This window comes from Melozone crissalis, unplaced genomic scaffold (assembly GCF_028551555.1).
Source record: "Melozone crissalis strain CALT ecotype California unplaced genomic scaffold, PUWL_Pcris_2 ptg000006l_1, whole genome shotgun sequence".
Classification (NCBI taxonomy): Eukaryota; Metazoa; Chordata; class Aves; order Passeriformes; family Passerellidae; genus Melozone; species Melozone crissalis.
Window position 1 is genome coordinate 8485377 of NW_026535784.1, and position 121011 is coordinate 8606387.

Here is a 121011-nt window from a genome sequence, read left to right on the forward strand (position 1 = left end):
AAGTCTGTTTCTGTGACTCAGCATAATTGATGAGGTCACTGTTGTTCAAGGCAGTGTTTGCCCAGTTGTGGCTGCTGTGCCAGTTCAGCTGTTGGGCTGGAGATGTGAATCTTGGTGGTGGTGGTGGTGAGCAAGGATGGATGCAACTTAATTATAGCATAAATATAATCAGACTCTGAAGCTCCTGAAACATTTTGTCTTATAAACTGGGCTCTTTCATTGTGAGTAAACATTGTGAGTAAACTGGGCTCTTTCATTGTGAGTGTTGTTCAGCTCAGTCTTGGGGAGTCATAGCTTCAGAATGCTCTTCACAAATGTTAAACAAAATTTGCTTTTAAAACTTCTTCAGAATAAGTGCTCTTTCTTAGAAATTTGGACTGGCTTAATTTTGCTGATGCAGGGAAGCAAATAGCTCTGTGTAAATACTGAGCAGCTGTCAGGGCGAGCTGCAGTTGGGACCACCTTTAACTCAAAGAAATGGTATATAATTATATAAAATGTTTAGACTGTGAAGGCTGTCAGAAAATGATGTATCATTTCTGAAGTCTTTTTTGTAGTAACTTTCATCAACCATACCTACCAAGCCTGAGTCTTTTTTTAGAACTTCAGTATACCCTGATTTAGTAAAACACTGCCAGCAGAGTTGTAAAAGATCATAAATATATAACACTAAAGAACCTTTATTCATAAGCCCACAGTTGTAATAACAAAAAAAAATCCAAAATTGCAATAGGTTTTAAGAAACTTCTCAATCTTTACCAAAACACTTATCACATTTGTGATGAAATAAACTCAATTTTAAAATGTGCCCGTGCTGTAACTCTGCAGCCCACCTGTGCCTCACAGCTGCAGCTTTAGGCTGTGTAGGCTGTCATTGCTCCCATTCAGCACCACTGCCTGGGAGAGTGATGCTGTCAAGCAGAGCTGAGGTTCATTCCCAGCTGGAGGCAGTTCTGTCTGACAGATGAACTGCAAGGAAATATTGAGCATTGTGGGGAGAGGGAGACAGAGGAATCAGTTTTTGTGGGTAGGAAGAATTGGGTTCAGCAGCGCTGCCTTGGGTTCTAGTTTTTTTTGGGTTGACCTGAGCAGCTCTATGACAAGCTTTGCTAGATAAACCCTGTATTGTAAAGGCAAACACGTTGCATGCATTATATGTTGTGTTTGCTGCTTCCACAGTTTTATATCAGAAATTACTAATCTTGGAGTGGTGGTATGAGAGCTACAAGGCAGTATATTTTTAATAGAGCAATTTTTGGTGTTCAAGAAGTCTCAGGTTATGTTGGTTGTTCTTTCCATCCATGCTCAGTTTGCTGGACAAGAGCAATAACTTTATTGACAGTTTTCAGTACCTCTGTGATCTAAGCACCTGTCAGGACTGGCCATCCTGTTCCTGTGATGCCCAGTCCTGACAGGTGCTTAGATCACAGAGTCACTGAATGGTTTGGGTTGGAAGAGACCTTAAATATCATCTAATTCCAACCCCAGTGCCATGGGCAGGGACACCTTTCTCTAGACCAGGTTGCTCAGAGCCCCATCCAACCCGGCCTTGAACACATCTGGGGATGAGGCATCTCCAGCTTCTCTGGGCAACCTGTGCCAGTGTCCCACCAGCCTCACCTTAAATAATTTCTTCCTAATGTCTAGTCTAAACCTACTCCTAATGTCTAATCTAAACCTACTCCCAGTTTGAAGCCATTCCCCCTTGTGCTGTCACTACATGCCCTTGTAAAAGTTTCTCCATCTTGTAGGCTCCCTGTCTGCTGTCTCAGAAAATAAATTATCAAGGTAGCTCAGGAATTACTTGTTTGATACTGACAGTTTAAAATAAGTGGAATTGCAGATTCTTAGGAAGTGATGCATTTGATATACTGAGAAGTGTGAAAGGAAACTTAAAATGCAGCACTGGACAGCTTATTCTTAGGACTGATACACTAAATCAACACAGGAAAGTGTGTGAGTTGATGCTACCAAGTACAATCCTGGTACAGCTCTGAATGTCAGACCAAAATTTTCCTGTAGGTTTGATTTGAGCTCGGCTCTCCTGTTAAAGGCAGCAATTCAGCCACCAGCCACCTTTCTGTAGCCAAGGCAGCAGAGCTGTGATAGGTGAGTTCCTTCTGGGAACAATTCCTGAAGTACCATGTGTATCTAACCTGGAAGCTCTGGGACACTTTTCAGGTTGATGCTTTCTGCCCTTTGGAGTCTCTTGAGGTGTAGCTGCAATGAAAATGACCCTTGTGTTGAACCTCTGATGGGAGACAATGTCCCTAATGCAACAGCAGAGGATACACCTGTTGGGCTGATGAAAAAATCTGAGTGTCTTTAGTCACTTTAAATTACTTTAACACTGGAGTAAAGTGAATTCTGCTGCATTTGAGGTGATGCTTTGTGCTGCATGTTCAGCCATTCACTGACTGACCACGAGCTATTTGGCTTCCAAGTGGGAACAAATAAATTCTCCAGCCAGTTTTTGTGCCAGACCCTCATTTCTCAAAAGCAAGGACCGAAGCCCTAGTAGTGATTCTTTGCATGGATGCTCTGCTAATGGCATCAGAAGGCAAAGGAGGCATTGAAGTCACCCAACATCAGCTCCAGCCCTTCCACTGCTGGGCCTTTCAAAGCCTGGGCTTTGTAAAGAATCAGAGAAGAGAGTCCAGTGCACTAGGCCAGAGCAGCTGGAGTGCCCTGGAAAGCCAATGTCAAAATTTTGATCTTTCTGGTTCTATTCTGCTGCTGTTCCCCCTTGTTGCTGCTGTGTGTTGGTGCTGTCACATGGTCCAGCACCAGTGGCTGGGTTCCCTGCAGCTTGGTGCCAGAGCTGAGGTTTGTCCTGTGCCCTGCTCAGCTGTGTCTGCTTGTTTTGTTCCAGGGCTCACCGCTCACTCACTTGTTTTCTCTAATTTTTTAATCTTGTTAACCAAGCCTGTTTCACAGTATCAGAAGCTGGATAGAGCTAGCTGATTCTAGCTCAGGTCCTGTCCAATGCAGTGTCCAATCCTGATATTAACATCTTTCTCAATCTCAAATTACAATATTCTTGAACAGTAAATATGTACACTGCAAATGCTGTTATTACCTTCCCACTATCTGCTTTATGTTTTCCTTACTGAAATTTAACCCTCCCTACTTTTTGACCATCTGTGGGATGGAGAATAAATTTTGCCTCTCCCTCTCTTTTCTTCTTACCTCCTTGGCAGCTGAGACTGCTTTGTGTTTCCCTTCAGGCTCCTGCTGAACCCCCACAATGAGTTCAGCTTCTGTTTGTGTGCAGAGTGTGTCCCATGCTCACTCTGAGCACAGAACTCCAGCTGATACCTTCCAGCCCAGCTGAGCTGAACCTGAGCATTACATCAGTCAGCTTTTAGCTGCCATATCCTGGTATGGAAATTCCCTCTTAAAAACAGGATGCCACTTCTGACCCAGGAGAGTTTGAATGTGCTGCAGGAACTAGATGCTTCCAATGGAACTGCCCGATTATTCCCAAGCCTGCACTCGTGCTGTATATACTGCTGCCAAAATGTAAAATCCTGTATTAGAGCTGCTTCAGTTCAAATTTTTTACCATCTGTTTCTGTGGTTAGTCAGGTTTGTTTTGAACTCCTGTCAGGTAGTGTATCCACAGCCTCCACTTCACCTTTCTCTGGCACCTGCCCAATATTACTGATTAAAAACACTGAGTGGCAATGGAGCATGAAGAGACCCCTGCAAAACCTTACTGCTGTGTGAGGATGAAATGGTGATAAATATTCCCCAAGCAGGATTTCCCAAGAAGCTTTATCAGCTGCTCCAAGCAATTTTAGTCTCTACTATGTTTCCTTAGTTTGGAAAGATCACATGAAAGAGTATCAAAAGCCTCATAAAAGTCAACATATGTGATTATCTGCTGCTTCTCACCTTATGGTGTGCTGTGTTGAAGGGAAATGCACTAGTTTGAAATGATCTGACAAATTTATGCTGGCTTTCATTCATCATCACATTACTCTTCAAATGCTGAAAAGAACAAAACCCAAATCTGATTATGTGCCCAGAAAAGCTGTGGAAGACTGCAGTTGGTTTGATCTATCATTTCCTTTTTCCCTTTTCCAAAGATTGCTCTTTTAAATCACAAGAATTCTGCTACCGACTTTGTTAGCCACTTTTCGGAGTTTTCTGTTTTGGTGCCAAGGATAAGACCTAAGCTGAGTGAAAAATCTCACATCCCTCCATACTGATGTGTCAAAATCCCCATAAGTTCCCATGAGATTGCTGGTGGTATATTTGGTAGTGAGAATGGTGGGTTTGAACTGCTGTGTTCTGTCTTAGTGTGGGGTTTCTACAAAGAAGGGTGATATGAATAAAGTAAGAAGCTCTCATGGTGTGCAAAGCCCTGCAAATGTGCCTTTGATTACCTCTAGGGGTAAAAGGAGAACAGTGCTACCAGAACTGATGTTTTCCAAAAGCCCTTCAGCAGGAGTAGAGGAGGTATGAGATAAATCTCTAAAGCATTTTGTGATGTCCTAAGTGCCCAGTGATGAGAAACAAGAAAGCCAAGTCAGCTACCATGACCCTCAAACACAGGGGAAGGGCTGTGGCTCTCCCTCTGTCCTGGTGCTTTGCTGTCTCAGGGAGATGGAGTGGTGTGCAGCTCAGGCAGTATCCACAAGCACCTGGAATGTTCAGTGGAGGCACATTCCTACCTGTCCTTGCCTTGGATTTACAGGAACTCTACCTCATTTTTTCTGGTCCTTAGGCTTTAGCTGGGATTGAACAGTTACTGCTTACCAATGGGCTCCTGATATTCTTTTCCTCCCAAATCTGACTAAAAGCCTCCCCATCCTGGAAAGCTGACAGACAAAGCTTCCCTTATCAAGAGGGTTCTCATCTTCCTCAACAGCTCATGCAATGCCACCCCTTGACTGAGGGTGACAAAGCCACCTTGGGAACACCACCTGTGTGCTTCCCTGCAGGAAGCTTTTGGCTTCACCTGACCCTAGAGCAGAAGGCTCAGGATTCCCAAGTCCAGAGCAGCATCCCTACTGTTTTCTCCCCTGCCCTCTGTTGGCCAGCATCCCTTCCTGTGTCACTTGGCTGTCCTTGTGCTGCTTGGGTGCAGAGAACACATCTCCCAGGCAGGAGCCCTTCCATCACACCCATCTGAACCTTTCACCAGCCCCTGCTGCTTTTGCATTGCAGTGGTGACTGTAATTTGTTTTTTTGGCAAGCCATTTGTTCTTTTCTACAACAAAGAATGAATTTTACTTGCTGGCAGGATGCTGGAGCAGCACAACAAACCATCTTTATTGTGGTGCTACCTGCTAGGAGCGGAAGCAGAGGAAACCTGTGATGCATTAATTTCCTTTCTCCTTACCCTAGCAGGTAGAGTGAGCAACAAATCACTTTCTTCCAAATTACATTTTTAGTGGAGAACTGTTATAATAACTCTTCTTGATCACCTCTTTCCTAGACTAAATAGCTTAAAGTTCTTTCCTCTAGACTCTCCCTAATTTGTCTGCATTGGTCCCAAAACTGGAGGCCATCCTCCTGCCAAGGCTTCACAAAACCCTTCTGTTGGAACAAAACCAATAGTGGGATTCTTCCTTTCCATGTTTTGCTCCTATTGAAATACCTTATAGTTGATAAAGCAAATCTATCATCAAGTTGTCTCTGTCAGCATAAAGTTTGGATGTTTCTCATGTAGCAACGTGGCCAAATTGAACCAAGTCTAGGCTGGACTTTAAAAAGATTTAGATGGTAATTAATTTTATTTAAACACCTGAATAGTTTCATGAAACTGATCTCCTGTATATTCTGTTGAGATTGGCACTTATTATTATTAAGGTGTAATAGCCATAAATATGGATTAATGGTTTGGCTTTGGGACCCTGACACCTTGATTACAGATAATCAAACATCACTTTATTCCAAGACCTGAAGCAGGCAGCTGAGGTGCAATATCGGCTCCACTTACAACGCCACTGTCTTGACATGAAATCCTTGATCCTGTGAAGGGGAGAGGAAAGCTGCAAGCTTTGCCCAATTTCCTTTGCACTTCAACAATCTTTACATTTACACTTCCAGCGAGGTGTCAAAGATCTGGATGTTATATTTTTGGATGCGAATTGAAATAAAATACTTCAGGCATGAAGTTAAGTCCTTGAGCCTGAATTCTCAGTGAAATACCAGCAGACCACAAAGAATCAGAGACATACTTCACCCTGACAGGTTTTCTGTGCATTTAATGTATTTTTATACAGTGCTAATTTAGTGTAAAGACCCCAATCTTGTGAATAAAATAAAAAGGAAAAAAGAAAATTTAAAAAAAAAAGTAATGAAAAAACCTAAAGGCAAATACTTGTTAAAAAAAAAAAGAAACAAATTCCACAAAAACAAAAAAAAAGAAAGTGATAAAAAAGCAAACAAAAACCCATAAACAGCAAGAGCCAAAACAAACAAAAAACTCCACAAAACCCATCCCACGCTAGGCAAATGGTAGCAATTTCAAGGGCATTGCAATTTACAAAAATCTTCCAAATTATGTGGGGCAGCTCCTCAATTGTAGCTGACTTTTCCTAATTAAAACAAATTCAATTAGTAATTTCTAGATTGCAAGTTGAAAGCACCATTATAGCTTTCCCTTCAGTGCAGTAACATTTAAATATCCCTTTAATCTGAAGTAATTATTTAGGAAATACACTACAGATCATCCTGGGACACTCTTCTAGCAAACAACTGTCACTGCTTAAAAGTTTGTGTCTGCTTAAGTGATACACTTATGAAAACCTACACCTGAAATTCTATAACAGCTTTCACCTAAGCCACAATCCTTTCTGCTTTGTGAAATGTGCAATAAAACCCTGTGCAAATGTAATATCATGCTTTCACATTTCAGTCAATAATCTCAAACCCAACAAATCTCAATTGAGCCTCACAGCAGCACGTTCTCCCACAGTGGGACACGGGAGACTATTTCTGCTTAAGGAGTCCATGGAATGAAGAACAGAGAATCTAGCTCACCGACCCAAAATCTGACTCAGAGTAAGGAACAAGGCCAGAAGGACATATAGTGCTGGTCCCTCCTACAGAACAGCACTTGCCTGAGGCAAAGACACTCTTTATTTACTTTAGATTTACTCATTGTGTTAGGCTTCACCAAGGGAATGTGCAGGGCCATTTCAGAGCAGGTCTCAGGATTACCCATTCTCTGGGCATAAACTTCAGGGCAGGTTCACCCCTGTCTGAGGCACCATGATTGATGCACACTGTGAGGTTTGAAAAACAAAAAGCTTTGAATGCCACTTTCTTTTCTTGGACCTCCAGGACATCTTATTTATTAGTGGTAATTACTTGGAGGCTTTTGTCTGTAATCCTAAGAAGTGGAGATTTTTTCTCTAAAATAAATACATAAATTACAGATTGCTGTACAATCAGATGACCCCAGGAGTTCCAGCCTTAGGAAATACAGCAAGCACAAGTGTTGAGAGACTGCAGTGCGAAAACAACCCTTGCCACCTTAACTGAACATTTTCTCTCAGGGTGAAATGCTCCTTTAGTGCAGAGAACCCACAGAAGAAATTTTGCATCATATTATCATATAATTATATGGGCTTATTAAGAGCAATCATGGTAAGAACTGAATACCTCCTAATTCCCAAGTCTGTAATGAGCAGGTTACAGAGCTGCCTGGGCTGTGCACAGCTTTCTTCCGAGGCAGCAATTAGAGCAGACCCAACTGGGAGCAGGGTTAGCTGACATGTGGCTTGCAGAACAATTTACTTTGACTGAACTGTTGTCACAGGTTGTTGAGTTTACAGTCACATGCAATTCTCTAGAGCTAGTAATAATCTGATAACACAGAGAACACTTTTTCTCTTTCCTTCTTTAATCCATATCTGAGGATTCAGAAATCTAAGTTTAAAGAATAATCTTCCTCTGTCCTGACCTTGTGGTTTCTCTGTGTCTTTGAATGGTACAATTAGAAGTGAGAAGGCAGCTCTGCTCCAGGTCTGATGTACAATTAGACCAAATTTAGTATAGCAATATTAAAATGATTGTGCCACTTTGGTGAGGTAAAGTACACATTATTCATACCTAGCAGTGAAATTCTGGCTGGCAGCTGTGCTCCACTGCAGCTCCTCTGTCCATCTGGCAGGTGTCATTGGCTGTGGTAGAAAGCAAACAGAAAAATTCAGGTTGAATAACTACTGAAAAAAAAATCTTTTACTTTATTTTCATTTTATTTGAGCAACATTCTCCAAAACACATCAATGTGTATGTCTGTGCCATCCTAGGCATGGTTCTTTAGCATTAATGAATTCAGCTCTGGTCACATGCTCAGGGATGAGCACTGAAGGCATTTCCCTCTCTAGCAGGGGCATTTCTCATGTAGTGACTACAACTGTACTGAGTAGAGGCCAACACTGTGCTACAGTTTCAGGGAACACTTGAGGACATAACTGACGATCTGAAAACTTGGTTTGGGCAAGCACCATTTGCTGCTAGCAATATTCACCTGCAGAAGTTGAATGGGAGCATGAAAAAAATAACAGCACAGCAATTCTCTTGTGTTAAAGAGGGCAGGTTTTGTCTGTCCAGGTGTTTTAATAAACCAACTCTCTTCCATAAATTCTAAGTAAGTTATAGTGCAAATTTATTTGTTTTCAAGAAAATCACAAAATACAAATCAAATGCTTCTGTCTCAAAATCCAAACATAACACATCTCTAGCTTATAGAACTGATCAAAGATGTATTAACACTGTTTGAAAAAAAATGCTGGTTTTCACATATTCCTCAATGCAAACACTAAACATTCCCTTAATTTCAGAGAGCTTTATTAGGAGGCTTTCTTACAAGAGTCAGAAAGAAATATAATGCTCATCTTTGTTTTCTTGTTCATGGTAACACATGGACAAGCCCTAAAGCCATGCAGATTGTTGTGCAGATTTAATTTGTACCTCAGAGAATTTCTTAACATCTTCATAGGTCTCACTCTGGATTGCAGCACTAGTGAACCAAGACAGTGAGAGGTCAGAAAGGTGTCTCAGGCTGTTTTAACTGCAGGAGGGAGCTGAACATCTTTAATGGGATGCTGGCAAAGACTGGCATTGTTCAGCAGAGCCTGAAAAAGACCAAAGGGGATGGTGTCCTTCCTAACATCTCACCAGCCTTACAGCCAGTGCCCCAGCCGTGCCTTTAAAGACTCTTTCAGGGCCCTGCTGTGTGTGTGCTTTCGCAGCTGTACCCACGGCAGTCAGGCCCCACCGGCCCCTCCGAGTTCTCCTTTTTTCCCTTGTGCTCATCCCTGCACCTCCTTGAGCAGCACCCGAGCGAGCTTTGTGGCCAAGCCTTGTAGTCAATAGGATCCAAAGCTTTCCTGCTGCCGTCGGTGCCGCTCCTGCAGACTCGGTGCCGCGGGTCGGGAGCCTCAGCGTCCCCGGGTTTGTGACTCGCTGAGCCTCCTGTGGGTCTCCCAGGGCAGACGGTGCCCCCTTCCCCTCCATCCGATGGGAGACTCAGGGCAGAGATTACAGCGCGAGATAAGAGCAATCTACTGCAAAGGACAGCGAGATAAGAAAACGAAAGTTACGTGGAAAATGCATGTATTTTATGATTGGCTTTTCGCAAATATCAAAATGAATATTATATGTGTTGTGTTAGAAAATAATGCTGTATTAATTTTCTTAAGTACTGTGTTAAATATAGTTTTAGGTTATAAAAATTGTTAAAATAGAAACTATGCTATGTAAGATGCTTTGTTTAACAGAAAGGGCTTGCAGCGAGATAGCAACCACAGGACACCTAAATCTTTCAGAGAAAGGGAATTTATTGCCTTCTTATCAGAAGAAACCAACTTCTTCCCGCCTTGGAGGCGTTGTTAGGATTAGAAGGAAGAAGTTGACGCTGACCAGACAGAATCCTGTGTTTGAATGGAATTTATGCATCATGTATGAAGTGTATGAATGTGCAACAGGCTATTGCTTTTAAGGGTTAATCCTTTGTTAACGGGGGTCCTTTTCCGGGCTCGTGCTGCCCAGAAAAGGTACCCGGACGTCCGTAACTCTTTGTTTCTATTGTCTCATATTGTCTTAATTCAATTTGTCCAAATTGCTATCACTCTAATTGTGTTACTATTTTTATAACCATTTTATTACAATTAAACTTTTAGAATTTTAAAAACAAGTGATTGGCGGTTTTCACATAACAGCAACCATATTAATAATAAAAGCTACAAGGCAAAGAGACTATTTACACAGAAAGAACCACGACGAAGTATCAGCCAGCTCTTCCTACCACACCATTTTTCCCTGCCCTGAAAGAGTGAGGCATCCCTCACTCCTGTACCTAACAGTGATGTGAGATGGTACCGAATCGGCCACCGTAAAAAATTAACCCTTCCCTGGCTGAAACGGGGCACACATCCACTTTGCTGTAGTCACTTTACTCGAGCAGTCCTCCTCCCTTGCTGGGCAAGGTTTCAGTGCTGGCAGCTGATGGAAACAAGGGAGTTTGAGCTGGACTGCCAGCGCTTGCTGTGGGGCTTCGCACACATTCTCCTCCCCAGCCTGTGACCCTCTTTTTAACATCCAGCTCCTCCTCTCGGTTTGTTTATTTCCTGCTACAAGACCCTTCTAACACCTGAACAATCTCATTTAACCTAACGGGGTGCTGTTTAACCTGTGGGTTAACAGAAGGACCCACATGGAAGAGTGAGGCCATCAGAGACAAGGAGAGAGCCCTGGCACTCCGAGGAGCAGCTGCTTTCCCAAAGAGCACCCTGTTTCACTGGCACCAGGGAAGGGGATAAAGGAGATAAAGGCAACGTGAATTAGTGTACAGACCGGGCTGCCAACAATTTCTCATTTCCAGACAGGACCACTTTTTCCAGAACATCTGGTATTGATACTAATCAGTTCTCCATCTTTGATTTTCCAATATTTTTTACTGTTTTACTGCTATCCCTTGCACAACTAATGCAAGTAGTTTGTCCCCATTTATGGCCGCCATATGTTGGAAATGAGAGCTCTGAAGGCAGGCTCAGCGCAGCACAATCTGCTGCGGAGTGCGAGCGCAGCCGCTGGAGCTCTGCCAGGGGAGGCTCCTCCGGACCCGTCCTGCTGCACTTGCTGCTGCCTCTTTCCCAGATTCAGAAATATTCCTGAGAGCTCCAGTGGTCGGGGAGAACACTTGCACAAACACAGGCAAGTTCCTATAATCCCCACGGATTGTCAACAATTGAGAGACTGAGCTGGAATTTGATATCTGTAAAAGACTCCAGTGAGAAATTTTCCAGGTTTATGTGCTGCTCTGTCCAGCAGTTGTTTGATGTCCAACTCAGAAATAAAAAACACCATTGTCACCAGAAATTCTTTTGATGAATATCTGAAAAATGCTTCTAGCAGGATCACTATTTCCTCTGATGTATCTATTAAAAAAATAAATAAAATAAGGCAAGTTACTCAGAACACAAATTAAACTTCTTGTATATTATTTTGACAAGAAGCCCAGTCAATTCCCAATGTTTATGTAAGTATTCTGTCCAGAAAAAAATAGTCTTTGCATCTGGGATGTATAATTCCCTGGCTGGTAACCGGTCTGTTTTCAAGCTACAGTACAGGAGATTTCCTGTACAGGTGATTTCAGTGTAACTGCACAGCCACAAGTGCCTGAATTAGAGTCTGGGATTCCTTCTGCAACAGGGACTGAAATCCTGCACATGTGAAGGCAGCACCAGCTCTGCCTGTCTTAGATGCTTGACAGAGGCACAGGTGGAGCATTTGGCTTGCAATTTTTGGATATCAGACATCCCTTCTTCCTGTGGAACTTCTTTATAATGCCCACTGGCAAATAAAGGGAAGCCCCTGCTCCATTCTTTTTTAGAGGTGTCCATACTTTTGCTTTGGCTATTGGCATCAGAGGCTTGGAGTTCTTGTCCCACTGTATGAAAAAATACCATTCTGTACAATACAATTGTGTAAATAGAAATGGTTGGTTTGATTCTGAGAGCATGGAGGAGATCTCCCTGATTAATGAATGCCCCAAGGGATCAATATTCACCCAGCAGGGGGAATAGAGAGATGCTGAGTGATGAGGGCACAGCATGATATGGACTATGATATTGAGTAGAAATATCACATGAGTGCAAATAAAACTCAAATTTCTCCAGTCAGCCAAACTGAGGTAGTAAGAAAGTAGTGGCCACAGGAGATGAAACACTAAATAGCTAATTTTTGGTGGGTTTTTTTGTCATGACATAAGTACAACTGGGTTCATCCAGAAAAAAACTGGGAAAAGATTCCAGGCTGAAAAAAAAAAATGTTTCTTTGCAATTGGAAATTGAAATAACTGTTTGGTAGGGTTTGTTTGCTTTTTGTTTTGTTTTGTTTTGTTATGGCTTCAGTGTTCCTGTTACTCCAACACAGAGGAGGGAGGGTATCGTCTTCTGCCTTTAAGTGATGGTGAGCACAATGAACACTGAAAAACAAGACTATTGCAGTATGAGCAAGTTGTCAGCTTGAGGATGGACTTTTCCTTTTTTTAAATTTTTCTCCAAACAGGTAATGGGAGAGGCTTCAGCATTGACATTTTCTTGGGGAAGAAGTAGTCCTTCCTGCTCAGGAAGAAATCCTGAGGAATTGCACGAGTGACACTTATTCTCTTTTTTTTTCTTTTCTCTCTTTTAAGCATTGTTATTTCTGTGTCTTTAAGCAGCTTTGCACTGTGGATCACATCTCTTTTGAAACCTAGAGACTAAGTTATGTCTGAACATCAGTTAGAGAACCTGAGTCTTTATCAGCAAGACTCAAATCCCATTAGTATTACATTTTGCATAAAATATTCAGAATGAATTACATATATTTGTAGGGCAAAGGAGCTGTAAATTAGTAAATAGGAAAAAGAATGATGTGGGAAAGCATGGCCTGAAGCGTGTATCTGAGACTTTGGAAGCTATGCATAATGAAAAGCTAAGTGTGCTGCTGAATGTGGATAGTTTCTGCAGGTGGATGATGGACATTGCACAGCACTGATGTGTAAATAATGCACAATCCCTGAGTGACTCTGACCTGTTACTGATGAAACAGAGGAGAATGTGCCAGGAAGAGCCTGACAATATTGCTCAAAATCAGTCTCTGCAGGAACATCCACAGCTCCCAGCAGCCATTACAGAGGCAGAATGGCAATTTGGGAATGTATTTTGATGATTCCTTCACCTCTCCTGCCCTCACTCATCACAAGAGGCTTCTTGCAATTCCATGGATGAGGGCTTCCTTTGCAGGATGTTCAAATAGTGAACTTTTCAGTTGCTGGAGGGAAAATTCACCTAAAATGTGTGTCCTCTCTACGTGCAACTGAAAACAAGTACATGCACAGTCTAATTTATTTATAAAATTTCAGAAATGGGCATGTGCTGCTGTAGATGAATCTAAAAGAACAGCTGGCTCAAGCTAGATGCTGTGGATTGAAATACTAATTAATATTTTTCTAAAGGCTGTATCTCATACTGCAATTCACCCCAGGACTAGGGAAAAAGATATTCACAGCAAGAGGCTGAGCACTGCCAGTGTTTGTGTGCTATTGAAACTTCATTCAAAAGCAGCACAAAGTTACCCTGAGCTCTTCCTCTGCTTCCACATCCCTAAGTGGCTCTTTGCAATAGACCACAGTGTTTGTATCTGGAGCAAAACAATTGTAAATACAGAAGAAACACTAAGAAACTAGTGTTTTCTATATCCTGACATTTTATCTACTGCCTCTCTGCTCTGGTAACTGCCTTGGTGCTGGCAGTGCAGGGACCCCACGTAACTCTGACCAGCAGGAACATGAAAAGTTGTGTTTTCTCCAAGAGGGGCACATGGTGGGGAGTCCTACATGCTAAAAGCAACCAGATCTTTTAAAATCTGGAGGAAATAAATCCTCTACATATTTTTCCAATTACAGAGGACAAGAAAACCCCTTTACCTTTTCTTTGGTTTCCACAAATTAACTGGAGGGGACCAAGTTGAAGGCCTGGGTGTTTCTCCAGTTGGCAGCAGTGTTTTGGTCTTTATTTCAGCCTCTGAGGCACCAGGTCTCCTGCTGTCCTGGCAAGTCACTCCATTATAAAATCATGCTGTGGCTTTGGTAGCTTCCCATTGGGCTTTTTATTGCCCCACTGTGAAGTGTCCCCTCCTTGCTTGGGGAGCCCCAACAGCCTCTCTCTGTTTGTTAATAAGCTCAAAGGAAGATCTTTCCACAGAACCCAGAGCTTTGCCCCGTCTGACATGCTGTCTAAAAAAATCGATAAAGGAATTAAATCTTTCAGGAGACACCTTAAATATTTGTGATATTTGTGCTCGAAGGTGATGTATCTTTGTCTCTGAATATGGAAAGCTAACTCCTGTCCAGTGCATTCAGAATGGATAAACAAGTTGTCATGCATAATCTTAATGGTGAAAATAACTTTCCATGGGTGACAGAATGAGGATAAATGCATTTAATATGAAATCCTTGTTTATATATGGACAGATAGGCTATATTTCTGATACATGGCGATGTATTTTCTACAGTGTTTTTAAGGATTTTATAGCTCCAGTTCTGCTCAAGAGAGAACTCACCAGACCATGTGGAAACTCTCCCCTTCCTTTGGGAAGTTTAATACATGGGCAGAAGAAGCAGCTGCTGAAGGCAGAGGCCTGACAGGGTCAGCAAAACCCCCCCATGAGGCAGCCCCTGCCTGCTTTGCCTGCGAGAAGAGGAATTGCTGCTGTGGTGAGGGCTGGGGGCCTGGCAGTGTGGGCAGGGCTGCTCTGGTGGGGCAGAGGCAGCTCTGCCCATCCTCCAGTGGGGCTCACCAGGAGGGTTCAGCTCCCACTGCGAGGAAATGAAGTTCAGCTCTTTCTGCCCTGTCAGGGAAAGAAACTTGCTCCAGTCCTGTCCTGCCCTGACCATGTAACTCTGAACCTCTGTGGAGGATGAGGCTGTGCTCCAACACGACACTCTGATCTCAGCTGAGCTTCTCTGCCCTGGTGGGGGAAGCAAATAAAAGCATGGAAAAGGGGACAAAATATATTTGTTATCTTCTGCCCTGATGTCAGTGGCCATGATAGCTGCACAGGTGCCATGCTGAAGGCAGCCTTCTTCTCAATCAAAACACAACAAAAGGCAACAATTCTCAATGTCAACACTGTAATTTCATTTCTCATGGCTTTCCTACTATCTGAAGCGAAAGCCCAGCACTGCCAGAGGGCTCTTGAATGGTTTTGAGTAATATAAACAAGTATTCAGATGTGATTCTTCCTTTGCAAGCTGATCCCATTGTGTATTTACCTAAGCCATTCTCTGCTGGGGGTAGCTTGATGACACACTTCCAGCATAAGAATCACTAAACTAGATTTAGTCATGCATACTTGAGTCACAGTCTTGTGTTACTTAATTTAGTACAGGCCATTAAATATTTTTACCTCTGTATTAGGGTCAGGACAAGAGAGCTAATCAAAAGAGATTCACAGAGGCTTTATGTGTCATACAAAGCACTCAAGCTAATCTTCCACACTCAAACTTACTCTTCACCACACGTGACTGAGAGAAAAACACACAGAGGTCACACATTTCATGTACATACACACGTATTTACATGTGAGTTTGCTGAGACAAGTGTGCATGTGTGCAAGGGAAATATTAAACATTAAAACCATCTTCATTTCAAAGCAAAGCATTTCAAGGTCAGAATAAAGATGTTCAAGGTCAGCCAGAGCAGAGGCACAGAATCCCCAGCCTGGTCTGACCTGAAGATGTTTTGTTGATACACCATGGAAGTATTGCAGTGGCACAAAATACTGCTTAGTTCAGCATTGCTACCTTGGAGCAGGATATGCTTGTTGGGGTTTCAAAGCACATGGTTTATTAATATGTTAAGAGATAGTTACACTGGTGCAAACATCCTTGCTACACAGAGGCCCAAAGTAAAAAGACACATTTGGCATAATCATTTTGGAAATCTTAATCTATTTATCCTCTTTAGTATTCATCTTGTTAAACATGTACAGCACTAGATAAATTGGTGCTGCTTAAATATTTATCAAATGTCTCCCTGCATGTTTAAAGAGCAAGCAGGCAGCCAGTCATAAACATCAACATTTTTTTTATCATTCCTCCAGGATCATCTACATTCCTTCTTTGCCCCTCAAAGGCTCAGCATCACAGCCAGCCCAGTGCCACAGAGCAGGGAGAAGGCAGGCAGGGTCTGAGGGCTGTGCCAGAGGGGTGGGAGCAGAGCCAGGAACCCCCTTGGGGCTGAGCCCCGGGTGCCTGGCCCAGCAGAGCAGTCCCTGCGTGGGGCTGCAGGGCTGGAGCTGTGCTCAGCCCCTTGCTCAGTTCCTGCTGCTCTGTGGGGCTGGAGCTGTGCTCAGCCCCTTGCTCAGTTCCTGCTGCTCTGTGGGGCTGGAGCTGTGCTCAGCCCCTTCCTCAGTTCCCCATTGCTCTGTGGGGCTGGAGCTGTGCTCAGCCCCTTGCTCAGTTCCTGCTGCTCTGTGGGGCTGGAGCTGTGCTCAGCCCTTTTCTCGGTTCCCCATTGCTCTGTGGGGCTGGAGCTGTGCTCATTTCCTTGCTCAGTTCCTGCTGCTCTGTGGGGCTGGAGCTGTGCTCAGCCCTTTTCTCGGTTCCCCATTGCTCTGTGGGGCTGGAGCTGTGCTCATTTCCTTGCTCAGTTCCTGCTGCTCTGTGGGGCACCAAGCAAGCATTCCAGCACATTTCTATTCAGAACAAGTTTTGTTTACCCCCATGGTTCCAAATCTCACTCTGGCTTCAAGCTTTTGTATTATCACAACCTTTTTCTGCAAATAAGCATTAAAAACCTGGTTTGCATCACTATCAGGGAGCTTAAAAGCAGAAGGGAAAGAGGAGAACTGTTTTAATATGAATTACAAAATCATAGCAACAACCGTGAAGACAATCTGATCCCACCCCTTTTTTCACTGGTGACTGGTACATTTCAGCAGTGCTGAAGTTTGTGCCAGGTGCATGCAAGGAATTGCAATTAGAATTTGCTTCCAGCCACGTTTCACACTGCACCAGTGCCAGCCCAGCACAAACATGCACCCCACTGCTAGAAGGAGAAATGGAAGCAGAGGGTCCTGGGCAGACCAGGGCACGGCACAGACCTGGGCTCTGACACCAGCACTGGATGTCCCACTGCTTCCCTGGGCCCAGCCTCGTTTGTTTCAGCTGCATGAGTGATGACAGGGCCAGAGCACAGCCAGGACATCCTGCACTGCAATAGCATCTCCCCCTGAGGAGCCATGCACTGCACAAGCATATTTGCTTCCCTTTTCAACAAGGAAATCGGTGAAAAAGAGATTACAATAACTTTCTGCCATATGTATTAACAGCTGGGGAACCAACAAAATCAAACCTCTATGACTCCTAGTTTTGTGCTATTCCCACAAAACTGTGTTTAACCCTGCTCCACTTGCAGCCAAGAACACTGATGGTGCAGTATTCTTTTCATTGTGCACAACAGGACATTTAGTATCAATGGCTTAGTGACAATATTTGAAGTTGTTTCAAGTAGATTTTTTGGAGGCCCAATTCTGTACCTTCCAAAACTTTCCTTAATGATACAGATAAAGGAGTGGGGGGTGTCCTTATTAAATATGCAACTGATGCCAATTTGAGAGACAACAGCAAGCATTTTGGAGACAGAATTATTCAAATTAGTCCTTAGAAACTGGGAAAGGTCTAAATCAAATCTATGAAATCAAATACGGCAAAGTGAAAAGGAGGAAAAATTAAAACACACACCCAAAAAACCCCCCAACCCTGAAAATACATGCCTTACCAGCAGTATTGCATAAGAGATTCTGGATATTGCAGGAACCAACACACACTGAGTATGTGCCTACCAAGAAGGCAGATTCACCAGTGCATGAAGAAAAGGCTCTTTATGATGTGGGATGTTGTTAGGATGCTTTCCTCTCAGCTGGAGTAGCATGTTTACACAGGGGAGCTATATGTTTTAAAGGACACATGCAAATTAGAGGTCACAAGACAGAAATGACAACATGACTCTTAGGATAGCTTTGAAGAACCGGGCTTTGATCCAGAAACCAGAAGACCAGAGAAAGGACATGCTAACATGTTCCACTGCATGTTTCAGTATTCCAAATACTGTTAGAAAAAGGACAATCAATTATTCCCCATGTCCACTGAGGGAAGGATGAGCAGAAATTAACCTAATTTTCAGCTAAGAATATTTAGGTTAAATATTAGGAAAATTTTCTTATTATGAGCATAATGAAGTGTTGGACCAGACTGCCTGAGGGACGTGGTGTGAGGCACTGCCTTCAATGGAGGTGCTAGAGTGCAAGTTGGACAAGTGCCTCAGGATGTTCTGGGAAGAGTTTGCAGCTGGGAGGGGGGACTGGGGACCCTTCCCGGTCTGTTTCTCTACCCATGTGGCATTTCTCCTGTTGTGAGATCCACTGACCCAATGAAATGTAATATTCTTGACACCACTATCTGTCCTAATAGTCATCTGGTCTTCACAGCAGCTTCTGGAGCAGGAGAGGCTACAAGTTTGCTCCAACTGATTAAACAACTCAGTTAATAAGCTGAATAAAAGTGCTCCAGACAAATTATTTTGGTCACAAATAAGTTCAAAATTACTTCATACTATGATCAAAGCACTGCTAAATCTGTGCTAAACCTCTTCCTGCTCACCAAAAAGAACTGACATTTTGCAGATTTGAAATACAGCAACTGAGGCAGCCTGGATACAAAGGTTAACCTAGACAGATTAATATGAGCTTGTATAAAGCTCTTAATGCTATTCCAAATGCTAATAGTGACTGACATTATAGGGTTTCCTGGAACTGATTTAGAAAGACAAGAATTGTTTGCAATAAAGTCTGTTTATCTTACAAGAAGAGCAAGAATTCCTTGACTACCCTGCAATTTAACCAATTATGATCTCATTTAACAGAAAATTCATTTCTAAACATGGCATTTATCTGTCTGATTTCCCAAGACACTGTACTGTACCATGCACTGCCCTTCAAACAGGGCTCCAGAAGCACTGCTGAAATATATGTTGGCAAAAAACTGTGGAAAAAGCAAATGTTATTTTAATCATCTTGCCAGGCAGTAAAGTGAATTGTTTCCTCGAGGTGAGAATGAGTGGGACAGACATTGCTAATGAGGGGTTTCAGATTCTCAATGTCTGTTCCATGTCCCGGGGTGGACAGCTCCTGGTTAAGCAGTAAATGATCCTCAGTGCTCTTCTGCGCACAGGTGCTCTATGGAGTTGCTTTTGAAGCTTTTCAGCCATGCACATTTCTCCTTTGTATTTCAGCCAAACTCAAAATTTTCCCTTCTCTTTTTTTTTTTTCTTTTTAGTGAAATAACAAATGTGAGACTATTGTGAATCTGGCAAAGGCATAAGAGGAATTTCGAGAACCTCAGGGAGCTGAGCCATTTCACTGAGAATAATCTTAGCTCACAAATAGAACAGCAGTCCCTGGTAGTATTGCAAATCCTGCTTCAGCGGCAAAAATATCTTAGATTTTTTCCCCCTCTTAAAGAAAGAGAGGAAATAATATACTTTAAATCTTTAAGTGTCTCTGCCAAGAACTTTAGACCAGATGATCCTTGAGGTTCCTTCCAATGTGGTATTCTAGGATTCTGTGATTTAGGCTTCCAGTTATGAAATACTATCTCCCCTCCTTCATCACAGAAGAACCTCAATGTTAAAAAAGCAATTAAACTTCTCAGAAAAAAAAATCAAAATACAAGGTACTTACAGAAAATAAATATCAAAATGGCTATAATATAAACTAACTTAGGCTGGAAATTCAACTGGAAGAATTTTTTAAGTGGATGTGGTATTCTGTGTCATTAAGTACAAGCTAATTACATTTGATGTATACCAGAATTCAAATTTGGCCAACAGCTGAACACATATTTATCTCTTCTTGTTGAGTTCAGAGTAAACTGTATTCATTCCCATCCAAGGGAATGTTTCCTAGTATTTCTTGGAATTTTATAAATTCACATAGGCAGGAATTATTTTTGATGTGATCTCTCTGCTCTTTCTTTGCCAACTCTTGGGCAGAATTACTATGCACACATTTTTATAACATTTTGCTGGGTTTTGCTCTGTGTATTGAGATATTCTGCAAACTACTTAAATCCAATTACAAAACCACTGCACTGTGCATGTTTCATAATATGAAACAGCTGCTAAGGAAAGCTCAAAATACATCTCATGTGCACTTTTTAATTACATGCCTTTACTGTACCAACTCTCAGCTCATACACAATATATAAACTAATACATTTTACTGCAGTGAATTGTGGATTACTTTTTATAGGATGATTGCTTCTACAACTACAGCAAAAATTGGGAATTTATTTATTTCCATACTACAAATAGCAGAGGGTAACAGCTACAAATCTGAAAAAGCAAACATTCAAGCCTGTAAATGGTAAATGCTAGGAGGAGCAAGGTGCAACATAAACAGAGAAAGCTTAAACAAAACATGGTGAAAATTACTACTATTTGGACTCTAATTCCCTTGTAAGGTCTTTCTGTGGTTGCCTCATCAAATGGGCAGAAATAAATGCAGAGGAATTTAATGAAGTGTCCATGTAGAGAGAGAAATGGGAACAGGAGTTTGCAACCTAAGCTCTAAGCTATTAGACCCAAGTATGTGTAATTCTATGTACAGGGAATTAAAGAGCAGAAGGACTGCCCCAGTATCATTGAGGGTCAGATTTATAGATAAAGCATTAGAATAATAAATAATGGCTTCCAGATTTGTCAAAAGGCCTTTTGCAGCTGTGGAGGATTTGCAGACTTCATATGCTGAAGGGAATACTGCTGCTTTCTAATTGGAATTGGCACCAAAATCCTAATCTTTTATCTATCATGTCCACTTTGGACCACTGAGTGTTCCAAGAACAGACCCTCTTTTGAAAAACTTGTTTCATTATTTAACATGTTTTTTCCTAATACATTATTAAGAAAAAAAGAGAGAAAAACATAGAAATTCTACCTGGCAAGATTCAAGAATGGTGCTACACTACCATAATATCTTCAGTTTGTCAAAAGACGGGACTAAAATAACCTCATAAAGGTCAAATGGCACCACAAAGTGTTGGGCCAAGATGTAGAGGTCAGACTTGAAGACTGACTATCACCACTGAGTGGTACCACACCTAATTCTTTGGTATTGCCTGGTACTGTGGACCCACACACTGGTCATCACTATTGTGAGGCTGTTCAAAAGAGTGAAAAAGAAACAGGAAAATTAAATTAGACTACTGAGGTGAAGGCTAAAATTTTAGTCGTTAATGATTAGAGAAGATGTCTGTTCAGACATTTCACAGTACACCAAAGTCTACTCTCATCTGACACCCAGGTACCTCTTCCCAGGAGTCTGCCACACCTGAGAGTTCAGCATTGAAACTAGTATAAATCTTCATGGATTTGTGTATGTTGTACATATGAATCACATGCAAGGTAATCAGAACAGTCCTATCAGGCTCAAAGGAAAAGAAGTATAAATCAAGGAGCTTATGAAACAGCACCTGACCATTCCTTTCTTCACAAGATGCAGCACAGACCAAGGGGCACAGGACTTTCCACAGTCCCTTTTATGAAAGCAGGTGATGAGAAAACTCGATCAAAGTCAGTCCTTCTTTGCTCAGGTTATGGATTATGTGTGCAATGTCTGTTTTCTGTGTATGTGGGGGCCTCTATTCCCAGGCCACAGGGTGCAGACTGCAGGGTGTGCTCAGGTGAACAACCTGCACCCCCAGATTTCACTGTTCCTTGAACTGTACCAGTCTGGAGACTCATATGGAATCATGGAGGCAGAGACCAGACACCTGAGCACAGCTCAAACAAGATAACAGTGGATCACCCTGGTGCACCCCTCAGCCCCACTGTGAGCGATGCAGGGAGGGAGGCTGCAGCAGGGCACAACCAGGAGCAGAACTCTGTGGCTCTGGGAGCGTGAGGCTGATTCCTGCTCTGCTGCCTGCACAAACTCAGCTGTGTGCTACCTCAACTCAGGCCACGTTTTAAGATTACAGATTAACTTTAAAGCAAAAAACCTCAGGTGTCCTCCAACATACATGTTCTCTGTTCTCAAAGTTTAATGTTGCCATGAAATACTTACAAAATGAAAATCATTTGATGTTCTGATATGCAAAAAGACAAAGAAACAGGGATAAAGGGCAGTTTTTCTCTTTCATATCTTATATGCTTCAACATTTGAAATACTTGACAATTTTTTGATCTATAGCTTATTTCTTGGCTTATTTCTTGACAATTTCTTGGTCTATAGCTTAGCAGCAGGAAGGTGAAATACAGGAAATAAATTAATGCGAACATTAGGGAAAGAAAGAGCCAATCTTCACAAAATTCTAAAAATACCTTCCTAGGAAAGGAAAAAAAAAATTCATTATTTTATAGGAAAAAATGTCATTTTGCTTGGGTCATGCTATCATCAAGGCAGGAGTCTTTTCTCAGCCATAATGAATGGTTTTGTATCAAACTTGAGAAGACCAAGGAGGGAGATGGAGCTGTGAGGTGGCAAAGGGGAGAGGCTGCACTCCTGTTTTGTGTGATAACAGATTGTGGATAATAGGCTGCTAACCCAGAGGTTCAGTGGGAACTAGGATCTTGGGATGGGGACAGAAATGTTGGGGGAATTTTTAAGAGTGGAGCTAAACACGAGGAGAGGGAGGGAAAAGTTCATCACCTGGACCATAAAACCTGGACAATGATAAAAATTGCTTTCTACTCCCAATGTAAAAACCTTGGGGATCAGGTGCTCAGCACAACTCTGTGAAGGACTTTTAAAACCCAAGCCTTTACTATCCTGGTAATAAATTTACAGCTGAGGTATAGTCTATGTTAGATAAATCGTTACACCTCATATAGTTCATTTGAGGAGACTTGCAGTAGGTGTAAAGTTAATAATAGAAACTGGAGCGAAGGGGCCCTGTCAGGTTAATCCTATGAAGTGTGTTGTTTATGAGCTCCCTACAACATGTTGTAGGTGGTGGTGTCATTTTCCCTGAAAACAATAAATGAATGCCTTCCTTTCTTGTGTTTTGTTGTGCTACAGATTATTTAATACTGATATTAAAAATAACCTTCTTCCAATCTTCTTTACTCACGTCAGACAGCATTTACGACAGAGCAAGCAGACAAAAGAAGGTCACTGCAGCAGCTAAGTTCCTGAGGTAGGATTACATATTGTGGAAAGCATGGGATAGTCACCCTGTGCTGAGGGGGCTCCTGCTTGTCAGAGAGTCACAAATGGAGATGAAAACCAATCTTCTTTTTCCTGAAAACTGACTGTCCAGATCAATGACTTTGCTTCTGTGATAGCATTCACATATGTACTTGGTTAAGCTGATTACATATTTTTGTACTGTTCTGTTCCTACTGATATACAGATACCTTTATTGGATTCATAGTTTGTGTAAACAGCCTTTCTGGCTTCTGCCCAAGCAGTCCATCTCAGATCCTGGCTTTCAGAAGAAATTTATAAATGCTTTCATTAAAAAAATGCAAAATAAGTAAGCCACAGGAAAGAAGAGGAATCTACCAGTTCTAATCTCCAGGTGTCCATGCCAGTAGCCTGAGGTGAGGCCACTGCCTAGGCTCGTGCTGTCCCACATACAGCTGCTGGCCACTTGCACCATCTGATGAACTTGTTAGCCAGGACTGAGCTTTGTGACTGCGTCTGTGGGCCCCAGCCCAGCTGAAGCCTGTATATCCCCCACAAGATTTCAGTATATCACAAGAAAGAGCTGTACTGGTAGCAATGCTTAACAAGCAAGGAAATACCAGCATTGAGAACAGTCCTATGTCCCATGGCAGTACCCCGACTTCTGAAGGGAAAGGCACCAAATTTGTGTGTCCAAATTTGGTAAACAGGAGCACCCTCATTTAAAATCTCTTTATCAGGTGAAATTACACATGTGCAGGAGGTTTGCAGGACTTCATCTGAAAGCATTCATCCAAAACCATAAGTTGCTTTCTAGCAAACTGAAATGCCATTGCTGATATGGCCATGTTGTCCTCTATCAGACAACTCATTACATCCAGCTCCCACAGCAAGAACCTTGGAGATGCTGACCAGGACCTTTTTGCCACCTGAGAAGTGTAAGGTGCTGGAGCTGGAACCAAAACCCGGAGTGGTAGTTGGCCATTTCACCCCAACCTGTTACCAAACAGCATCAGAACCAGGAAGTCAGGAACTTGAAAGGATTGTGAAAATGCAGACAAGAAGAGCATGGAATGAAACGGCAGAAAATCTTCACTTGCTGGAGCCAAAGACCTTTTGGTTTTCTTTTGGGTTACTAATTTTGTTCTAGTGTCAAAAAGACGTGCCTTTCCCATTTTTGTTTCAAGCATTCCTGACTTTGTAGTTTATCAGGATGCCAAGAGGCAAAGCTTGCAAGCAGAAATAAAGCATAGCAATGATAGAAAAACAGAGTGAGTCTGTATGGGGGTGTGGGGGAGCTCATAGAAGAAGATAGAAGCTCCAAGTACATGCATCATGTAATCCCTGTCATTTTGTGTTTTTGTTTAGCTGTGAAATCTGTTATAGCAACTACTACTGGTTTGTTTCCTCAGATGAAAAACAACAAATATAATTTTTAAGTTCCCTGACGAGTTGACATGCAGATTTATCACAGTCACAAGAAAGGGGCACAACAGAGAGTAATGGCAAGATGTGTAGCTGACAAAACATCAACTCTCTGAAGGGATCCTAAAGTGATATAAATCTTCCATTCAAATGAAGGCAATCCTTACAGAAATCATACCCTAAAATGGCATGAATCAAAGGTGTACAATGAAATATCACACTGTTTTCTAAGCTTGAGAATTAATGTGAGTAACATTGTCCTTTTCATGTTTTTATTTTTCCTTGGGAGTAAGAAATTAAGCAAATACATGGCAGAGTATAGCTCACAGCAATTGTAGTTTCCCACCATTTTTATGGATTCCAATAATTCTTTCAAATTTTGCATGCTTTGTGTCTAATACAGCAAGATGTTCCTCCTGCTTGCTCTAACTCAATTTTTCTTCTCTCACAGAGCCTGCAGAGCCTGGGTGAGGCTGGCTGCAGCCTTGAAGAGCTCACAGCTTGGAGTTCGGGTTGTGAACTCATCCAGCCTGTAATCCTTTAAGCCTTGCATCCCACAGAAGAATTAAGGATGAGGAAGGCTGCAGCTGTGGATGCCAGGGAGGAGAGAAAGGGTGAGTGTGGGGAGCTGAGCAGAAGGAGGCCATGGGCCATGCAGGTAGCTGGGCAGTGCTGCTGGGCAGCGTTTGCCAATTGGGAGAGCTGGCAGAATCCAAAGGGCTGAGCCAGGCCAGAGGGGAAGCGTGGTACTGAGGGGCAGGAGGAAGGGCAGAGCTAGGCAGGGCACACAGAGGACAGGGAAGGACTCAGGGGTTGTAACCCACAGAAAGCAGAGCAAAGTGGGCAGGCACTGGGCTAAAGGGTAGAGCTGGTTCAATTTTGGGATGCTGGCAGAATGCTGGCTGCTGTCACTGACAAGTTCTTGGCAAAGGGTGTATGTAAATCACTTTTCTCCACAGCCCTGGTGCAGAGAAGGCATGCTGCTCCTCTCCCACACTTCCATGCACCCTTCTCTCCCTAAACAAACATCCAGATGAAACTCAACACAATATAAGAGGTCCTTATACCTTGTACTTTGTCCTTTTTCTTTTTTGGGAGGTGGAAAGTTTGGAGTTATGATTTAAGTCTCTTCAGGGAATACTATACCTAGCTGGACTCCAACTAATGAAAAAGGCTATTTATCTAATAGACCTTTAATCACAAGCTCTACTTAAAAATCAATTACATGATACAACCATTATAGTTAAGCTCTAAATCTCATGTGTCTTCCTGTTATCTGAGGATTTTCCTCTGAGATAACAGAGATGATTGATATGCAGCCAGATTTTCAAACGCTCACCACAGCGTATGGGTCAGGTTTTTTTCTTCCAGCTGTTACTGTTTTGGATGCTTATCCAGCAGGTTTTCAGAGGCCTTATCACCTACTGTGCTGTGGTTTGAAAGAGTGCTTCCTATTTATGTGAGCAATTAGGGTTCAGCTGCCTTGGGAGCCTGACCTCAGCTCTGAGTGCTGACATAATTTAAAAGTTTTGGCCACAAAGAACAGAGCTAGAAGGCATCCTGATTAAATTTAGCCCAATCACCCTAAAAAGGCACAAAGGACCACAGATAGAAGATGATGCATTCCCTCAAGGACAAGTTTTCTCGATGTCTCTGAGCTTGCTAAGATTCCATCGTGTTTTCACACACGGTGCCTCCTGAACGTGACTGTTCCACATGCAGGCAGTGCACAGACCAGCACATCCCTCACCGTGCCCACAGGAGCGTGGGCTGAGCCAGCCCAGGCACAGCTGGCATTTGGATGGCAGGGACACAGCAGGGAAAGGGCTGCAAACTGGTGCAGTATTTCCCTCTTTACAGCTGTCTGCCTCTACCTGACGTGCAGTTAGCAGAGAAGAAACATCAAGGAAAGGTCAGCAGCTGCTCAGAGCAGTTTCAGGTCAGACACATGCTTGGGGTTGCCAGCAATGCAACGGGAGGCAGCTGAAGAGGTCATGCTTCCATTTGCCAGCTCACAGTCACAAGCTCTGACATCCTAACTAGGATGCTGCTACTCAGACAACACATTTTCAGTATGCAATTTGATATAAATTACCTTAACTCAATCACTTCCAGGCACCTTAGGCAAGTCCTTTATTTCAGGCTAGATCCCAATAGTACAGAGAAATTCAGAAATGACTGGAAAGCTTTCTTTTATTGATAGCAACATCCATAAAAATAAACAGGAGATCTGTCATACTTGGATAATACTAATCATAAAATAGGTGTTGGCTTAGTCTGATGAAGAAATGCCTCCATTAGTAGCGTTGGTCTTGATACAGGTTCAATTTTTGTCTGAAAGCCAGTATCTTTTTCCTGTTGCTCTAGTTTCATGTCCTTGTTTATGCACACTACAGACATTTCTCATCCAGAAGTACTGTGGTAGCCTACCATAAATGGTAGAAATCACTTTTATCACTTGTATCACATCACTTGTATAAATTAGTTACCCAAGAGAAAATCTAAATATCTTTGGCTCCAGCAAATGAAGATTTTTTTACAGCTTCATTCCATGCTCTTCTCCTCTGCATTCCCACATTCTCTTTGAGCTCCTACAGACTATTCCATCCTTGCAGATATCTATCACTACAGCCATATGTCTTCACTCTGCATTTTAAAATCAGTCAGTGAGTCACCGAGGTCAGCAGGACTTGGCCTTTCTGGTTTAACTCTGAATGGAAGCAAGGTAATCAAACTCACCATATTGTCTCATTAACAGTGTTGGGCACTCACAGCCCATTATCTGGAGGGAATACTTTCTTCTATTTTGAGAAAGATTCATTCAAACCTTAAGACAAGCACTGAAATTCTCTTTGTCAGACTCACTAATTTAATACATTTGTCCATCAGTCAAGGTGTTCTGTTTTCCCCAAGACCCTTGTTGTTCCTCTTTGACATCTGGCTTAGGGTGCCTGTGACAACTACAACAAGAACTTGGAAAAGAGCCTTTCTCTGAGCTCTGTACCACTCCATTTTGGGCTGTGCCTTTACATATCCTCCTGCTGAACAAGCTACGATTAGCTCTGTTCGGGGTAACTGTTCTGTGTGCAGCCAGTGTAGCAACTTGTTCTTTGATGTGCATTGCTGGCAAATGCCCTGAACTGGAATACAGGTAGAATTCAGCAACACGGAATACTGCCTGTGGGAAAACTGTTCGATGTTTGACCAGGCTTCAATTAGCAATGCAGAGTGATGCCATAGCTGTAGCCTTGATTTGTTTCTGCCTGCAAAAAGGAGACTGCCTTCTCCATCAGTTTTTTTTTTACTGATTTCCAAGGAACCAGCATAACCTTGGATGTCCAGCAAAAATTCTTGCTTTGTCTTGCAATGCATTTGTGATGCTGAATAACAGAGGTTGTAGTAACAGAGGCAAGAATCATGTTCATATTTTACTGCTGCAATAGAGGAACCACATTAATACACCAAAGTTGCAAATAAAAATCAAAAGCACAAACAAATCTGCACAAGGCAGAAGGAAAGCACAACAGCCTTTGAAAGTGTATGTTACTGTATTGCAACCTGTAAGAAAAACACTTCTCATTCTACCAGTACATCACTGGCCTTCCGGAACAGGGAACACTTAGGAACATAGATAACAGCCCTAAAGGAAATGCTAAACACATCAGAAAGTAAGGACACCTCTTGAGAAGAGTAAAACAAGATTTATTTTTTTCAAAAGCTAACGGAGTAAGTCATCTTGATGGGAAAAGCAAACCCGTCTGATCTCGAAGGAACCCCAGAGGCAATGGCCAAGGGGAGATGGCCCGGCCATGCCCGGGGCGGTGAGGCGGGATGAGCCTCGGCGGAGCCGGCCGGGGGTCCGGGAGTGGCGGAGCACCTTGGGGGCCGGAACAGGGCGGGAGCCGGCCCGGGATGCAACAGGTCCCCGACCGCAGACTGCGGGCTCAGCCTGCCCCACTCGGCTCCGCTGCAGCGGCACACAGCCTATCCCGATCTGCACGCCGCTCGCCCAGCACATCCCGCCGGGGTTAAACCCCTCACGCTCCTCCTCTTCCTCCCCCCACCATCCATCCCGGCCTGTCGGGGTGGTCCTGCAGCCCCGGCCCGGGGCAGAGCCCGCCCTCCGTAATCCATGCGCGGGCGGCACCGCCACCACGGCTGCCGCGGCGCTCTGAGGCGGAGCGGGCTGCGCTGTGCTGGCCGTGCCCCGCCGTCTCCGGCTCGCTGGCCCCTTTCGACCGGTGAGTGCTGCGGGCGGGAGCGTACGTGAGGAGGGGCCCGGGCAGCTCCGGCGGGGCCTTGGGGGGCAGCAGGCGTGGATGAGGCTCCTCCGCCTTCTCCCGCTGCGGGCGGGAGGTCGTGGCCGGCAGAGCGCGGCTCCTTCCCTCGCGGGAGAGCGGCGGCGAGCGGGGGAGCTCCGTGAAGCCGAGCGAGGGGGGGAGGCGGGTGGCGGGTGGCCGTCGAGGGAGGCGGGTGCCCGAGGGAATGGGGCTGCCGGCGGGAAGGGCTCCCAGGGGGCTCAGCAGAGGCTGGGAGAGCGACCTGTGGGAGCGGCGGGATGGAGGCGCCCTGAGAGCGCGGGGTGAGGCGGGGACAGAGGAGCGGCCGGCGGGCAGGTCAGTGCTGCGGGGGGCTGGGGAGCGGACGGCGGGAGAGACGGGTTTGGCCTCGAGGAGGGAGCTGCGGCACGGCGGGGGATGCGGCCGGTCCGCGGGGAGCCAGGGCGGGTCCGCTCGCCGAGCAGAGCGGGGCGGCGGGCACGGGGTTCGCATTCGCTCCCGGGGGTCGTGTGAGGCGGCGGCGGCTGGGGAGAGGTCGGGGACAGCTGTGAGCCACCGCCGATGAACGGAGAGGAGCGGCGGGAACTGGGCGGGCAGAGCCTCAGAGATCTCCGGAGGGAGGGGAAGGCGCTCCACGGAAAGGAGGCGGAGGGCACCTGCCCGGGGCGAGGCGGGCGGTGGGGGTCGTGTGAGCCGCCTCGGGGAGACGGACGGGGATGTGCTGCCCTCGAAATCGGCTCATCAGGGGCGGGGGCTGGGGGAGCAGGGAGGCGACCCCCGGCCTGGGCTCTGCGGTGGATGCGAGCGGGGAGAGGGCCCGAGTGCGCTCCTGCGGGCTCCGCGCTCCGCACGGCAGCGCTGCGGCGGTGCCGCCCGCCTCGGAGCAGCTCCCTGAGGCGCTGCTGCCGCCGCTGCCCGCTGCGCACCTGGGCGGATCGCGCCTGCACACCCTGGCTGGCCAAGCGTCTCCTCGGCCGAGGTGAGCTCTGCAGTGAGCTGGGGAGAAGGGGCAGTGCGGTGGTAAACACGGGCTGTGTCTTGTGCGCACAGATGCAGATGCGCCGGTAAAGAAACTACCACATCGGTCGGTATTCCAGCAGAGGCAGAGCTGCGGTACCCGCGCTCCTCTGCAGTTTGCAGATAAGGACAGCCTGTTAGAGGAAGAGGTCTCTGCTGTGTAAGTAATTGGAAAGAACGTGAAGGAAAGGTTTGGTCTCAGCTGCTAGTGAGAAACGTGCGTCGTGTTGTGGTACCTTGGTGTGGGGACACGTACACAGCGCTTATCAGTTCACACTTCCCAAAAACTGCCTGTTATGGGCTGGACTTACTGTGTTTTACAGTTTTCTGTGTGATGCTGGAAAGTAATTTAACAAGGAATGATCTATGAATACTGGGGTAAATGCACCACTTAGAATAAAGTTAAATAAATTATTTGGTTAGTGAAAGTGTATTTTAAATATTTATGCAGTCAGCTGAAAATCAGACCTGCTTATACTTGGGGGAAGCATCTCACCTGGAATTTTTACTTCGGCTTGCAGGTGGCTGTGACTTGTAAAACAGAACAATTTTTTGATGTTGCTTTTTTAGTTTATTATTTTGAAATTAGTGAGAAGCTGTTCAAAGCAAACTGGATTCTGAATATTCAATTTTTCCTGACCAAATCCAGTGTTTACTTGGTTGATTTGAACGTATAGCAGGCAAGTCAGATGGGTACCAAGGCTGCCTTGTGTGGAAGATGCTATTTGTTTAGTTTTTCTCAGTGCTGCCAAGCTCTGTTCCGCAGTCCCTGGTGTTTATTTTGTTTATCTGCTTCTCAATCCTCCTATGGCAACAGGTTGCAATTGTTGGTAGGCCTAGGCAGATTTTGTAACAGAGAACTATACCTTTTTAACCTGCCAGTATCTAATTTGGCTTGCTGTGTTGAGTCTCTTGAGTGGGAAGATGGTGGTGTGGGTTGGTTGTTTTTTGGGGTTATTTTTCCATACTTAGGAGTTTCAGTCTGCCTGTAACTCTGTTTTGTGGCTGTTTTAATTTCACTTCTGGTGGTTACTGGCATGGTGGACAGGGATTATGGACTTGGATTTTCAAATGTGTGATTGAAAAAATGTAACAAATGTACTCAGAACCTTTGTGTGGGCTTGCTATGGCCAACTGCACCTACCACCATCGCAGCCCAGCCTGGTGCACTGCCAGCAGGCTCCCCCATTGAGCTTCAGCAGTGCAGCCCTGGCTGATTGAATTTCAGTGCACGGGGTTAATCATGGTTGCATCGCAGTGCTGGATTTGCATGGATTGTGGTGCTAAACAGGAGGCCAGTGCCATTGCAACAAAGAGCTGCACATCATGCTGCCTCTGAGCTCTGGTACTCACAGCTGGTGGATCAGGGAAGTTGCTGAACTAAAGCATCTAGCTCTCTCTCAGCTTCTCTTGTTAAACTTAAAGCAGAGGTTGGTTTTGGAAAATACTTTTAGTAACAGGATAGCATTATCATCTCATATCTGAGATGATAATGCTACTGTATATTTGAGTGATGGTGTTCTCCACAGGTAGTGTTTAAAAGCCCAGGAGTTATGCTTAGTGATTTGCACATATAGAATATTAGTGTCAGCCACAGAATAAAATGCAAAAGCTCGAGTCTCTTCCAAATGGACCTTTGCAAACCACACACAAATCTTTTAATTTATTTTAACTTGTTAAGTACTTCACAGGGTGTGTAGTAATGAAATTGGTAGCTTTTTTGATAATTACTGTAAGCATTTCCAAGTTTCACACAGCTTCTCTTCATTCACTGTTTACTTGAACTTGACGAGGGTTGTACTGGCAGTTCCTGTAACTCATTGACTGCAGTGATGCCACACTGTGTCTGAGGAAATGAGATGCCCACATGCTGCAGTGAAGATTAGCATAAACTGCTGTTCAGTTCTCTTTATTTGTGTCACTCCTGTGTATGTCATATCTGAAGTTCTCAGAATTACAGATTTCAGGGATAGATTTTACCTCTTTAATGCTGTTTGTCTAGCATATTTAACTACTAATAAACTTCCAGCTAAGTTTCTTTTAGATATCAAGTAAAGGAGAAATGCTGGGAGCTTTTTACATCTGAGTTATTTTTAGGTAGGTTGAATGCATATTAGATGCTCAGAGGCATCTTAAGTTACAGGTTTAGTAGTGTTTCTGCAAGTTCCTGATTATTATTATTAATGTAACCTTGAAAACATGAGTGTTTTATGTGGCATAGAGAAGAACTGGTGTCAGTCTGGAGGAACTGCCCAGTATAGATTGTATACACCATGTTTACTGTGATATATTTGCCAGCAGAGGGAGAGGAAGAGAACATGGTCATAAGTCTGCAGATTTATTGATTTGCAGGAAACTCACTTGAATTTTATTAAAGCCTGACTGAAAACTGTGTAGAATTGGAAACTTGGGTTTTTCCACTGAACATTGTTAGTTTCACAGTACAGGAAGTGTCTTTGCCATTTCAATAGTGTCCTTGTCTTAAAAATGCCCTCTTGGTTAATGCATGACTACTTACTTCTAGAAGGTGTGCAGTCATTGTTTTCCTGTATTGGGAGAACATTTTAACTACTTTATTTGCCTGTTTGTGTAATTAGATAGACTTTAAATTGTCTTTAATCTAAAATCTTACAAAAAAACTGTTGTGTGTGTACTTTATCTTCTTCTGCCCTCTCTTTCTAATATAACAGGACACTACCGAGAGCTTTGCTTTAAGACACCAGTTAGAGAAGTCATCATCTTATCACTTTCATCTTTCTCAACCACACCTAACATTTCACTGAAATGGATGCTTTTGCATCTGTTTCCCAAACTTTTGGAATCAAGGCTCAGCTACCATGTGTGAGCTTTTTCTCCTGACTCACTGAAGTGCTGCAACTTCAATACTTCAGAAATCTCCAGAAAATTCAACCTGACTTACAAAAATTGTTGAAATCTCTTTTTAAGGGAAAAAAAAAAAAGAACTGTTGCCTTTGAGTCCCTAAAATCAAGAGCCAAACAAGGTTAAGGTGATAGAAAGTGGTTACCATTTAATGAAGGCCTCTCCAGGTGCACAACACACTGACATGCATGCTGAAATTACATTGAAAATGTGCATGTGATACAGGGCTTTTTTGTGCTGTAGGGCTTTTACACTTCTACAAGTTTAGCAAATTCGCATAATGGACAAGAATTCCCAAATAGAAATACAGTTAATGAAGTAATTCCCCTCTTGGTTTGACCCCTTCTGAAGCCCCTCCCCTCCTTGCTACTAGCTGTACCTTGTTTATATCTAAAACATGAGAAATTGTCTTGAGAGGGTGGCTCAGCCTTGATTGCCAGAAGCAAGATGAGAACAGGCCTTCAGGAATTTGTGTGTAGGAAAAGCACTGGAGTTAGCTGGGAAACCATACAGCTATACAATAATAGTCCACAGAGCTATGAATATATATGAGGAATATATGTAAAAACAAAGGTGATTTTGGCATCAGAACAGTAGTGTATCAGACTTGCACAATTTTCACTGTTCTGCCATAAAGCAAAATGAATTTTTTTCCCCTAGTTATGGTCTTGTGATATTTTTTCCTGTAGGTCTCTTGAGGTTCAATAATAAACTGCAGCCTAAGCTGTTTTCACTTTTCGACCATTTCTGTGTTCAGCCTTATAGCATGATGTGCAAATGATAAAACTTCACTAAAAAGTATATTCTAGGCTGAAGAAAACTAGTCTCAGTAAAAAATTAAAGGAGGAAAATGAATATTTTGGATTTGAACTTTTTTTTGCTTTAGTTAATCTTTAAGAGAACATTATTTTCCATGGTAATAGGTGTTCTAAATTACTGTGTGCTTGTGTTGAGCATATTTCAGAGGGGTTGCTAACACAACCCTTCTCAATAAGGGTTGGATAATTGTACTAATCATAGCATTATTACTATTCTTTCTTCTTGGTTTTCATAAGCCATGAGGAAGAAGGATAGATAGGTTTGAGTGTTCCCTCCTCACTCATTTGAACAGTGGAGAAACAAAACTGCCTCGAGGTCTTTGATCTGATCCTATATTTCTTTGTTCCATGTTTTTCTTGACCTATCCTCTGAGTGCAGCACTGACTACTAAACAAGCTTGCAATGTGTTTTTGAGCTCTTGCAAAGTACTGGTTTTCAGAAAGGTAGCTGGTGGTTAACCAGAGACTGTAAAGCAGGGAGAGATTTAAGTCTCACCTTACTACAGATTTGAAGTGTCTTTAGCATCTCTTTGACCTGGAAGTACCTTGGAAGCCAAGGTGTTGGTGCAGCATTGGGCTGACTGAAGCCATGAGGTGTTTGTGTTATTTTGCTGTCATTCTCACTGGTGAATGGTCTGAACACCAAGGTGGGGATGGAAAGCTTTTCTCTTGGGCAGTGCTGCTGAAAGGGGCAGCAGGTGCTGTACAGCTGGTGCTCTCTGGGTGGGAGTGCTGTCCTGCCAGGAGCAGTGAGCTCCACAGGGCCCTGCCATGGTGCTCTGGGGGTCGGCCGAGGCGCCCCACAGACAAGCCGGGCTGAGGGTGGGAAGGTCAGTGCTGTGCTCTCTGGCACACCCATCAGGTGTGTGCAGCCTCCAGAACCAGAGAGTGGCAGCAGCTTCTCTGTCACCTTTTGTTTGGTTGGTTTTGGTCTGTTTGCTCAGACACTGCTGCTGTTGCAGTGAAATGAAGGAGTCTTCCCTGGCTTCTTGTAGATGACGACATGGTCGCTTCATTTGTTGGAAAGCCAGGAGTGTTTCTGTTATGTTTCTTAAGTAGTGGCAGATTAAGCTGATGTGATTTCATAGATTCAGAATATTCTTAAACATTTTTTATCATCCAAAGTCATCTTAATGACACTCAGCTTTAGCAAGCTGTAAATAAAAATTGTTCACTTCTCCAGTTCCTAAGGAAAGCTTTGAGATAGCTTGAATTAATAGAAAGTAATTGCTGATGCCCATTGTCATCTATCAAGAGGGTGATGTCTCGTTGGTTTTGGATTTTATTTTTGTTTTGGTAACTTTTCAGTGCTGTATAATTTTTTTCCTTATTCTTGGAAAACATTTAAGAGTATCTAGTACTGAAGGTTTTGCTGAAAGGTGTAAATTCAAGAAATACAGAGTATGACTTGTAATAAGTGTCATCAACTACAGAACCATCAGGTGGTAATTAAATGCATTGTGTAATTGTTGTGACATGACATATTGTACTTAGTCAGAAGCACAATTCATGCAATGCTCCTTTAGTTTTGTTTCCCTTGGAGCTGTATCAACGTTCTCTTTGTTTGTGAGAACTCACTGACCTGGAACTGTGCATAATTCTTTTTCCACCTCTTTCAAGTACAGTGTATGTAGTATAACATATTATTCACAAGCCTCAAAATGCTTTTCTTCCCTGTCCTGTCAGGCTCACTTTTGCAGCTGTTGATAGGTTCAGTTTCCACAGGAGGTTGCAGCTTGTCTTTGCTATTTGCTTGCACACGTGTTAATGAGCTGTGTCTTCTTTTTGCCAGAGATGTGCACAGAGTCATTTCCACGAGAGGCTGCTGTTCCACTCTGAAGGAAAAACACATTGAAGAATTGCAGGTGTGAGGGTGCACCAGCACTGTCCTGGCTAGACAGCCACTCCTCAAGTGAATGTATTGAAGATTTCTAGACTTGGTTGGACAAATACCTCTACCTCCAGTTTTATGAATACTGCTCGCTATGGCTGTGGAACTCTGTTTGCTGCTGCTGCTGTTTTGTGGAAGTACAATTTCAGAGGTACAGCCTATATACAAACCACCTCCTGGAACTTTGGATTTTGGATTTGTACCAGCCAAGACCTATGATACAGGTGCATACCATGAACCTGGGGCAATAGGAATTTTGTTTAAAATAGTACATGCATTCCTGTACTTAGTGCAGCCAAATACTTTCCCTCAAGGTAAGCAGATTTCTGTTTAAAATACAGATTTGTTATTGATGTTGTTATATTGATTTGTTATATTGAAACACCCTGTTGTTGATACCAAGGCCATAATCAGGAGGTAAAATAGATGAAGGGCTTTGTATGTAGCATGTGGTGCAGCTTGGAAATCTGTACAGTTGTGTATAAGAGAATATTTTTCTGCTAAGCATAATGGGGAGGAGGTTGTTAATGAAAATGAAGTGTTGGTGACCTTTCACAGAACTTTGCTTACATATCTCAGAGCTGTCACTGATGGGTTTGAGGCTTGTTTTTTTAACTGAAGCAGCATGAGGTAGAAGTAGAGGATAAGCTGCTTTGTATTTACCATTAAATCCATGAGAGACAGCTGAAGTTTTCACACTGTGATAAACAGTCAGATGGCTATAATATTATAAGATTTAGCCCAGGAAATTTGAAATAAATTTCATTTGTTTCCATATATGTGCATCCATGGTCAAGTTTTATGTAAGAGCAGGTCCATTACACAGCCATGTGTAGTTTCTTGTTCCTTTGAAAGCTGTCAGGTTAAAACTTGAAACTGCACTTGTTTGAATGAGACTTTTTTTTCCCTTTGTTTCTTACTAAGCTGTCCCTTCTAAAGGATAACTTAAGATGTTGGAGAAGTGTGTGCAACTTTATTGAGGTTGCATTGATTAAAAGGTGCTTTTGGAAATTGTGGATTTGGTAGTTTTATCAACTTAACTTTTCAACATGCTTTTTGTTTCACTTAGCTCTTAAACGTGCTGATGCTTCTGTATAATACTGGCATTTAAAATTGCATCAAGGTGAACCTTTAATTAGATATAAGAATGGCTTTGGTTTGAAACTGATTCCTTTTGATGGTTTAGCTGCAGCTGTGTATAAAAGGTGTTTCTATTGTTTTGTAATACAGTTTTCAATTTATACATTTAAACTTTTAATAATATAAGGCCTAAATTCATTAGTGTAATGGGTCTATATGATATAGATATACACATCTATAGATGATATAGATACACATATCTGTATACATATCTATATGATATCTGTGAACTGCTGTTTGCTTGGATTTTTGACATTTCTTCGTGCATCTCTGGCATAACTGTAGAAGAATGACCTCAGCTGAACTTGAATGAATGAATTCTATTTAGGCAAAAGCTCAGAATCTGAGGGGTTAACCAATAGAATATTATTCTGCAATGGGCCAGAAAAAATGGCCTTTGTGAAAACAGGCCAGAAAAATGGCCTGTTTTCCTGCAGGATGTGTGTTTTGAGCAGATCTTGCACAAGGTGTAATGAGGGCAGTTGCATGAAGGTGACAGTAATCTCACTTTTAGGAGGCACTGTTTCCAGATACCTCTGCTTCTTTTGCCTCTTTCCTTCTGTTAAATGATCAGGTGAGCTATTTGTGTCTCGGTGAGACCTGATGGTGAGGATTGCCATCTGCATTCAGCTGCTGGAAGCAGGCCTCCACTCTGCCTGAAGCTCTGCTTGGATATTTTGTTCTCTTACGTTTGTGGAAACTTGATTTCACTGAGACATTTACTGTGTTTTTATATTACCAAGAATTTGGTCTGTAGTCTTGTATGTCAGAATTAATATCTGATGTCCTAAGAATGTGAATAATTAGTGAGTATAGACTTTATGGTCAAGGTTATTTTCTGGTGGGACTGCTCGTAGTAAGTTCTACATCAAGTTGGTATTGTGAACTCCAGCATTAAAGAAGTAAAGAATTTGTTCTTAGCTTGTAAGCTTTGAACATCTCACACTTCTCCCTATTTCCTTGAAGATACTTTTTGCCAAATCAGGTGTTTTCAGAACTTTGCCTTTGCTATTTGCATTAAGTGAAGTCATGTTCCCGTGGCCCCACATGCTGCACTGCAAAACACAGATTTGGCAGATCATGTCAGTTTGAGTCATACCATTTAATTGGCTAATCCCCATAATCTCTTTTGCCATATGCTGTTCTATTTTCACATTCACTGTATTAAAAGTGCAGTCACATATTTAAAATGGGCGTTTTGTTTTGGTTTTGTAAAATTGAAATAGAGTTGTTTATTTTCATCTCTGAATCAGAATTATGATGACAAATGGGCACAGAAATCAAGCCTTTTGATGTTTCTATTTCAAACTTCATGGTTCTGGTGGGGCTGGTGCTTCAGAACAGTTAGCTCCAGGATGATGCCCCAATCTACTGCATATAACCACAACATAGAGAAATACCATTTGTGTGCAAGCCTTGGCAGCAATCACTTAGACCTTTGATCTTGGTAGTCTTAGATTTTTTCCTAATATTTGGGAGTACTCAGTGTTCAATTTTCCAATGTGTTAGTACTCTTAGCTGGGAGGAGAAGTGATAGGATTGTCTAATTGCATGTAGATACTCCTGCCTTTGTAAGTCATCTTCTGATAGTGCTCTGATGGATAACATCCACAGTCCTTCAGTCCAAAGTATGCCCTTATACTTCATGCTTTTATGCTTTATACTGTATAAATATATACTATATATTTATATATATACGCTGTATAAATATATATAGTATATATTTATACATATACTATGTGCCTTTATGCTTTATTATTATGTTATGATAAAAAAAGATTTTAAGTAGATGAGAGTCTTTGGGAAGTGTTAGTCTTAATTGCATGCTGCTAAGACTCAGCAGTTGAAAGGAATCACTTAAAGGAAAAAATCAGTCAAGAAATATTTTGTGAGATTTTTTTTTCTAGTTACATCTAGATAAGTAATTATTTATTCCCTTCTAAATTTGTTCATGCCATCAAGTTTGTGGAAATATAACTTTAATCTAAGTTTAGATTCAATAAGTAAGTTATGAATCAGATTAAATATAGTTCTCATGTAAAATACAGTAACAGAACCAGGGCAAGGAGCTGTAAAGCCTTTAAGATTTTTTAAATTGCTGAATCTTTAAGACCAGTGCTCTTTGGATATGGCAAGGAACTAGCTCAGAAGAGGTGAATTGGGATATCTGATTGCAGTGCTTCAGTGAGCCTAAATAGATTCTGCTTTCAATTCCACCAGTCAAATATTTTTGTACTCATTACCAGCTGATGCAGTGCTGTAAATGGGAATGAGTTAGCTCTTATGCAGGGAAGCAGCCTCCACTTTGGTTAATGATACACCAGAGTGGGAAAGGCTGGCCACTGGTTTGCTACCTGAGGCTCAGTGGGTGACTTTAATCTCAGTGTGCCTTTGTTCCTCCATGGTAATGGTTGTGCTGCTACTCCTTTTATTGGGGGCTGTTTAGGATAGAGGCATCATTTTCCTTCTTGTTAATAACACAACTCAAAATAAAGAGATGATAATAGGAAAATTACAAGCTGCTTCTATCACTTAGCTAAGAAGGAGGGCGTCTAACAAAACGGATAATCTGTTTTTCTTACATAAAAATTCTCATAAACTGTAGCATTGATCTATTGATAAAGTTGTCACTGCATGGTTGTGAGATGGTTCATGTCGTCTGTTGTGCTGGAAACCATCAGATATGAACTTGGGATGGACAGGGCATGGTCAGTACGATGCTGTGGCTGCTGTGAATTATTATAGTTTTGTCTTTGTTCCCATGCAAACAGTTGTTAGTTGTAATAAGAGAATGTTAATCTGAGTTTCCAGTTGTCAGCAGGCTGTGCCCAGCAAATCTTTGGCTTCTCAACTTGTGTCTTGTAATAAAAATATGAAGCCTTCACAAAGGAAAGAAGCAGAGAATAAAACTCCTGCTCCTGTTTTTAGGAGAAATGTGACAAAAACTTACAAGCCTGTTTACCTTACCCTACTGTAGCTGAACATACTGCAGAAAAATGTTACGCGTTAAGTTACAACTGCTTTTCTCCAGCTTCTGACTTTTCCTCTAGATAAGCATTTCTGCTGAAGCAGGAGTTCAACTTTGATGTAAAAGTCAACTGTTGAATGCAGGTGCATTCTGGGCAAAAGACAGTGTGAAGAGTTAAATGTACTGTTTGCTGTGGGGAACAAAACCAAGATGATTTTTAGACCTGGACTAAACCTCTCAGTTCTTTGACTGCAGAATCTTGTTTGCTGAACAGTTTTATCAGACTGAGGATCAGAACTTGTCAGGTTCTGTGTCTGACCCCGTTTGGTCTTTTTCTCCTCATCTATTCAGCCTTTAAAGCAGCTGCAGATTGTGAAGTTCAGCAGGTTAGTCTTGTGTTATCTCAGTAATAAATCATATGAATGTATTCAGTAATTAAATTATTTCTGGATATTTTCAAGAAGAAACCTGTAACTTGATGTGAAAATAAACTGTATCTGTAGCTAGTATAGCTGTTACAGAAAATGCATATGCAAAACCCTTTTGTTTTGGGCAAGTTTGATGAGCTCCTAGGATACTGACTGTAAATCTATTGGCTGTGTTGAGGCTCTAAAGCAAGTAATCAAAACACTTTATCACCCCCTCACTTAAACTTGGTAAGGCAGAATTACTTTGTATGTGCCTGTGTCAGTCTTCTCTGCCTTCTGTAACTAATTCTTCAGTGCTCATTTTTATTTAGTTTCCTGTTAATAATAAGTCTTCCACAGCTCCCCTACAAGAGCAAATGTGTCTGTCTGGATGTTGGAGCTAAGCCCAGTTATTTGTACATGGCAGTGCCCTTTTAAACTTAAGATTTTTCCCAGGAATGTTGAGCATGTCTGCACAAGGTGAGAGGATTGTGAGAGGGGATTGTGGTCTGGCTCTGACTCTGCTGGTGCTACATTCCAGCACCACAAGGTTTTGCACAGGTACCTACAGCCATTATAACATTTCATAAAAACATAGTTTAGGATATCCTTTTTTCCAGTAGTGTGAAGACTCAGTTTTAGTTTGGATGTGATAAACTCCTTTTTTTGTGCTAGTGTTTGATAGCAACTCCCTTATGCAGGTAGGTTAGTTTTCTCAAAGCTTACATCCTGAATCTGGGTTGGGAGCACAGGTGGAAGTGGTGCAGGAACTGGGAAGAGCAATCTGCCCATTAGTAAGTTAGCTGTTGGATTGGCTCAGTTCTGTTGTCAAGTGACAGTCAGTGCCTTCCCTCCGTCCCTCTGGTGTTTTTCCACAGCTGTGAGTAGAGCTGTGGTGTGAATTTAGAATAATGCCTTAAATGTGAATATCAAAAATGCAGGTGTGACAGGTGCACTGCAAAATGCAGTGACAGGTGTTATATACAGTGGTGGGATAACAGTGCTCCTTTATTTGGAAATAGAGGTATACATTGAAAGAAATTTCTTGTATGCAATGTTGGAAATACTGGGGAAGATGGAGCAGCAGGAAGATATGAGATAATTCAGCCTCTTCTTTTCTCTGCCCACTCATATGCATTTAAGGAAATAGTGTTTAAAAAAAATCACTGCTCATTTTGTGTTGGGAAGTTAAGAGCTGCTCTGCTTGGTGACATGCCCATGTAAGCCAGGAGCAGTCTGAGAACATTTCTGAAGCAGATTTAAGGCTGGCTTTTTAATTTTCTTAGGCATCAGAAGAGTAATTCTTTCCCCCCTGATTTATTCAGAATGGCAGAGTAACAGATTGCTTGTCAAAAGGACTTTCTGTGGGCAGGGACGAGACAGGGGTTTTAGGGAGGGGAGGCTTATATAGATGATCTGCTGGAGGTTACCACAGAAAACTACAATTGCAAAGGTTAAGGCTTCTGTGATGCCTTCCTGCCCACTCCTTCTGGATTATGTAAGCAAGGAACCTCCTTTGCAGACAGGCATTTTAGGGAAAATACGGAAGTAATTTGTTAATCAGTATAGCATAGTTGATAATTTGACATTCTTGTTCTTTATGTCCAGCTGGAATTCTTTCTCTACAGTATCCTCACTGCTTGCCCTGATCTGGTGTAATTCTGTCTGCCAGCTCTGCCTAGGAGAAAAAACATGCTTTGACAGCAATTGGAAAACATCAGTTCAACTTTACAATTTCCACACTTAGGACAGAAGGGAGAAACTAGAAAAAACAAACCTCAGGTAGAGCTTGAGGGCATTGGGTTACTTTCCATGGGAAGGGTACTTGAAAGTGGCATTAGCACAGATGGCTGTGGTAATTCCTGCAGGGTACCTCAGACAGCCATGCCTCTTGGAGTTTAATAATAATCAGAATTAAAGAGGCTTGTTGTGTGCTATTCAGCTCCTGCTTCCCCAATCTGAACTGCCTTCTCCCCATTCCAAATGAGGCAGCCACATGCTTTCTGCCTGTGGGAGCATCTCTGGCCAGTGGGTTGGGCATGTTCTGTGTGGAAACCTGCTGATAGTTGCAGCATGGACAATCCTTAAAGCTGTCCTGACCCTGTTCTGTTTGTGGATGTTAGTGGGAGACACAAGGTACAGCCAGAGGGCTGATCAGCATTCCCTGCTTCAGTATGCATGCATATATACATACATACATGTGTATGTATATATCTGGGGGTATGTTCTGGGTGCAACTAAATCCAGGAGTGCTGAGTACAAGGAAGGGAGGGGTGTGAGTACAGGGTGGTATTCTGAATGGACATGGCCTTGTTTGTCATACTAAGTAGAGTCTTCATTGGTGGAGTTTGCATTTTATTTTTTTTTTTAAAGCTGAGGTACTATGTTCTGGAAATTCATTTATTTATATAATTAGCACTGTTGTACTTTTAGTGCCACTAAAAGCATGATAGCTTGTGTGAGACTTGCAGAGCATACCTGCAGCACCTCCTATAGTGAGAAGTGGGACAGAACAGGTTTTGGATCAGCCACGTTGTCTGGCACCATGGATGAACCTCTTGGAAAATCACCAGCAGCTGCAGACATCTTCTGGGTTTTCAGGCAGCTCTGCTGAGGCACCATGGTTTCCCAGCTCAGCAGTGGCCACTGCTGTGCTGTTCATCCTGCCTCTCCATTTAATTTTTACAGGCTTAGCTATCCACATAGTGCTGAACCTCATTCTCATTTCTAACTTACAGCTCTGGAACTGATGGGGAGAGAAGGGGAGGGGGGAACATCACTGAATTTATTGGAATTATGTTTGCACAAGCTTCCAAGGGACTTCTCAGTTCTTTCATCATCTTGGCTGCTATGAAGCATTTGGAGTTAATCATATGAAATACTGTACAGAGACTGCCTGTTATTGGAAAGACAGTCATTTGAGCTCTCTTTTCTTTGTTACAGACCATCATAATAAGATAGCACAGCCTAGCACTATTATATTCCTCTGGTGATTTGCTTAGGTGGTTGTTCACAGAAAAATAAACCCTAAGTCCTGTTCAGTGATGGCTTTTTCTTGAATGATGTCAGCTGAAGTAAGGACAGCTTGATGGATCTGTGCAAGGAATCTTTCCACAGTCCTGCTGCTCAATTTTCATTACATTGAAAATGACAATCAGTATTTTTTCCTCTCCCTTTTTCTAATTATTGTTTTTGCTTCTCAAGATGGTGTGTGCAACTTTCAGATTGTAACCAAAGTGGTGCCTTTTCCAAGTGAATATGCAACATTCAAAAGTTGCTGGAGCAAAATAAATGTGTAAATGTGAATTATACTTTTAACAGTATTGAAATTTTCCATATATGTATTAAAGCTTTTGAGTGTACTTCTTCCTTTTTCCAAAAGTGAGTTATCTTCGTTAGAAGAGAAACCAGGTGCCACAAATGTCAGTGTAGTTTAAGCTGAATAATCTATCAGTATACACATTTTAGTGTAAGCCTGGCAATTATAAAAAAGCCCCACAAACCTACTTTTACATCTTTTTCGATAAGCACATAAATTTACCTAAAAACACTTGTGTGATTAAGTTATGACTTGTATTGCATCATAACATAGTCAGGATCTTTCTTTTGACAGAAAATATACAAAATTATTTTATTTTGGTGAACTTCAAAATGTGATTAGAGTTGTGAATGTGAATATTGCTACTACTTTCAAATATTGCTTTGGCAGTTTAACTCAGCTGAGAGATGCCTGCACCTGTACCAAATAAATCCAAGCATCAGGCCTAATGAGCTCTCTTCAGAGTAGCAATCTTTGCTTTTGCTTTGATTTTTGAGTGCAGTGGTGGTCTCTGTAGTACTTTGATTTTTGAGTGCAGTGGTGGTCTCTGTAGTACTTTGAAGCAATATGTATGCCCCAGTTACCAGACGTGTGGAAATTTGTGGCTCTTGCAAAAATGGGGAAGTGGAGAAAGGGACTTCTGAGGAGTCTCAGGGAAGCTGCCAGAATGGCAGTCACTGAGGTAATCTGGTCAGCAGGTCTCCAGCATGTCATTCTCAATTAATTATCTGTGTTCATATTTCTGACAATCCAAGTTATGCAAGAGAGGATTTTCTGTGCTTTCCTCAGTTTGCAGCAACTCCTGAGGAGATGAAGGAAGAGAAAAAATGTTGTTCATACAGTCCAAATATTTACAACTTTGATCACCAAGTCCATTATGTGCACAATCCCAACCTGTGCAGAAGTTGCTGAGCCTGTGCAGCGTGCTAGAGCAGCCAGACATACAGTGCACCAAGTAAATCTGCCTGTAATCTGCTGTAAATCCTTACCAGATGGTGCCTAGGGAGAACTTGAGGTAGCTACTGCAAGCAAAGCAAGTGGCAGAAAATAGCTGTCATGGCACAAACAGTGTGCTACAGAAGTTTTGTTGCCTTCAGAAAAAGAGAGAATGTACTTTCTGTGTGGAAGACTTCTTCAAAGCTTTCAACTTCATTTTGTGTCTGCGTGATGCATGCAAATGCATTGCAGCCTCCTAAGGAAGGATTTTTCTAAAGGCTTCTGTTTCTTTTTTCTTCTTCCAAAACTTCAGCAAGAACAGAACTTCCTTTGTAGCAAGGAACAACTAGAAAGCCCCTGCAAAGGTTGTTTTCAAAGGAGAAATCTTTCATTCCATGCATCCTGTAACGGTCGATACTGTGGCTGTTCCTTTTTTCCTTGGCCAGGCTCTTTAACGTTGTCTGTGAGTGTCAGTGGAGAGCAGAATGTGCCTAAGGAGAAAATGTGACTGTGCTGAAGAGTAACCTCAAGTTTGGGGCAGCTGTGTGGTGTGAGGATTTCCTGTGGAAGTCCTTAAAGTACCAGTTTGCTCCTCCTAACTACTAACTTCCATTTTGGGGAATCGGGGACCTTTTTCTTGTGTGTGCACTAAGTTCATTAACTGTAACTTTTATCTGATCCACTGCTGTATAATTTATTTCTTCAATAGACTAGTGTTATTTTCTGTTAGGAAGGGTGTAAAGGGAGTCACCTTAATTTCACATTCCAGTTACCTTGGAAGCTTTGCTGCCATGCAGTTCCTTGTCTTCAGCAGTTCCACCATGCTTGGTCCTACCTGTGCTCTGGCTAAAGCTCTCCCTGTTAGGCCATTTCTGAGGTTTCAGTCCTGCTCATAGCTTTTCATCTCCTCATTACCTCCTTCACATTGCATTTCTGCTGTCTCCCATATCCCTGCACTGCATGCAGTGTAATCTAAGGTGCACTTCTAGGTCTGGTAGCTTGTCTTTGCAGTTATGAATAAAGCAGCATGCGCTTTACTAATCTGCTTAGACCTTAAAAATGTATTTATTGTGTTTTTGCTTGTGTCATATTGTGTGTTGTTGAATTTTGTGACAGCCAGAGTGCTGTAGGACAACAATATGTAATTAAGGAATGCAGAGTCAGAGAATGGGAATGGACAGTGGTCATGTTGATGAGAGGAAACTGCATGCTGAAGGCATGAAGAGGGTGACAAGGCAGATTGCCATAGCAGATGACAGGTTAAAATACTTAAGCAATTTAGTATGTACTTGTTGGATTTTGAGGTCCATTCAAACAAGTTTTTCTGGGCATGGTGTAATAACAGGTAATAGGGCTTTATTTTGCACATTAGTGATGAAGTACAGCAGTGAAGTTCCCTTCTTAATTGTCTTTTTCTCTTGTCCCAAAGGCATGGTGATTTTTTGCTCATTATTTCTTTAATGCGCGTGAATAGATGGTTAACAGAGAATTTCCTTTCCCCACCTCTGTGATGGAAATGGGTGATGATGTGCGTGGGCTACTGAAGGAGGGAAGATCAGTGTGTTGCTCAGGAGTTGTGCTCAAAGGGAAGAGGGTCAGAATTGCCTCTTGAAAGGAACAAGAACGTGGAAGCTGAACCAACCTGATGTTCCCAGTAACTCAATGGAAAGGAAAAAAGTGAATTGTATATAGAGAGATTTTGCCTAAAAAGAGGGGGAGAAGTTGTCTGAGGAGGCTGTTTTTTTTTCCTTAGTTTTCTTCTTAAGGAGAGGGGCTATGTTCCAGGGCTGTCTAAGGAAAATACTGTGAAAAGGGGAGTGAAGCTTTTCAATCTGAAGTTGGAAAGGAATAGTCTGGACTATACGAGTGGATGCCTGGATTAGATTCCTTATCTGTGCACCACAGTGATCTCTGCTGTGTGGGAATTGGGAAGATCTCCTTGTCTGTGAGACATCCCACCTGTCCTGCAGAGTGAGTTTTCTCCCTGCTGTGCACAGAGGGGACAGAGCACGTGGGGTGAGCAGAGTGAGTGTGTCAGCACCTCCCTCTCTGCAGTCACCAGCCGTGCATGGTGGATCCTGCACTGCCATCAGCCTTGCTGAGCTCTCACCTTGCCCTGCAGTGGGACCAGAGGGGAGTGATGCTGTGGGATTAGGGACAGCAGCAGTGAGCAGAGCCCTCATGGAGGCAGGGACAGTAAAGGGGACCACAGCTAACCTTGGATTACACTAAAAAGGAGACCTCTTCGGTGGGAGCCAAATCTAGCCATGGTAGAGGCTATGGCTTGAGGCTTTGGGGAAACACCAAAGCCCCATTCAAGTCAAAGCAAGTGTTTTAAAATGTCAGTAAACTGAACTTGCTGTAAAACTTGCTTTGAGATACCTAGAAGGTTTTTGTCTCTGATAAGTCTGAAAGACTTTCCTGGTTTTCTTGGCTTTGCAGGAGATATTCATTAGTGTGACTCATAATTAAGAAAAAAACACAAGTCTGAAGTAATTTTAATTCATTAATGTCAGGCTAATTGACCTATATTCAGAGAGGTTCTGAACTGTTCAATGTGTATGTAGTCCATTGACTCTATCTGTTATAGATAGACAGGAATGGACTGAAATATTGTTTTATGCATAGAATGAGATAGGAATAAAGTAGTTACTAATTGATCATTTGTATTATCTACATAATTCTCCCCTGTTGTTTGGAAAAAATCTTATTGTAGTGCAATATGAATGCTTCAGTCATACTTCTTATTGGCTTGTTTGAAGACCTTTCTGAATAGAAACCTAATATATTATATCATGTATAATTCTCTAATATATTATATTTGTGCACAAAAAGACATTAATTTCTGGCATAATTTGATTAATGCTGGAGTTGCACTACATCTGAACTGGCTCAGTGGAATTTTTTGAGTGAAGTGAAAGCATAGCATTCCCAAAGGTTTTACTCCAGCTATTTTCCTGTCACTAGATATGAAAAGCTTCCTTGGCAGAAGAATTTGTAATTAATTTATGTTGGTACTTAATTGCCAGACAGATTATTTTTAAATCTCTATTATTTTTGCTATCCCTTTCTGTAGAGCAGTTCTAAGAAGCACACTTAGTGATAACCTCATTTTCCTGCCAGAGTAATGAGGTATTTGGTCTATAGACACAGCACTCTCGCAATGCAGGAGTTAGTGATTATGTTTTCTTAACTGGAGATCCTCAGAGGTTCTTCACAAATTACATTGGCACATTAAGAGTTCATCTGGCTAGTTAGATTTACTAGGGCAGATGGCATTTTGCATGTGTGATGAGAGCAGGAAGGATTCAGCAAAGCAATAATGTAATTAGCTGTGTAAATGAGCCTCACAAGGTAAATCTCTTTAACCCCAATGATAAAATGTGTTTTGTGCTGAAGCTGTGGATTACTGGTCCTGTGAAACAATGTGTACAGCTAGTCAAGCCAAGATTTCAAGAGTAATCCAGTTAATTTGGAAATACAGGACACTGCTTGTTGTCACACCTTCCTAACATTTTCTGTTTGAAACAGAAACAGGCCTCAGGATGGCACTTTGCCATAACACCAGAGAGAGTTGTGTGGAGTTACCTGAATTCTTCAGTTGTAAATAAAAGCTTATTTGAATGCTAGAGATGAGATGTTCCAGCTAGGGAGGAAAGATGCTTCATAAAAGCAGACCAAAATCCCAGGCTGAATAAAATGTGAGTTGAGCTGTCTTTTCACTGTGCTGCCATGAGCAGTGTAGCCATATGTAGCTGCTGTTTACACAGTACCTGGCACAGGATGTTCCCCATTTCACCCTTAAGCTCTGCACTAATAACTGTGATTATCATCAGTGTGCAATAAAATCTGCAGAATCACAATGGTTGGGTTGCAAGGGACCTTTAAAGATCATCTGAGCAGGGAGGATTTTGTGCTGTGAATTCACCAAGGCCTGTTTGTGCCTGCAGGTATGTGAGTAGCTGCAGGTAATCTCACATTCAGTTCTAGCCCAAAATATTTTTATGGGAATATAACTTCCACTTTTCATTTGAAATGAATCAAATGGGGATATGTCTAACAGTGTTGATATTGAAAGCTATTGAAATAATAAATTCATGGTAAAGACTGGTCAATCACTGTGTGCTGCCTGGTTAGAAAAACACCCTGGAGCATCATGTTACTTCTGAAAAATCACTGCCAAGTAATCTAAGTAGTGAATCTTTATTCAGCAGGGCAGTCTCACATTCTGTAAAATTAAGGGGGAAAATGGTCTGTAGCAGCCCTTGAGTCGTGCATGAAACCTGTGCTGTTCCTACTATTGAATTTACTCAAACCATGTGGGAACCTTTTGTAACAATTTTCAGGCTTTCTTGTTTATTAACCTAAAGATGTTTTACTTTCTGATGAATAAGCTTTAGAGTCTCTAAATTCCAAAAAAAGGTATGAAGTGCTATTTTCTGCATGAGTTTGTTACAGTGTATTCAGGTAGACTTCTGTCATTTTTTTGCTCATAGGCTATAAAATACAGAAACAGTATAAATAAAACTGTGAATCAGGAACACTCTGAGCAATTTAGGCATATCACAAGAAATCAGAGCAAGTTTTGGGTTGATTTTTTAAGTATTGTCTCTTTTGCTTGCAAACCTGAGTGGACATGGCCCTGGGTAAGCTGTGGGGGTCACTTGTCCTGGGCTGGGAGCTTGGACTGGATGATCTGAGGGCTCCCTTCTGTTCTCAGTTGCTCTGTTTCTCTGGAGTAGTTACTTTCATGTGCATAATGTGTACCAGCAAAGGTCCATAAATCTGTGTGGGTGTGGCTGGGTGTTTATACAAGTATGTAAAGCTCCATGTAACATGTTTGAGGGTCTGGGTTTTTTTAATGTTTGACTTACTATGGGGACAGACACTCAACTGGGAGAATGGGTAAATGCCTTCAATTTTTATTTAACGGGAAAAGTATTTTTAATATTTTCTTGGACCAATTCTCAATAGTAGGAAATGTATCAAGTACATTTTTGTCAATAATAAAATCTTGCTTTCTTTCATGCTTCCTGGCAGTGTTTTCACTACTGTACCAAATCATTTATAATGGAAAGTCAGTATGATTGCAGGATAACTTTGGAATAATTCACACTGGAGAGAACCTTCAGACATAATCAAGTTCAACTGTTTTACAAAGCAAGATGAACCTCAGAGTTAGGAGTAGCCTGGAAATGAGAGCAGGTTGCTGGGGGCTCTTCTGGTTGCCTTGAGAGCAGCATCAAGGAGAGTGATGCCACAGTCTTGGGCACTTGGCTCCTGCATCTGATCCTGCACACAGGCTGTGCTGCTTCATTCATGGAGAATCACAAAAGCTTTTCCTTTTTATTCCTTCCTATCACATTCTAATTGAAGCTGGACAGTTTCTCATCAGTGGCTGTCAAACAATACTAAATAGTTGAATCAATATGTTAACAAGAGAGTTGGTTTACCCCTTTTCCTGTATGCTGAAAGCCATCTAGCTGCAAAAATAATTTATTGTGTTTATTATTTCATGCAGCCATATTTCTTAAATTTATTTACGTGGCATAGAAGTCAGCAGGAAGAAAGAAATGTTACCTCTGCTGAAGAAGAAAAATTTGTCTAACAACCAGTGTGAATTACATCTTTGGGGTTTGTGAAGTTTTGCCTCACTTAGATTTGCATCTCCTTGTTACTGAAACTTTCAGAGGAGCACAGATGCTGCCTGGGATGGTCTCCATGCAGGGGGGACTCTGCTGGTCCCAGTGTGAGAGATGTTCCAGAGCTGCAGCAGTGATCAGTTGTGTGTTGCCCATGCAGTGGTGTGTGCCTTTTCTTTCAGCAGTCTCATACTCCCAAGATGCAGAGTGTGAAAGGAATTGCAGGGATCATAACTCTTTTGTGCTTCCCAGGTGCTTATTCTATGGATGTTTTGGTTCCATTTCTCTTACTATGGGATTCAGCCTTATCTTGTACTTTATGTATGGGCTTTCCAAACTGAGGTTGCCTCAGAATAGAGTCCTTGCTCACACACCACCAGCACTCTGAGTGTTTTGGAATCTACTCCCTATGCCAGGAGTGATTTGTGGCTTGGCACTTCACTGATGTATTAACAGATTTTTGTTTTTTAATTGGCAGTCTTGCTGGCTGCAGCTCCCTTGCTGGGACTACCTGCCTTAGAGCAGGAGTTGGTGCTTTGCTGTTGTGTGTTTTCTTTTCTTGGACAATTTTCTGTGAGGAGGTCTTCAGGATCTCTTCCATCAGTCAAGTCCATGTTCCCACTGTGGGGTGTTGAGGAGGGAGAGCTATGGACACTGCTAATTTAGGGATTTGTTTTCCTGAGCCATGTGTGGGGTGAGAGGAGTGAGATCACAACCCTGTGAACTCCCTGAACTTGTAGCACTCCTTTATGAGTGCTACAATAAATTCTGAGAGGCCTTGTATTTTTGGGAGGTGAACAGTCAGTTTTACACCTTCAGGTCCTTTATGGATCCCCAGTTGGGTAATTACTGGGGGTTTTTATCCTCCAGCTGGAGGTTGTTTATTAACTCTGTTAATTTGCACGTGGGGAGACTAAAACAAGACGACAGTAGGATGAAGTCCAGCTCTGTATGAGCATAGGGTGTAGAGTTCTTCCTTGAGCTGTTTGAAGTGTAGTGTTTGCCTTCCTGACGTGCTTCCTGCTCATCAGAGACCAGAAGTTTGGTCAGTTATTTCTCCTGAACATGCAAACACTGTTGTTTTACACTGCCTGGCATGGAGCATGCCCAGGGGCGCTGGTGCTTCTCTGAGGCAGAGGGTCTGCAGGTCTGGTGCTGCCCCTCTCCTTCGAGTGCAGGGTGACGCACAAGTGGCTGGGAGCCACAGTTCCCAACTTACCTTCCTTAGGGTTGTCAAAACCTTGGTAACAGTAGGCTGGTGGTGTCCCAAAAAGGGGATCCATTTGTTGCAGCTGCCAGGGTTTACTGAAGGTGGCACTAGTTGTGTTAAATTCCTGCCTTTTTTTGTGATTGCTGTAATTTTATGTGTTTTGAGTAAGTTAGAGTGAGTGTTGGATCAATGCACAGTAAATAGTCATGTTAGGCTTTCTGATTTGTTTTGGTGGTGTTACATGCTTCCTGTTGATCCTGGGATCAAAAAATAAAATACAGAAATAAAAAGTGGGAGAAGGATTGGGATAATGTCAGCAAGATAAGGATCTTCTTTGCACCCTTGAGTCAAGAAGTCATCATTGGCATGCTTGTTTTGCACATTATGTATCTAATGCTGTGTATATCATATGTGTATGTGTATTTATGCATGTATGTACTTGGCATAAACATGAAGCAAGACTGATACCCAAAACATTGTCCAGGTAATTGATACATATGTGATAAACTTTTAATGATTTTATGGTACAGAGGAAGACCTCAGACAAACCTTCACTGTATTTTAGTAGCAACTGAGCTCATAAAACACTCAGTTGATTAGAAAAGTTGTTACTATACAGATTTATGGGGACACTTACATGCTTGTCTATGCTATTGATTGCTGTTCCTAATTTCATCTTGCCAACCTACCAGTAAAATTAATATTATTCTCTTTCTTCCGCTTTTATAAAATATGTTGTTTAAAACTGTGGAATATTCTTGCTTCTTTTCAGATCTCATCAGAAAACTAGCACAGCAGCAGTTTGGAAATACACAGGGCGATTATCAAAAGGTAAATTGTCTGTGTGTATCTGCATAAAATAATGAAAATTATGACTTTGAAATTCGGGTTTTTTTCCTAAACTAGGAGTTAGTACTTTAAAAGTATATGAACAGAATACAAATATGGATGTTTTTTTAATAATAAGTATGTTTTCCTGAAAAATGTAAGACCAGTTATAAAGAAAACTCCACAAGCCATTGTAAAGAGACTACTTGTAGTTAAAGATGACTTAAAAATTCCAGCTGTAATGGGATTGTTGCACAAAGACTGATGGCTCTTTGTATTGAAAAATCAGTTTGTATTTCAGAAACCTTAGAGAGAAACATGACTGCTTAGCTCTCATGTAAGCTTCACCTATTGTTTTCAAAAAGCTGAATTTGTATTCTAAATATACTATTTATACATTAGCAAGAAGGAATGGAATGTGCATCAAAGTTTGGGCTGTTCTGGAGCATTGTTCCATTTCTGAATCAGAAGTTGAGTTTCTGCAGTGGGAATTGAACTGTGCCCAGGCAATGGACAAGTTCATTCATATGAGTGACTTGCTGCTGGTGCCCACAGTGTGGTGTGCCCATCAGCTCAGACACTGAGCCGTTGCTGGGACCAGGATGGCCTGACTGGTGCTTCTGGGTCTTCCCAGCAGCTCATCCCTGTTTCTCCAGTAGCTTGATAAGCTCTGCATGACATCCTGGTCTGTGGGTTCTGTTGTTATGCTGCATCAAGTGACTCTTTCTGATCCCACCTGCTTGCTTGGTGGGACTCTGGAGTGGTGCAGCACAGATTGTTCCTGCATCCCCAGGGAAGAGTGTAAGGGTAGGGCTTGGAGGGAGAGTCTGGGAACAAGAGCATTAGACTGTAGGTGGTATCCCTGACCACAAGCAGAGTATTTAGTAACTAGTACATAAGTCATGAGAAACCTGAGACTAGGCCTGTTTAGGGGATGTGATTAAAGAGTGGCAGTTAAAATAGAGGAGTGCTTAAGAAGCAGAACAGATAAAGGACATTCATCAGTCCAAATTCTGATCTGAATACAGAGCAAAAACTTGAAACAAATTAGGAAAATGAAAATACATCAGGACAAGTAAGAGTGTGCTTCAGAAGACAGAAGCATCAGTGAAAATCAGCTGAGAAGCAGGCAGCATGGCTGTAGATAGGTCCCTGGAAGAATTTCCAATGGAGACAGGGAAGTGTGAATGTTGCTGAAGGGTGTGAATAAGTAGTTAGAAATGTTTGCCTGTGGTTCTGATCACTCAAATTCAGGAAGAATGAATTCAGACTAGGATGAGTTCAGGAAGTGTTTGTTAGGGCGATCTGGGAAACTTGTGGATCTTCAAGTGGAACTGGAAGAGTTTGCTTAGCTTAGGAAAAGAGTTGAAAAGGGATGTGTTTACTCTGTTGAAATATATATGGAGAGGAAGCACAAGGAAGAAGGTTCTGCTTCTTGGGCAAAATACAGGGCTAGCACTGTAGCATGAGGGCTGAAGTGGATGTGTGAGGAGAACTCAGAACAGCCCTTCAGTAGCAGGAACAGGAAATCTGCTTCCCCTGCTTATCCCGTTACATTTCTGCTGTTGTTCCTTTGTATCATTTTTGAACCTATTTATAGAATGTGTCAGTGACCCAGCAGACCCCTCCCACTGCTGTGCTGTGTGTCCCAGTGCTCCCAGCTGGACTCTGACCATGAGCACTCCCCATGCCCTGCCAGGGCAGCAGTGTGCCAGGCCAGCCCGCAGCTGAGCCGTGCCTGCTCAGGGGAGCCAGCTCACTGTGCTGCCACTGCTCTGCCTCTGCTGGGAGCTGCACGCCCGACATGTTCAAAATCATGCTTGGTACCAGATCAATAGGGGAGGGGAAGCACTAGTCATCCTCCCATTGATACAGGGGAAAATATGGTAATCTGTTCAAAATATGATTTTGAACATTTTAAGTAGTACTATACAGTAGAGGTTTCAAAAGGATATGTGTGATGCTGATTAAAGAATAGCTCAAACTTGAACATTTCAGATTCTCACACATCAGACTTTGGCCTGAGGGGGTCTTGCCATCTCCAGCTTGTCTGCTTTTCTTCCAGTTAGGAGAATGGGGAAAGCACTGTCAGCTGTGAATTTGGCAGGCAGAGATGAAGGGGAAAATAAAAGAAATGAATTTTCCATTATGGGAGACAAAGGGGAAATTGAGTTCTTCTGAAATCCTGTCATTGACTTTTTAGTTTTCAGTGTTTTTCTGATTCTACAGATTAGAAAATAGGTAAGCACGGTTAAATAGATTTCTTAAGTCATTCTTGAATGTCTTTTTTTCTTTTGAATAATTTAAATTGAACGTCTACATGGTTAATTGAAAGGGAGAATTAATTTTGTGTGTAATGTGCTAAGATCCCAAATTGCTCCTGGAGCTACTAAAATAAAATAAGGACTGAGAAGAAAAAGTTAGTCAAGAATATCATATCAGTTATGACAGGTGGAATTCATGAAGAAATCACCAAACTAAAAATAATGCCATCTCTGGCCATCTGTGAGATATATTGGGAATTATATGGAATGGATGCTCAGTGTGGAAGTAACTGGTCTGTCATTGTTTTAAGATGAAAGTATTTGTTGGACAAATCCTAGATTCCTTTCATTCACCAAGGAAACCAGAAAATAGCTGCTATGTATTTTATTGTAAATATTTTTCTATAATTATTTAATGGTGCTTCTGTGCGTTATTTTACTTTAGTGGCTTGTTTGTTATTGTTTCTGTGTTGTTAACTGTTATGATCTAGTCATGGTTATTTATTCATTATTCATGGGATTTGTTTTTTGTGCATGCTGCCTGTGTGTTATACACATTCTCCATTTGTTTTGACTTCCACAGCCAGAAAATGTTGTCCTGACTCTTCAGGTAATGTCTTATGGTAGATGTACAGCTTTGAAAAGAAACTAACCTTGTCTGCACTGCTGTTAAAACACCGATAGCCATTTTTAATGTCACTTTAAATACTGTTTTTCCATCTAAACTATCTTAAAATAACATGCTGTCATTTAATTTTTGAAGCGTTCAGCTACATAGAAAAGAAAACAGTGATTCTTTTGCAAAACCCAGCCAAATTCTTCTTTTAAACTTGCACTTCATAGTCTTCAGAAGGAAGCACAGGTTTTAACAAGCAGTTAATAATAATAATTAAAAGAGTAGTTTCCATCCTAGAATTGTTAATTAGGGCAGAAATTTGCAACTCTGCTTATGATGGGAATTGCTGTGTTTGGCTCAGTTGGTAATTAGGGATTGTGAGGAAGGGCATCAGCAAAGCTGGAACTGGAGCATGATTGATATCTTGTGAGAAACTGTAACTTATTTTACAGGACAGTTGTGCAGCCTCAATTTCATCCTTTTGCTGCCGAGTTGCCCTTGTGCTGGTGGGTCTGTAAAACAGCAAAGGACTCAAAGTACTAGTGTGAGAATTAGTTCTCCTTAGATTGGGAAAGGGAAGGAGAAGACAGATTTACCAGGGGAGAAGGACTCCTGGGGCATGCCCACGCTGTGCTGTCTCTGTGCACATTCACCTCCCTGGCCTGCTTTTGGCTGGGCTGTGTTTTCAGCAGAGGGAACAGCAAGGCCAGCTCACAGTGTCCCCTGGGGGCCACATTGCCTCGTGCAGGGCCCTGCCTGGCCCAGTCTCTTGGTCCCAGGGCTCTGCATGTGGAAGCAAGTCAGGCTATTGCCTTGCATCGTTCCCTTTCACTCCTGCCAGCTTTGGGAAGCATCCTTTTAGCTGCTGCTGCCTTGCTGTTTGGCAGCAGAATAAATGCCTTTACCTGAGAGATCTTAAAATTTGTCTGCTTCTGCATGTTTTCCAGTCCCTAAGCAGGTTTAAATTCAGCCCTTTGGAGTAACCCCTGCCATTGTAATCGATCATCAGTGAAATACTTCCCTTCGGAGTTCAGATGAATTTTTCTACTTTTAGATGAATAAAATGGAGAAAAAATGAAGCCTCCTTTTCCCCCTGATAAGATGTTGCTCTAGGTAACCTTGCTGACATTTGTGGAGCCTTTTTGGAAACAAATGTGATAAACAGTATATTCATGGTCTGGGAATTCAGATGTGTTCATTTTTAACCTGTTTCCATTGCACTGATTCATATTTATTTTTTGTGAGCCTACTTCTCTCTTAGCACTCACTCTTGTAGTTTGCCTAGCTAATACTCTAGGAAAATAATTATTAGCTATCAGTATCTACAACATTATGTATCTTTTTGTTAGAAAAGTTGTCACTTATTGACAAAACATACCAATTCCATAACCTCAGTAACTCAGTAGATGGTTTAGTCTGTAGTTTGATTTTGAATTCTTTGCTCTGTGTTGATTGCAGTTACTGTGTGATACCTGCTGTTACCACTATTTTTGTCTGAATTACAGGCCATCTACTATGAAATCGGTTTTATAGTCTCCGCAGCCTTGGGATTGCTATTTATTTTGTTACTGCCTCTTGTGGGACTTTGCTTCTGTATGTGTCGTTGCTGTGACAACTGTGGTGGGGAAATGCATCAAAGACAGAAGAAAAATGCTGACTGTCAGAGGAGCTGTTTTGCAACATTTCTTTTTGTTGCTTCTTTAATAATAAGGCAAGTGTGATAAAGAGAACAATATGAACCTTGGTATAGCACTTATTTTGCAGTGTCATATGACAAATGATATTACTGTGTTAGCCTACAGGTGCAGAAATTATTGATTATTAAAGAAAATGTAACTGCATTATAAAAAATGCTGCCACTGTTGCTATCCACAGGTACTTAATTGAGCAGAATATAGGTGTGAAACAAACAAAAAATTATGCATGTATTGGACAAATGACACTTCTGCCAGTCTCGAAACAGTAGTTGTAGAATGCTGCATTACACTTTTGAACATGAGAGACTGTACCCTGTGTTCAGCCCCCATTCCATAGAGAACCTGAGATATCACATGCTGCTGTGTTATTGGTAGTGCTGGGGTGGTGAAAAAAACAAGTAAGTGATTTCCTCCAGTAGTTGCTAAACTCCAGATATTGATACTAGTTCAAGACAATGGGTTTTCTTCTGGGTCCCGTGCTGTTTAAACCATGCATGCACTCCCTGTAAATCCTGGAGTTTGGAGACATTTTTGCACTGTTGGTGTTAGGACTATACTCTGCTGGGTATGTAATGGGTGGTGAGGAACTACAATCAGGATTTCTTCCTACTTTCAAAATACATTGTTTGTTTTCGGGCTTTAACTTTCTGCCTTTAACTTCTTCATGTTTTCCTTTAACTTCTTCATGTTTTCACCTGCCTACTATCCTTATTTTGTGATTATATTAAAGAAGAAAAAAGGTGTTTTGATCTATACAGTGTGACTGTTCAGTCATATGGGATGTACTTTGTCACTTTGCTGTAATCTAAATTGGTTTTTTTCTGTTACTGTGTGTCATGACAAATGGTGACCTTGCTTATGCTCCAACAGGGGACAGGCTGATATCAGATATGGGAACATGCTGTTTTCTCCCCAACATCACTAGCAAGCATGACCCTTAGGAATTTGAAAACTCAAAAACTGAATGGTGTAGGGTGATAAGTGCATCCCTGCCATGATGACAGGACAAAAATCCTTTATGGTTCAAGTGTGCCTTGAAGACAGTAAATTATTAAATTACCTCTCAACATGTTGAAACTGGAGGTTGGTCACAGAGCTTGCCAGCTATCTTTCCACCACATTGCAGATGCTGTGTTGCAGCATGCTGCTTTCTGGCTATAATGACTGGGGAATGTTGCCTATTAGTAGAAAAACTAAGATTGAGCCCCTTGTTGGTCTCTTTAACCTGTGCCTTTGCTGCCAGCTCTCCTTGTGGGATTAAGCACAGCCAGCACACCCAAGTGATTCTTCCCAGGTCAGGACTGGCAGATCAGTGATCCCTAGTTATATGCTCTCCAGAACTAAGGAAATTGCCTCTTTAGTGTTTCCTTCCCCCCTCCCTTTCTTTATGAGACATCGTGGTATATCAGATGCTTACCCAAAGTGGGCGTTGTTGCCTGAAATCACTCTGAAGGTTGAGTAGAGATAATCTCATATGAGGACTCCCTGGTTAAGTCTCTAATGCTGTGAGTGATGTGCAAGGCAAGATAGAACTTTATAAGGCTAATATTACTGATCCCAGACTGACTGAGGGCTCAAGTCTCCAGTGTGCCAAAGAGAGGTTCTCCTGCCCTTCCTGGATCTTCTTTAACAAGTGACAAGGAGATGCCCTGTCTGTGTCTGTTTAAGCCATGTCAGGTTGCTTACTGCTGTGCAGTAACACAGAAGGACATTCTTACTGCTAGCCATTGCCCCAGCAAAAAATACTGGAGGAAGCCTGAGGTTTACTTAAAACTGTTGCTACATGTCTTGTACTGTACTCAGAAAGTATCCTTGTGAATTTTTGGGGAAATTTTATTACCTGCTTTTCTTCAAAGTTCCTATGCAATTTCAGCTTAGGTGGAAGGTTTACCTGTAATTCTTCCCAAAATCACACTTCTCAAGGACTGTGCTAGAGCTGAATATGTAATAATAATAATAATAACCAGATAATAGTGTAATAATAACAATAACCAGAAGAGTTTAGTCCTGTGTGAGTAAATGCTTATGGATACTTGCAGACACAGGCAAAGGAATGAAAACTTGACTGATCTCTGTCAATACAGGGTTACATTGAGATGTGCAATGAAATTACTAAGGCAGACCCTGTTATAGTGTGGGTATAATTTAAGTTCATGAAGCATGGGAGGCCTTCTTTGGGAATAGGTGTCCCAAACCCCTGCCAAGAGACTGGAATGCTACAGACTCCTTTACCCTGAGCTGTGCTGCTTCAGAAGATGCATTTGGCATGGCTGGCATCTCACAGACAGAATTTCTAGGGGGTGGATTTCTTCAGGAATACCATCTCAGTGTATGTTCTCCAACTTCTCCCTCTCTCTTAGTGCACCAGATATTCTGGGATTCTCTCATTGAGCCATTCTTTTTATTTTTCTTTTTTTCCTGTCCTTGATAAGGAAAAATGTTTTCAAACTGTCTTTCCTTGGCTGGGAGAGACAGGTTAAATGCCCAGTGGGGAGAGTATTGGTAGGGGAAAGACCCTGACTGTGGAGCTTGCAATGGACTGTGTATCTAGGCAGCAGCTCTAGAAAACTCCAGGAGTGTGGGGATGGGTTTTCTTGTGTGTCAGGATGCAAGTTCGCACTGACACACATGTGCTCTTAATGCAGATTTTAGAATATCTCAGCCAGTAGATTTTAATCACGATGAACATTTCTTCTCACTTTTCCACTGATGTAGTGCTCTGGTAATTAGAATGAGATTTTAGACTCAGCTTACTGGAGTGGTGTGTACAGGAAGTGTAAGTTTGGGGATTTTTCTTTCAATTTAAAAAAAGGCTTCAACTGGATCTGCTTTCTGCAGGTGGGGCTTAAGTGAGAAGTACACTTTCCTCAAGGAGGAGTATAAGAAAGAAGTCAGAAAACTTGTGATTATATATGCAGATGTTTATCTTGATAAGCCTTTAGGGTGTCATTTTCCAGAACATACACTTTCTGTTTGAAATATTTCTATATAGATTTAGTTAAAAATACATGCAGTTTTTTTGGTAGTTCACAGCTTTTATACATGACTGTTTCCCTACAAAGTAGGATTCTATTGCTAAAGAGCAGAGGATGTAGAAATAATCTATCAAATACATAGCTAAGTAGGTTTGGTATTCCAGACTTATATAAACAATTACATTATTTTCTTCAAATGTTAACTGAAAGTTTAGGGACAGAGACCTGCTAATAGATTTTACTCACTAATCATCTGCAAGCTTAGGCAAGGATGCTTCCTCTGGGAAAGAAATGTAATTTCAGTAGATTTTGTACATTATAAAGGCAAGGGAGGAACGTTTGATTTTTAAGAAAGCATAAATGATACCAAATTTGCTGGTGATAGAAAATCTCCTGGTTATTACATAGAAAAACACATAGTCAGTTTTGTGTGCCTCCAAGAGGGCTTGTGTTATAACCTCTTTTTTTGAAGTAATGGATGTTCAGGAAAGCCAAGTCTGGAGGAAGGAAGTGGTGTTTGGCGTCTTGGCAAGTACCTCATCAGGCTTCACGTTTGTCCTCTTGGCTTTGTAGGGTTGGTAATACACATTGTTCAATACTATAGTATCTGAATTGTTCAGTCAATAAAATCTGAAAGAATTGGTGGAAAAGTTGATACAGAAATCTCTGTCAGTTATTTTTTAAAATTCTTTATCTGGTAGTGAGGAAGGGGCTATTCTTCCAATATGTGAATGAGCTCAGGGTTTCTATTTTGTGACTTGAAATTTTTTGCAAGCTCAGCTAAAGGAAAAGCTTGCAACTTGGTTTAGTAACATTTGCATGCATCTGTGAAACCTGGCAAGAAACTTGAGAGTGGAATATTGGACTCCTGAAGAATTGTTAAAACAATTTTCTTAACCTGTTACAGAAGTAGCATGTCCTTTTTATTCCTGCTTTATGGCTTTCTCCTCATAGCTGCTTATTGAATGTTGACTGAAGGCTCAGTTACATAATAAATAGATTTTTCCTCTCATGTTGTGTGTTTGTTTAGTTACAGTCAGAGTATAGTCAGAGTACCTTGGCTGCTTGAAGTATCTATCTTGTTTCCTCCCACTCTTTCCATTTAGGAAGCTGAAGAGAAAGATGTGCTGAGATCTTACAAAGTATTGTTTTGTTAGCTCCAATTGACCTTTCTGATCTCTGAGCATAGAATCCAAAGGATAGAAATGCTGTCTGTCTAAAGAATGAGGATGTGGTCATAAACTCTGAGCCTCAGAGCAATATACATGTTTGCTTTTCCTAATACCTTGAGATTGTTTGTCTTCTGATTAACAAAATCTAAAAATATTTTGATAGCAATTGCCATCACAGAGTGAAAAGAAATAATATATTGCCTGTATTCAAAATTAAACTGTTTACTATGCTTGTCATAAAATTATAGAATTGAAAGTTACTCAGTTCCTTGGTATTTAGGCATTCTGAGTTCTCAGTCCTTGAGAATGGTGGTAATAGTGTTTGCTTGAGTGTTGGTCATAGTGGCAATTTGCTGTAGGTTAAGTAGGAGGATAAATGTGTGTGTCCCTTTGTTCCTTAGTGACTTCTGGGAGGTTAATTAACAGCCAGTTTTGAAGACAAAACGGTGAAATTTTGAGTAGAGAAGCAACTACTTTATGTCAGTCTCTGTCGTCCTGTCATGAATATTTTTGGATATTAAAAGAAATGGTAATATAGGAATCCTAATAGATCTGACCTGTAGCATGTAGTCCTTCCATTTCTCCCTGTGAGCTGCTTTGAAATTGAAATTAGAATTTTCTAATTAAAATTAGAATTTTCCCTCAGAAAGTATTTTTCAGAGCAACAAATCTTTGCATATGTGACCAGTTTTATCAGGAGAACAAGCCTTTACATTGTTTGGAAAAGCAACATAAAGATGAAGGTTTGGTATTGATTCACTGAAGAAGGAGATGAGCATCATAAATCAGAGTGACGAACAATGAAGAGTGATCAAATATAAAATAATCATCAGTGCTGACAAGAAGTCTAGCTCATTTTCCACTTTTTGTTTCAGTATCAGGAAATGCATTATTTTAGCATTAATATGGAATATTTGTGTGCTTTTGAAAGATCCATGCAGTTATGTAAATAAATTGTGTTATTATGAATAAACCTTGCTGAAGTTATCAAATGAAAAATACTGCTTTTCACAGTTAACTGGCAAGCATTTGTTTACAGCTGTGTCAAGGTTCATGCTACTTGTAAAAGACCCAATGTTTCTGAGTCTCATACAGCTTACTTAGGCTATATACACATTTTCTGACAGTATCCATGCAAAGGGATTAACAGTTGTACATTAATAGTTTCAGAAGATTTTGTGGGTAACATCACTTTTCCTTTCTTTTTCATTAATTAGTAATGCAATATTGGCCCTTTTGGCTCAGTGTTACAGTCTGCTTCATGGTGTATGTGAGAACCTGTAGTAATTTAGGGAGACCTTTCTTTCCTTTGATAATATTGACTTTTTTTTGCTATAATTTTTTTATTCTGTCTTATGTTAGAATATGCACTTACACTAACAAATATCTGTTATCTCTATTTTTTGTAGTGTTGGAGTGCTCTGTGCATATGCTGCCAACCAGCATTTAACTAACCAAGTCCGAGGAGCAAAGAAACTGGTTAACAGTAATTTTAAAGATCTGAAAATTTTCCTTAACGACACTCCAGCGGTAAAGAACTTTTTCTTTATGGGGAATGAGGCTGGGAGGGAAGAGGTGTAAATGAGAAATACTGCAGAAAATAATTATTTCCTTCTGTATACCTGCAGTGTTTTCTTTATTTTTTGTATGTCGGTCTCACTAAGTAGAATAAATGGTGCAAGGTAAGATGTTTTCACACAGCAGTCAGTGCTTGGGAGTTACCCTGGTGGATCAGCATTGCTTGAACAACTTCTGAGCTGCACTTTGGGAGTTAGCTGCTGTGATGCTTGTAGGCCCTTTTCCTCCTACTGAACTAGTGCAGATCACAAGCAGAAGATAAATAATTTGAAAAAAAAAGGTTTTAAAAGGAAAGCATTAAAAAAAAAGCATGACATGAAAACTTTGATTCCTTGTTGCTCTTTCTTGTTTCCTTGTATTTTGGGCGTACTTCTATGGGCTTTGGGACAGAGCCACAATAACTTCTTTTCCAGGAATATTTTGGACTGTTTTTTCTGTAAACCAAAGTCACACTGTACCATACTGAACAGGAAAGAGTCTTTTCTTTCAAATTTTCCTTAGAGTTCCATAAGCAGTCCTCTGCATATCTGGTTTTCTTTGGAAAAAAAAAACAAGTTAGTTAGGAAGCCCTGTAGGCAATGTGCAATTTCAATTCTTAGTGAATTTATAGGGGGCAAAAAAAGTCTGACATTTCTATTACCTTGGCTTTCATTAGTTTTAATGATTTGAATTCAATTTTAGTAATCTGTTTTACTTCCATAAAGTGACTGATACATTAGAAATAGGTGGAATTCATGCAGTTATGTGGAATCCACAAGTGTGGTAGCATCCCAGTCACAGTAATTCTGGGGTGCTTTGCTGCTCACCAGGGCTGTGTGAGAACAGGAAAGGCCTTGGGAGAGGCCTCAAATGTTTTCCTATCTGAAGTTTTTCCCCAGATTTTTTTGTGTGTGGTGTTGTGACAAGTGGGTGCTGGAGGTATATGGCAAGAAGTGGAGATCATGCCAATCAACAATCCCTCTTGAAGCAGAGTGCTTTTGGTCAGTCTGGAGCTGATGCTGGGCACAGAAGGATCAGTGCAGTCACATCAGAAACCACCAGGGTCCCCTTGACAGTGTTCTGACAGTCAGGAACTTCAGGGGAGAAAATCTGTTATGTAGAAGTATTTACTTGAATAGAGGAAAAGAAAATAGACACTAGCTAAAATGTTAATAAAAACACTTAATTATTAAATTTAAAAGTGTCAGGACTTCAACACTTCTGCCAGAGGTTAGTCAAAGTCTCACTTAGTAGTTTTTTAGTTTCAGTGTGGTATTATTACCTTTTCTTTTTTAGACTTGGTGTTAATGCAGTCATCAGCTGTATCTCATGAGTCATTTTGTCAGACAAGGTGCATGAGTATCATGTATGCACGCACATTTGTAAGAATTTCTTGAGGAAAGGGGAAGAGCTACAATTTTTAGAAAAAAGTTCTGGTATCCAACTAATTGTCTGTAAAGCTCTGAAATTCGAACTGATGTCCTTGACTCATCAGTATGAGGTGTGTACAGCACATAAGAGGATTTGAAAAAGAAGTCCTGTGTTAAGAGTTCATGTCACAGGAGATTTGCAGACTGTGAGTATTGAGCAATAACACCATTAGTCATACAGAATCACCTTTGTCTGGGACATTGCTGGAGACAGTGCAAAACCTTTGAGACCTGTGTCCCTGCTAAATTTTAGTGCTTTGGTTAACCTAGGTAGACCAAAATAATAAATAAGCAAAAATATACCTACAGCCTTCTCAGTAAGAAACTCAATTTTTTTTCTCCTGTTAGAAGAAGGAGATCCACTCCTCACTTTGTCATTTAATTAGATTCACTGATCAATAGGATCAGTGTTTCGAGGGTGGATTTTTTTGTCTTTTTTTATTTCACAGAAAGTTTGAGACTGCAAGCCAGATATACTTTGTACACATTTGAATCATGCTTAAAATTGGAAATCCATTTCTCAAGTGTTTTAACCATTACATTGCTTTAGCTTGATTGGGGTAGAATCCATTATTTTAAGCATGCAGAAATCAATAATTTCTTTTCAAAGTTAGTGTCATTTTTCTACTTGGGATGGTTCTTTACTAGCTTTTTCTCCAAACCCAGGACTCTGTGGTAATTGAGGTGCTGTTCTACATTGTTATGGTGTTTTGGTAGAGCTCAGGTTGAGACTGGGCCAATTCCACCTGGAGGTCAGGAAAACTACTTGTGTTCAGACAGAGCAGCTGACTCCTTTCCACAAGAGAAGCTCTGAGAGGCTGCCCAAACACAAATCCATTCTCTTGGTGAATTGTTTCAAAATTGCCACCACATCAGTGCCATGCCTTTCCATGAAGGAGGAACTCCTGCCAGAGAAAATCAAGTAACAGAGTTGAAGACATGGAAAACCTTTTTGGCCTGACTGACTTGAAGCCTCCCTAAGGCCACTGTGGCTGCTAGTTAATATTTTTGAGCTGAATCATTGAGCACAGAGCTGTTCCAATTAAGTAGATGTCCCAGTCAAACATTTCCTTTATGTGCAGTTCTGTTAGGCAAGTAAAATACTTGGTTAGTTGAAAACAGTAGAAGGCCAGTGTTTGGAGGGGTTTGCACACATTTTGATTGTTTCAGAGTGACTATTTGACACATTCAAAAGTGTTACTTTTTTCAGTTCTTTTAATAGTTTTTTAATAATTTTCTTCTCAGCAAATTGACTACTTGGTGAACCAGTACAACACAACTAAGGATAAAGCATTGTCTGACCTAAATAGTAAGTATTTTTACTTAAAGGGGATTAGCAATGTATATTTAAAAGCTTCAATAAGATAATGTAATTAGCTCATAGTGCAAAGTGAAATTTCATTTATGAGAATATAGTTTTCAAATAGAAGTGCTGTTCTCAGTGGTAAATGAGACTAAAATCCTTTTCACATAATATGTCTCAGAGCTGCTATAATGCATAGTATTTCCCAAAATAAAAGTATTTTATTAAATTATTATCCAATAAGTCGGGCTAATATTTTATTTTCCTTTTCAGTTTTGTAATATTTTGGAATATTTGTCCTCAGGTCTTAAAATTGGAGCCAAATATCAAGAACAGAGCTACTAGCAGTTGTGATAGTTCCAGTGAGAGAGATCTCTGTTTATTTTTCTTGTTCTACCTTTGTCCTCTCTTCAGCTAGGAGTTGAGTTATAAGCTTATCTTCTTTCTAAAGCTGCTTAATGTATTTGCCATTTCAGAACAAGCAGTTGAAGAGCAGGAGATAAAATTTGAATTAGAGCTGCTGCACTTTCCCCTTCAGCACAGTTACAATATCAGGCATCATATTTCAAGCTCTCAGTAAACAAAAACAACCAGAAAAATGACTGGGATTTTTTTGTAATTTAAGATTCACTTTCCAAAATTCCTAATAGAAAGAGCTGACCATAATCAGTACACACAATAATTCAAGGTGCATTGTGTGCCAGGTGTTTATAAATGCATACAGGTTTCATTGTTGGATTGGGGGATTGTTGCTGGGATCAAACTGTGCAGCTGTGGCATTGTGCCACTTATAATAAATTGATTCTCATGTCCAGAATCTCTGCTTCTGTGTAGGTTTAAAATGTGTATTAAAAAGTAGTTTTCAATTCAGCCAGCTTTGCATACCCTGAGGTTAATATATCTTGTCTATGTGAGGCTTTATTGCACATTGAATATGCCTGTAAAAGTAGTGGTAGCAGTAGGTAAGTAGTCTTCCTACTTAATTCTCAGCAGGAGCACTCTGGTCTAAAAAATAGATGTAATCTTTAAGTCTATGATGATAATAACAGTAATAATAAAAAAATTGATGTTTGTATTTCAAGTATTAGCTTGAAGCTTCCCAGCCACTCCTAACTGAAATTTCAAATTAAATGTTTATTTGTTCTCAAGACAAATTTATAATGTTAGTTAACAGATCCTACAGGGTCTGTGACGAGAGAATCATCAAATAAAGATAACTTTTATTTTCTTGAAATATCAGAATTAAGTGTGTGATGCCTGGGTACAGAAGGATTTTTTCCTAAGGGAATCAACAGTAGTAGGAATCTCCAGAGAACTGCAGATGAGTTCAGTTTGCCTACCTTAAGGAAATGTGGAAAAATGTTTAATATTTGGTAGAAGTTCTCAACCCAAGCCAGACATGATAGTGCTGACAGGAAGGGATGCTTCTGTACCAGGCAGTGTTCCCATCTCATCAAAAGGAAAACAACTGAAAAATCAGTTTACCGTGATCTGATAATGGAGAGGTCCTGGTGATTACCTAAAGGATGTGTCACATCAGGATGTTTCACCCAGCTCTGCTCGGTGTTTCTGTGTTGCTTTGCTGCAGCAAGGTTCATTTGTTTGTGGGCAGGGAGACCGGAGGGGCTGGAGGCGGGAGGAGCTGGGGCTGTGGTGTCCGTGCTGGATGTTCTGCATGAGGGTGCAGGGGCTTAATGAGCTTAAGGGATTGCAGCAGGGCTGGCTTGGGGGTGACCTTGATGCTGCTGGACACGTGAGGAACAGGGGAAAGGAAGAGAACCCACTTAGTTTCTCTTGCAATATGTCAACATAGTGTGTAGTGAAAGACTGTGCCACAAAATTCCTGTCCAGATGCTGGACCACTTGAAGATAAATTGTGGAAAAAATCCTCTTCCCAAAAAAGTAGTAAATGCAGTGAAATACACATTGTGGAATTTGTTGAAATTTATGTGCCTTTACCCATGTGATCAAGTGTTCATGAATATTTTCCACCATATTTTGATTTACTTCTTTCATGTATAAACTATAGCTAGCTAAAGCAGAACTGTGTCTCTGCATTACCTTCTGTCACTTAAGTTCTGACTGTCAGGCTTTAGAAAAATTTCAATAATTTGTTTATATTTATTTATATGTGTATGTATATATGAATGAAATTGTACATATATATAAGCATATATATATACACACACATGTATTTGCTAAGTAAAGAGTCTGATAGCAGGTAGTTTAAGAGACAGTTGAAATTGAGCTGGTGTATGATGTGTTGGTTATTTTTATCTCTCCATATTACAGATGTTGGACCTGTGCTTGGAAGCAGAGTTCAAGAACAGCTGGGGAAAGAAGTGCGTCCTGCACTTGATGCAGCTCTGACAATGGCAGGAGGTAAAGATGTACATGTTGTTGTATAATAATATTCTGTTGCCATGGTAAAACAGACACAGCATGGGATAGCTTTGTGCAGTACCATGAGTCAACTTACCATTCTTCTACATGCCTGGATGTTTCTTTTAAACAGAGGATTTCACACATCTTAAGATTGATAAATACATTTAAAATTTAAATGAAAATTTATGTGCTATTGTTGATACTTAGTTTTGGCAGTCATTGAATAGGGATGAAATCTGAATTTCCTGCTCCAAGTTGCTGTCCCTTTCTGTTGAATATAAAGGAAACTAGGAAAACTGTCCTTTTAGAGTTGCATTATTATTATAGCCATAAGTATTTTCAGATTAGTCAGGGATTTTTCCTGTACACTGCAAGATTATTATGAGAGTGTTAGCCAGCATTTCTTCATTATATCTTTGAGTTTGGCATTGCTCATTCTTAGTTCTTTCTTTTTTTAGAGAAAATATTCCTTTATTATTTTTCCACTTAAGGCTTCTTTTTTCATCAGTCAGATGCAGCTTACAAAGCAAAGGGAAGGCATCTATGGACTTGAGTCACTTTCGTTTTGGTTGGTTTTTTTTTAACCCATGAATTCTCTCTCATTCACTTGTCATCATTCTCCTTTTCTTTTGCTTTATTTCTCTTATTTTTCTTGAAGTCAAAGTGGAAAGGGCTATCAAAGGTAAAAAGCACAATAAAACCTTGTGTGGTGTGAAGTGCACTTTGTTTTTGTAACTTTGTGTATTCTTAGTTGTGTCTGTGTGGTTTTTTGTTTACCGAACACCTGCTCAGTGTTTGGGATTATTTTGATTTTCTTTTGGTTGGTGTGATTGGGATGGAATCTAAAGCCAGGCAGTGTGGAACACTCACTAATGCTTGGCTGATGCAACATGATCTCCTTACCTTTCATCTTGCTGCCATATGATTTGTGAGTTGCACTGTAAGGAAAATACTGAGAATACAATTTGATTGATATGAGCTTTTAGTTTCTAGTGACCAAGTGTTAAAGTTCTTTACTAAATCCACTGAGAAGGGAGAGGTAGGGAAACAGTAGAAAAGAGGGAAGTGGATGAAATACCAATAAAAGTAACCTGAGCACATTACTTGCTCTGTGTAGAAAAGCATAAGTGATATATTTTTATATGCAAGAAGTACATGTTCTGTGCTAGAATTTTCTGTGCTAGGATGTTTTCTGGGAAGGAGGCAGTAATTAAATCAGTATTTTTAAGATGATCCTATGATTTATGCATGTACACTTTCTCTTCATGTCTGTACCTATAGGCTGCTTTCTAACAAAAGTTGTTTTTTTTTTTAAATTCACATCCTTGCAGCCATCAGAGAAACAAAGGAAGCACTAGAAAATGTGAGTGTCTCTGTAGAGGTTTTGCAGGAGGGAACAGAGAGACTTCATGCAAACCTGACAGATGTTAAAATGCACCTGAGCAACACCCTCAATGACTCTGCATGCAATGCGGCTCAGGCTGCCTCAACCTGCAACATCATCAGGAATTCATTAGCTCAGCTGAACATCAATGCCAATTTTAGTGGGGTAAGATCTTTTAATAATATTTTTCAGACTCTCAAAGTGAGAATAAGCCCAGTAGTGTGTCTGACATTGAATAAGCCCAGTAGTATGTCTGCCATTCAGTGGCTTGGTGTGTGCTGTCACTTGTGAGATAAGTGACCTTCCATTTTTCTGTGTTTCTAGGTAATTCCAGTCACTCTTTTAATCTTCTGTGTGGAAAAGGATAAAATGTGTGTCAAGCAGCTGTGTTAAAGTGCTGCTCTGGGCAGTGAAATAATCTGCCCTCCCAGAAATGCTGAGGGTTAAGCTTTGCTTTTGTACAGCAAAGGTTTCACAAGTGTTTAGGAAGATTCTCCTAAAGATCACTTTAGTTTCTTTACCCTCTCTCCTAACTTTGAAATATTTACTGAATTTGCAAAACTGCTACTTCTGTGTGACTCAGGCATGTTTTTCCTTCCCAGTTGCCAGGTGTGAGCTCGCAGCTTGCAAAGATCAATGATGTCCTTAAAATAGACCTGTCTAGTCTGGTTCAAAAGGTATGCTTCTTGACAGATTTTTAAACTCTTAATGAATAAACTGGGATATGTGTATCACTTGACTCCCCTTGGTGTCTCAAGCAGAATTCTTTTGTTGCCACCTCAACCTGCTTCATGGTTGAATATCTCTCATTGTTTGGCCAGGATTTAACACGTGAAAGTATGAATGCAGTGCTTTGTATCTCCAGGATAATACAAATCTAAAATGTTTCACAAGTTGTCTGCTTGAAAGAACAGTCCTTAAAAAATGAAAAGACACAAGTGTGGATCCAGTAGCATGCTCTCTACTTTTTGGTTCAAACTAAAGATATAAAAAAATCCATGGTCTCTGAATTAGTCTTACTGTTTTCCAGCTATCTTGAAATATTTATTTCAAATTCTTTATGTGCATACATCTGGTGCAATGAACCAAGTGTAATGGCTATTAGTAATTTTGCAAAACTTTACACAAAAAACCCATTATTTTCACCTAGGAAAAGAATGGCTTAGTTTGAGAGGTTGAAAAATATAGGAATCAGAAAACATGTGCTAGGAGTAGAAGGCATTTCTGGAACCAAAGGCTGTGTGTAGGGGTTGAGGCCCCTTCCTGCTTCTGCATGATCAGGCTTACAGGGTGTAAGGCTTCCTGTGTCCACTGCAATGGTTTGTCCTTCCTGACAAGTGAGCTGCTGAGCTTGGTCCCCACAGTGTGGACCCCTTCTTTCCCCTTCTCACTGAAGAAGGCATTGCAATCTCTTTAGAGGCAGTTGGATTTCATTGTTTGTAATACGAATTTCGTGTTTGGAAGGCATGGACTTGGAAACAGGAGGTGTTAGGCTGGTGCAGAGTAACTCCTTTCACTTTGTGAATCTTCATATGTGTGTTTTTGGCTTTTAGATGAGCTGTAAGATCTGACAGGCAGCAAAGTTTGAGATCTGTGACTGATTCATGTGTATTTAAATATAGAATTTTTTTTTCCCCCAAGGAATATTCTGGAGACCAAACTATAGCTGAAAAATATTTAGAGTTTTGCTTTTACCTTTTCTAATATGCAGTGATAAAACCATGTTTTTGTTAGTATTACCATGTACATTTTAGTATGTGTGTACTTTTGATCCTTAAATAAAAGGAAAAAAACCTGCCAACAATTTGACAGGAGAAACATGCCATAATTTTTAATGTGTTTTTCTTAGGGTTATGCAGCATTTAATGATACTCCAGACTTGGTAGTGAATCAAACCAGGAACATTTTATCAGGTGAGAACAAACTATCTTTTCACTTTGCCTAATGTTTTTATTTTCTTTTATTGGTAATATATTTTTTGGGCTAAATATCATTAAAAATGAAAATGTGAAATTTTACAATTTTTTAAAATTTGGTGCCAGAGGAAAAAAACATAGAAAGCACTTTTGTCATGATGAGAACTCTAAATTAAATCTAAAAATAGACCATGTGGTATTTTATTGAGGCGTTTCATCTGTTAGGCTTTTTACTGCTCAAGTAATGAGAAATCTTGTGATCCTCACTTCACATTGATGCTTTATTTGGTTGAAAAACTAATTTTCTTTGACCACTGTGTTTGTGACATACTTAGGAGTGTGATGTTAGGAAAGCTGACCCCCTCCTGCTGCTGAATTAAAATGTGGTAGATGGTGAAGTGAAAGTCAAATACACCTTTAGGATAACTGAAATGGTGTCTCAGTTGTTTTGTTACTTAGGCTTCACACTTTTTGCTCTTTGCCTGTACCTGTATGGTAGTATAGCATATGTTTACTAATCTGTTCTAATTTTTATTCTTGCATTGTGGACCTGTTCTGCATTATATATAAACAGCTGTTCCTTGTAAGTTGTTCTGGTTTGTTTTTTTTTTCTTCCCCCTCTGGGCAAAATGTAGCACAGTATACCTACAAGCATGGTGTACTGTGTGAACTTGCCTGTAATGAGCCAGTTTTCTAAAACTGATATTATAATTTTCATTAGGAAATCTAGGGCAGCCTTACTCATTTTCCATATCTGAGATGTGTAAACACAGACAAAACATCATAATTTATCTATTTATAAATTGTTGGGGCTTTGTTTGTATAAAAACTGCATTTGAGTTACAATTTGCATTTATCTGTAAACTTCTAAAACAACTGTGATTTATTACATGGTTGAATTTGAGGAGTAATCATCAAACAGACAAAGGCTTGTCCAGTTGTGTTTTGAGAAAGAAGGAAGTATTGCCTACCACAAAATTACAACCTGTAGTTATACATCCTGCTTTTTTCAAGTATGTTTCCAGTTGAAGGAAGGGAACAGCATAGAGGAACTGCATTTTACACAGAGACAATATGAATAATAAGTGAATTAATCATGTCTTTGTATATCTAAGTAGTATCTATCTAAACTGTAAGTAGAAGGCAGCATTTTAGGTCATAATCTAAGGGGAAAATAGCTTAATGGATTGTTACCTCAGGAGTGTTGCTGACTAATTGGAATGAGTTCATTTAAGTAATCTCTTTTAATAAGATTGAAAATAACTAGTATAGATTCTCAATATAGGCAGTCCAATTTCTGTCACAGTGTTGTATTCCCAAGACATGGAGTTTAAATAGATTCTGTTCTTCTCCTTTGTAAACTTGGTGGCTAATTGTCTTGCTCAGTGTTGACATTTGCTATATTGCATGAAAAGCAAGATTTAGGTTGGCTAGATAAAAAGTGACACTTTCATTATAATGAGAGGAAGGAGGAAGATCTCTGGCTCAATGTCTGCATCTTGAATCATTAAATTGAATGCTAAAATACAGTGTGCATTTTGAAATGTTGTTGTGCTACTTCAAAGCTTGATGCTTTTGTTGCCTGCTTGTGTTTTCCTCACACTTGTCTTCATGGCTTGCTTGTTTCATGTGGCAAATGGCTTAATAACATTTTATAATGCATACATGGGATGTATATTTCCTCTAAGGATCTGTAACAGTGAAATATGTTTGTTCTTTTAGACATCAAAAGTGTGCTGGAATCCATTGGTTCAAACATTACTACCTTCACAAGAACACTCCCTGTTCAGAAGATTTTGGCAGATTTGATGGTGCATCTTACACAGAGTGAGGCATATGTTCAAGATTATTTTCCACTAGTGGAGCAGTATGATTTTTATAGGTATGTACAAGAAGTAAGGCAGGACTGAAGTGCTACCTGTTGTTAATACTTTGTATCATTATAATGTTCTGTAAAGGAAAGTAAATGGGTAATGATGAACACAGTGAAAGAAAGATGTATAAAGCAGTTGTTTGTAACTGGCATTTTGATAAAAGCAAAAAGCACAGCTAATCAATAACTGGATTGTATAATCAGTAACTGGATCAATAACCACCTCTTGTTTCACCACAGAGCAAGAGGTGATTTCTGCTCTGTAGCCCTTCAGGTCTTTTTCAGGAAGGATAGATACAGGTGGATGTCAAAGACACAACAGCCAAATGAACTGATTATTTCATAATGCCAGGGTGACCTTTTATCTAGGTCTTGTTTCCATTGAGTCTCTGGTGAATTGTGAGGGCAGAGGACCAGAAAGGCCTTGGAGCCAATCCATTGTTACTGCACCTTTTGTACTGCAGAGCAGGAGTAGGAGGGATTCTGCTTCACACCTTGTAAATCCTCGTGCATCTGTGCTTGTCCCACTGTTCTTTGTGATTGATTGTACCTTGAGAAAAACATCCTTCTTGAGACTTTTTGTTTCTTACAGTTGAGTAACCTCATATTTTGACTTGTAAAACTTTTCATTTCATACCATCTGTTTTTGTCCAGATTTACTCATCTCTGTCCACAAGCTCATTAAATTCTCCCTACAGTTTATTTGATACTTTGGTTGACTTTATAATCAATATTTGTTTCTGTGTTTGTGCCATAATTGGTTTCACTACTACAGAATGTGTGTTGCTGGCTTTAATGCATTGATAAATAAAAGTGAACAGAAAACTGAACTTTTAGAACCTTGCTTAAAATCTTACCTTTAGCCCATTTCTTATCTGATAGTTTTTGTAGTGAGCCTTAGTTTGACAAATTTATTGATATTTTCATTGAAGTTCATATTGCATTTAATCAAATATACTGTTTTATTCTGCTACAGGAGAATATATCTCATCTGTATGGCACTTAAAAACCTGGTTTGTCAAACCTAACCTAACAGTTCTTCAAGTACAAATGACACCAATAAGTCTGTAGTTGCCCAAATCACTTTCTGTCTATTCCTTTCTTAATTACAGGTGCATTATTTGTAGTGCTTAATAGGTATCCTTTTATAAATATGCCTGTCAGCATTTATATTTTTCTTTTTATTGTCCGTGCATGTTCATTGCAATAATTCTTTTACAGATTTTTCTCTACAAAAGTACAGGGAAGAGAAAAGGGAACTTTAAAAATAAACGCTGAAGAAGTGACGACAGAAGGGAAAAATAAGTGCAGAGGGCATTGGGATAGTAAGAAATGATAGATGTGTAATGTTTAATAAATGGATATGCTCCAAATACCTGGACACACAAAACTGTTACATGATGTAATTGATAAAAATGAAAGCTCATTTCCTATCCAAGATTTTTCTCCTGATCAAGTTTCATTAGCTGTTCCATACATTGAAAGCAGTCCAGCCCAGACACATAAAGCCTAGGTTTTTACAGCCTTAAATATATTTATTTACAATTACAAGCCTGTGCAAAATTGTTAATAAGTCTCACAGTAAGAGCAACTTTGTACTTCATGACCAATGGCTAGTCCACATTCATAAATTTATCTATTTATTCATGAATAAATTGCTGATGAACATCTGCTTTGAGTAATTGTTTGCTCCACTTGGAGCACTTTGACGCTTCAGTCCAGTTCACCTGCATTACTGGGGGAGCACCTTGTTCTGTGTTCCCCAGTCCTTCAGTAGCAGCTGAGTGCAATCCAGTGCCTGTGTGCTGGCCCAAAATATGTGCTAGTGTAGCAAATATGTGTATCTTTGCTGGCACTGGTTGCTCAAACAGAACCACAAATGGGGCACTGGGGAATATAGTATTGCATGATGTCTCCTGAAAGTCTCAGTGTGTTCTTCATGTGAAAAAAACCAAGAATTTATCTTTTATTCCTTAGATGGCTGGGTTGTCTCATTCTTTGCTGCATGTTGGTCCTGATTCTGGTCTTTTATTACCTTGGATTGCTGTGTGGCACCTGTGGGTATGATAAACATGCTTCTCCAACAACCAGAGGCTGTATCTCCAACACTGGAGGAAACTTTCTTATGGCGTAAGTTCCACTTACCAGGGAAAGTGAAAATAAAGGTAGAAAATTGGTTTGGTTGAGTTTTTGAAGGACGTAGATATGAAAATTTGGTTTGTGACCTAGGTGTATGTGCTGAGAATAGAAATAAATATTGATCTCACACACTTAGATTGGGGGGCTTGGGGATTTGGAGTTTTTCTTTCATTGAGGATCACAGCTGAAGGATAAAACCTCCGAATTGACCATTATAAGGCAAGTTCTGTGGCCAGTGAATTTCTGTGCAAGTCCCTTTGGAAAATGAAAAAATGAGAGAATTCGTAACTTTCTAGTAGACTTGGAACATTTTTTCAGTTTCAAAAAAAGTCATGCAAGGAGACAGGGAATACTTCACCTTCTGAGAGTATTTCTGGATGTTTTAGGTTGAAAAGTGCCTAGGAGTGGTTTACTGTCATTTCTGCTGGGTGCAGGAGAAGATTGCATCTGAAAGTCTAAAACTTTTTTGAGAGCACAAGAGAGTTGAATTTAAAAAAGAAAATTGTATGGTATTTTGTCCCTTAAATATAATTCTTAAGACAGTTTGCATGTCCAATGCTAATGTGAGGTTTCAAATGCATTTTAGCTGAAGACTTTACAGGGCTGAAACATTTAAGATGTTTCAGAGGGCAAGAACATATTTGGAAAACAGAACTATTTTAACCATCAATCAGTTTTCATATTTCTGTATAGCTGCTGTTACCTTCACTGTTGCTCCAAGTATGTGTGTATATATATATGTGTGTGTACACAATGTGTTCTTATAAATCAAAAACTTACTCAACTTTTTTTTCAGTGGTGTTGGATTCAGTTTTCTTTTCTCCTGGGTGCTGATGATTGTAGTGGTGCTCACTTTTGTCACAGGTGGAAATGTAGAAAAATTGGTCTGTGAGCCCTTTGAAGATAAAAATTTATTCAAGGTGAGGTTAATCATGTTATTAAACAATTACTAGAATCCCCATGAGTCCCAAAGGTCTTGTCCTTTGTTCTGTATGGCATATCATTCACTTGAAGTGAATTTGGATCTGGTTTTACTTCCTCCTTACAAGCCAAATAGAGACATTCATCCTTTCTTGGTTTAATTTGCTTTGCAGTGTTAATACTGCATGCATGTCTTCCTTTGGAGACAGATTTTTCTGATTCAGTTGTTCCTTGGTGATGGGGAGCTTTAATATTCACTTTATGCTCCAAAGAGTTTGAATTCACTGGTTTTGCTTGTATTTTCCTTAGTGGGTGATGAGCTTAGATGGGTTAAAAGACCACATATGAATAAATACATAAAGAAACTTGGAATTATAGTAACATTACTGAATTTTGTCTTCTAGGTTTTGGATACACCTTACTTACTAAATAAGCACTGGAAAAACTATCTTGCTGGCATCATCTTTAAAAATCCGAATGTTAACTTGACTTTTGAAAAAGTGTACAGGTATTAGAGTTATTATTAAGATTTAATTCAGTTATATTTACCTATTTTTTATTTCATTCAATTTATGCATATTGGTTTTGTGGTACCTTCTGTGCTTTGGATTTCGAGCACATCAAAGTATTGCACATGTTCCAGAAACATTCTGATTCTAGTGATTCTTAAGCAAAACCAATTTGTTCCTATGTATGAATTACTAGAGATAGTCAACATACTACTGTATGACAATATTAGTCAAGCTAATTGATAAAATACTTTGCATCTTTCAGAAATTGTTAATCACTTCTCCTGTTGACTGAGCTTCAAAAAATATAGTCAGTATTTTGTTTTCTAAAGGATTGATTTTCTTAGAATAAGAAAACATTGTTAATCATTCTGTCAATACTTGGTCTTCAAGGTGATCTGTGTATTTGTATTCTTTCAGTGATTGCAAGGAAAACAAAGGAATTTATACTTCCCTTCACCTAGAATATCTGTTTAATATCAATGAGCTTTTAAATATTAGTATGGTAAGTAAAGAAACTGAATGAGTGCATGATTCTGAAGGATGTTGGCTCTTGAAACACCACATAGCATGTCTGGGTTTTTTATGAGATTTTGGGTTTTACATACAAAACATCCTACAGGGAGGGAAGAGCTGCCCAAGCTAATCTGAAGAAGTTGATTTACAAATAAGATATTACCAGTCTCAGTGGGTCAGGGAAGATTTTCTGATGTGCTTTTTTATGTGCTGATAATAACATTTGTTTTAACTTTGAAATTTGTGTGGAAGGTTGGATTCTATCTTCCAAAGACTGCTTATGGTGCTCAGTGACAGTTTTCTTTTTATATAGACACCTGTGTGGATGTGTTATCCTCTGATTCCAGTCAGGTTTATGTTGATCCAGGATATTGTATACCTTGGTTCTAAGAATTACTCTGGTTTGGTTGGAAGTAGTTGGGGTAAAATAGTATTTAGAGAAGTCTCATCCAGTCCTGTGTCTGTCCTGGCCACAGCTGAGATACTGACTTCTCTAGGTTTCCTTGCTGAGGGCCAGGGGTACAACTTGACATTCTTAAAGGATAACATTTCCTGGAGGGATGTTAGTTAAAGCAGAATAGAAGGCAAGTAATCTGTTGATATGAAAGAGACAAAGGCAGGTTAGAACTTGGCCTGGTGGATTCTTTTCAAATTCATTGAATTAAACTGATGTGAGCAAAAAAATCAATGTGTGCTTCTTCATGGAAATGAGGAGTCAGCAAAAGCACAGGATGCTTTGGGCGGGGGCTATAGAAAATGTGTTCTGGTTGCAAACTACTTTTATACTTTCTTTTGTTTCTTTCTCAGTATACAGAAGATGTAGCTCTTAAAATTGAACATATTCAGATAAACCTCAGTAAAATCATTCTGCTGGATGAAATTGGGAAGGAGAATCTTCTGAATTTCAGCTCTTCAGGAATAGATGGGATAGACTTTTCAGCATATTTGACAGAGGTGAGACTGTATTCAACTACAGACATGACTGGGACAAAACATATAATAAAATGTTTGTTTACCAATGGACAAAACAGCAAAATCTACTTATGTGTCAAACACTATGTTTTGAGGGTTCATACAAGCTGGGGAAAAAAGCACTTAAGAAGTTCAAGTTAATAAATAAAAAATTAGAGAGTAGACAAGAGTAGGTGATATAGTTAAGTGCAAACTGTCTGTAAGTAAAATAACACCATACTCCTTTTCTTACTGCTCACATCTTGTTTCAGATCAATAAAAGTGTTACCAAGGTTGATCTTCTCTCATTTGCTAATGATTTAGAAGCAAGAGCAGATCAGCTGGTAAGTCCAATTCAACAATATAATAATACATAAAATATATCATTTATATATCTTATGAGTATAAATACATAGCAAGGTAGACTTTATGTGGGAGAATTTCTGTACTTCAAATATTTACTCACGTGCTGCAATATCATGTATGGAAAAATATTGAAGAACAGCAGGACCTGTATTTTAAATGTTGCTAATTATTGATTTTTGTGTATTCTTTTATGCTTTGAAAATGTATTTTCTTAAATTCCACTCTTTGCTTGGGCAGTGAGGGGAATGCTCCATTTCAGTATTTCCTATTACATTTTAGGGTCCCAGTTGGAAAAAAAAATCAGTTAGATGCAAAATTAATACTGTGGCAGCTTGTAAGGACTGTAATGAGAACTGGAGCTCCATTGTGGAGGGAAAATGCACAAAAGAAACTCTTATCTGAAGGGCTTTTTGAATGCAGGACAATGGTCAGAGGGTATTGCTGCAACATTGCCCACCAATGAATCTGCAGGTGGCCCAGATCTGTGTTGGCAATGATTGTTCAGTTGATTTGTTTGTTGTGCATGTCCAGGTCAGGTCATACTCACTTTTCAGAATGAGGGTCATGGTTTGGATGAGCCCAAGACAGATTTCCTGCACTGCAGTGCAGAAGGAAGAGTTATGTTGCACATGTGCAATTGCTTGGATCACTGAGGGATGATCAGAGTGAGACCACCTTGTTGGGAATATATCAGATACCCATCCCCCCTCAAGGAGGAGGCTCCTGCTGTGTTTGCTCTATGTCTTGCATCATTCAGTCATGCTTGTTGCTGTTTTTTTGTTGGGTGAAGGGTTTTCCTGCCACTCATGCACTCATGTCAAGGTTAGACAGCTCTGGGTTTGAGTGAGAGCTGGGGTTCTTCAAGCATAGTTCCATAAAGGAAAGTGCATTGTGCTGGAAGGTTGCTTTCACTGCTTTTTGTAGAAGACTCTTAAGGAAGAATCAGACTTAAGAATAGATCAGACAGAGTAATTTCTTCATATAAAAGAAAGAATTGTGTAAATAAGTAAATGTGTTCACTGTTACAGTGGATGTTTTTATTTCTTCCTTTAGCTGCTATCTTGTGTAATCTGTGAGATGTCTTTTAAAAAGAGGCCAAAACCCCAATAATACAATGTTAGATTACTTTAAAAAATGGTACTGATTTCCAATGATATTTTATGATCTCGGTTTTTTACTAGTGATAGCTCTTAGAACCAATTAAAAAAAACCCTAAAAACTTAAGGAATTAATTAATTTTGAGTGTCTAGTTTGCATCTTTTGGCACCTGACACAAAACTGAATGTAGCATTTTAGACTGAAGGTAGCAAATTGTATAAAACCTGGATCAAGCCAAGGGGTCAGGGTATGGAGGAGGAAGCAATACAACCAACATGTGGTGTTAGGTAAAGGAATTCACTCAGTTCAGGAGATGAAGCATCCTGAAGCTGCTCAGTGACCCAGCTGAATGCTCACATGAACACTTCACAGGAAGCAAACACATCTCTGAGCACTGAGGTCTGCCATTATGTCACATCCAAAATGGAGTTAGCAGTGTGTATTCACTGTGTATGCAGGGAACCAAATGATTTTGCCACGAAAAGGAAATGGAAAATAATTTTTTATCTAAGAGTAAAACCAAATTTTATAGTATTTTGCAATGGGCATGAGCTCCAGACAAGCATTTGGACTTGAAAATCAGAGCAGAAACTCACAATTTCTGGCTGAAAGGTGGGAGCCACAAAAACAGGAAATACTCTTCACAGGTGCCTTTCCAAGTGACTGGCTGACAATACTTAGAAATCTGTGCCCCTCACAAAGCAGAGGGTGCCTCAGGGTGATGTCCACATTTCCAAAACAAAAGCAAGTAGCCATGACTGGGAGATGCTTGTCCCAGCTGGGGTGCAGTGCTGCAGGGTTCTTGCAGTCAAGTTTCTGGTGAGTTCAAGGGAGATGTGCTCACTCTTCTGTATTTAAAATTACTTAGTGCATGATGTGAAAATTCTCTTCAGTTAAATCTGTCCTGATAATGTTATAGCCAGATAAGCAGGGTAGTATATTTGGGTTTGGTTGCTGAGGTTTGAATTATTAATACAGTGATTTTTTTTTCACCCCTTCTTGTGTTGAGGAATTTACTTTGTCATACCCCATTTTTAGCATGAGCTGTTCTGGGGTGGATGTGTAACTTTCATTGTTTTTTGCTTTGCTGGAAAGCTTTGAGGTTATTGAACAATAGTGCATAATTGCATTTTTTGCAGCCAAAAGGAGCCCTGGAAAACGCCTTAAAAGGACACGCAAACAACATTCGAATGATTCATAACCAGCAAGTTGTTCCACTGGAGCAAGCTATGGTAAAACATTAAAGCAATACTGGAACATTCTTGTAGAAAATGCAAATCTCTAAATATCTTCAAGAGGTTAGGAAGCTGGACTTCTATAAGCACAGGTTGTGTCAATGAAAAGTAATCTGTCTGAAGTATATGTTTAATAAGTTAGTAAGTTTTTTTACTTAAAAATGCTGCTGTTTTATAATGCTGCCTAAATTAATGGCCTTTTCCCCATTTTTTTTCTATAGCTATTTGTGATTATATATGAATAGAAGAAGAAGCAGGGGAGAACCTTACAAAACTCTTAACCCTAAAGCCCCCATAACCACTCATTTTCTTTTTTTGCTTGTCAGTGGTCTTCAGTAATAAAAGCTATTATCACTTTGACACTATTTCTTGGAGTTAGCAATCACCTAACAGTATTGGAATTGGAGACTCCTGGAGTAGTATGTAGAGCCAAAGTTTTTTTATTGATGCTGTGAAAGATGCAAACGAGCTGCATCTGCCTGATTTTGACAGAGTCTTGTGTAGTGACAAGCTGCGACTCTGCTGCATATTAGGTGTTGCTTTTTCCTCCACACATCATGAAGACTTTTAGTTTATCCTAGCATCTGATATTGTGTGTCTGTATCACTTGCAGAAAAATACTAGGTCTTCTGGTCCACTCTGATTCTATGCTGTTCTTTCCTAATTAACTCCTAATTATTCTCATCTCTTTTTTCTTTTACAAAACTGACTGTCAAGAAATATGTTAAAGCTAGGGTAAGTGCTCTTTCCCTTCAGAAATTGCACAGTATAGAATTCTCTGAACATTTGGGTCTGAGTTTTAACTGTTCCATCCTCCCTTCAGTCTTACTTAATTTATTATAGCATCTAACTTTAGTTAAATCACTGCTGTTGGTGAAGTACTGATTCAAAGATTAAACCCACAATGTATTAATTTTGATGCAGCTGTTGTTACTGTTGTATACAATATGATATGTAATACTAATAACAAAATAATCTGTAGAAGATCAAAGCATGAATATAAACTTAAAACAGGTGGGCTCTTACCTGTAATAAGTACTTGAAGTTTTTTTTCTCCCCTCCTTTCCAATAGAGCACTTTAAATCAGAGCATTAGGTTACTGAAGAGGACATCATCTGAACTTATGGTAAGCTTTTCTTTCTGGCAACAGGAACATTTTTGTGTTTTAAATCCTTTTGCCACATATGCAGGGCATATATTTTCAGCAGAGTTTTCTTCTATTTCTAGCTGTTCCATTATTGCAAGAGATTGTAATGCACTGAGGAAGTAATAAGGATTTAGATCTCTCTCCTGTGTAAAGGAGTATAAAAAAAAAGGAAATTTGAGATGGTTTTGGGAGTATGAATTGTAACCTGAACTGTCAGGTGATAAAATAGGCTTCAGTGCCAGTCTGTATAGTGTGTTACTCATTTTCCTCAGAATGTAGGGATTTCTTTTCTAGAATCCTTGAAAGCAAAACCTGGAGGGAACAACCACAAACACAATGCAAATGTACAACTGACATAAGAGATCTGTGTGATTCACATCCTTAACCAGCTTTTGTTCCATGCCCAGCTCCCACTGGAATCTGTTTCTTTAGGTTTTACTCGTTGTGTTCCTGCTTCTGCACCATCAGCCTTGCTCTGGGATGCTGGATCTGCAGAGAGGCTTTTCCAGGGCAGCTCACATTTCCCCTCTCAGTAGTGCCTGCACCACAGTGAGACCAGCTGGCTTCACTCTACCAGAGAGTGAGCAGCAGGATGATTGCTTTCCTGGAAGGAAAGCTTTCAGCCACCAGCCTGCCTTGGCTCTGGTAGCAAGGACACAGCCACCCTAGCAGCACAGTCATAGTCTCAGCAGCTTTATGGGCCATACCTACCTTAGTGCTTCTCATTACAGTTTTCACCCATCCACAGCAGCAGAGCAGCTAGGTATCTGTTAGAATCTGTTATTTGAAACTGGGCCAGGAGGGAAGAAGCCATGATGTAAGGTGTTGAAAAGGAAGGGATGATGTTTGACTCTAAAGTATATTTAAGAAACATCTCTATGTGTTCAGGCTCTGTGTACACTGTCCTTTGTGTGTGTTCTGTGAGAGAATTTATGGGGGTGTGAAAAAATACCTCAGTCCTTCAGGTAGTTGGAGGCATATTCTGGCTGTACAGAGTCCTACTTCAGTCATTAAGAGTTGTTGTGATGGTACATGGCCCACTGTTTTCTTCCTGTGCACTTTGTGTGTCTGTACTGTATATATATATACAGACATTGATGTAAGGAAGAAGAGTGGGAGATAAAACCTATCCTAATATATAAATTAGTTGTGTAGGTTCCAGGAAAAGATGCCACATCATAACCACTGACTCATCCTTTTTCACAATGAGACAATATTGAGATGATCATGAGTCCTTAGGCAGGCTCATGTTCTGTCTGTAATTGCACTTTTTGTCAGGTTTTGACAAGATAGTGACACTGGTTTATCAAGAGAGTAGGTTCCTGGCAGTGGCCATAGAGCCATTGCAACAGCCTGAAGGGGATTTGTTTATATTAAACACCATCTCTTCCTGTCCAGGTTAAGGTGAAAAATGTCATCAGTGCTGTTAATGCTGCCCAGGATCTCATAAATAACAATGCTTCTCAAGTTATTGTCCAGGTAAGCTCCATTTGATCAAAGTACATTAATTTATGATGTCACAGAGCTAGAGGTTAATTTGCTTTTATTCTTTTTGATCTTATCCTAGGAGACAAAAAAGTACATGGATACCATAATTGGCTACTTTGAGCAGTACACTGAGTGGGTCAAGGAGTCGGTAAGGCACGTTTACTTTATTGAGAGAAGCTGTGTTTTAATATAAGAAAGCTAAATAGTATTAGTAATAAAATCAGTAATAATTATAATAATAATAATGTTATTTTGATAGCGTGTTTTATTTGTTTCAGGTTTTAATACATTTGTTCTTACTGTGAGTGGGAAAATCAGTCTCCTATAGTTTTGTTGCATTTACAGAATGAAATGATGAGTTATGTTGGTTGGAATGAAGTGCAAATTTAACAGTATCATTTTCAGGGCTAGCCTGAAATCTGCCATTTTTGCCAGTACTTCACTCAACCTGACCCTGCATAGTTCAAATTGATGTCGTTAGCATCTTGTTTTATATTTCTCTCTTCAGCTGCAGCCTTTGAGAAAGTAAGCTGATGTTTAAAAGACTTTCAGTTGATAGCATATCCTACTGTTATTTATTTTGAATTTGGATAGAGTAAGACATAATAATTTAGTAAACTGTAACTTGAGAAAGTTTAGAGATTATTATTTTATTCTGTTAGGTACTTAAAACTGTAATTTAATTTTTTTCAGATCTCAATGGAAGTAGCAGCATGCAAGCCTATTGCCAATGTGATAGATACAGCAGTAGATATTTTTTTATGCAGCTATATAGCTGATTCTGTGGTAAGAAACATTTTTTTACTCAGAATTTGGGCATCAAGGGAAACCTCTTTCAACATACATCTGTGTTTAATTATTCTGGCTCGATTATTCTGAAGATAATAAATTATCACACAAAAAGTTATGCAAGGACAGTGTTCTGATCTGGATCAAGTCCAAAGTCCACAAAGCTTTGGACTTTCTGGATTTTCAGTAAACTTAACCTTCTATTAGCAAGAATTCTGTAAAATTAACTGACTCTGAAACACATTGAAATGGAAAATGGAAAAGCATAAAGACATGAAGCTTCATTTGGAAATGTTGCTAACTTACAAAGGTGAGGTGTGGGCAGGAAGTAAGTAGAAAATACCAAGGAAAAACTTTTTCAGGTATCTTTCCTGAAATCTAGAAAACCTGAATAGGTTTTTATTACTAGACTTGTAGCAGACAGATCTTGATTAATTTCTGTATGTTGGAGATATTGAGCAAGACTTGTAGCACGATAGAAGGGAAATACTGGCTATTTTTTCTTGTCAAAAGGACTTGGAAAGAAGACAGCATGTATTAAAAGTAAAGTAAGACCCATGTGCCTGGAAGGTACCTAAAATGCCTCCTAAACTATTACTTAGCTTTATGGCACTTTAATCAGATCCTAAAATCCCACTACCAATAGTACATGTAATCAACCAAAGCCAAAACACTCTGGCCTTGATAATGCTTAACTGTGAAATGCTTACTTTTGGTAATGCTTAACCATGAAAACCTCCCAATCTGTGTTATACTCATTGATTAGTTCAGACATTACAGAGCTTCTGTTCTCCTTTGAGGAACCATTACCCCTCTGGTGAGAGATGGACCATGATTCCCCTGATGATAGAACTTAGCTGAGTCACTTGGAAGTCAAAAAATGCCTCCAGCCAATACAAATCAAATTTGAAAAATCATCATTTTAACAGCAGGTGATAACTCAGTTCAACTGTATAATAATGAAATCAGTTACACAAACAGGGCCACAGTTTGCAAGTTATGAAGCACGTTAAAAAAGTGCTGGAAACTCCTGACAAAAACTCCAAGAACTAATTTCTACTGTGTTCTTTTGGTAACAATGGTTAGAATATCAAGCAGGAGTTTGGTACTTTACAGATTAGTTTTCTCCATGACCTTTTTTCCTTGATTTTTCTATTGCTTTTATTTCAGAATACCTTCTGGTTTGGTTTGGGAGGCTCTTCAATGTTTCTAATTCCTGCCATAATTTTTGCTGTAAAACTCTCTAAATACTATCGGAGGATGGATACAGAGGATGTTTATGATGAGTAAGTATATATTCCAAAACAAACGAAATGGCAAATGGATTGAAATGTTTTTTTCTAGTGTTTCGTGTGAAGGCTCTGTAATGGTTAAACCTGTGCTCCCAGATTAGAACTGCATGTTCATGTGTAATGCTGCAGGTTTGGGTCAGTGCCCGCAAAGTGCTTCCTGCAGGGGGCCTTTGGTAGCCTTGACTTGCCATGAATGCAGATAGTGCTGGCTCTGACTTTGAGAGTCTTATGAGCCAGAATGAGGTCTTTAGAGCTTTGTGAGCAGCATTTATATAAATAAGCTCCAAATGTGCAAGTTATTAGCTTTGCTAAGTAACCTGTTAAAGTGAATTGTGCCTGATTTGTAGTCTCCTTTAATTAATTATTTGCTTTCTTGCTGTCTTAGTTATTCCTAACCGGTCTTTCCTTTTTCAATTGCAGTTCCTCTGTCTCAGGGACTTGGCATTTTACTTTATGATAACTATTCTTACGTATTTTCCTGTCAGTTTTTTACTGTTTTCTTTTCTACTCCTTGTTTTGCTCATTGTTCAGTTAGCCTGTGCACTGCATTTCTCCCATTTCACAGTGGTTGTTTTTCATTGCACATTCACAAGTCAGTAGAGCAGAAAACAGGCATGTACAGCTGAAATTACTCACGTATTAGAGTCTAGTTAATTACTCCTCCTTTTCTGTGTTTTTTAGTTTCAAAAATATACTCATGAAAATGTAAGACTTTTGCTGATATTTATTGAAATTATTTTATTGATATGGGAGGGTTTATATTTTTAATGTAACTTGTTACTTCAAAAGAGGTAACATGTTCTGTTTCTCCAAACTTGATAGATTATATTAGAGTCTCCAACTCAACAAGAATAGAAAAATAATTAATTGATTTTTGGAGAATATGAAAATACTATAAACTATAAAATTATAATTATATAATAACTATTGAAAGTTACAAAGAAAAAAGTTATATTCTATTGTAAAGACACAGTTTATCTTTGCATATAGTACCATCATCCATGTACATGTCTTAGAAGCCATATTGTACATAGTGCATCTTGTAGTTAACATGGTCTTTCTTGGTGTATTTATTTTATTGCAGTACGGAAAATGGTAATAATGGTTATCATAAAGAGCATTTATATGGTATACACAATCCTGTTTTTACAAGGTAAACCAAGTCTGAAACTGCATGCCTTCATGTGTCCTTACTTCAGCTTCTCTTTTAATCACATTTCCAATTTTCTCCATGCTTTAAAGTGAATCTCTTAATTCTCTGGGGGTTTTTTTGCATGATTATTCACTATAGCAAATGCAGTATAATGTATATTTCTCATATATTCTTTACTTAACACCAGGCATAGAAGTACTTTCCTGCAATTTTACAAAGTAATTGGTAAATTTGATCTTAAAATCCATGTAATCAGGTATTTAGTCAGCACAGTGGTTGGTCCTAAATTGACAAACCTATTAAAATGCTCTGATAGCAGATGAAAGTGATAGGATGGAAATGCATCCTGAGTAGTTTTATTTTGTAAATGGTGAGAAGAGATCTCCTGTGTAAAAGGCAAGTGTTCCAGGTGTGCAGGAAGCATGAGCATAGAAAATGGGTGTTTGTGCATGGGTGGGACTAGAATGTAGGAGAAGCTCAGGTTATGTTCAAAAAAAGGAGGATGTTGGAGTTACTTTCTGCCTCTGCAGCTGCTGTGCTGTAAAACATGAGCTAGCTGTAAGACTCAGTTTCCAGGGGGATAATACTCTATATCCCACAACTTCCTTATTTAGTTTTGCAAAATTTGCAAGTTGCTTAAGAACAGTTTAAATTTATTATTAAAATCTGTAGCTCACTGTGCCTGCCTTTGCATCTTCATTACTGAAGGTATAGGTTGAGTGCTTGTAGAGAAGATAGCACTATGCTTTAAATAACAGGTGAATAGAGAGAGCTCAGAGTTTGGGTCTTGAAGAGTTCATGGTTACATCTGATGATGATTATGACAATGAGGATGGCTGTTACTATTATTTGGGACTGTATTTTACAATAATTATTTACTGACCAAATCTGCATTCCCTATATCTCCTTCTGAAGGAAGTCTTTATATAAGAATATTTTTAGTGATATTTATGATCACAATTGTTATGGTCTGCTCTGCAGCTAAAGGGTGCTTACTCCCCACATTAACTGATGAGGAGTTTAAGTCCAAAAAAATCTCCATTGGCATGTCTGAGGACTTTCCATATTTTACATAAGAGAAAATTAATAATTTCCCAGGCCTTAGAATTCCTTTTCAGATCTTTGAATCTTTAATATGACTTTTAAAATTCTTGAGGTTCATAGCATGTTTTCTTACAATATTTCAGTCATTGATAAATAGTTTAATTCAGCATTGCTGAACAACCTCAAAATTACTAGCATAAAATGATCTTTTACACAAAGATACACTAGTTCAATCCTGACTTATTTTGATAAAATGCTAAAATTTAAAGATTCAGTTTGATGCAGTGCTGTCTTCTGATGTGCTAATTTGAGGTAATTTGAAAAACTGCTCATTATGGCATACATGCTTTGAATTTCTCAGTGTGGCATTCCCATATGAATAAAATCAAATTTCAGCATACTCTTTGCTTTTATGGTATCCTTGATTTTTCTCATTTCCTGCAAATTATTTTTGGATATACTTTGAAAGACATTACTTTGATTAGATCTCTGTACACCTATACTCTTGCAGATTTAAGGAGTGCCTGCCATAGGGTTGGGCTTGGGGTTTTTTTATCCTTCAAAATCAGCTGGATAATTTTGCTGAAAAGAAATGCAAATATTTTTATAACAGTAAGATATCTAAGTACAAGTAAGAGCTACACGAGGTATATATGTCTCACACAGGTATTTTTATACACAAAGACACAAATAACCTCAAACGCAGCCACCATTTTTGTGAGAGCAAAACATGAGGCTGGATTAAATTTACAAAAGAGGGGTGTTGAATGGGCAATCCAAGTATTTATTTCCACAATGAAATAAAAATAACCTGAGACACGGGTGGAGAAAACCATGAATCTGTTTCCTCTTGATTGAAAAATACTTGATTAAATGAGTAAAGCATTGAGACTAAGGCCAGCTGAGCTTGTCTCACCCAAGTTAGACACAGTATTTCTTTTCTATTTGTGGACAAAAGAAAATAATGAGTTTATTTAATGTGTTTTTTCTTCTTTTTCTCGTGTAGCTCTGTGGAACAGTGGTAGCACATACTGGAAATGTTGAGGGGTAAGTAATAAATCAATTCTAGACCTATTACTACTTTACTATTTTAGGAAGGCTGCTCTGATTGCTGCAACAGGAGTATGCTGTAAGGTCTAAACCCAAGAGAAGTTATTCAGTCATATTGATGTTTGTATTAAAATATACCCCTTCATTGTGTTTAAATTAGACAGAAATTCAGTATTTATAAATTTTTTCCTGAATTGTTTTTTGTTCTTATTTCCAGGCTATATAAATGAGGCTCAAGACTCTTCTATGGGAGTACATCATTGTTCTTCCAAGGGTGTTGGCATTTCCATTCATCTGACAGATCCTGAGCCACTTGTTTTATGTCAGCTGTACTGTAAATCCCAAATGTACTATTGAATGTTATGCCATAAACTACTGTACAGAATATTTTGTGATCAGGGCACTGCCTCTCAAATACCACTGTTCAAGGCTTGGATTAAAATGTTTTTTTTGGTTTTTTACTTTTTTACACTGGGCTTTCTACCTTACATCACAGTATATAAATTAATTAGATTAACAGCCTTTGCCTAGCAATTCTCTTAAAATTGTTCAAGTTCTTATCTTAAATTGTTGATTTGTGTTAAATACAGTACGTACACGTTTACATAAAAATACATTTTGTATGCCAGAGACTTTTGTATATACATTTTTCTTAAAACTTCTAAGTGTTTAGTTAAGATTTTAATATTGTATAATACTCTTCACAAATGAATTTACCAGCATGATCAGTGTTGCTATTTGGTGCTCTTGAATGACTACATTGGACTAAATTTGGATTGTAATGGGGTCCACAGTGTCTCTTTGTGTGTCTGAGAAGCTCAGTTGCAGTTTTGTCAGTTTTGTTTTCTCCCTCTATTCTTTTCTTTTTTTTTTTCTTTTCCTAATTATTTAATATTTAGTGGGTTTTGCTGTATAGATCTGAAAGGGACTTTTTGGAGAAGTTTGTTTTTAAACTTTGGGTGGGAGGGTTGGGGGTGTGTGGGATGCATAATATAGTGAAAAAGCTAAGCTTTCTAGAGTTCAGTAGTACTCAAAAAGAGCATGAGGGATGTCCTATGTTGGCAGTTTTTGGAATGCTTTACCTTCTCTAACTTCCTTTTCTTCTTTCACACCCACTTCTGTAATGTCCTTAATAGTATCACTGTGACTCTTTTGGAGGCAGTGGTAGTATTTTTGCTAAATAATACTATACTGTGATTTACAATATTGAAATTCAAGTCTGTTTAGCAATTGGAGTTAACATTTGTACTGTTAGAGTTATTTCACCGAATTTAGGCAAATGGTTGAATTGCTGAACTAGTTAACAGTAGACTTTATCAACAAGGCCAAAACTGTTACCAGTGTAAAACCTTCTGGCAGGTGAAGTAGTCAATATATTGATCTAAAATAGTATCTCTTCATCTATCAGCATTGTTAACTTTGTTTCAAACAGGGTTCATTGTCTTGAAGTAGAGATAATCCTGTACATCATTATTATAATTTTAAAGAAATGCTGAAAAATGATACCAGTCTCTAATCTGGAATAACCTTAAATTTTTCATTTTTATGTCATAAATGGAAACATTTCTAATTGACAGTATGTAGCATATGTGTATATGTAATGTTCAGAATTGCAGATTTTTAAAAGTTTCTATTTTTAATTTGAGAAGATATTCCCAGTTCATTTAAATAAAACAGATCTTGCTTAACTACCTTATGCTTGGTTCTCCCTTGTTTTGTTGCAGAGCCATCTCTCAGAAGGGCTGCACAGAGTTAAAAATCTTATGAGAGTGAATTTCCTTACCCTGATTAAAAATCTTTGCTACATTTGACTTTTACAGCAGGAAGGACTGGAAGAACTTTGACTCTGGGTGAGGGAGCTTCCAACTTCCACCAAGAATGTGAATTATGCAAAGGTGGTAGGATTCAGGCTGTGAGCTATGCAGGATATCTGTTTCTGTATGGCACTGGCAGCAGAATTAAACATTTGCTAGTTCTTCAGCTCTCACAGTTCACTGCTGGCATCCTAACTTACCTTGTTAAAGGACAGTTGTTTTCTACTGATATGAGAGATCACAAACTGTTCAATCTGAAGCACAAGCAGACAGGACTGAAATGTCAGATTAGAATGAGCCAAACACTTGGTGGGAACATAGCAGCTGTAGCACATAAATATATTTGAGTCCAAGCTTTGATATTTCTCCTTATCCTTGTGGTTTATTTGTTCTCATGATTAGACTTGAAAAGCTTTGAGAACAAGAGATCTGAAACTGGTATAAATTAACTTTTGAATTGCTTTTGACTCTTCAGCAAATCTAAAAATTCTTGGTGCTGTTGTGCATAACAAAGTGTAAACAATACATTTTTTTGTCAAATATTAGGAGGCATTCACGTGCATGCAGTAGGGATTTGAGGTGGCTAACAAAATTCCTCTGGCTGGCTGGCAGTAGGGTTAGAAGACTCCCCAGAAAACAATGGAAGAGTGAATGGTAAATGCCATTGTTGTCCTAAGGCTTGGCTGGAGCCACACCACTGTGCCTGGAAGGAGAGAGGAGAACTAATGGAAAGAAGCTAGAGATGAGGCTTCTGCTAAAAAATGTTATTAAAATAGCTGTGGAGAGGGAATGAAAAGAAATCAAGGTTATTCTCTCTGTCAAATGGTATTTAGTCATGAGAAGCTGATGGCGCACTGACTGGAGGAGCAAGGTTAGGGTACCCAGAGTGGCTGTGCAGGTGGCTGCTGCTTCAAGCAGGCAGCTTTCAGGTTATCTGAGCTGCCACTCTTGTCCCTCTTCTATTAATGAAGCTTTTGTTGTTGCTGATGATGTTCTGCTTTGCCATCTGTGTTAAAAGGAATGGTTTTGCCTCAGTATTTTGTTTAGCACTACCTAGTGAATGACTAAATACACAAACTGCTGTTCTGTTCCTTTATGTATGGGCAGTCTCAAACCCAGGGTTTCCAGCACCCCACAGTTACTGCAGCATTCCTGAACAATCCAAGAGCCCTTTCCAGGAGCTGTCAGGTCAGGCTGACTGTAGCAGAGATGTCTTTGGAAGAAGTGCCTAGTGGGGGTCTCACTACCCAGAAAAGTACTGTGGATTGCCACAGCAGGAGAGGGATTTTTCCTCATGGCCTTCTGAATGCTAAGGGAGTTACAGTGATTTTTTTCCTTAGCTCTGTTTTTAGTTAGTGCAGCAGAAACTGCTAGGACAGGATTCTGCACTACAGTATTTCTGTCGTCCTGCCTTTGTTTTACAGCATTTTTACAGCTCACTTGTAAACAGGAAAATATCTATTTAAAAAAAAGAAAGTGATGAAGTGCAAATACCTGTCTGACATGCTCTGTAGTCTGTTCCCTGCTGCTGAGAACTGTGATAAGTTATTCTGCTGTCTTGCTATGTTGGCTAAAAGTGACTGGTGATGTGAAAATGATCATAAAACTTCCAGATGTTTGGTATTTTTTTAGACTGGTAATACCTTATTTTGCTTAAGCTTTATTTCTTTTCTATGTGTACATACGTGGCTCAAAGAATGTGCAGCTGATCCTTCCATGCATCCCCAGTGCATGTCATGTGTGGACAAAAGGAAGAGATGAAGTTGCATCCTTACTGTGACAATCCACAGAAAGCCTATCCCACAAATCAGCTTTTTTACCAGGACACTTACACTACCAGGACATTTATAATCACCCAGATGCAGAGATTGCTTTGGTACTTACATCTTTTTTTTACTTTGATATCATCTTACAAGCTCTAGCATGAAGATAGCTATAAAGCAGCTGGAGAATGGAAAATATCTGTTAAAAATCAAATATGACATGTTCATCCTGCATAGGAATGTGCTTCTCAGTTATACAACTGTTGTTCTGTGTTTTAACTGCATTTACAAGACTTGTCTTGTTACCTTCTTGGGACTTCACACTCCCAAGGTTATTTCACACTCCTTCAGGCTATAAATTATGGGCATTTGCCTACTGAAGTGTGATTTATTATTTTCATAAAAATGCCCAACCCTTACATCCCTTGTTTAGCTGGAAAGAGGCTTCTTTGTGCCCCAAGACTTTAAATTGTGAGCAGCCATTTACTCACTGCTTTTACTTCTCTGGGTCGTGTTGTTCAAGGATCTCAGTTCCCTCCTCTCACCATGAAGAGTTTTGCTCTCCTTTTCCTAGTTGTGATCTGTGGCATGGGAGGACTGGGACAGAAGCTGAAGCCAAAGAAAAGAAGCAACGGTGAAGAAATCAAATTTCGGACTAAAACCAAAGATGTTTGCACAATAACCACGAGTGGCGATGACGAGGAGATGAAACTTAGAATTGAATGCAAAAGCCAAGGCTTGTCCTACTGGTGTGAATTCAGTGGCAAGCCATCAGTCTGTCGTGCTTTCAGAAATAACCCAAAGATCTACTGGAATCAGATCGCAGCAGAGCTCAGAAAGGTCCCGCACGCTTGCGAACCCATGGAAGTGTTGAAGACCACCATGTGCCAAAAGGCTCCCCCAGAGGCTCTCATGAGGCAAATAGCTGCTGGAATGGAGCCAGAAGAGATAGCAAACCAGGAAAAATCAGTGCAGAAAGCCTCCATTCCTATGAGAGAAGCAGGGCAAAACTCTGACCCAGCCCAACATGGTCAAGGGTCTGGAATTGAAACAGAAGCAATGAAGCTGGCACGGGAGCACTGCTGGGAATCTCTGCATGGTGTCTGCTCCTACATCATTGGCATTCTTAGGGGCTAAGGATTTGCTTCAGGTAAAACTAATCTGGAAGCACAGCAGAATATACCTAAGAGTAATTCTGTTCTATAATTTTTTTTTTTTGGGGGGGGTCTCCAGGATGTGGACAGGGAGGTGCTAAGCTCACTTGCTAAAATCTAGCATTACAAGTCTTCTGGGGGCTGGACAGCTTAAATTTCCAGTGATCCATATTGGTTCAGGACTCCTGTAAAACCTCCTGTGAGGTCTTCAGTATGTACTGACGTGTTTGCCCTATCTGTTATTAATCTACGGTATTTCAGTTCTAACTGTTGGAATTGGGCTGATTTTTGCCTTCTGTCACTCCTTTCCTCTTGTGCTGCCTTCTGGATTTACACCAGGGAAGTACAACAACTAACAAATGCATCATATCCAGCCAACTGCATCAGTTAGAACAAACTGCATTCAGAGGCTGAGGGAATAAAGCTTATTCATCAAAACTGCTGGTTAATAATGAAATATTTTAATCTAAAATATTAGTTCATAAATCCCTTGCAGAAAACCCAAGTGGACTGTCTTGGTTTGCGAGTCTGTTACTGTAGAGCAATAGGGGATCCACATGCAGGCTTTTGTTTGGTAAGTCTTAGGTTTTCAGCCAGCATTTAAAAAGGCAAAGCCCTTTATTGCAGAAGTGATTGGTTTTATATCCACTCCTGTTCCAGCTCAGAGAGAAAGCCAGGAGCTGATAAGTGGACTTGGCAAACTTGTAAGAAATGGGAATATGTGCAGTGTGAGCTGGCAAGTGTTTAGGCTGCTAATGATAATTTATGTCTAATACAGCAAAGTGACTAATTTTCTTTTTTTTTTTTTTTTTTTTGTTTTGCAGAGCAGTGGTATTACCGCTGAAGGAGGGTCCTTGCTGCATTGTAATAATTTAGACATAAGAATATTGGTTAAAAATCAGTGTTTTCTATAAATCTTTTAGCTGTTTCTTTTTTAAAGAAAAAATGAAACTTTTTAAAAGCTCTGAAAAATTCACAAAACTGGAGTGACTGTGCTTAAAGTGTAAGGATGAACCAACTGCCCTTAGGTTTGTTACACACCTGGGTGTGCTGCATTTATGTAACCTAGGATCTGCTTGACCTTGCATAGGTTTTTGTGTGTATTGACTTGCTTCAGTTTGTTAGAGATGAAAGCTGTTAATGATGATACAGTTAGTGCAAAAAATAAAAACAAGATTTTTTTGAAAAGGTACTTGGTGTGCTTTCTTGAAATTTTAGCTGGTGCTGTTTGTATAAAGTCACAGTATTTGACACTTTATTTCTTAAGAGATTGTTGGTAGAATGTGTAAGAGAAATTAGAGGTCTGAGTCACTGCTTTCCCACTGTGAACAAGTTTGCATGAATATTAATACTCTCAATGTTATGAGGTTTATATTACAAGAATGAGTTTCGGCCAGCAGGAAAAAAGACCTGTTGAAATCAGAGAGTAATGTAAGAATATATTTTTCAACATAGCAGATGAAAAGTGTTCACCAGTGATGCATCTGCAGAGTTCAGTGTTACCAGGACCTGTTAGTGGTACTATTAATGTTTGGTTTCAGTAGATATTCTGAAAAGTAACTTACCTGGCAGCTTGGGCACTTGCCTAAATCTCCTCAAAACACAAAACGAGATCTAATGGCCTTTTGTCATATTACAACACAGTCATGTTCAGATTATTATTTAACAATGATTCCTTTTGTTCCCAAGTAAGTTTCACAGCAGGGATGTGACTGGAAATTCTTCATACTGCAGAATTTAACAGTGCTCTGTGTTTGCCTTGCAATGTTTCTGCAAGGTATTGTTGACTGAAGTACTTCTGCAGCTTTACTCAGATTTGTAATTTTCACTACACAATTCCAGATCATGATTATCCAATCATTAAACCTTATGCCTTGTACCAAAAACTTGAAATCAATTTCTTTCACCTAACCTCTTGATAAATATGGCAAAGAATAGCAAGTAATGAACACAGGATCAGAGCAGGAGGTTGTATGTACAAGGCAGAAATATAATTTGAATGCAGATAAAATGTGTAAGCTGTGTTTTTCTCTGCCATGAATGCAATGTGGTTAATTTTCTTTTGTGATCTCAGTTATCATTGCCAGGCTGTTTTGCTGTGAGTAAAAAATGTAGTAGTACACCTACTCACCTAATTCTGTCATAGAAATTAATATAATTGTCTGATTTGCAAACATGCAGAATGCATCAAAGTGATACTAGGAAACTGTTTGCAATGTTAAGGGGAGGTTGAGGATTTTCTTGAGGTGTGCTTTTAAATATTTTTAAACTCCTATTACATATGATGTAAAATCCACTCTGCAGAGTGAGTATTTTGCAGTAGTATCCACAGCAGGAATGACTTCAAAAATGAGACAGTGACTTGCATTGGGAGAAATCTGGGACTATTGGTCACCCACCATACTGTTAGTGGGAGAAAAGAAGAGGTTTCACCTGTTCACCAAAAGAACATTTTCCCCTTCATGCCATCTTCTCTTTGTGTACACAGTGAGCTCAGGAGGCAGCAGAGTTGTCTGTCACTTTGAAGAACTGTTGATATAGTCTAAAATTTGTGGCCATCACTAATTGTGCCCAGCAGAGGACAATGTCACACCCCAGCACACTGTTTCCCAGGGACCTTGTGTCTCATTTCAGTAGAGCAGGGCTCTGTACTCTGCTGCCTGGAATGACCACCTGAAATTTCACTGTTGAAAGCAGAAATTCAAGTCTTGCACTAAAGGCTTCCCTTTAACAAAATGCTTTTTGTAACATGCTCAGGACCATAGTTGAGCACCACCTTTTAGAAAGAGGTGAAGGTGATGCATGCCATGGACTGCATTTCATTGACAATGCTATGCAAGCCTCAGCAAATCACTTAAATATAATGATCTTGTTTCAAAATGTTTAAAAATTGGATGTTAACTGAAATACCCCACTTCAGTGTAACAGCACTGTGACTGTATTGTCTACCTTGCCATGTAATTGTGTTTAGCACCAGAAATGTACAGTCATGACATTTCAGTTTCCTTCTGAGTATGAAAGTTCTATTCATTAATGAAAGGATGAATTGAGAAGTGTTTGTGGTGAGTTTAGTGCAATCTTTGGGTGCCTCATGAAAGAATTCATGAAACTTGCTGTTTCATTCCTTTTAGGTGAACTAGTTAGTCCTGTATATGTAAGTACCTCAGGAAATCCATCCAAGTGGAGGTGGAATTGTCTTTATTTTCCTGACAGAGGAGCAGCAGGCAAAAAAGTTTGTCTGGATTCCTGCAGGCAGGGAGACCATTGATACCCTGGCCTGCTATGTCTGCTGTTAATTCAGTGCAATGTAAGGTATCCACCTGCCTCAGAGTCCTTATGTTCAGGCTTCCAGGGAAGCATTCCAAGTACTTGCTACTTTGATAATGGAAGCCTCCAAATAAAAAAGCAAAATCAAGCATTTGGAGAACCTGTGTAGGCAAGGATGTGTGTTTGACACACGAAGTTAAGATCCAAAAAAGACTGGAGTGAGTCTAATGGAGAGCTGTCCAGATGGTCAGGACTGGAGCACCCTCCTGTGAGAAAAGGCCAAGGGAATGGGTTTGTTCAGCCTGAGACTTGGGGAGGAACTTAATAGCCCACCCTCAATCCATGTGAGAAAGCTACAGAGAATACAGAGCCAGGCTCTTCACTGATGTGTGTGATAGGAGGAGAGATGCTGGTCAAAAATTCATAGAGGTGAGGTTCTGATTAAGTGAAAGGGACAACATAAGCAGGATAAATGCAGGATTCCTCAGAGCTGCTCTGGAATCTCCATCTGTGGAGCTTTTCAAGTCGAACTGGACAAAGTTTAAAGCAGCATACTCTGAGTTGATGTCAGCTGTGCAGTAGTGCACTCTGGTGTTTTCTGAGAGAATTGTTTAGGTGTGTTCTCTGGTCATTCTTGCATTGTATGCAGCATTAGGTTTTGCATTCTTGACTTTTCAGTAGATGTCATAGTTTATATGACATGGATTTAAGGCACAGATACCTCTCACAAAAGGACAAGGGAAAAACTAAAATTTCCCCAAAGTTTCCCACTGCTGTTCCTGCTTCTGTAGAAGCTTTGTGTTTGTCTCTTCTGTTTCTCTTGCTGTTGCTTTTCCCGGTCTCTGCTTTCTTCTTGGAAGCCAGGCACACCACAGATTTTTTTTTTTAATTCTCTGCTTTTCTTCTTGCAAATGAGAATTGTTCTAATCAGACTTCACAGATCATTTTACAGTGGCAAAAAGTTATGTGGTGCATAGATAGAAGTGGTATATACAAGAACAGGAGTAAGAACTCAGAGTGGAGGAGGTGCAGTCAGTAGATGACAGGACATTGATATTATCTCACAAACATGTTGTTTGCTTTCCCATCTTGAATACAAATTAAACTGCTTGAATGACAGGCAGGAGGCCAGGTCTGGATTTATGCTGCCATATGTACAGAGCAAGAATAAATTAGGCAGATGTGTGATGTGGAGAGGAAGTTGGTGCTCCCCTCCCTGCCCTCCTCAGCAGGTTATGGAGCTGTTTGTGTAACCCCTGCTCACCACAGCCCCCTCCCATGGGGGCTCCTGCTGCCCCAGGGCTCACAATGGCCGTAGTCAGGCAGGGGAACAGAGGTGTCCTTTGAGATTCTGCTGGCTGCAGATGTAAAAACCCTGCATTGCTCTGTCACTGCTGCTGTGGCCCCTAAAAATTAATGTGCTGGTGCTGACATTGGTCGCCCCTTTATTTGTCTTGCTGGTGTAACATGAGGGCACTCCAACAAATGCAGCTGTAATGAAGTGAGGAATGTGCCTAGGGACTAGGCTGGGAGCTCCACAAGGAAGGAAATGGTGAGCAAAATTCAAGCTCTGACCTCTCCATTTCCTCTGCCAAACAGCCCAGCAGGAGGGCAGGAGTGCTGCCCCTATCCTCCCCTCTCACCCCACTCCAACGTGGGTGCTCTCAGAGAGACACTGAGATGATCCCCTGTTTCTTACACTCCAGAAATTTACAATACAAATCTCCCATCTGAATGCAGCAGTGTTTCTCTGGTTTAGTTAAGCTTATACTTAATTAAAACCATTACTCTTTCACTTCTTTCTGTTCATTGCCTTGAATATAATGGTTTGGAGAAGGAACAAAAAGCTGATAAGGAGAGGAACAAAAATAATATTTAAAACCTAGTGGTTTTATATTTTAAAAAAGCCTTGTACAAATACTAAGCAGCTAGTCTGGAGTAGCTGGCTCAACAGAGAACACATTGATGGGTTAACAGGAAAGGGCCTTTGATGATGCCAAGGTTTCACTGATTATTCCAAAACTAAAATTTACAAGTGTCTATATGGCAAGAAGACAGCAATGAATAAAGTGGCTTTTACCCTTTATGTAATACTTAAATAAATTATCGTTTAAATTATTTTGTGAGATAATTTCATTAGTTTTGTTGACCTTCAAAAATCTCTTTTTGTCTTTTCAGAAGCTGTCCAAATGTTGCAGTTTTTATTCTTGACCCTGCCTGGTGTACCCCATCTCACCACAGCAGTGGGTCAGCCATTGAGCCCTGTTTGGGTGTAGACCATACAGAACACTTTAGTCAGCAGCTTGACCTACTTTGGAGCAGTTTTAGACTTTTAGTGGTGCTGAAATGAGGCAGGTCTAAGGGTACTTTGCTGAGCTCAACTACACTGTAAAATACCATTGTCAAAAGGAATTGGGTAGCTCCATTTATTTTCAGATCTGAGGTCAAATCCTGACCTAGCACCACTGTTCACCAGTAAACCACATCCCCGAGTGCCACATCCACATGGCTTTTGAACACTTTCAGGGGTGGTGATGCCACCACTTCCCTGGGCAGTCTGTACCTGTACCGTCTGTACCTGTACCTGAACAACCTTTCAGTGAAGAAATTTTTCCCAATATCCAATCTAAACCTCTGGCAGAACTTGTGGCTATGACCTCCTGTTCTGTCACTTGTTACCTGGAAGCAGAGGCCACCCTCACCTGGCTACCACCTCCTTTCAGGGAGTTCTAAAGAGTGATAAGGACTCCCCTGAGCCTCCTTTTCTCCACACTAAACACTCCCACCTTCCTCAGCTGCTCCTCATGGAACTTCTGCTCCAGACCCTTCCCCAGCTCCACTGCTCATCTCTGGACATGCTCCAGCCCCTCAGCATCTTCCTTGCAGTGAGGGGCCCAAAACTGAGCACAGGATTTGAGTTGTGGGCTCACCAGTGCCCAGGACAGGGGGACAATCCCTGCCCTGGTCCCAGTGGTCACACCATTGCTGATCCAGGCCAGGTGCCTTGGGCCTTCTTGGCCACCTGGGCACAGCTGGCTCGTGTTCAGTCACTGTCACCAGCACCCCCAGGTCCTTTTCCACCAGGCAGCTTTCCAGCCACTCTGCCCCAGCCTGTGGCACTGCCTGGGGTTGTTGTGACCAAGGGCAGGACCTGGCACCTGGCCCTGTTGAACCTCATAAAACTGAGCTCAGCCCCCTGATCCAGCCTGTCCAGATCCCTCTGCAGAACCTGCAGTCATTTGGGCTGTGTCATCAATCATACACATATAATACTCACTATCTAGTAATTAAAGATTGTTTTAAACAGTTTAGGACTCAGATGCTGAAGGCTGTGGATGGACAAAGTGGGAAGTGGTTATGGGAATGCTGTTCTTTAACAGGTACAGCCTTCAGCCCTGTTCCCAACCGGCAGGTTTGTTAACTCAGGTCCTCTTTACCCACTGCAGGAGAAAAGTCCCTGAATTTCCTGATGGCATGAAGCAGGACATCGATGTGAGATTCCTCTACACAGAAGAACAAATAGAATTAAAAATGAGTAAAAGGTTACTTGGTGCATTCATGTTATATCAGAGGGGAAAGTGGGAATTGGAATTGGAATTGGAATTGCAATGCTGCACCTTAAGCAGTGATATTCTGATGCACTGCTTTTCACCCATTTTCAAAAAAAATGTGGCTGAAAAGAATGGAATTATTCTAAAAAAAGTCTTAAATATTTAGAATATTGCTATTTCTCTGCAAAAACATTAAAAATGTATTAATACCCAATGTTTAGGATTATTAATTTCTTGTCTGTTGATGGTCTCCACGTGGAGGAGCTGTAGAGTTAGAAATGATCCAAGAAAAAACATTTCAGAGATGTCATGTCTTCTCTAAGTTAACTGAGCAACCCCCAAATTTATCATAAATGGTGAGGTATGTGCATCCTTTCAGCTTTTGCTGACCCTGACAAGTTGCACTAAAACTCAGAAAGATGGATGAGGAAATTTATTTACTTTTTTTCTTTGGCTTCTGTTCACCACATACCTGAACCTGCTGAGATCACTAAAATGAGAATGGCAAATAAGATTTTTCCATTTCCTTGTCCTTTCTTTGTGCTCTCAAAGGGCTGTGTCAGATGTGGAAGTGCTGGGAGCTGCCAGCGCACACAGCAGCTGTGAGATGCAGACTCTGTGGTCATCATTCTGCCTTGCTGAGCTTCCAGCAGGGGTTTTCAGAGCCCCTTCCAGATGTGAGCTCTGGAGCCTTGCAGCTTATCCTGTGTTTCAGGGATGACACAAGGATCATGGAGGATGAACTTTATGGCTAATCCTGCCAGCGGTCAGGTCACATTTTGGAGCTGACCTGCCTTGTGGAGGGATAGCTTGTGTTAGCCCAAGGCCACTTTTAGCTGAAATAGCTTCTTCAAAAGAAGAAGGAATAATCTAACTCAGTCAAATAGTTGTTACAACTGTGACTGCACCTTCCTGTTGTCTTTGCTGGGATAATGCTGGGGTTTAGGAGCCAAGGCAGTGTCAATCAGCTTGGACATCAGCATTTTTTAGTGACAGAAAAGCTCTGGGAGTGAACCCTGTGTTGGTTCCTTTTCACCTGGAATCCACTGAAATGAAACTTCCTGTTATTTATTTGCAGGATTTATGTCTCTGTGATAGGTGAGCCCAGGCATCAGTGAAGCCTCCCACAGCCACTCACTCTCCTTCTCCAGTGGGATGGGGGAGAGAACTGGGAGAGAAATAGAGAGGGAGGGATGTGGGCAGAGATAAATACATTATAATAAGTGAAGGGAAAGGGGAGAAACAACAGCAAGTGATGCAAAGACATTTTCTTTACACCTCCCCCAGGCAGGCTGGTGCCCGCTGAGTCTCAGGCTGGGTTGCTGTAGAGGGAGAAGCCCCAGTTTGAGTGCTGTGGGCAGTGTCACACAGCATGGAACATCCCTGGGGTCAGCTCTCCTGCCCTGCTCCTCCCCTGGCCCTGGCACACCCCTTGAGAAAGGGGGCACAGTGGGACACAGAGAAGGCCCTTGTGCTGCTCAGTGACAGCAAAAACATGGGCATGCTGTTAGCACTGCTCCAGTCACTCACTGAAACACAGCACCATATGGGCTGCTATAAAAAGCTGCATCCATCCCAGCCAGACCCAGCACAGTCTCCTACACCACCAAGTCCCTGGTTTTCCTCTCCTCTTTCCTGGTTTCCTTTTCCTGGAACAATTTCTTGGTTCCTGTTTCCATTTTCCCACTGTACTTAAAAAGTGTGCATGAAATGCATGTTTATTCCATAGCAACCAGTCCTAAAATTATAAGGCAGTGATAAACTCCAGAGATTTTATGCAGTGTGGTTTCCTAGTCATGGTGGAACCATCCATTCTTCTCTCTCCACACAGAATATGCAGCAGTCTTTTCAACAAATTCACAAATAAAACCACTAATATTGATGACCATAAAAGAAAGAAAGAATTTGTTCTTTTCAATGCCTATTACATTATATTATATTATATTATATTATATTATATTATATTATATTATATTATATTATATTTTACATTACATTACATTACATTGCATTACATTACATTACATTACATTATTTATATATGTGCGCATATATATTTATTGATACAGCTTAATTTATTTACAGACTTAAGCTATATAGAAAGGGTCATGAGAGTAGATGAAGACCAGAGTTATCACTGATACAATTACCAGACTTTTGAAAGTCCATGTATTGTGACCAGGACTGCATTAGAGAAAAACTAGAAAGGAAATCCAAGTGCCTTTGATTTCTGAAAGTAAAAGGCTCAGATCACATGTGGTTTACAGATCAGACACAAGCTCAGAAGTTGTCAGCAGCTAGGGAAGAATGTCTCTCTGTTTTACCACATCTTGGCCTGTACACACTCTGTCTTCAACTCCATTAATGTTGATCCTTGTGTCACTTTGCAACAACTTCACAGTGTGGAAGAATTTCACCACTGATCTAGTCAGTATTTGAAATGTTCCATGCTTCCTTTGCTGATCTTGGTTCCCTTCACCTAGGCAGGATCAATTAGTATTCCTGCTGTGTCTACACAAAGTAATTCAGTACTGACCAGTGCATACATCAGAAAAAAATTCCAAAACAAATACCTAAGTAATTTAAATTTCCCACTAAGAAAAATAAATCTTACCTTTATGAGAAGCTGGATTATAACTAGAAGAGGGCTGAATCTCATTTCTTACCTTCATCCTCCTGAAGTAACTCTACAAGTATTGCCTTAATGCAAAAATGTTTTTCTGCTTTTCAGCTGGAAGCATATGGGCACCTTTTCTCTGCAGTGCTTTACAGAGAGCTCAGGCACCCATGACAGCTGGAAGAGGCTGCAGCAGCACCAGGCTCAGGGCTTGGGGGAGCAGGACAATGCCTTGTGTTCCACTGATGCTGTCTGATGATTTCATGCAATGTGTCCATTTCTGCCTTCTCATAAGTGCATGACTTGCAATTACCCTGAGCTGACTAAAGTCAGTCATTAATTTACTGTGGCATCTTGTTGTCATTTTACTCACTTCATCTCTCTGTAAGAGTTCCATCCTTTGTCTGATTGTATTTCTGATCAGACAGAGAGGCTCTTGCATTGCTCTAAGCTGTGGAACTCTCAGCAGAGCAAGACAGCAACCAGTGTTTTCCTCTGGCTGCCAAACCGACTTGAGCCTGTCCTGAATATTGTGAATCTGTGCTAATATATCTAGCAGCCAACCTGCTCAAATAAAACCACAAGACTTTGAAATGACTGTTCTTGGAGAATGTTTAGCTGTGCTTGAGGTAGAGATGTGATTAACTTGTATTAGAGCCAAAAGTAAATGAAAATATACAAATTTAGGTTTTCAGGTAAGTCCTTCCAGATATTGGAAAGATCACTATGAAACACATTTCAGTCTAATAGCCTTTTATTTCATGTTATTTTTATTATGAGATTTTTTTTCTTTCTATATAAAATGTATCCCCTGTATTCTGTGAAAGATAAATCCTCAGAAGAAGAAAAAAGAGTTCTGGGTTTTTTACCTATCAAATACCATCTCTTATTTGGTGATCCTGAAGCATTATCAGAAACAATCAAATCTTAGGATCTGCTTAGATTTGAATATATTTACCACTAACTCTTGTGTCTTGTATTCCAACAATCACTCTTATCATGGCATCAGCATTTACGGTCCTGTATAGAAGAGGATAATCATGTTTATTTAATGGCAAATATTTATACCTCTTTGAATTGTTTCAACGTTAAGCAAACTTTCTTTAAGGTTGGTCTGACATACTTCCACAATAAAATTAAGGGAGAGGAGACGTCTCAAATTTCCCTTGTTTGAAATTCAGAAGGCCTCCTCCTGCCAAGGCAAAACCCATTGTAAACTCCATTTAGCATCAAAATTTTGGGTCTTCTGTTTAATATGTGGGGGGTTTTTCCTCCATATTTTCTCATTAACTAAGAGGAATTTCCTCACTATTTCAGAAACATTCCTAATGACCATCACGGGCTTGGATCTGCTTGAATTAGTCAAACCCAGCTGTGTTTTTGTGGAAACCCCGCTGTCCTTGCCTGCAGAGGCAGAGCAGTGCTCTGCAGGTCTGGGAGTGAGCTCTGCCTGCTCCAGCATGGCCAGAGAGCAGCTCAGCGACAGATCAGCCCCTGCTGACTGCACACGGGAGCTGGGAGCACAACCTTGGTGGGAAATTAATGTCAGGGCCTTTAAATCAGAATGTTGCCAGGATAATGCATCACGTAAATAAAGAAGCACCACAAGTAAAAGACACTGACTTCATGGATGAAGAAGGTAAACAGTAATACTGGAATTAAAAATGATGGATAAAATTATTAAGCTGTTAGTTTCACTTAGAGATAACCACTATATGAAGCAGCAGCTTTCAATCAATTTACTAATGTCTGAGGAATTTAGTTCTTAAATGTAAATGTGAACCTCTGCATGAACTGGAGTTTGCTATAAAATAACCTTACTATTTAATCTTGTAAATTGCTCTTTTTTAATTAGCTTAAAATATAAAACAATCATTTGATTTCTGTTGTTCTTTGATTTACTTACATTTAATACTTGTTTGAATTAACTAGTGTTTGTTTCTTTTTATTTGGGTTTCATGATATTAGTTTTCATGTGGGTGGTGTTCTGCCAAATTCAGTTGTCAGTTTTGGCCAGCTTGTGAAATAATTGGACAGTATTAAAGTCTCAATGAAGAGAGGCATCTCAATGATGCCTTTTAAAAATCTTTATTTAACTAATATGAATTTAATCCCAGGCCAGAAGTAACTGAAAATTGTTAACTGATGAGTTTGCTTTCACTTCTTTCAAATAATTGTGCCTCCATGTAGAATAATTAATTAGCAGACCTTGGTGCACTGAGACCATCACTACACTTTAAATTAAACATCCACTTCCAGAGAAAGGCCAGTAGGCCATGGAATCATTTTTGAAGTGTTGGGCACAGGCAGGGAGATGCAGAAGAGCTGGTGAAGGTGTCACTGTCTGTGAGACAAGCGTTTTATTGCTGTGTGAAAGGGCTGCAGCACTCAGGGCTGAGAGCTCACTGCCTTTTGTTACTCCTCAGCTCACGCAGTCGAGCAGGAAATGGAGTTTCAGTTCCTGCCTGAAGCTTGTTTGCCCAGGGATGGGAGTGCCAGAGAGCAGCCCTCAGTCCCTCACACAGCGACTGCTCTGGGGGCACAGCTGGGGCTGCCACTTCTGCCCATGAGCACACTTGGTCCCTCAGCAGGAATTCCTGCAGAAGTGATGGCACCTACAGCAATGATGGGCCTGCTGTGTCTGGTTAGTGAACAGCACCAGAACTGGCTGCTTGGTTTTAATCACAGCCAGAATTCCATATTGATGATGTGTGTGCCTAGACACCACAAATTGCTTGAATGTTTGTATATTGAATTGAATTGACAGTACTGATGCACCTTAATTTGAAATGTAAGCAGCTCTTCACATCACTGATCCTGGGTCTGTTTTAATTCACTCTGCCTGAGCATTTGCACAGAGAAAAACATCTTGTTGCCACACTTATGACTGACAAATGGCTGATATTCTATGGAACCTTATTTTTAGGTGGTCAAAGGAGTTCAATCAACCATTTACTATTCACAAATAAATATTATAAATATAAATTTTATAAATATAATACATATAATATAATATAATATAATATAATATAATATAATATAATATAATATATAATATAAATTTTATATACAAAAGTTTTACTGTTTATTTATAAAATTTAGTTTTTATTCTGTGAGGAAAAAGCTATGAATGAACAGGAGCCTCTTGATGTCACAGAGACGACACCACAAGTAACTGCAGTTTGCAAATAATGCATCACTGCAACTAATAGTACAAATGATAATAATTTCCTATATAACAAATACATACATGGGGATAATATTTAAGCAGCAATAAGAACTAACTGAGAAAATACTATGCTTCTTCCACACCAATGAATCATAACATAATAATAAGCATAAAACCTCTTCTTCTCTTTGCTTAAACAGCAGAATTTAATTATTGATTTAATTATAACAGTTCTGATGAAAAACTAAAGATGCTAATTACCTGTCTGAAGTTTGAGACAAAAGGCACAGGAGTATCTCTGGTCTGAGATTTTCCATACAGAATTTACACTGGGATTTGGATATCTATGTTTGTAATTCTCAATGACTACATTTATTTGCTAGTGTTGCCAATTTTTTCCTATGCCTTTTTATTTTGATAACTAAACAGCTTTCCATAAGTTTTACCTTGCCAAATTGGCTGTTCAGGTTTGCCATTTGTTGCATGGGTCAAATTGTCTTCTGATGAATTGTCTGCACTGTTTGTTCTGGGGCAAATCTGTGCATGCAGTTTACAAGCAAACAGCATTTCAGCCCAGCAAAGGGCCCAACTAAGGGGTATTTTAAGATGTGCATGACAGAAAGGAAAAAATGCTTTTTTGGAAATGATATTATAAACAGGTTTTTGCATCAACTTTTTTGTTGGCAATTAGGTACTAATTAAGCATCTAAGAAATTGAGCTCATAATTTAATTTTGTGTACTTTCTTTTAAAGATGAAAAGTGAAGGAAGTGGCTCTTCTGATCACCTGATAGCACAGCTCCCAGAAGGATTTCTGAGGTACAGGATGAATGTGTACTATATGCCAGGTAGGTAGGAGACATCCACAAAACATCTGTTAATATCTAATAACAACCAAACAAAAAAGGTATTCTGAGGGCATAGCAATAAAACTCCCTGGTGTCCAGACCAACCTCCATAGGCTGAGGCTGCTTTTTATGCACCTAAATATGTAAATCTTGGTTTCCTGAGATTTTGAAATCATCTAAGCGGGTCAGGCAGGAGCTCCAGCTGGCTCAGACAGATTATCTCCAAGATGATGGTGCCCATGTCAACAAACACCTGACTGCAGAGCTCTGCAGAGGCTCCTGCACACCACAGACAGGAAGAGCTGACATGTCCAGCTTGCCACAACCTCGGGGAGGGAGCACCAAAGGAACAGAAAGCAGATTTTCACTTTTGCAGCCTTTTCTCCGCCTGTCCTCCCCCAGTTTTGTGAAGTAGGCTCATATGTCCCATTGACACGGAGCAGCTGAACTGGCATTGACATTGAAACTTATTTTGCTTGTCAAAGCCATCAAAACAGGGAATTTTGAAAGTGATGACTGGTGGAGTGCTTAAATATTTTCAATACCTTGTGGTTAGTCTCACCAATAAATGGCATTTTGTAAATGCAGACAAAAAAATTGTTGCAACATCATCTGCAAGAACATTCCCTTTCCAGGTGAAGAACTCCTGGCATCTCCTAGTGAATATCTCTGAGAAAGTGTGTGACAGAGCTGGAACAGGAAAAAATAGCTCCTTCCTGCAAATCAGTGCTTGGTCACATTTCCCATGGTTCTTTAATACTTGTAACCTCCCTCTCTTACCTGTCTGGACACAGTTCAGCTGCAGTAGGAAGGTGGTTTGGTGAGGTTTTTGGCTTGCTGAGGGTTTTGGCTTTGGCAGTTTGGTGAGGGTTTTGGCTTTGGCAGTCCCTTGCCAAAAGAGCAGCTTGCTCAAAGCTCTCATGGCTGAACCTATACCCTCATCTGCCAATATTTTAATTTATATGTTTATTTATGTTTGCCCAAGTAATCGGGCATGTTAAAACTGTACCTAAATTAGTACCAGAACGTGAGGTTAGCATGGCCCTTTGGTTTTATGCTGTCACCAGGGTAATTAGCCCTGATGAGAGGCTCATTAGCTACAGCACACAGTCACACTAATGCAGCTGCAGTTTTGAGGATCCCACAATATACTAAATGCTTCAGATGGTGTTGTGCCTACTGTGGGGTATTGGTTTAGGATTCCTGGGCATGACAATGTCTGCCTTACTTACCTCTTGCGTTGTCCTACTTCTCTGATTCCATTTCACCACACATTATTATTTATTTTCTGATCCCTGAGTCATCCCTGCCCCTAATTCATCATCCCTTGCCAGTGTTAACTACAAATCTTTCACATTTAGTGGACTCTTGCAAATAGTTTCATACATACTCATGCCAATCAAAAGTGCACGGGGCACATCTGATGGCTGAACTCAATCAAAAAGCAGACATCTCTTGGGAGATAGTCCTGATATACAGATCAAACTCTTTGGTTTTCAAGTAAATGCATCCCATTCTCTGCATTTCTGTCCTGCATGAGTTCCAGAATTGCACTCTCTCTTCCTAATTTTTGTTTGTGATTTTTTAAAGAAAGTTAACAGTCTCCTCATTGCCAAACCAGTCTAGACAATGCCTTGCCTATAGCCCTGTCCCTTCATATAATTCCACTTACATTGGATGGGAAAGAACCAAAGAGGAATGCCTGTCTATATCTTACACCAGTTTCTGCTTTTCTCTCTTCCTGCATCCTTCTTTTATTCTGATACTCCCCAAGCATGTACAACAAATGCCTCACATTTCTTCAATAAACCTGAAGCAACCAAGCTACAAAGAGGGACTTCTCTCCCCAGCTCTGAATGTGTTTTTAGATTTATCTAATGCTTTTTCTTTCAATCAGGTCCCATAATGATGTAACACACACCTTTCACACACAGAAGTTGGCAGAGAGGGGGGAACATAGACCGTTGCTGCGCAGCTGAACCTTAGACCTGTCTGTCACTAATTCTGCAGGAGCTTGAATTTGTTTCTGAGTTTCATGCTTGTGAACACTGTCCTAAATGCAGTCATACAATCAGAGAATCCTAGAATGGTTTGGATTGGAAGGGACCTTTAAATGCCATCTAGCTCCAGCCCCCTGCCGTGGACAGGGAACCTTCCCTTGGATCAGTTTGCTCAGAGCCCATCCAGCCTGGCCTTGAACATTCCCAGGGATGGGAAGTCTGCAACCTCTCAGGTTAATCTATCCAGTGTCTTACCACCCTTATAAAAAAACTTCCTTCCTCCTATTTTATCTAATCCTATTCTCTTTCAGTTTAAAGCCATCACCTCTTGTCCTGTTATTACATGCTCTGCACAAAGTGCCTCCCTGGCTCTCTTGTAGAGCCCCTCTAGGCACTGAAGGGCTGCTGGAAAATCTCACTGGAGCCTTTTCTTCTCCAGCTGACTCTCCTGCCCCAGCCTGTGCTCTCAGGAGAGGGGCTCTCTGATAAACTTAGTGGCCCTCCTCTGGACTGGTATTCCTTACTACTCAAATAGTTCCTTATTTTGGGTGTTTGAAGTTCTTCAGTGCCAGTTTTTGTGACAAGGGGTAACAAAAAGTTCAAAAGGTAACTTAGAAATGCTTTGTGGAATTGTTTTCATTATCATTATCAAATTCTGCTAAACACAATGATAGTGCAACACGTTGAGGGCATTGCAGGACACATCCCTCAATAGCTGGTAAAAGAGACTTTAGAGAAACTCATGATCTGATAAAGTTCTTATCATTGTTCAAGAGCAGGGAAGGACTTGGCCAAAGGAACACCCAAATTACGCAAGCTCACCGTGCCGCCCCCGTAGCCAGGTGCTTTTTTTGTGCTGGGAGTGAGGACTGGCACTTTTCCAGGGAGGTGTGTCAGAGGAGGGTGAGCATGGCCCTGCAGAATCCCATTGTGCTGTAACAATCTCTCTGGAGCCCCGAAGGCGTGTCCCTGCCTTTATAAACACCCGCTGCTCCTGCAGTTCTGGCTCTTCTGGAGGAGGGAATCGCACCGGGAGCTGTGCCTGGGTGTCCCAGCCCTCTGCAAGGTATGCGCTGCACTCACCTTCCCTTCGCACTGCCCCACCTGCAGCAGGAGGGTGCTGAGAAATCCTGATCCAGTTAATGCTCTGTTTGCTGCGCTTGCAATGGAACCGTGAGTGCCACATGCGGTTCCCAAAGAGGGGTTCATGGAAGGAAGATTTGGGTATGGCACAGGCATGAAGCAAATCGAGTGAGAGCTAAGTACAGCCTGCTCATAGAAGCTGCTACCTGTGTGTTCTACTTTCTAAATTCATTTACATTTATTTAGATTATTTATATATTTAGATTCTTTCAATATTTGCAGATAACTGAATGCTGAAATAGATTCTTTGTTAGCCTGGCTGCACATTCATTTCTGCTTTCTAACACAAAAACTTGGCTACAGAGATAACTATGATGGAAACATCTTAAAAATACTTTTAGGATTTTGATCATCAAAATGCCAGGTTTAAGCCCTTCTTTCATCCTGAAAACTGTTTTATAAAGGCAAACACCTACAGAAATAAGCATTCTCTGTGCAGATGCAGGGATCACCTTGACAATAATTTGCTAACTAGCTAAATTTCAGAACTGAAGTTGCACATTTATGCCTGAAATTTGGTGGCTTTAAGCACGGCCCACTAGTCTGCAGGTTATCTTCAACAGCAAAAAGGTAGTTCTCTTTGTCTAGCAGTCAAAGTGGAAAAAAATGCATCAAAAGTTACTTTTTGCTGTCTGGAAAGACAACTATAACCAACGAAGACAACCATTTTTTTTCAGAGCAAATTTAATTGCAATTCACTGGCATAACCAGTGAATTACAAGGATTTTCAGGATGCCTACAAAATAGTTTGCCTCAACTTGAACTCAACAGTTTCCTTTCTGTCTGGGATATTTTTGAAGAATAGCCAGAGGTTGGAGTCAAAAATGCTTATGAGTCATTTTACAAAATGGGAGATTGTGGGAACAACTGCTTTATTGTTATAATTTAAGATATCCATCTGAGATTGACAAATCCAAAGTCCAAATTTCTTCTCTGATTGCAGAAAAGATTTTAATTAAGGTACTTCAGTCACTGGGCTGTAGCATGCCCTGTCAGTGACTCTTCTGTTCCCCATTGCATAGATAAAGTAACTGAAAGTTTCTCCACAGCCTCTCACAAGGGTAATTCATAATGGTATTTAAACAAGGTATTGTTTACACAAAGGACAGATCATTTTGCTGATAACATCACTTTAATAGGTACCAAAGTGCAGTGCAATGCCATGTCTGAAAAACTTCAATTGTCAAACTTAATACAGCATTAAGTGAAAAGGTTTTTTATTGTTTTGTTTCTTTTTGAAGGAAGATACCAGGCAGGACAGAGACCATGAGGATCAAAAGCTTTGGACTCCTTTGTGTGTTGATGCTGGTCTCCCAGATGCTCCTGGCCAACTGTGAAAGGCAGAAGGAAAGAAAAAAGGGAAGACAAGGCATAGAACATGGTGGAAAAAAACAAAAGGAATCTAAACAAGGAAATGAAAAGGGGCAGAAGTCCAAAGGAGGAAAATCATCTCCTAAAGGCAAGTTTGAAACCAAGGAAAATGCTGAGTGCACGTGGTCAGTGCTGGACACAAACGCTGTCACCGTGCAGGTGCGGTGCAGGCAGGGGGACAGAGAGTTCTGGTGTGAGTTCTCTGGAGACCCTTCTGGCTGTGCACAGTATGCAGCAAACCAGAAATCCTACTGGAGACAAGTCTCCCGATCCCTCAAGAAGCAGAAGCAGATTTGTCAAGACCCCAAAAGTGTACTAAAATCTAAATTATGCAGGAAAGGCCCACGAAGTGCTCACCTCAGGTTGACTCACTCAAGCCTGCTAACAGCAGAGGGTCCTGCCAAAGAGAACACAATGCATCACACCAAAGAAGTTGTTCAGGCTCCAGCAGATGCCTCTGTGACTGAAAAAAGGCTGGAACAGAGTCCTCAAGACTGTGTGGAAGACGTAGATTACATTGACCAGAAAAAGGTGGCTGAGGAATACTGTCCAGAAGGTTTGCTTTCCTTCTGCAACTTTTTTATCACAATGGTCCAAGACAAGCGATGCTGAGGAGGTGTTTCTGAAGCTCTGAATCAGGAAAGTCTGGTCTCTTTTAAGTTACTGCAAACCATTCCAGATTTTATTCTCATGTTTTATAGTGTATATAAGCAAGAAGGAATATATTTTTCTGATTTTGTATATACACAACAGACTACCACATTTGAAGATGTTATAGATGCTTTGTGCCCACAGATTGCTTCCCAATGGATGTGTTACCAGTGGATGTTACATGCTCTGTGCAGAAGTGTGTCAGTCATCTCCTTGGCCCTCTTTGAACTGTGCTAGCCAAAGTGATGAATTCAGTGCCATGCACTTCTTGGTGATGTACCGTGCTTTCGACCTAAAAATTATTAAGAAAAATAAACTTCGAAATACATTAAAAGTATTTCCTCCCTCTCTCTGTGTTTTACTAGATTTCTCTATAAGTGAAATATATCTTAGTCAAAGAATGAGTTTCCAGGATATCTATGTGAACTGCTGTTTATAGTTTTAAAAACACTTCTGCAGCTTTGCAGACTTCAGCTTTTGATAGCGAGCTACATTATCGTTAGATTTTCATCATTGTAGTAATGAAGGGCAACAAAATTTTCTGACTTGTCAATAAGTGTGCAAACCTTCTGTTTTTAAAACACTTTGACAACACCAATTCCCTCTTTTCTCCTACAATCGGAAGCACATTGTACAAACTTTCTGGTAGGTAAACAGAGGCACGGGGCTAGAATGAGTTATACAGATTTGTACACAGGCCCAGGACTGGATCCCTTACTCAGCAAATAAAGAGCTCATATTCAACACTGCCTGCAGGATTTTTTGAAATTCTATATTCTTTTATTTTTCTGTATGGAGGACACTAATATTTGTCTGTTCATTAAACTTCATCTGTGTTGAAGATGAAGTTTAATGAAAAAACCCAAACAAACAAACAAACAAAAACCCACAACATAAAAACCCCCTGCAAAATTCCAAGAACAAAGATTTTAAAAAATGTAAAGCTAAATAATGACAATTGATCTTTGCTAATTTTTGAAAATTCAGCTGGAAGAATTGTAAGATACTTATGCTTTTCTTAAATACAGCTTACACTTTTCTTGTGGATCTGAGCACAGAAGTACGGTCTTTGCTAGTGATCCACTTGAGGAAACTTGAAATTTTTATGAAAAACAATTTCCCTGATAATTTCTAGCAAATTAAACTAGGATTTCTGTCTCTTGAGAAAATTTCCTTCTGTTAATATGTCATTGCTAGAATAGTTTTAAGACGGGTAGCAATGAGTTGAATGTGGGATGCTGCTATTAGTCAGACAAACTGCATTTGAGAAGGATTCAGATGTATTTCACCAAGTAAAAATGACAAAAAAAAGAGATTCTTGATTCTTCTTACTAAACTTGCTGTCTCTGCATGCCCAGTGGAAACACTGGCTGTTACCAGGCCATGCAGGATAAATTTGGCTGGACTGGTGCGCACCAAAAGCAAAATTCCAGTAAAAAGGGGCATTAACACTAACACCTGGGAGGCTCAAGACAAAGCCATTTTGGTGCCAAGAAGGGTGGGAAAACAGCTACCAGCTCTTTATTACTAAGGGAGATACAGAAATGCTGAAAGGGCTGGCAAATTGCAGCTGCTAGACACTTTGTGCCTTCACTTTAGGAGATGATTGAGATTAGAAAGTCAAAAATGCAGAGGAAGTATCAGGAGCTTTATTTGGCCCAAGCAATCACACACTACAGTAATTAATTATTAATGTCTGCTGTGGTATACAGACACCTTTCTATTAGTTCCAGATTATAACCAGAGCACTGGGCAGGCCTGACTTAAGAGGCTTACTTGCTCCAGGTATTTTGGAAAACACCCAATCCTACCTCTCCTCAGCTGCTGTTGCTCTGGGCAGCACTGAGGGAGGACTTTGTTGCCTGAAGCACATCACTCTGCTCACAGAAGGCCCTGCTCTCCCTGTGGCTGCCAGCCAGCCAGGCACACTGGGCCACTGACACATCCCAGAGCAAATTCCAGCCAGGATTCCAGAGCTGTGAGCTGCATCTCCATGTGCAGGGCTGTCAGCACCTGGACCCACGTGCTGGAGCTGCACGTTCCTCTCCAGGGATGCATTACATTTCTTCTGCCTCATCTTCTCGTTTCCATTCAGGGCCAGCTTTTATCTCCACGTGTGGCCCTTTGCAGGAGGAAAACATGCTCATTCTCAGCAGCTCACGGGTGCATTTCACCTTCAATGCAAGCAGTTGTGCAAGGACAGTGTGGAGCACCAGCAGAAAAAGGAGATCTCTGTGCAGCCTTTTTCCTCAGAAGGTGGGCTATGGTGAGAGCGAACATCTCAAAACTGTCCCAGCCAAAGTATGGAATTTGGAAATTTTTACCTCCAGGAGAGTGTAGTTTTGAATGTTTTTCAGAAAGGTACATTTCAGGGTCTGAAGCAAATATATCTGGAGTCTAACTTCATCACAGCCTGTTCTATAATTGTACTGACCACAACTCTGTGGCTAAGAGGGTCTAAGGTCTCATTGCAGCTACCAAGCCCTGTGTTTGTTCAGGCAACATCCACAAAGCAATCACTTGACTGCAATCACATATGAGTCTTTCCTTGAGGCATTTAGAGAGTGACTGAAGTCAGTATGACTTTGGTGATTGTGGAGTCAAGCTAGTTAACATCAATAAAACATCTCCTGGTATTGTTCACCTTAGAACCTCTGCTCGTTATGCAGAAGTTCACAGCTGAGATCAATTCCCTGACTCTTTGTCCCAGGTGCACCAGCTGTCCTTGTGTCAGAACTTCATGTTTGAAGGACTTGATGGTGGTGACTTTTCTAACACGTTTTCTAGCAGGGCAGGCAGGACTGCAGGGAAGGAGAACAATGAATGGGTTTGAATTCTGAGTGCATGGTCCAAGTCCTCATATTGGAAACCTACAGTCTCAGCCTTCTTAGTGTTAATGTGACTTATGGAAAAATCATCCCTATTTCACACCTGGGGAAACAAAGTACAGGAAGGCTGGATGACCTTGACAATCATGGGAAGAATATCAGAGGCTGGATCAGCTACCAGACAGAGGTTTGGAGTTCCTGTGGTTCCTTTCTCCCATCTCCATAATTAGACCATTCTGCACAAGAACTGCACGGATTTGCTCTTGAAGCTATCCAGCTAATTTCTAGATATTTTAAAGTCATTAGTAGTGTCTTGGTGAAAAATTAGATTACTTTCTCTGCAATATAGTTTGTTTTCCAGACAACCCTGGGTGTTATAATTTGAATATTTACTTGGGAAGAAAGAGCTTTTGAAGAGAGGAAACTCATTTTATCTTCAGAGATGAAGCTTCAGGGAGTTTCTCTTCTAGATGATGCATGATCTTTTTAGATAGACCTAACCCTCACATACTCCTGCAAATTCTTAAACTCTCCTCAAACTTAGGAGAGTCAAAAGATCAATTTTATTTTAAAAAGAGAAGAGGCAAATTTGGAATTTTTCCAACCGTTATCTCCTATAGTTACCAACCTATATGATGGTTTTATCTGGAAAAAGTTACATATTTCTTTGTATTCACTAGGAAATGGGAAGACATTGTTAATGCCAGGCAAATAGCTCTGGAAGTGCAGCACTACTTAAGAATCTGTAAAATTGCAGCTCCTTCAAAGTTTTATTCATTACTATTTACTGCAGTGTATTTTATGCCGACTTTCATGCGCCATTTCATTTGAATGAGTTTCCAATCCGTTTGCAAGCTCCTTTATTCATTTGCCACTGTGGAACAGGACAGATTGTGTATGTGATCTCCAAAGCTGCCTGACTGCTTGAAGGAGAATGGAACTGACTCAGCCTTGCTGCTCCCAGGAGTTCCCACCCTCCTCTTCCTCCAGGGCCCCAATGGGTATTTCCACCTGATCTCACCTCATCTGGAGCTGGCCAACCCTGGTGGGGACTGTGCTCAGACAAGACACATTCCACACTGCCATGCTTCCTGTGCACACAGAGCTGAACCTGGAGAATAAATTCCCCTTCCTTTTCACTTTTGCCTTGTTTTTTCCTGATGCTGCCTGGAGCAAGGCAGCTCAACACTTGCTGGTTGCTGCTGCACCTCGCTCGTGCCTTTGCTGGGTTTGCATTCCAATTCAATATATTATACAGGTTGTTCCTCCAGGCTATTCCAACAATGATGCCACAACAGGAATTGATCAAAAGGGAAAATCCAGCTTCAAGGATGGGAAATTCAGCAGGTTCCAGCCTGCAGGGGTTTCTTGCAGTCTTGTCACTTGGATGATGCTCCTGACAGGAGCATGCATGTCCTCTGCCTGTTATCACATAAATGCTGCAAATCCTGGGGCATTTCTGTGTCCTAACATCCTGGAACTTCTTTCTGCTCCCTCCTTGGCTGAGCAGGGGAACTCTGAACCCTGGCTGCAGTCATCACCTCTCTTCAAAGAGCCAGAGAGGAGAAGGCAGCATGCAAGGCTCCTAGGAGGGTTAGGGTTATCAGGCACTGGGGCACCTGGAGGGCTCAGAGTGTACCAGTGTGTCCCTCCTGCTCCTTCCACTGCTGTGACTGCAGACACACAATATATGGTCACAGATAAAGAGAGGGCACTGGCCATGTCATACAGCTTTTACCTGTGTGCAGAGCTTTGTAACAGGAAAGGATGCATTAGGGCCCAGCTTATCTCTTAAACAAGGATTTATACATAAGGGATTTCTTTGGAAACATACTGTTATCCACGTAAAGTATGTGTTTTATTTAGCCACCAGTTTCCTCCAAATTTGCTCATCAACCCCCCTGGAAATACCTGGTTTTTAAAGAAGTGATAGTGAGTAAGTGGAAGAACAGTGAAATGTTCCCATCAAGCCAAAGTTACTGCCTGCCTTGGCCCCACGTGGAAATGATAAACTTAATTAACCCAAAGCTCCCAGTGGAACATGTAGGTCTCACACTGATTTCCAGGCAACAAACAGACACATCAAAGGGACTTTGTTATATAATGGGAGCCTGTGACATGTTCAAACCATCCACCAGTGTGCACATACAAGTACTCTGTGGTGTTTTGTGTATGCCAAGGAAGAGAGTCGTTCCAGCCAGCCAGAGCCTTTGATGTTAAAATTAGTCTTAAAATGAAGGAATTACCTTATTATCTGTAACAGGAATGTGTTCTGTACATCCATAATATGTGCACTAATTATATGTAATAGGTGTGCTTAGATAATAGAATATAATTTAAATAATTTAAGTTACCTTTACATCTTTTGCCTGAAGGTGCTGTGGTCTCTAGAGTCACCTTAGAGGTGGTATGGTTCCCTGAAAGATCTTGCACTTCTTTTGGGCTGTTCCACAGCAGCTGAATTCCTACAGATGCACATGCCATGGCAGCTCTGTTCCCACTGCTTGCTCAAAGCCTGCAGTCCTCAGGGATGGCAGGGAGGCCTCCAGGTAGGTGTTAAACTCAGAAATGCAGAATATTCCTCACTTACACGTGCCAATGGCACGGAAGAGAGCTAAGGAGTAAGCTCAGAGCAGCTGGATCACTAGGGATGCTGGATATTGCGCAATTCCAGAGGAAATGTTGTCTCCAAAGGAACGGGGACACTTGGGCCGCACGTGCTGGCGCAGGTGGGGCGTTGGGGCGCACAGCCCCAGCTGGGTCAGGGATCAGCTGCTGCCTGTGAGGGTCTCCAAGCTCCCAGGCCATCTCCCTGCCAGGGAGGGCTCTGGCTGGTGACGGCCTGGCCGAGGCCCAGAGAGGAATTGCGCTCTGCTGCCCAAGCTCTTCTCGGAATTTCCATCAGATGCCGCTTCCTTCCCTGCCCTAAACTGCTTTGTGCTCTGACTGTCGGTGCTCTGGTGGGGCTCATCTCACATAGGCAGGGGACTAGAAGAATATTAACAAGTGCCCCAGGTCTGAAGGAGGATCAGTAATTAAGGCAATTTTCAACAGTTATTTACAGAGAAGATATTAAAAAAAATTAAAAGTGATGGTTTAAAAACAAGAGCAGAAAAATTGATGTTTTCAGAGAGGCAGATTAAATATTAACAATTAGAAATAGTTTTCTTATCCAGTGGTTTTATCTTGAACATTCTTTCATATAAATGTTTAATTTATACTACAATCCACAGAATCCTATGAAAATATGAATATCTTTACCCTCACAGCATGAGTAAGTCTTAAAAACATAAATTGAGTCTGCACCGGCAGTTCAAAAGCCAAATTCCAAATACAAAGAGCCTCCTATTTATTATTACCTTAAAAATTGCTTTCTAACCTTATTTCATAAGGGTGACCCACAATTTCTGAGTGCTTTACACTGCGAGGAGAGAGATACCAGGCAATCAAATGTGAGCAGTATCAGTAGAAATTACAGAATTAGTAGACATTTGTAAAGTTGACCTTTTCAAAATAAAGGAGCAAAAATGTACCTGCAAAAGAAATGTTCAGAAATGATCACATGAGATTCTGTGGGGGTGATTCTTAGTGGTGAATAGAAGTGTAATTCACAGAAAGCAGAGATTGCTAATGCAGGAGCTTGTGATCCCACCTGCATGGTTCATCTGAATTCACCCCATACTCGCTCTTGTAACAGGTGTGGAATACAGCTGACATTTCCATTGTGTGTTGGCTTCACCCTCTGAAAGCACAGAAAGGTATCTGGAGATTAAAACTCTCTTACTTTCCTTATAGCACCGGTCTGCATATCACCCTTCCTATCTCCTGAATGCTGAGTTTGACTTCTCTTTGCATTTCTATTCCTTGAGTGGCCTTGTGTTCTCCTGCTGAGCTCCACCCATTTACCAGAGCACTGTTTTCAATTTATTTGTCTATTCAGTGCTGAGGAAGCTCCTCTGGACTTGCATAAACACAGCTCAGAAGTAACTTTGGGTATAATTTAGGATTAATTTTATCTTTTGAAATAGCTACTGTAATTTACTATAGATGAGTAAGTCAGAGGAGGCCAAATAATTAGGTGCTTGCAAATAGAATTAATTGAAAAATTGAAAACAGGATCAAAGGAGAAAATAGCAGAGGCACAATCAGTGTCTATCCCTCAACAGCTCTCTTTTCACACTCTCATTTGTCATGGATTTTAGGCCATGACTTTTAGGCTTTTTCATGAATACAAGGCACAGCTGCTGCAGGAGTTCAGCACACACTCCAGCCCATATGACCCCACTAGAGGTACTGTACCTGCCCTGCTGGACAGGGAACCATTGTCTGCCCAAAAGTATCCAAATGTGTTCATTCTGGCTGGTTTCGTGACTGGGACACCCAGTTACAATGGAGTATTGTTCCCACTCTTAGGCTGGGGGCTCATGATGTTTCCTGATGATGGGACACCATTGATGCTGGGTGAACCCCAGCTGGGGAATAAAGGGCTTTGACTCTATGGTTTCAGAAGGCCGAACAAAAGTTTTATTAAGCTATACTATATTATAATACATTACTATACTATACCATACTAATACTAATACTAAAACTAAAACTAAAGATAAACCTGTGACCTTTTCAGACAGTCACAACACAATTTTGACTTAATTGGTCAATCAATCTAAAATATCTGTCACCAGTGCCTAATTAAGAAACTACTTTTGGTTAACAATTTTCATAACAGATTCTGAATGTGCCAAACAACAGATGCAGATGCAGTAAGTGAAGATAAGAATAGTTTTTCTTCTTCTCTGAGCTTTCTCACTGCTTTCAACAGGAAAAGTCCTGGGGAAGTTGTACCTGCTGCTCTCTGTGAGGAGAGCTGCAGCCACAGGATGTTCTTAAGGGTGTTACTCACCTACAGCCCAAAGTTCAATTAATCATTGGCAGTGAGCTAGTTTAATCCAGTGGCTGCTATCACAGTATTCCTCCTAATTTAAATAAAGGAGGAAACAAACTTCACTGTTTGCAGCAACACTTGAAGTGTTGGCTTTCTTTAGGCGTGTTCTCACTAGTTTAAATGTTCTTGTTACTGCAACCAACTATGACAAGCTGCTGCTCATCAGAGTCACCTCAGATTTCATCCACCAATCACAGGTGTGCAAGAGACCACAACATGTCTGATGTTTGCAAGAAGCATCTTTGAGGCTAGCCAATTTCATGGTCCTATTTTCTCTCCTTTATTTGGAGTGGTGGTGTTTCCAAATGCCTCTGGATCTCGGAAGTCTATCAACATGTCCTAAAACTTGACCTCTGAACTCTTAATGTCATAAGAAAAGATATTTTGATGGCATCTGGGAGTCTCTGGGTTTGACCCATCAGATGATGAGTTGAAGGGAGCTGTATTATGTTCCAGAGCTCTGATGGAGGCTGTTTAGTTCTCTTTCTGTTTAGTCATATGGTACTAAATCACCAGACAGACATACTGCTGGTGCACAGCAAACAACAAACAACAGGCACAATCTGGGCAGTGCACCACAGGGCAGACCACTCAGGAGCTTCAGGGGCTCCAGACTGGAGTTATAAAAGAAACCTCTTTTGAAAAGCATTGTAGAAAAACCATTACCAATGCTCCTTTTGTGCCCAGTTGATTTATTGCACATTGGATATGCATCTATCTGGCAACAAGAGCAATGCTTTCTTTGCTCTTTCCAGAATCCAGTTTGCTTTGCTGAGATTTAAGGATATGTCCCACTGTGAGGCTAATAGGAAGTGAAGTCTGATGAAGACACCATTACTGGTAGGTAAAGTTCAGTTTGGAAAAATTTGGGAAATTCATGTGCCTCTTTTGTGGTCAGCATCTCAAAATCCATGATCAATGGATGCAACAAATGAAATAAGCCAATGATCCCAGTCACCACTGTGTGCCGACATTTAAAATGCTCATGAAAAACCTACAATTTTCTACACAATTAAAACAGATTCATATCTTCTACATTCACATTTAAATTACTGAAATCTGTATCTTGCAAGAAATAACATTCTTGACCTCACTGTTTCTCTGGATTTCTAGACTACACCAACAGCTCTGCAGTATCCATCCTGCCTTGGAGGCAAAACCCCACATTCCAGGGAAGGTCCCAGAGATGGAGGTTGATCCCTTTCATACACCTTACTGAACTTTTCCTGTGCTTCCACTGCACAGAAGACAAGAATTCAAGTTAAATGCTTTGGAGTACACCACAGTTTTCACAAAGTTGTACATATAAAATATTGTCCTTCATTCAAATTTTTGGAAAATTCAAAGAGCAGTAATAATAAAACAATAGAATCAAGCAGTGGTACCTGGTGCTAGACATTGCATTTAATGGCCATTCATAGGAAGAAGTGGATCAAATGTGTAATGAAATAGTCAAACAGTCACGCCTATGTGCTCAGTTTAGTCAAAAACCTGCAGTTATTCACTGCTCTTTCATTCTCTGTCATCTGTTAATGAAGAAAGTTCCTCAGGACATGAGGGACGTGTTTGACTGTGTGTAACCAAATATTTGCTGTGCTCAGTTACCAGCAGCAGTACAGAGTACCCTAACAGGGCAAGGTGTTGGTGCTCTGGATCAGCAGGAGCAAGAG

At 40.5% G+C, this 121011-nt stretch overlaps 3 protein-coding genes across 10 annotated transcripts; all 3 read left to right on the forward strand.

Annotated features, from left to right (window-relative positions):
- Nucleotides 1–28732: 28732 nt before the first annotated feature.
- Nucleotides 28733–89923, forward strand: PROM1 (prominin 1). Of its 8 annotated transcripts, none has more exons than XR_008484005.1 (27): nt 28733–28861; nt 35409–35821; nt 51902–51960; nt 54805–54831; nt 56343–56548; nt 62091–62211; nt 64914–64977; nt 67264–67353; nt 68688–68905; nt 69343–69417; nt 70590–70653; nt 72379–72538; nt 74507–74659; nt 75465–75588; nt 75994–76097; nt 76519–76603; nt 77422–77568; nt 77838–77909; nt 80169–80261; nt 80982–80999; nt 81337–81390; nt 82810–82890; nt 82979–83047; nt 83593–83685; nt 84859–84974; nt 85401–86133; nt 88184–88223. XR_008484005.1 is itself a non-coding variant. In XM_054290917.1 (27 exons), exons 2-26 carry the CDS (start codon nt 35602–35604, stop codon nt 88200–88202), a joined length of 2583 nt encoding a protein of 860 aa, XP_054146892.1. In that variant the 5' UTR covers nt 28733–28861; nt 35409–35601; the 3' UTR covers nt 88203–88224; nt 88445–89923. The 8 variants fall into 8 exon arrangements, 4 of the variants coding, with proteins under 4 accessions (XP_054146892.1, XP_054146858.1, XP_054146869.1 ...); XM_054290917.1 differs by lacking the exon at nt 80982–80999 and adding an exon at nt 88445–89923 and having other exon boundaries at nt 86065–86133; nt 88184–88224; XM_054290883.1 differs by lacking the exon at nt 85401–86133 and adding an exon at nt 88445–89923 and having other exon boundaries at nt 28734–28861; nt 88184–88224.
- Nucleotides 89924–90004: 81 nt separating this feature from the next.
- Nucleotides 90005–94123, forward strand: FGFBP2 (fibroblast growth factor binding protein 2). Its single transcript, XM_054290941.1, has 2 exons — nt 90005–92954; nt 93783–94123. The coding sequence occupies exon 1, from the start codon at nt 92351–92353 to the stop codon at nt 92939–92941; it is 591 nt and encodes a 196-aa protein (XP_054146916.1). The 5' UTR covers nt 90005–92350; the 3' UTR covers nt 92942–92954; nt 93783–94123.
- A 16689-nt stretch (nt 94124–110812) lies between these two features.
- On the forward strand, nt 110813–111535 carry FGFBP1 (fibroblast growth factor binding protein 1). The gene has a single exon (XM_054290952.1). The coding sequence runs from the start codon at nt 110819–110821 to the stop codon at nt 111533–111535; it is 717 nt and encodes a 238-aa protein (XP_054146927.1). The 5' UTR covers nt 110813–110818.
- The last annotated feature ends 9476 nt before the right edge of the window (nt 111536–121011 follow it).

Excerpts from the sequence above, each read along its gene's own strand:
- PROM1 (XM_054290917.1), top strand. The coding sequence starts at position 35,602 with ATGGCTGTGGAACTCTGTTTGCTGCTGCTGCTGTTTTGTGGAAGTACA. Across the intron at positions 69,418-70,589 it reads TGTCTAGTCTGGTTCAAAAG|GGTTATGCAGCATTTAATGA; the intron begins GTATGCTTCTTG and ends TGTTTTTCTTAG. Across the intron at positions 76,098-76,518 it reads ACTTTTGAAAAAGTGTACAG|TGATTGCAAGGAAAACAAAG; the intron begins GTATTAGAGTTA and ends GTATTCTTTCAG.
- FGFBP1 (XM_054290952.1), top strand. The coding sequence starts at position 110,819 with ATGAGGATCAAAAGCTTTGGACTCCTTTGTGTGTTGATGCTGGTCTCC.
- FGFBP2 (XM_054290941.1), top strand. The coding sequence starts at position 92,351 with ATGAAGAGTTTTGCTCTCCTTTTCCTAGTTGTGATCTGTGGCATGGGA.